Source organism: Zosterops lateralis (assembly GCF_965231275.1).
Source record: "Zosterops lateralis genome assembly, chromosome: 13".
Classification (NCBI taxonomy): domain Eukaryota; kingdom Metazoa; phylum Chordata; class Aves; order Passeriformes; family Zosteropidae; genus Zosterops; species Zosterops lateralis.
Window position 1 is genome coordinate 19,023,610 of NC_139773.1, and position 121,896 is coordinate 19,145,505.

The 121,896-nt window shown below is 45.9% G+C and overlaps 1 protein-coding gene across 2 annotated transcripts; it reads left to right on the forward strand.

The window, feature by feature from the left end:
- Positions 1-51,933: 51,933 nt before the first annotated feature.
- On the forward strand, positions 51,934-121,590 carry SMAD3 (SMAD family member 3). 2 transcript variants are annotated; one of them, XM_083871374.1, is made up of 9 exons: positions 51,934-52,499; positions 103,596-103,789; positions 104,735-104,869; positions 105,546-105,620; positions 106,394-106,444; positions 111,778-111,990; positions 114,353-114,490; positions 116,887-117,031; positions 119,532-121,590. In XM_083871374.1, exons 1-9 carry the CDS (start codon positions 52,294-52,296, stop codon positions 119,653-119,655), a joined length of 1,281 nt encoding a protein of 426 aa, XP_083727500.1. In that variant the 5' UTR covers positions 51,934-52,293; the 3' UTR covers positions 119,656-121,590. The 2 variants fall into 2 exon arrangements, with proteins under 2 accessions (XP_083727500.1, XP_083727501.1); XM_083871375.1 differs by having other exon boundaries at positions 104,735-104,839.
- The last annotated feature ends 306 nt before the right edge of the window (positions 121,591-121,896 follow it).

A 121,896-nucleotide genomic window follows, 5' to 3' on the forward strand; every position in this document is an offset into this window, starting at 1 on the left:
ATGGCTCCAGGTCTCTGTCACTGGGTGAGCAGAGTCCTGGGAGGGTCTGGTGTCACCCACCCTGTCCCTGGGATGGGACCCATCCCTGCTGGCACTGCTGGCATGGAAATCTCATGGAATACAGAGGGGAAAAACCCTCATTTTTTTCCTGTGAGTGTCCCAGAAGAGCCTTGTGTTGGTGGCTCTCAGCAGCATCACCAAGGAGGGGATCTGTGGTCTCTGGGATCCTCATGCCATGACCATGAACTCACTCCATGCATGGAGCACTTGGGATAGAAGGATCCACCACCAGCAGCACCCACAGCTCTTGTTCAGGTCACCCCTTGGGCTGTCCCAGCTTCCCTTTCAAAGCCTCCCAGCTCCTCAGGACAATTCTGTCAGCATTTCATCCCATCCTTCCAACCCTCCTGAGTCACCTTTTCCACCCCTCTCTCATTTAACCCCCCCATTTCAGCCAGGACATTTTACAGCCCGAGGTTGTCGTGATTAGAAAAGTGAGTTTTCAATGTTCTTCCCCTCCCTCTGCCCCGTTCAAACCCTCCATTTACAAAAAACGAGGAGAAGGATTTTAAACACGGAGATCAAAATTACACACCGGCTTAAATGTGTCACTTTTTGGCACAGGCACCTCATTTCTCAGCCAAGACTTGCAACTAAGACTTCTGCTCCTCTACTTTATTGATTTCTTCTTTTTTTTCTTTTTTTTTTTCCTTTCCACAAGCCCAAATAACCACGTAACAAAACCAGATTTAACCCCTAAGCAGCTGCTCCATCTTCTTCCTTGGGGGTTTGTGCTGATCCAGAGGATTCCCCAATATCACTGAAGTTTTTCAAGTTGTCTCAGATCCCTCAGTTTGGGGTGAGAAGCAGCTCCACATGAGGTGTCCTGGCTTTTCCCAGCTACAAATGTGGGTTTCTCAAATAGGAAGGGTCTGAATCTTCAGGAAATAGAGGTTAATTTATAATCCTGCATCTCATTTCCAAGGAGCTCCAAAGAGTTTCTCGAGTGTTGTAGCCTTTAGTGCATCGTGTAATTAAAAGGGGGATTGTGGCTGCAAATGCAAATAGAAACTAAAAAAAAAACAACCCAAAAAAAGAGTATGAAAGGATATTTTGCACTGTGTTTCTTCAAGGCTCTTGTAAGAGGAAGATCCCAGCAGATAAATGGGATTGAGGTTGGAAATGGAGCAGGTTCCTGATTTCCCAGGTCTGATGTGAGCCTGGTTTTCCACTCACACCGTGCAGCAGATGGAACCATAAGATCAATATATAATCCAAATAATTAAGACTCGTGTTTTTAGCTGTGCCTTTTCAACAAGCCTTTCAAATGCTCCCTGGATCAGCTGCCTGGTGGCTGATGTGGGGAACAGTTGGGATGGATTTTTGGTTTGCAGCTGCAGAGAGGCTGATCCAGACAAGTCCAGCCAGTGCCTCGTGCCTGTGAAAGGTTTTTGGCAGCTCCAGGGGGGTCCCCACGAACCATCACTGTCTGAGATCCAAGAGATGAACCTGGGGAGGAAAGTAAAGCCCAACTGGTTTTATCCTTCTGGAGGTTTTGGGCTTTTTCCTTCGAATTTCTGTGGGTTTGGAGGAATCAAAAGGTTTTAGACTCGTGTAGCTCAACATTTGGGGAAACTGAGGCACAGGGATCCTGAGGGAGGGGAGCAGGAACACTGAGCTCTCTTCGCCTCTTTTCCCTTTGCTCAGTAGGACTAAAAATCAATGTTGTCCCCCCAAGTGCTCCAACAGGGAATGAGCTGAGCAGCCTGGTGGGATGAGCTGGATGTTCCTTTACATCCAGTGTGAAAATCAGCCTGTCTGGCTGTTTTTTAGGGATTTAACCACAGCTGAAAATCAAACCTGATAAAGAGGAAGCTATCCTGTCTCCTGTTTGCCATCCCCATGCACACAGAGGGATGCTCAGATGGGCAAAATCCTCCTGTGCCTCTGGGAAGGGGCACAGTGGGTGGAAAAGATGATTTTTTTAGGGGAGGAACATTGGGAAAATGTGCACCCCTGGCCATGGGAGTGCCTTTGGCACAGTGTGGAGCTCCTGTGTGTTAAAGGCTTGGAATTTGGGACAATATCCCAGAATCAGGGAATGCTTTGGGTAGGAAGGGACCTTTCCAGGTGATCCAGTGGGCTGGGACAGCCCTGGGTGGGCTCTGAGACCAGGCAGAGATGCTCAGCAGTGCTGCAGGAATTCCCTTGGGAATTGCAGGGGAGATGAAGTCACACCCCTCTGTATTCCACATTTTTGGCCATTTGATGTCATCTCTTGTTCTGGGGGGTTTCAGCACCTTATCAAGGTGATTAGGGTTGTTTCCATTGGTTAATGCCATTTTGGGAGGTTGTTTGGTTGGGAGCAGGACTCAAAGGCACATCCAGATATGTCCAAGAGGCAGGAGGAGCCTGGTGTGACCCCACAGGAACCTCACCCACCCCACCCAAAGGGTCTCAGCCCCAGATCCAAGCCCTGGCCCTCAGCAGCAGCTCCCAAACTCAGGATGAGGAATTAGGGAAGCTGTGCCCTGGAATTGGAGGATCCAGGGGAACATCCCAACTCCTCCATCCCCAGCACCTCCCAGACCAGAGCAGCTCTTCCTCCCTTCCTTTAATTTCTGTGTGAGCTGCAGCCACATCACTCACCCCAAACCCCGTGTTTGTGCAGGTAATGATGATCTGGGCTCATTTATGCAAGATTATCCTTTTATCACATTTCCAGACTCATTTATGAGGCTCATGTTTTCCCCCCAAGGGCATCATCAAGTGAGTTAAGTTGTACTATTTGCCTCCCGCAGTGAACTGGCAGGAGCCTACTTCATTGACTGATGAGGGCTGCTGCCTTTGCCAAATAGGGGCTGTGTGATGGATATTTTACTTGTGAATATTAGAGCTGGAAATTAGCATGTTTATTGAGGTAGAATGTGTTTGTTTACATTCTGCTACCCATGGTATTACCTTTTATGACCTGAGTTATTTAGCTGAGGAGAAGCAGAAGCGCTCCCTTGTCTGGGGGAGTGGAGAAGGGGGGGGATTAAAAAAAAAATAGATTAATGAGCTACTAGATATCAAATTATGTTTTGAGTGAGTGATAGAGAGGCCTCACTGGGAGGTGCCCCATTCCTGTCACCTGGGCTGGAGAACTGAGGGATTTGACTTGGTTTTGCCTGTGGAGAAAGAGGCTTTGCAAGGAGGAAACCAGCCAGGATGGGAAGAGCTCAGGGATCTCAGTGTTCACCCTGCAGCACTTCCCTTTCCAGGCTCCTTCCCCATCCTATTGCCTTGATTCCATGGGGAGAGCCTGACCAGCACATTTCAGAGCAGAGATGCTTTCAGAGGTCACAGAAAGTGACCCTCTTTGTGTCAAATTTCCCCAAAATGTCATCCCTTCCCTACTTTATTGACAGTGGCACATTCATTGTGTGAGTTACAGAGCTGGTGTCCCAGCCCAGAGTCAGGAAGGCCTGGAAAATTCCAAATTCCCAATTCTACAAGAGTGGAAGCTGTGAAGTGCTCGCACATCAAGTGCTTGGGAATGCAGAAATATTCAGAAATATTCAGAAATTCCTGCCTGGAGCAGGGAATCTGCCCGGGCTGGGTGTGGGACTGGGCACCCTGTTCATGGTTTTGTGGAATTCCAGCCTATATCAGGATTTAATTTTGTTTGCAAAGGTGTCTGCCAAGCTCTCTGACTTGGTGCAGACAAAACGTGGTTTACATCAAGTCAAATAAAAGCTCTCTTTTGTCTTCCAGCAAAAATTTGGCTCTAATTTGTGCAGCCTTCAAAGATCCATTGCCACACGTGAGCAGAAGAGAAAAGAATTAATGTTGTGTCAGACAGAGAGCAAAGAGGAGGTGTCAGAGAAAGGCAAAGCTCCTCTTGAGCTGTGAAGGGAAAACTGGGACTGGGGAATGCTCCAGAGTCCCTTCCCTGCTCTGTGGGATGAGAATTCCCAGCCAGGCCCCATCTCTGCCCACCCTCCTTTGCTGCCCAACGTTGTCTCCCCACCAACTCCAGGGTGACGTGGAGACAGACTCCACTCTTGCAATAACTGGCAATAAAAAATTACGATTGCCAATATCTGGGAGGCACTCGTGAGTCGTAAGAGGAAGCGAATTAACAGCTTGAAAAATTGTTGGCCCTGGCAGGAAGCGGAGCTGTAAATGTTGGGATTATTTCCCCCGTGCCACGGCTGCCAGCAGGGTGCAAGTGGGATGTGTCCTGTTCCCACAAGGGATCATCTCTCCTCTCTCTCTTCCTCGTCGGGCTGTTTAATGTGTGGCAAATGCAGCTGTGCACAGATCTGTGGGTGTGTAAATCACTGCTCAGGTCCAGGAGCATCCCCAGGCCACCTTTTGCGTGACACCAGCCACAAAGTCATTTCTTCCCCAACTGCTGAGCCAAAACTTGGTTTCTCCTGAGTCTGTGCCTCTTCCTGCTCCCCTAAAGAGCTCTCAGTGTTCCTTTGTCCATGTTCTTCCTCTCCTCGTCCTGCTCTTGGCCTTAAAACTCCCATGATGTCATAAATTCTTGGGGCTAATTGTGCTTTCTGCAGGAAATATTCAAAGGCAACGCTTTGCCCAATGGGCGAAAATACATTTGCATGAAGTGTTCATTGAGCAATTATGAATAACCTACAAGTTTTAGAAACAGCCTCTTTGTGGCTAATTTGAATGTTTGCTGCAAAGTGCAGCATTTGCTGAATTAATGAGTCATTACAGATATTTCACTGAGCTCTGGTGGCACTGCCTGCTGCTGCAGGAAGGGCTTTTTATTCTTCCACTGCACCTGTACCATTCCAGCGACATGCAATGCTTAATTTCTGCAAATTACTCCTACTAGAGCAATATGAAATACAACTAACTTGGGGGAAGGAGAGGTATACTTTAATTAAATCATCTCGCAATTAGTCCTTGAGTGATGAGGTAAAGGTGGTTTATCTCCGTGCAGTGGCACCAAACCACTGGAGGAGATGCACACAGAGGGAATTCCAGGATTTCCAGCAGCATTCCAGTGCCTCAGGAGAGCTGGAGAGGGACTGGGGACAAGAGATGGAGGGACAGGACATAAGGAATGGCTTCCACTGCCAGAGGACAGGGATGGATGGGAAATTGGGAAATTCCTCCTTGTGAGGATGCTGAGGGCTGAGCTGGAATTCCCAGAGAAGCTGTGGCTGTCCCTGGATCCCTGGAAGTGCCCCAGGCCAGGTTGGACAGAGCTTGGAGCACTCTGGGACAGTGGGAGGTGTCCCTGCCCATGGCACTGGATGAGCTTTAAGGTCCCTTCCAACCCAAACGTTCCGTGATTTTGTGATTTCATAATTGGATGAGCTGTTCAACTATTGGAGGTTTTCTAAAAGCCTCCAAACAGCTCTTTGCTGCTGATTTGGGGACCACCCATCTTCACAGCATTCAGACTGATTCCACAAAAATGTGTATTTCCTGGAAGTGCATTGGGCTCTGATTCTATAGAATAAAACACAGAGAAATGAAAATATTCCATCAGTCAGATGTTCTGTCATGAGGAGGATGCACAGTATTGAGTGCAGATACTGGATTTGGTCCTTTGGGATCTTCCCAGCTGCAGGACTCTGGCTTTGCTCCTCTTTTTGCACTTTTTTAGGGCCTTTTTTTTTTGTTCTCAGGGGGCAAAGAGACGTCAGCCCCTCAGAGCAGTGTGGGTGTGATGGTCCCCTTTGTCCCTTCCACACAGATCCACCCAAAACTTCCCTTAGGTGGGACAGAGATTTCCCCACTCACTTCCCTTGGGGTTTTCTGCTGCAGAAGGAGATGAATGGCCCAGTAGCTTCTGGAGGCACAACTCCCCCAGCAGCATTTAGCAGGATGTAAAGTTTTCCTCATGATTTATGGCCCCAAATGTTTGAGACAGACAAAATATGCTGGCAGTCTGTCCTGGCTGACACTGCAAACCTTGTCTGGAGCACAGAGAGGAGCATCTCTTGTTTGTAGACATCCAGGAGCCCCTGGGGAAGTCATTGGGAATTCCTCTGTTGGCAGAATCTGTCCCAAATTGAAGAGCAAATGTTAAACCAAGACACGTGCAGGACAACTCTATCCTTCAATCACTGTTGTCCAGGTATAAAAAATTAATTTATTCTTTTAAAAGCCCCTAAGTGCAGTTTAGCAGCATAATTTGGGATAAAAGTCATCAAAGGCAAGGAAATTCAGCAGCACATCCTCCTTTTCCTCTAAGCAACCTGAGCATTGCAAGAAGCAGTGGGATGTGCACATGCAAAATGTCATTTCTTGAAGTTTGGAAAACTCTGTTTGTAATAACAGAACTTCAGGTTCCGATAAGCAGCACCCTCACAAACACACAGGGTGCAGACAGCACCAAGCACAAAGGCTGAATTTAGATTTTTTGGGCTCATCTTAGGTTGCATAACAACCTCAGTGTTACTTAAACGTAGGTGTTGAGTGTGTGGGTGCAAACTCCCCTCTGTGTGTGTGTGTTTGTGTGTGTGTGTGTGCATTAATAGCAATTTGTGATAGATGCCTCTGGGGCCCAGGCATTCAATAAGGAGAGAAAAAAAAAAAAAAAAAGGAGTTTTTATGGGAGATAACATAACTGTTTGCAATTTGGCTATTCATTGTATCTTTGGCATTTTATGTACCGCATTAGCCGAGGCAATTTCATGCATATGGATATAATGCATTAAGTAGGAGCATTTAAATATAGTGAAACTAATTTTATGATGATTAGTTGAAGGAAAAACATTGCACTGGTATCATCTATACAGGAGCCAATTTGCATGAAAATGCCCAAAGTTGCTATGCCAACATTTTCCGTGTTGCCGGTCGGGGTCGTCTCTGTGTCAAGACTTTGTATTAAAAATCGGTCTCCAGTGCCCGTGTCTTTTAATTCATTGCAAGCTGTAGGCCATTTGCTCACAAAGCGCTTGCAGTAAAACAAATGAATAGCTAAAATACTCATTTGCATGATTCCCATTTGAAAACGATTCCCCTGAAATTAAGGGAGCGTGCGACTCGGGTTGCGAAGATGGATGGGCAGATGAGCCGTGCAATTAATATTTTTTTTTTTTTTTCCGGCGTTCTCTTTTTTTTAAAGCCCTCCTAAGACTCGGAGCAGCACATGCTGCCTCCCAGACAAATTGGGTCCCGCAACAGTTTCCAAGGGCTGCCATGGCAGCAGCTTGTTTCCCACTCTCTTTCCCCCTTTTATTGTCTCACTTACATTATGCAGTAATTAAAACTATTTACCATTCCTACTTATCTGCCATCTGCTGCCATCCCAAGTTCGCTCTCCTTTATATAAAGGCATCTTCGAGGAGAGAGGAGCAGAGTCAAGGACAACCAGGGGGAGGGAGGAGATGCTCCTGCTTTTATTAATAGGTAGCGGACCAGGACGAGGTTGAGTGTTGTAAACAACCGGGTACTTTCCGCGGAGAGTGTAATTTTCTGGGATTTACATCTGGCCACCGTGACAAGAAGAGTTTTTGGGGGTTTTTTGGGTTTTTTTCTGGCACAGGGTGGAGGGAAATAGGCTCAGCAGATGCGCTGGAGCTGTGGGTGCAGCAGGGTCAAGTGCGGTAAAAACTCTGGTGCTGAATTTCTTAGGGAAAGAAAATATGATTTATATATAGATATTGAACTACCTTGACTGAGGCCTAAATTGGGGCCCAAGGTCTGTGACGCAGCAAAAAAAAAATTTTCAGTGAGCTGTGGCGTAGTTAGAATTAGGTATTAAGGTGTTTGAGAGAGTGTAATTTTCTGGGATTTATATCTGGCCACCGTGACAAGAAGAGTTTTTGGGGGTTTTTTGGGTTTTTTTCTGGCACAGGGTGGAGGGAAATAGGCACAGCAGATGCGCTGGAGCTGTGGGTGCAGCAGGGTCGAGTGCAGTAAAAACTCTGGTGCTGAATTTCTTAGGGAAAGAAAACATGATTTATATATGGATATTGAACTACCTTGACTGAGGCCTAAATTGGGGCCCAAGGTCTGTGACGCAGCAAAAAAAATTTTCAGTTAGCTGTGGCATAGTTAGAATTAGGTATTACGGTGTTTGGGAAAGATAATAGGGTGTTGTAGGTCACTGAATAGAATTGTTAATATACAGGTGTTAGCCACCTTAAGGGTGAACCAAACAATATGTGTTTACATTCTTTCCTCTGCTGTGTGCCAATGAAAATGTGTCTGTATTTGTAAAATATCTGAAAAAGTATATAACCTGCCATTTTAGATGAAATAGAGGGACTTTGTAGAATTAACCATATTGGTCGTATCTTTGTCTGTCTCAGTCCAACCCTCTCTTATTATCAGGATCCCTGGCTTTTAAACTCCTCTGTTTTCACATCAGGATCGTGCTGGTGGTTCATTCACCCTTCAGCCAAAGCCGGGAGTGAATGAAGGGTTTGGATTTGAATGGAGCTGATCCATGAATGGGAGCTGGGTTCCTGCTGGATTCAATCCTGCCGGGTGCTCTGATCCAAATACACCAGAGAAATGGCACAAAAATGCCCCGAGATAACAAAAAAATACGAGCTGGGGGCCTGAAGTGCTTAAATCACCCATGGGGTGGGGACAGGAGCGATGACAGGCAGGTAAAGGCAGATTTAGGGAGGGCAGGATGTGCCCAGCAAGGCTCTTCCCCAGCCCAATGGGTCAATAAAACACCTCCCAGGGTGCTGCCGGCAATAAAAAGTGAAGAAGCCGGCAATTACTGCCGCCCTCATCACGTAACTCATACTCCAGATTATTTACAGTGACTTTAAAAATTTTAAAAAATCCACACGGCTTAATTGGCTTTTTTTTTCTGCCGTGGGGATGGATGTCAGAGAGGGAGGGAGGCACAAAAGCCACGGAGCAGCACGTCTGGAACTCTGGGTTTGGTCAGGATAGGCAGGAACAGTTCACAAAACCACCAAACTTTGCTTAAAAAAAAAAAAATAAAAAATAAAAATAAAAAAAAGCAGCTTAAAAGCTCTTTTTATTTCTCCTTTATTCCAGCTCTGGCAGGCTGAGTTCCAGCTCACAAGCCCAGCCATGGCACACAAGACTCTGGCTGAGTTTGGGTTTTTTTCTTAGAAAGCCGTGGCAGTTCCATGAGTTTTCCATCGTTCGACTGCAATTGATTTTTCTCAGTGCTCGTTTGTTTTATATATAAACACTCGGGTCTGGATTTCAACTCTTTTTCGTGGCAGTCCCTGTTTTTTGCCACCACCTCCCGGCCTGAGGAAAACATCAAGGGAAAGAGGGAGGAGAAAATGTTTAGTTCTGGAAATGTTTCGTTCTAGAAAACGTTTGGGGTTTTAACCATCAAGGGGATGTTGGTGTGAAGCATCATCCAAGAAACTCTGGCTGAAATAGTCCCAAATCTACAAAAAATGTGCAACAGGGAGTAAAATGCTACGCTGGTGTTACAAACAATGCTGGCAAAGGCTGCCAGGCTGCTGGGGTGGCTCATCCAGCGCTCCAGGGATTCCCTCCTGCCCACATCTGGGAGGATTTATGGGTTAGGTGAGAACCAACATCCAATTTTTCAGCAGATTTCTCAAACCCAGCGCTGGATGCTCAGAACCAGAGTCATCTCTCCCAAGCCACCAAATTCCTTTGTTACCGTGCAAATAATTTTCATTCCTCACCGAGTACAGTAGAGGGGGAATTGTTGAACCAAATTATTTACAGACACTGTAGGCTGAAAACTAAAAACACGGAGTTCCTTCTGGTCCTTTTTTTTGGTGTCCCCTTGGAACACCAGGAGGTTGGAGCATCTCAGGCACATCCCAGTTCAGGATGGGACCACCCTGCTGTCCCCATTGTTCCTGAGCCTCATCCAGATATGGCTGAGATCCACAGGAGGATGGAATTTGGCCCCACCACAGTGTAATTTGATTTTTGTTTGGTGTTGAGCTCCTCCTCCCAGCCATAATGAGGTTGGGCTCCTAAGGGTTGAGTGAAACCTGAAAATCTTAAATATACCCTCTGAAAATCTTATATATCCCCTTCATCCAAAGTTGAAAAACTGGCTGAGTTTTCTTTATGCCATCCAGCAGCATCCCCATCCCTTTTAGTAAATGATTTTGCATCACAACCCCGCAAAAAAAAAAAAAAAAAAAAAAATTACCATAGAGATCCCATTTAAGGCAAGGAGGGAAAAAAAATAATGTAAAAGGAAATATTTTAGGTAGGAGTTGAACAGCAAATGCTTTTTGGTCTCTGTGGGGAGTAATGATCCACAACAAGGACACAATTCTATATGCATGTAATATTATCACATGCTTCAAAAAGCTTTTAAATCACATAAATGCAGTTATGGACCATTGTACAAAATAAACATTCCACTTGTGTTTAGGCTGTTTTTAGTTCTTTGATCTAAAGTGAGGCTCGCAGATTTTATTGCTTTGTAAATTAAAGCAGCTTTGATTTGATTGAGCTAAATTAATAAGGTTTCTGCCTTGTTGCAAGATAACAACTACAGTATATTTTGGCTGCACTGCACGTATGGAAACTGCAGTCTGTAACAATTCCACTGAAGCTTTGTGGAGGATTTCAATACCTATTTTAATTAAAACAAAAGCCACTAATGTGTTCCTTAAAGAGGAAAAAAACCTTAAAAGTCCTTTTAAATCTATTTTAATATGTCTTAAGGAGTAGAAGATAAATGGCAGGAGAGCTGGGCTCTGACAGGGGACTTTTCCTCTGCCTTTTGAATTTGCTTCTTGCACATCTAAGGCGTGGCTCCTTTAGGATAATAAATCACGGAATCCTGGAGTGGTTTGGGTTGGGAGGGACCTTAAAGTCCATCCCATTCCACCCCTGCCATGGGCAGGGACACCTCCCACCATCCCAGGCAGCTCCAAGCCCCTCCAGCCTGGCCTGGGGCACTCCAGCAGGGATCTGTGGACCAGGAGTGTCCTCAGCCCACTTTAACCAACGTGCTGTGACATTTTCCAGCTCATTTCTCCTCTGTGGGACTTTCCAGCACAGTCACCATCTTTTTGGATACCCTGAAGAGGCTCCCATAGCTCCAGGAACCTGTAAGGTTCCTGTAATCCAAACCTTACAGAAGGTTTGGGACGTGGACATTCCTGGTTCAAACCATCTGATCATTTTAAGGAAGCTCTTTGCTGCCCATGGGTCTCCTTGGTTTTGGTTTGGTTTTTTTTTTGGACCCACTTGGGAAGTTTGAAACCAGAACTGCTTTTTTCTCAATTTCATTTCCCCAAAAAAAAAAAAAAAAAAAAAAAAAAAAAAAAAAAAAGCCTTCAACAAAAGCTGCTCTTTGAAATCTATAACAATATAAAAAAAGGCAGTGCCAAAATAATACAGCTGCCACATCCTGACCACAGGGGCACCATGGGAGGAGTGGAAGAGCAATTTCCAGCAGAGAAAAACTGGGATCAAAGGGACTGTGCCACTCCACTGCTGGACATCCCCACGTGCCCCATCCCTGGAAGTGTCCAAGGCCAGGTTGGACAGGGCTTAGTGGAATAGTCGAAGTTGTCTCTTTAATATCCTTTCCAACCAAACCTTCCTGGGATTCTGGGATCTGGTGGGGTTCCCAGATAAAATTGCAGCTGGGAGGGCTCAAACCTCATCTCTCCCTGCACATCTCCAGGGCTCTGGAATGGAAACAGCCAAAGAAAGTGTAAAAGCTCCCTGAAAATCTCTGTGGCCCCATTCCTGCAGCCCCTGGTTCAATATTGCCACACGAAGCAGGTCCTGGGGGGATGGAATCCCCACTCGGGGTGAAGAGACAGTGTTTACTCCTGGGCTCCATCCTTTTTTATCCCAGAAACTCAGATCCATCCAATCTCCCCTCCTTCACCACGTGTGTGGATCTGCCCCATAGTGCTGGGATGCTTCCCAGTGTTTTCCTAACTGTGTTGGAGGGACACATTTGCTGGCCCAACCTTTGCATGGGCCTAACCCTAACCCTAACCCTAACCCCTGGTCCTGGTGCTGAGGAGAGCTTCATTTCAGCAGTGGGATGAAAAAAATCCCCCCAGGCTCATCTCCCCCAGCAGCAGCCCCAGCTCCCCATCCTTCCCCCTCCTTCTTACTCTTTTCATAAATAATTTTAATATAGTCCAGAGTGGCTCAAAACAGGAAACTCTGCTGTTTTAGTTTGGTCTGGAGTCAATTTTCCTAATCCCTGCGGTGGAGTTGCTAAGTTACCCTATCCCAGAGCCCTCGCTGCTGTTTTCATGTGGAAAAAAAAAGAAAATAATACTCATAAAAGAAAAAATATATAAAAATCTGTTCTTCACTAAAGCGGCGGAGTTCGGGAAAGCCGCGGCTCGTTGCTGCGCCAAGGGCCCGGCACAAGGAGCCTTTGCAGAGCTGTTCCTTCAGAAATCCCATTTGAAACCCAGCCCTGGAACAGCCGAGTCCTCAGCAGCCTCGGCGAGGTCAGGAGGGTCAGACACGAGATGAAATGAAAGACAAACAGTGGCCGTGGAAAGCTTTCCCTGCCATCTCCTCGGGCGTAATGAGCCCTGGCTGCGTGCTTGGACAGAGGCCAAACATTCATTTACCACAAATCTTCTGTAAATGATTACATTACCTTACATTAGTTTCTGTAGTACCCCCAACTGTTCCTTCCAAAGCAAGTTAAGCAGAAGGAAAAGCTGCCACTTCCCTGTAATTATTCTCCCTTGGCCATCGGGCCACGCTCCTCCTGTGCCTCCTCCTGCCCAGAGGAGACGGGGACAAATCTGCCTTCCTGCTGTGGCTCCTTGGACACTGATGCCTTGGGTGAGGGGACAGCAGCTCCCACCGTGGGATGGGGAGGGTGGAGAGCAGGGATGGGGCTGGAAGTGCAGAATCTTCCCAAAATTGCAGCTGGGAATGGGAGCAGGTCATGGTCATGGCATAGTTTGGGTGGGAAGGGACCTTAAAGCTCATCTCGTTCCAACCCCTGCCAAGGGCAGGGACACCTTGCACTGGACCAGGATGCTCCAGAGCCACACCAAGGATGATGGGCTTTCCTTTTCTTCCTGGGGTCTCCTTGGCTGCTGGAGTTCTTTTGGGCTGAAGTTGGGTTGACCTGGCTCACAGCAAGGGAGGCCGTGGCATCCCTGACCCTGCTGCACTCCAGGCAGGACAAAAGGCTCAGAGAACTCTCTGCCTTGCAAGGTCCAAGTGTGGTGACATCCCAAGATCCGCAATCTGGAAGTTTCAGAGAAACCTCATCTCTCCCTAAGCAATTCCTCTCCTCTCCCACTCCACCTCCTCCTTTCCCTGCAGCAAAACCACTTGGCACAACCCCTCCTCTCTCCACATGGATTCCCCCAGCTCCCTCCTCTGCTGGACCGGTTTGTCCAAGCTGTGTTTGCCTTCTGGGGCTCCTTTTTCCAGTCCAGCCATGTGCCTGTGAGTGATGAAAGAGCAACTGGGCCCTTCAGCTGGGTGCAAACTCACGCTCTGCTGGTGTGAACTACTTTTCCTTGATGGGATTGACAACCACACGGTGATTTCTCCCCTCTCCACTCCTCCTCACATGACAGATTCCTGTGGCTTGCAGTACAGGGCCAGTTTATTTATTTTCTCCCAGCCCTACATGTGCAGCCCATGTTGCAGAGAGGCAGAGTGATCCCTATCCCGATGGTTTTCCATCCCTCCAAGGCACAGGAAATAGCATTGCTTTGCCTGCCAGGGCTGGAGTTACGCTTGAGGCTGAGGCTGGGGGTGGTTTGGGGCTCAAAAAACCCTTGGGAAGATGCTTTGAGATGAGCAGCAAACTAAAAATAACCCCTGGGTGTCAACTCTTTCTTCAATTAAACCAGGGAGCACCAGAGCTTTCTGTCAGTCTCAGGTGTGCTCCCCACCCTGTGTCCTCCCTCTCTTCTTCCAGCCTTTTCCCGAGGCCTTCTGCTAATCTGCCATTTGTTATTGATTTTATTTAAGCTGCAGCAGTTTGTTATTGTTATTAATTCCAGGCACATTTTTAACAGCACTAATAGGCTGGAAGAGAGAAGTGCTCTCATTTGCACAGCCCTTCTCTCTGGAGGTGATTTCAGTCCATCCATCTCTCCAGCACAGAAAAGAAAATGGGAAAGGGAGATAAAAGATGTTAATGGTGAGTTTAAAGTGCTGAAGTGCGAGGGGGTGAGAGGTGACACCAGGAGGTGTTTAATTATCATCCTGTGCCATCACAGGTGGTGAGGGAATCGAGCTTCTGCTGCCTCATGGGAACCCAGGAAAGTGGTGCTGATCCTGCAGCTTCTCCCCATTAGACAGACAGCCCAAACAGACAAATATTGTCTTCAAATGTTGTAATTTGGCCACAAGTTGGCAGCTCGCTCTGGAGCTCGTCCTTGTGCTGAAATGCAGAGGCTCATCGCAGGGAGGAGTGATGGAGGGAGCTCTGCTGCTGCTCCTGGTTACATCCCTGATCCTGCCACTGGTGTTTGTTGCTCACACCAGGAGGGGCTTTTCCCAGGAAGGGAGGATGCCTTTATTATGTGAATTTTGGAGTAAATAACTCCTGGGTTATGCTTGGCAAGCACTGCCTTGCACTGAGACACTAAGCAGCCCCAGAGCTCAAGGCTGCCCTCAGAATCCTGTGGGGAAAACCTGTGGGATTATTTGTTGGCATCTCCCCCTTCACCTCCTGGAGCAGAGGAGCCTTTTCCAGGGATGAGGGAAGGTCACTGCTGTCCGTGAGAGGCCTGGTGTGGGCAGGAGCTGCTCTCAGTGCTGTTATTCCCATTGAGGCCATCATTCCATCAATACCATCACTCCATCAATGCCATCCCCATCAATGCCATCACTCCCATGGATGCCATCACCACATGGATGCCATCATTCCATCGATGCCATCAGTCCATGGATGCCATAATTCCATGGATGCCATCACCACATTGATGCCATCATTCCATGGATGCCATCAGTCCATGGATGACATCACTCCATTGATGCCATCATTCCTATGGATGCCATCATTCCATGGATGCCATCATTCCATGGATGCCATCACCACATTGATGCCATCACCCCATTGATGCCATCATTCCCATAGATGCCATCACCACATTGATGCCATCACTCCATGGATGCCATCATTCCCACCAATGGCATCATTCCATTGATGCCATCCTTCCCATCAATGCCATCATTCCCATCAATTCCATTACTCCATTGATGTCATCATTCCCATGGATGCCATGACTCCATGGATGCCCTCACTCCCATTGATGCCATCATCCCCCTCAATGCCATCATCCCCATCAATGCCATCCTTCCAATCGATGCCATCATTCCCATCAATGCCATCATCCCCCTCAATGCCATCATCCCTGTGTATGCCATCACTCCATGGATGCCATCCCTCCATCGCCTCCAGGCACACAGCCTCACTGTCCCTCTGGGCCTGCAGGAGTTGGAAGCAATCAGAATAACAGTGGGACACGAGCTGTGTGCAGGGAAAAAAAACCCAATTCTGAGGCATCACAAAGGGGCCCTGGCTTGATCTGAAGTTTCTGCTTCCAGGAAGTTTGCCTTTTGTTTGATCTATTTTGCGCATCCCTATTAAATAACTAATTATTTAACATCTTTTAAAGCTTTGCTATATATTACAGCAGGCAGGACACAAATGGCTGCTTTTAATAATATAAAAGCCCATTAGCTTCATTTACTGTTAATGTTAAAATAAACATGAGGCAATTTAGATATACTATTCCAATTTCACGGAAACTTTGATGTTTTTCTTCTCCACTCACATAATTAAGGGAAAAAACTACTAATGATATTAAGTTTGTACAGTGTTAATGACAGAAACAAGCTGCAGTAGAAATTGCAGCCATTAATATGGAAAAATAAAATATTTAACATGGGAGATAAATGAAAGCAATTTTAATAAAGTAAAATGAAGAAAATTAATTTTAGAAACTTTCAGCATTCTTAAAGCGCTCTCGGTTTGTGACACATTTTGTGTGGTTTTCTGGTCGGGATTATTTATGATTATTTTCAACACCTACCTGTTTTCTTTTTTTTTTTTTTTTCCATTGTCTTCTCTGAAGGTCGAATTCTGCCCTGATTTACACCCCATAATTTGGCAGCAGCTAAAGGTGGCTCATCTTTAGGAGATGTTTTATCTGAATCTTTTTTTTTTTTTTTTTTTTTTTTTTTTTTTTTTTTGGTAAGCAGGAGCCCTTCAGGCATTTCAAACCCCCAAATGCCATCTGGGGATGCAGGGTGCTGGATGGGGCTCATCCAGGTGGCACCAGCATGGATATTCAGCATTCTGAGGGAATGTGTGGCAGGATTTGTGGCTCTGGGAGGGTTGGGAAGGCTGTGGGGGTTGAAGGCTGAGCCTCAGGGGCACAGAGAGCAGCCACAGGGGCTCTGCTGCAGCAGGATGTGGGCTGAGACCATCACAAAGTGGAAATCTGAGTCCTGGGGCTTGGCCAGAAACCCAAGGGGTTCTGTGGTCAGGGCAGGGATAACCTGTGGGGCTCAGCAGCCAACACCAGCCTGTGCTCGCATTCCCATGGGCTCAGCTGCCACAGAGACCAGAGCAGTGGGGAACATCCCTCCTGTTCCCCATCAAACCTGCTTCCCACAGGAGAGGGGCAGGGAGGGCTGAGCCCCAAGCAGAGAAGCTCTGGCTTCATGGCTCAGCCACCCAGGCCCCATCATCCCACTCATTTTGGAGCCCCTAAAGCCAACCCATTCCCAAGAACAGTCCATTCCCACATTTCCAAAATTTGGAATTGGCACCCATGAACATTTCAGCCTCTCTGTTGCCTCTTCCACACCATCAGCTCCATCACTAACATGTGGCAGCCTTTAGCCAGCAACCCATTTTTAGCAACAGCTCGGCTGATTTTCTTTTATTCTTGATGCATTTATTTACAGGAAATGATTAATTAAAGGAATTCTTTTCATTGCCATTAATTGTTTCGCAGACAACCCGACGAGATAATCATCACACGCTGGCAATCACTTGCCATCAATTATCCCCACGCTGCTGCTGTCAGTGGATCACAGCCCCTACCTGGTGGGAGTCACTGCTGGTGCCACCGAGGCATTTTCCAGTAATGTAGGACTGGGGAGGATGGGAAACAGCTTCCAGACAGGCTCCAAGATTGATATGCAAGCCAAAGGGAAATGCATTAAACTATTTAACTGCCTGGAAATCCAGCGTAATGAACATCCAAAGGTATCTTATTACTAGTTCACTGTAGCTTGCCTTTATTTATTTGTTAGCATTTAAATTTTGTTCCAATTAGTTCTTGTGTTGGGAAGCCTCTTGCTGCAGGGGTGGGTCCTGCTGAAGACCCTCAAAGCTGTGTTTGCTCCAGTGTGTGGGATTGGGAAGGGAGAGGGATGAGGGGTGGCAGACAGGGAACAGGATCATGGCAGCACTGACAGGGACCTGGAGTTGTGGAATTTGGGTGGCCCTGGATGAGCTCTCCTGTCCTGCTTCCCCAGGCCACCATTTCCCCACCCAGGGCCCATCATCACCTGAGCCAGGGCTTGTCACCACCAGCACTCCCCTTTCCCAAATCATAGAATCCTGAAATGGTTTGGGTTGGAAAAGACCTTAAAAATCATCTCATCCACCCCCTGCCATGGGCAGGGACAATTTCCACTATCCCAGGGTGCTCCAAGCCCTGCCCAGCCTGGCCTTGGACACTTCCAGGGATCCAGGAGCAGCCACAGCTTCTCTGGGCACCTGTGCCAGGGCCTCCCCACCCTCACAGGGAAGGATTTCTTCCCAAAATCCAATCAAAAACTACCCTCTGGCAATTTGAACCCATTGCTTGCCTGTCACTCCATCTCCTAATGACTTTTCCCTCTTGAGCTTCCCTGTAGCCCCTCCAGACCCTGGTAGGAGCTGTGGGGTCTGCACAAAACCTTCCCTTCTCCAGGGTGAGCAGCCCCAACTCTCCCAGCCTGTCTCCATAAGGAGGTGCCCTGATCCACCTCATGGCCTCCTCTGGAATTGCTCCAACATTTCCACGTCCATCTTTTGTCAGCAGCACCAGAAGTCAGCACTGTTTTGCTGGTGCTTCCCACCTTTTAGGATGTTTTAGGAAAAACCCCAAAACCTTCTTCCCATGACTCCCAGGGCTGTGTCTGTGTCCCCAAGGAGGTGTGGGGGACACTGGGGAGGTGTGGTGGCTTCCTGTTCTCCTTGGGAAGATCCAAGCACCGAATGAGCAGAGATTTTGGGGAACTGGACCAACGTGCTCAGCAATGCCTGAGCTTCTCAAACATGCCAGAAGGACATTAAATGGAATGTATTCAGTGCTAAGAATTATGGTATCTTTAGAACCTAAAGTGTATAATTAAATTATAACATCTGAGATTGGAATTGCTTTCTCACTTGTAAGGAGGAAAAAAAAAATAAGACATTTTAATAACATGTCATAAGTTTTACAGTTATTGGATTTTCAAATTGTTTACAAAAGCAATATTGTTCAATTGCATTGTTGTTTTGTTGGGGTTTTTTTTTAAGTCTTTTGATAAAAAGAATAAACTAACAATAATGTTCCCAGGAGGTAGAACAAAATTGCATTTCACTTTTGTTATTTGTTTAATTATCCATTCAGCCAGTCAGTATATAAAACTCATTTTCAGCAGATTCCTCCTTGAAGTCTCTGGCTCCAGCTGTAACTGCAAAGAGCTTTCAACTTTTATTTAACATTAATAACCCAAGGAAATCCTGGTGTTCAGGTACTGCAGCACCTTCCCTGCCATTCCAGGGACATGGGTAGGAGAGAACATCAGGCTGGTAATTCCCAGTTTTTAGGATTGGAGGGGAACACTGGCTCATAGTGTCCTGTTTATTTTCAATATGGAACCACTGGGGACTCCTAAAAATCAACAGTCCCTGGTGGTTTTGCAAATCTTGAGCAGTTTGAGTGACCTCTCATTCTAAGCCTGCTGGGATTCTTTTCCTGGCTGTTTCTCCCTGTTTTGCTCCAGGAGGGGGATTCTCCAGGCCATGACTTGGCTGAGGTTCACATTTGAAAGGTGATTCGTGTTGGGACAGGAGCTGCTCCCGTGGCAGGTTTGGTTGGTTGTGTTTTGGTTTGGAGGAGATTTAATTAATTCATTTAGTCAATAGCTTTCTGCCTCCATCAAAATGCCAATATTCCTATAAAACCAACAGTTTCAGCAGCATTTAAACCCATGATTTTCTTGGCAAGGAGAAGTTGGGCACAGCTGGAATCCCACCAAAGCACTCAGTGGTTCATCTCTGGTGTAGATGCTCTGGTTGAAGCTGTTCTTGTTCATGGCAGGGGGTTGGACCAGGTGACCTTGAAAGGTCCCTTCCAGCCCAAACCACCCTGTGATTTCATGATTTATTATTCTACGATTTTTATGATTCTGTGATTTTATGACACTGTTTCTATGATTAGCAAGCACTGCGTGATACTTCTGTCGGTGTTTTCTCTCTTCTTTCAGCATCTCCTTCCAGAGGCTGATTCCTGCTGTGCTTGAAGCACAAATGCTGATATTCAGGATCATCTTCCAGCCTCTCCTGATAGCAGGGAGCTGTTTTCAGGCAGCAGCAGGATCCCACCCATTCCTGGGAGCTTTGCAGGACACCTCAGTGATAAAACCTTGTTTTTTGGGACTTATGGCCACAGAACCCCCAAAGCAGCACCTAAGCTGGAGACTGTGGGGAAAACAAAAACAAAGAGGTGTAAAATGGAGCCACCTTTTTTTCTTTCCCAGCCTGCATCCGTGGGATGAGGCAAAAGAAGGATCTATTCCATTCCTATGCATGAGCAGCCTGTTCCTCCTGCCAGCAAATATCGGCTGTTAAATGCTTACCCAGCACCGGGAGGGGGGTTATTAGGAGCAGTGAATTCCTTTGATAAGTTCTCAGGTCATAAAGATGTTTGACTCCTCATTTGCACGTTCCTCTTGGAATCGATCAAAGCGGAAAAGCTGGAGGGTAAAAATCGATAAGGGAGAGCGGCTCTGTGGGAAGACTTATGGATGGAGCTGGGCAGGGGCAGGGCAATCAGTTATTGTGCTAATTGATGGCAGGATGATAACTCAGAATTGATCAGAGCCTGCCTGAGCTGACACAACTCAGTGGCTCCAGAATCCTGCTCTAGAGATCTACAGAGAGATGCTCGGATCAGCTGCACAGTTCTCAGCTTCAGGGGTTTATTGAGCAGGAAAAGCAAAACGAGCCTGGCTCTGGGTTAGATCCCTCAAAAAGCAGGACTCTGCTGATCAGTGCTCCTGGCATTCCAGCAGATTTCCACTGCCCACTCCATGTTGCCTGGCTTGGATCCAGGGGCTGTTGCTGTATCTTTGTATCACCCACCTTCTCCTCCACTGAGAACTCCTCTGCCTCCCACCAGAGCACCACAGGGATAAATAATTTATCAGGGATAAATAATTCCCTTGTGGGCTGGAATTGGCTCTGTCCAAAGGAGAGAGGAGGCTGAGGCACAGGCACAATGAACTACCCGAGTCTCACCCAGAGGATGGAGAAGAGCTGCTTGTTCCATAACCTCACTTCAAGAGATCAGAGATCAGGAGAACAGCCGTGCACAAAGCTGGTCCCAGTTTTTTGCAGTGTTGTTCCCAGCACTGCTGCTGTGGGATGAGACAGGAATCCTCCTGCCCCAGGCACAGCTTTGACATTCCCAGTGAATATTTCTGGATGAAACAGAGCTTGAACACCAGAGGGAAACCTACAGACCCCTTTTTTTTTGGAAGGTATGTGATCAGATAAACCAGATCCAATCCTCCTGCTTGTGCCCCCAAGGTGGGAATTCCCATTTTCCATGGGGCAAACTGTGCTCCAATTCCCCTCCCGTGCAGTTCCTTGAAACAAATCATACTTTGGTGATAATTTCTGGAAGATCTGCCCTGAAGCTGGATGGGAGGAAGGTCAAAGCCACCTCCATGGCAAAGCTCCACCAGTGACCCCACAACAGCAGCATCAGTGCCAGATGACTTCCAGCACTTGGAATTCTGAAGGCCAGGTAAGATAAACAACATCCAAGAGAATTTAAACAAGGATCAGCCCTGGGGCAATGGGGTGGTGGGTGACCAGGCAAAGTCCTTCCATTCCTGTGCCCCTTCCTTGGCCACAGAGCTGCCCAGAAAGGGGCTCTGCAGGTGCCCAGGTGCCCTCCAGCCAAGAAAAGGAAAGGAAAAACAAATTTCTTGGTAACAGCTGTGTTTCCTTAACAAACAACTGTTCCCTTAAAACATCCAGGATGACGAGTTGACAGTAATGAAGCAACATCTGTCCAATCAGTGCACTTTTTGGCAGCTCTGGAGCCTCTGAGTGAACGTTCCTTAATGTTCACCAGACACTGGAAGCACCTGCTCTGCACCCCCAGCCTCTTAGGCTGCCTCCAAATGCAGAACAGATGTGAGGGCTGAGATAAAAAGCTTCCCCAAACAATCTATCAGTCTAATAGCATTGATCAGACAAAACTATCCTGGATTATCACTTGTTTTGTGGCGGGCACCTTCCACCTTTCCTGGGCATCACCTCTGCTTTTAACCCTTGCAGGGGTGTCAGGAGGGAGGGTTGGGGCTCTCAGGATCTGGCAGGATCAACAGTCCTGTTCTGGATTAATATTATTATTATTATTATTATTATTATTATTATTATGGATAATGAAGCACATGGTGGGATTTTTTGGGGTGTCCCGTGCAGAGCCAGGAGTTTGTCTCAGTGATTCTTGTGGATCTCTTCCAACTCAGGAAAACCTACAATTCTGTTGATAGTGCTGGGAATGCAGCACTCAGGGGTGGATATGAATTCCCACAATGTTCTGTTGGGTGCAATAGTGGGACAGAAAGACCAATCCATGGATTCATCAGCTCCAGGACAGCTCTGAGCCTGCCCAAGGCTGGGAAAACACAAAGCAAGGGCACATCAAAAAAAGGTATTTCCCATGGAGGGGATGTTCTTGGCATTGCATATGGCACTGGGGACACCTGGAATATCCAGTGCAGCTTTTTTGTGGCAAACGAGCAGGGAAGGGCAGCTTGGGCAGGTGTGAAATTCATCTTCTGAGGGGGCAGCTTGTCCTGGTTTTGAAATTCACCTTCTGAGGGGGGGAGCTTGTCCTGGGTTTGAAATTCACCTTCTGAGGGGGGGAGCTTGTCCTGGGTTTGAAATTCACCTCCTGAGGGGCCATTTGTTCTGTGTGAGCAGCGCAGGGAAGGGCAGGGCTGGAAGGATGTGCTCTGTAGCTCTGGAAGGAGAAAAGGAGATATTGATGTCTCTGCATCACCCCCAGCTCTCCAGTGCTAGAGAGAATTATCAAATCACAGAATGGTTTGAGTTGAAGGCACCTTAGAGCTCATCCCAGCTTGGACAAGCGACACTTCAGGACTGTTTATTATTTTATAATCTAGAATTAGCTCAGGGCCAGCTGCAGCTCAAGGCTCAGCACCTCCCGGCCCTGGAAGATGCTGGTTTGCTGCTGTTCATGTCTCAGCAGCCTCTTTCATCCCCTTGGCTCGATGTGCCAATCTGAGGAGGCCCCTGGGCTGTTCTCCCTTGTGAGGACAACACGAGTCTGGGGCTGTGAGGGGACAAAACGGGCGGCCACGCTCCGTCCTCTGCCTTTGCCTTGGCAGCCTTTGCCTTGGCAGCCCTTGCAGCGAGGAGGGGCTGGAGCGCCTGGAAAAGCGGGGAGCAGCAGATCTGCCCTTTGTGTCAGGCGGGGAAAGGAGGAAAATGAGGAAAAGGAGGAAAAATGAGGCGCTGGCAGGGCCGGGAGCGGGGCCCAGCCCAGCCCGGCTGCGCTGAGGGGCCGCGGCCACGAGAGGGCGCCCGGAGCCCGGGAACGGCCGGGCTGGGCGGGAACGGCCGAGCCGGGATTCCACAGAGTCCCCGGCCCTCCACAGAGTCTGGGCGGTTCCACGAGGTCCTGGGGCTTCCACAGAGTCCCGAGGATGCTACAAAGTCCCGGGGGTTCCATAGAGTCCCGGGGATTCCACAGAGTCTTGGGGATTCCACAGAGTCTTGGGGATTCCACAGAGTCCCAGGGGTTCCTCAGAGTCCCCGGGCTTCCACGGAGACCCGAGGATTTCACAAGGTCCTGGGGCTTCCACAGAGTCCTGGGACTTCCACAGAATCCTGGGGCTTCCACAGAGTCCTGGGGATTCCACATAGTCTCGGGGATTCCACAGACTCCTGAGGATTCCACAGAGTCCCGGGGATTCCACAGGTTCCTGGGGCTTCCACAGAGTCCCGGGGGTTCCACAGAGTCCCGGGGATTCCACAGAGTCCAAGGGGTTCCACAGAGTCCCAGGGCTCTTGGCTCTGCCCTCTCTGCTGCACAGGCTCCTTTTTGAGCCCGTAAACCATCCAAAGTGACGTTGGAGGAGCCTAAAGCCCACCCAGTGCCATCCCCTGCCATGGGCTTCCACTGTCTCTGAGCCATGTCCAGCCTGGCCTTGGGCACTGCCAGGGATCCAGGGGCTTCCCTGGGAATTCCAGCCCAGTCCATCCCCACTCTCTCAGCCGGGAATTCCTTCCCAATATCCATCTAAATTTCCCCTTTCCCAGTGGGAAGCCATTCCCTGTGTCCTGTCCCTCCATCCCTTGTCCCAAATCCCTCTCCAGCTCTCCTGGAGCCCCTTTAGGCACTGGAAGAGGCTCTAAAAGTTCCCTGGAAAGTTCTCTGTTGTCTCCTCTTTTCCTGCCTTGTACCAACCATAAGTTATTTAAATCTGGGCCATTTGTACAAATGAAATAAATTAATTGATAGGAAGCCAGAGCATTAATGGCTACACCTGTGTTTTAAAACTCATGGGAGTTCACTGATACATTCCAGCTCAGAGCACACATGTGGACATACTGTGGTGTGTTTTGAGCTGGAAGGAAATTTAATATCAAAGTGAAATATCCTGTCTGAGACCTGGGACAGGGATTGCCCTCCCAGGCTGGCAGCAGAGCATGGCAGGCCCTGCCTCTCCCACACCTGCCATGATTCCAGCTACTGTGGGGGACAAAAACCTGGATTTGTTGCCCCATTAACACAAAGCCAAGATGAATTTGCAGAGGTGGAAGGTGAAAGGTCTGTCTGCAGGCTCGTCTGGAGTCAAACAGAGGGGTCTCAGCTTGTTTTGCATGAAGAGCAGCCAACTATAGCCTCAGCATCAAGGCTCAGGGCCATTGAGTTTATGTACATTGATTTCACACCTTCACTCATTTGCCTTCCCTCTCCACAGTTCTCTCCTGCCCAGCAGAGAAGGAACATCCTTAGCTGGAAGAATCAACTGTAGCAAATTCGCGATAAAAGTCAATCTTCCATGCACCTTTGTTTTACTGGGTGTTGTAAGATTAGACATTTATTTTATCCAGCTGGATTTTCACCCTGGGCACGCTGAGTTTTCCACAGGATGGATCAAACTGGAGGGAGGTTGCTGTGCTTTGCTCTCCTGAAGCCCAGTCCAGCAGCACTCCACAGCCCTGGAAAAACAGACCCTTAGAAGAAGAGGATGCTGGGCAGGGATTTCTATGTTACTTTTTTTAGGTTGGAATTGGGATAATTTTATTTTTAGGGAAATCAATTGGCTGTGCAGGCACATTTAGCTGAAGTGGGGGATGTTGGTCCAATGTTGCAGCAATGAAGGGAGCACCTCACCCGCATTTCTGGTGCTGTTTCTGGAGCTGTGGCCCCTTTTCTTTCTGGTTTGGTTGATCTGGGTGTCCCTGGGGTTCTCCACAGCAAACATCAGCTTGCAGCTCCTTTACTCTTTCTTCCAGCCTTATGCTGCAACCTGAAACAAGTCATTGCCTTTAACCCAGGAAAAAATAAAATCTGTATTGCTTCCTGCATCCTCTCCAGTCCCCATTCTCTTTCCCCACTCCAGCACAGCTATTCCAGTTTATAAATTTGGCAAATCCATGTCAGGACACTTCAGACATCAACCCTGAGCTGGTTTTATTGGCAGCAGTGAGATCCTGGGCATGCCTGCAAGAAGCATCTCTCAGCTGGGCCCAGCCTTAGAGAAAAGGCTTCCCTATCCCTGAAGGGACCAAATTCACCTCCAGGAGAGCCACAGGCCACCCCTTGGCTTTGCCAAGTATTTATCCCAGTGGAGGAGTGCAGCCCCAGCTGCCAGGCATGAGCTGGATGAGGCATCTCCTTCCAGGCTTTGTTTGGATGCAGCAGGGCTGCTCCCAGCTGCAGCGTTTGATCTTTTCCAGGACTGAGGAGATAAGAGCAGGATCCTCATGGAGCTGGGAAATCCTCCCTGCTCTGCAGAGTGAGGAGAAGGCTCTGTGCAGGACTGGGACCCTCAAGGGAGGGGTTGCTTTTCTTACAGTCCCATAAATCACAGCTCCAAGGCTGCTCTGTCAGAAGGGAAAAGCAGGGAAGGGTCCAGTGAAGCAGTTTTTAACCCTGGATCACCTGGAGAGATGGGAATGTGCCTTGGAGTGGCAGAGTTGGGGCTGCTCTGCCCCATTCCTTCATTTGTAGTTGGCAATTGAGAGCAGAGCAGATCAAGGAAAATGTCTACAAAGTCATCACACCTTCCCCTAGAATAAATCTTCTCCCTTTCTAAGTAGAAAGGGAGAAGAAAGGGAAGAAAGAGGTGACTTAGGGGGAGGAAGGATATTCTGGAGTAAGGAATGCCCAGGTTGGCACCACTGTGAGCCCCATGGAGAATTGTGGTGGAGCATCCTCCTCATTCACAACCATCACCATTGGGGGTGACCATAGAAAAATAGTGACCAAAACTCCTCCAGACATCACGGCCTTTGCTCTGTGTATCCCACAAAAATGTGCTTTCATCCCAGAATAACGGGGGAGAAAGTCTGTGGTTTCATCCCTGGCAGCTACACAAGGGATAAAACCCCTCTTATCTCTCATACCCATAAATGGCTGATTTTCTTAGGCTTTTTGGGAACAGAGTGACCTGCTTAGGGGTGATTCATGCAGCCAGGGCAGCAGGAACTCCTCCTGAAAGGTGTCCTTCCCTCAATCTGCTTTTTTGCCGTGTGAGTAACAGGGAACCTCATCTCTCTGTTATTAATATGCCATCAGACCATATGTTCTCAGCCTCAGCCCATATGTATTTTTGAAAAGAACCACCTGTGAGTAATTCTGCCTCCTCAGAGGAGTGAGTAAAATCTGCTTCGGTGTGTGTGTGCTGTGCAGGGAAGGAGGACTTCAGGTTTTTTAGGGAATTTGTAGGAATTTCACTGCCTTTGTGCCCTCCCTGCTGTGGCTCGGGGGTTACCTGCTCCATGTGCCATCAGCTGTGCCACCTCAGCCCTGCAGGAAAGCGGCCCTGAAGAAGAAGCTGCTGTTGTTTTTTCAGGGAATGGAGGGTTCCGCCGCTCTCAGGTTATTTGGACAGCGGGGCCGGGATTTCAGTACTGCCGGTGACTCACCTCCGCTGCCAAGGACAAAGCACAGACCCGGCGGGGATGCCAAGGGCGAGAGCCTGCCCTGCTCAGGGGTGCTCGGTTACCCCAGACAGGCAGAGCTGTGTGCCTGACCCTGGCCACAGGCTCCTTTCTATTTACCTCTGTTTTTTAAAGGATTTCAGACGCCCTTTGCAGAGCTCTCAGAGCCTCTCACCCACCGCAGCCTTAAAGAATATCCCAAAGAAAGTTGTGACTCTCCTGATTTCTGAAGGTGACAGCACAGAGGGTTAAATCCCAGCCCCTCTGAGGTGCTGGGGGTGGCTGCAGAAGGACAGACCCACTGCCTTTTGGAAAGAAACTTCACCTTTTTGGTTTCAGAGAAGCCAAGGCGTTACAGCAGCACTGACCACGGGCCAGTGAAAGTCTGGAAGTAGCTATTGTTTGCAGATGCAGGAGAAAATGTTTGCTAAACACGTAATGAATCAGTGTTTTAAGGGATTGAAACCACATGCCTGTGTGGCTGATGTGTGGATTTCTTCACTGGTAAAACGTTAATGAAAAGCTTTTGAGCAAGCCAGTTCCAGTAAGGCATATAGCCTGAGCCTGTGTGATGCTGGGAATGCAGGAGAGAGGGGCAGATTTAATAAAAAACGCTGTGAATTCAACAGAAGAGTTGTTTCCCACCCCTTTCATGCCCTGCCTGTGCTCTCCTCACTCCCTGGCACACATGTAGCAAAGCCCAGGATAATTCCTGTCCCTCGCAGGGCACTGCAAAGAGGGAAGTGTGTTCATGTGGAAACCCGGCACCTTGGATCACTCCCCTCCGTCTGAGCAGCCTGCCTGGAACTCACAGAGGCATTTTTCCCTTGCAGACGGAAAATATTCCTCAGTGGAGCCCCAGGATTTGACTGACACAACAACAATATTCCCTCCAAGTGTGTGGGGCAGCCAGGTGAGAGAGGCTTTGCTGGCAGGGCTGGGGATGCACTGATGGCTCCTGGCCCCGGCTGGAGGCTTCGAAGCACACCATCCTTTCCAAGTGGGATTGCACCTGAAGATTTGCACCTTTTCCAGCCTGGAAGGAGCAGCCAGAATGACAGTGTCTTGCTGAGGCTTTGCTGCAGCCAGTGTCCAGGTATTTTCCACCACAGTGTGGTTTTGAAGGGTTAAAACTGCCCAAGAGTTACACCCTGGTTTTTATCAGGGCTACAAATTTGGGTTTAGGAGGAAAAGCAAGTTTTTAGGCAAGTTGTTGGATTTCAGTTCTCACTGCATCTGGCCAGAGGAGCCATTTCAGAAACATCAGCTCCCCGTGGCTTGGCAGAGAGCAACCCCAGGTTTGTTCCCAGCACACAGACCCAGTTCAAAGGGACATGGAGCTCACTGGTGCTGTAGGGACAGCAGCATCACCAGCAGGCACTGAGCTCCCAGCCACCCAACAAATGCCAGTCTGGGCAGGAATAAGGCTAATTGCTGCTTTCCTCTGTCATCCAGGGCACTCAGCAAAATCATAGAATGGTTAAGTTTGAAGAAGATTTCCAAGATCATGAAGTCCAACCAAGTCCTTCAGTGAATGTTTAACACCAAGTCTACTCAAGATTCAGTTGCTTATTTTCAGTGTAGCTCAGGCAGAAGATACAGCTGCTGTATGTTCCATTCCCTTTTAGCCTGCTTTCCTCTCTATCATTTGGGCAGCAAATGCTTGCTCAACCACATTCTGCTCCAGCTGCAAAGTTTCACTCCTGCTTTTAAGAGAAATCATGAAGTTGTACGTTGTGCAAACAGAGTGTGCCATGTGTGGGGTGAGAGTTTCATTCATTCATTTGTTTAGAAGGATGAAAGAGAAAAGCAAAAGAGCCCAGTGCAAATAAGAAAACAGAAATTGGGAAACAAAATTTGAGTGAAGATCATTTCAGGCCCATTGGGGTTATGCATCATGTGTCAGGGTCTGGAAGGGAAATGGGTTTATCAGATCCTTTGCCTTTTGTACAGATAAAGGAAATATTTCCTTATAGAAGAATACCATAAAGTCTGGCACCAAAAGTCTGTCTTGGCTTGGTGGCAAGAGCACAGTGTGGGGATTTGGTCCATAAATGTGAAAATCCATATTCTCAGGCAGAGACACTGTGCAAGGCAAAGTTTCCAGAGCAGACCTGACCTTTGTTTATGAATCATTTAAATCATACATTTAATGTAATGCAGAAGGATTAACCCACTACAGATTTTTTTAAAAGGAAGCTTTAGAAAGATCACTCTCATACATTGTGGGGTTTTTTAGAGCAATGCCTCAATTTAATCTATGTGGAAGCTATTGTTTAAGCTGTTAAATTCCATAGGATTTCTCATGGGATTGGGGATGAGTGAGAGGTAGACAGACAGCTGATGGCCGGCACTGACTATTATTCCAGCTGCTGTTTTCTCTTCAAGGCCTCTCTTTAGTAGGGGCAACCTTAAATGTCACACCTCGACTATGGAACAGAGACACTTCCAGGTCTCCTTTCTTGGTGATCTCACGTCTCTCTTAATTACAAATCCTAGGAATAGCAAGGGGGTGCAGCCCACCATCCCTGCAGCCCCCTGCAGCAGGGGCTCTGCTCTGCTCCCCCTCTGCTCCCTGCCCAGCCTGTTTACAGCAGCCTCCCAGCACCAGCGGTCGGAGCAAAGGGAGGAGCGGGGTTTTGGCTTTAGGGCTCAGCACCAAAAATAAAACTCTCTGCTGCTGCTGAAAGCCAGGCAGAGCTGGGAACCTTGAGAGAGGTTCCCGCCCAAGCAGCCAGACGGGCTTCCTCGGGTGGAAAATTAGAGATGGGCACTGAGCAGGCGTGGGCGGAGGGGCGCTGCTGGAGGACTCACAGGAACCGAGGCTGCCCTGACACAGACACGTCTGGGGCTCCAGGAACCAGAGCCCTACACTGCTGTAAGCACCAGCAGGGACTGGGGGGCTGGCCAAGCCCGGGGGGAAGCCCTGCAGGCAGCAGGGAGAGCCATGTGGGAGTTGTGCTGCTGGCTGGACCAAACATCTCTGGGGGTGGGGAAGCCCTGGCATAGGGTGTCCAGAGAAACTGGGGCTGCCCCATCCCTGGGAGTGTCCAAGGCCAGGTTGGATGGGGCTTGGAGAACCCTGGGATAGTGGAAAAGTATGGGCTTTAAGGTCCTTCCAATCTAAGCCATTCTGGGATCCAATTGTCTCCCACAGCCTCAGGCAGTGCTGTGTGTAGCCCACTTAGGGCCAACTTTTTCCTTCAAATACACTACTGATATTGACCTACATTGTTTTGATTTTGGCATCTGGCCTTTGCCACCTCTGCTTAGAAAATGTGCTACAAGACCATTTTGTGTCAGCAGCTTCCCAGGTGACACCAGGTGTGTGTCTCTGCTCAGATGTGTCCCCAGGACTCTGCCCCTCCATCCATCCATCTATCTCTTCTGATGGACCAGGAAATACACACAGCTTTTGAAAGCCCACAGAGCGACTCTCCAAATTCATATTTGCACAAAGACATTAATGTTTGCATGTGGTGTCAGAACAAGATAAGTGTCTGTGCAATTAAGAAACAGCTGTTGCTGGCAGCTTGCCCCAACCAGTCTCAACAAGGAGCAAGACAGGTAGCTTTGTTTTTATCAGTCTCTGGGATCCCTTTCAAACCCACCCCCGTGTGTTCCCACAATAAACTAAACATTTCTATTAGCCTGTAGGAATGGCCCCTTGGTTTGAGGCCAGAACACAAGATGAAGTTGTTCTGAGACAGGACAGCGTGTTTCCCCAAACAACACCTGGCAGAGCAGGGATTCACAACAATGCTGAAATCGGGCCAAGCTAAAGATTTGCTGGAGCTGATAGTGATGCGAAACGAGGACAGGTGTGGCCACATTTCCAAAATCGCCCAGGGCCAGTGTTTCAGGAACTTGGCAGCACCTGGGCTGGGACAGATTTTTCTAAGGAGGTCAGCAGCACCCAAGATGTGAAGCCAGCGTGAAAACCTGTCCCAGAATGTCGAGCAGAGAAATACATACCTTGAGGGTGGCACAAATGTTTCCCCACTGCACCAGGAGCAAGGAGACCTCAAACCCTTCTCCAGCCCCTGGACACAGCCTGGCAGTGCTAACGACCTCTCCTCTCCCAGCCAGAGGTGAGTGAGGAATCTCTTTGAGTTATCCTTAACTCAGCTTGTGGTTTGATATAGCAATTCCTGTCATTTCTTGAAAAATACCTGTGCAATTCCTTCTTTTTTTTTTCCTTCTCCTTATCTTTTCTCTTTTCTTTCACTGTTGATGTTTTCTGTAGTTGGCTTTAATTTCCAAAGGGTTGTTGTGTTATGGTGTGGAGCATTCCCAGATGATGCTGGGAGCTGCACAGACACCTCTGTCTGTCCTGCTGTCCCTATCCAAGGCTCGGGCAGGGTGGCAGCTCCTCTGAGCCAGAGCAGGATGCCCTGAATGAGGAGATGCCTCCAAACCACCTCTGTCCAGCCTTGGGAGAGGTGGGAGTTGGATCCCAGCTCTTGCCATGGCTCATATTGGACTCAACCAAACCCAGACACCCATAAATTCTGGGAAAGTCTGGTTCTGAACTCTGTGGCTTGGACTCTTCTTTAATTACAGGCCACTGCTGAAGCTGGTTGGAAAATGTTAAATATATTCTCTGCAAAAATGGTTGTGCCGTTAAAATTTTTTCACAGATTTTTGTTCCTTGATTCTTGTAACTTTTTATTGAGGGCTCACATACATTTAGCTGTCAGTTTTTCCACTGAGCTTCCGTTTTTCCAACAGAGGAACAGATTAAGTGACAGAAAATCAAAACCCTCCTCATGTGCATTTTTGTCCGAAAACTCGGAAAATTCCAACCAAAACAAAGAAGAACTTTAGCCAAGAGCCATTTTTGTCAACGGAGTTTGCTCTGTGAGAAACCAAATTGAAACCAGCCCTGGACACGAAGCTAAACTGGCTGCATCCACAAAGTGCTGTGGGAAGGAGTTCACTGCTCCCTAATCCTGTGCCCAGGGTGTTGTCCTTGCTGAGAAACCCCACTGTGCAGCTGGAGGGGCTGCAGGAGTCCCAGGAGGGATTTAACTGTGGATGTGGCACTTGGGGACATGGCTCAGTGTCCCTTGGCAGTGTTGGGGACGCTCGTTGGGCTTGGAGGGCTTTTCCAGGCTCAGCCATTCCATGATTCTGTTGTGTTCTCTGCCAGCTCCTCACAGTCTGTGCCCCTGGCTGGTATCTCCACTTTTCCCCTGTCTTTAGGGCTGGAGAAAGTGCAAGTGGTGCCATGGCCAAGACAGTGATCCAAAGGGAAGGATGTTCCTGGGAAGTGAAGGGTGTGGAAGAATTTCTACAGCGCGTCAGTGGAAAAAAAAAATTAAATGAAAAAAAAATTAAAAATGAAAAAAAGAAAGCCAAGTGTCTTAAGCAACAGCGCTTCCTGCAGAGCCAAACAACACTGAGGACAACCACCTTTGGGAATTGGTGATGTAGAAGAGCTCTTCTACTGGGGGAGGAAGTGAGGAAGTGGGAGGAAGCAAGTCAGCAAGACAGGCCAATGCTGCTGAGCAGCTTGGCCCATTGAAGTCTGCATTTTATTATTAGAATGGTTATTATTTGTATTGTGGCAGCATCAAGTGGCCCCAACTGGAAGAGAGGCCCATTGTACGAGGCACTAAACAAACATGGAATAACAGACACTCCCTTCCCCATGGGATTTGCTGGCAGAGAAGACACACAGAGGACCACAGCAGACAGGAAATTGTCATTTAAGGGCATTTATTGTGAGTGTAACGGCACTTCTGTGCTAAGGACAGTCTCCCACTACCCTCATTCCCATGGAAGGCCTGATCCAAAACCTGGTGGAGTCAGTGGAAGCGTGGACACAACTCAAACCAACATTTATTTGTGCTCCCTTCCTGCCTGTCTGTCCACAAAGCCCCTTGATATACAACAGTTCTGGTTTCCAGTCAGCCCTGGCTGGATACAGATGCAGCCTTGAGACGGGAGGAACATGTTCACACTCCTCCTGGAGCTGGCAAATCTGATTTTTGGTTTGTCAGCCTTGGTTAAGTCCTTTTAAAGACTGACCCAGGAGGGGAAAGCCAACTGTGCAGCTGTGCAGAGGCCACGCACAAGGACCACGAGTCTCTGATTTCCCCAGCCTTCAGCTTTATGAACTGGGGATTACTGCAGCAGCCTTGGAAAGGAAACTTGAGATACATCCAAGGTTGACAGGTCTCCCTGGATTAAGGTCACTTGCTTTAAAAATCAATTTTTTTCCACATATGTAAGTGGCTGGGACTGACTGTGTGCATCTCCAAGGAAAGTGGGGCAGGAAAGCACATTCTCCAGGGACTCCAGTCCTGAAAGACAGTCCTTGTGCTGCCAGATGTGTGATAAATAATAGTTCCAATTTACTCCATTTTTCATGCTTTTATTTTAGCCAGCTGACTGGGAGCAGAAGCCCAGGCCTGGCAGGTGATGAGCACTTTGAAATCCATTTGAAACAATGGGAGCTGCAGAGGGAACAGCTCCACAGTTGCAGTGGATGGTGCTGAAGGGAGACATCATTCTCTGCTTCCAAAATCTTACAGTGGGTCATAGCAGCAGATTCCTTGCCTGCTCATAATCTGGCTGCTCTTGGGCTCACACAGATGATTGGATATTCCCAGTGCTGCTGCTGAGCCTGACAAAAAGTCTCTGCACAACTCAGTTGAGAAAAGTAAAATCCAGTGCTCCAACACTGCTCCCTGTGCAACGAGTGTGAGTCCTGCCATTTGCCACGGGCAGGATCCAGGCTGTTGTTGATGGAGGTGGAACAGAACTGCTCAGATCTCAAGGAGAAGAAATGAAATGTGCTGTATGATCCCCAACTTGTGTCACTGCTGAGTGAGGAGCTGTGGGCCTTCAGTCTCATCTGTGTGTGGAACATGTCCAGGGGTCCATTGCCCACTGGTGTCCCCAGAGGGGTGACAATGAGAGCAGGCAAACACAGCAGCTTGTGCCCAGGTTTGTGGCAGCTCTGAGAACAGGAAACTCTCTAGACAATTGTTCAGAGAGGTGTAGGCAGGGAACCATTTGTGGGCAGAGACTGGAAAGCAAGAAATCTTTTCCAGCCCAAAGTGACCCCAACCCCTTTTGTTGTGTGCAAGGTGTCTTACCTTGTCTCTGATCTCAACAATGCTGCTTTTTCAGAGAAAACCTCATTTTGGCACATCAAAATCAAGCACTCAGCAGTCAAGTTCTCAAAAGTGGAAGTGCCACTGAGAAGGAAGGATGCTCCCCAGGTCTGAACATTTCTGTGCCCCTGTGTTACACTGTTATTCTCTACTCTGGCTCTGCAGGGTTTTCCTGGTAGAGCTCCTGTCTCTTCCCATGTACCAACTTGCTCAGTGAACCATTATTCACCCTCTTGTTCTTCCTGGTTGTGCAATGTGAGCCCCCGTGCCTCACTTACTGCTCACTATTCAAATCCTGCTCCTAACACAGAATTATTCATTTCCTTGGGAGCACTGATGACAGGCAGTAGCAAATTTTATTCTTCACGTTCCCCTGTGAGGTGTGGGGGTGGCATTTGCTTGGGTTCTAGGTGAGATTTGAGGCAGAGAGAAATCATGTTTAAGGGTATTCATCAGCTCTGGGTTTGGACATGATGTGTGAGCAATTGTGGTTCCTTGCAGTGCTGCAGCTTCTTAAACTGTCTTCAGATCCCCTCAGGAACTTGCTGGATGCAGAATGCATATTTAGTGATGATCTGGGAATCTTTTATCCAAGTGACTTGCCTAATTCTGCTCAGAAATTCTGTGGTGGAGGCAAGGATTTTACAGACATTTTTCCAGGTTGGTTTTCAGCTGCATTATAACTGGTTCTCTTTTGGATTTCCTCCTTAATTCACCACATGCTTCCCATCTCCTGCAGCAAATGGAGCAGGAGCTATCAGGTTATAGCTTCCATCACCTTGCAGCCTTTATTCACCCCTTAATAAGGTCTTGCCTGCATGCTGATAGAAAGTGAGGAGCAGGCAATAAAATCAGTGAGAAATGTTTTTTGTGATGGTCACAGCAAATTGACAGACAGCTCATCAGGTCTGTGTCTCCTCTGGTTCCTTCCAGAATGGTTTCACTTGAATTAATTTAAATCAAAATAGTAAATAAAACCTCAAGGCAAACCAGACTATGGCAGGCCTTTGACATGAAATTTTCAGCTCAAGTGATGAAAGTTGGGCCAAGATTTCAGCAAGTCTTGGCATCAGGGCAGAGCTGCAGCACCAACTCTGAGAGCCACGTTTGACTGCTGGGGTGACCTCAGAGCGTTTTGCAACCAAAGAAAGTGAGATGAGACAGTGATATTAAAGGTATTAAATCATTAAAGATTGCAGAGGTGGTAATCTTTGGTTCAAAGGCTGGTGGAGATGCTGGAGATAGGGCTGAGCATTGCATCCATCAGCTGGGACACCGCCGTGCCTGGGGCTCTTGGCCTCTACAGCACTGAGATTCCCCAAGAGAAAGCTGGGCTGAGGCTCTGCAGTTCTCTCCTTTCATTTCTTATGATGGATTTCTGGGTGTGGAAGTAGCTTATAACTAAAATGGAATCCCTCCCATGTAGCTTTTAAAAATAAACAGGCCTTAAAGGGAAAGCTCTGCTTTGGCAGAAGTGGGGCTGCCTTGAGTCAGGGACTCGTGATGGGATCACTGAATTGAGGGGGTAGGAAGGGAAACATGGAACAAGTTCTGCCTTGAAAAAGGCAAGGGGAGTCAGGGAAGAGAGTGTGCTCAACATGAGGGATGGAGTCATGGCAAGGGGAGCATTCCAGTAAAGTAGGAAACGCTGCTCAGGAGATGCTGGTGATGTGCCTTGGCTGTGTGCACCTGCATAAAGCAGAGAAAAGCTGGGACACAAAACTGGGATGTGATCAGCAGGCAAAGGTTCTCCAGCTTCAGGATTTATCAGGGTGGGTCTAAACCCATTACCAAGCCTAAAGCAATGGCTCTCCTTCTAGTGAAAAGTACTAATCACAGAATTCCTTGATCCTGCAGATCCCAAAAAAAAAAAAAAAAAATAATGGAATAACCCCTTCAAGGCTCTTCTGTGCTTCCACCTGGATGGGAAAACATTGCTTGGTTCAGCTTTGCATCAGCACAACTCTTCCCCCAGCACATCCTTTGGGACAGGTAGGATTAATATCCAACAGTTCATTTTAATTGCTGGGCAATAGGGAAATTTTCACCACTGGATATATATTGCTCCTAAAGTTTTCCTCTAAAAAGTCTCCTGTTTAGAGAACAGAGTAACAGCCATCCCTTAACATAATATATTTAAACATCACGATAAGAGTCTTCTCTGGGGAATTTGACAACACACTATTCCACCAACGTTGTAATGAATGGTTTTCTTCTTTTAAATGCCTCGCCATTAAAGTTTAATGAGCAATACTTACTTTCATTCTAAACTTATTTTTCTCCTTGACAGATTGGATACTTAGTTTGGATTTGTTAACATTGCTGGTCATAAAAATGTCTGCTTCAAAGAAACTGATAGATACTGTCCTTAGGAAATTGGGCTTTGATGCCTTGTTTGATTTCCATGGCAAACTAAGTTCATGTTTTCTTTTTTGGCAAAAATGAGGTACGGTGCAGAGCAAGCTGAGAACCTCATGCCCCTTTTTATTTGCCCAAAATTTCAGTTTATATCAACCACAATAGGTTGTGTAGCTCAGAAAAGTCCTAACTCAAGACTGTTTTTTTAACAACAAGGGGGCATTTGTGGCATTTCTGATGTAGCTTTGACTTTCTCTCCTCTAATCCTTTAAGAATATGTACCAAGAGTAACCAGAAATGAAATTGCAACAAAGGCTCACATCTTTACATCAGGGTTATTTATGGCATCACACATCTTAACCAACAGCCTGCTTAATGTCCTTCATAGTGTTTCCATCCTCACAGTGTTTCAATCTCACAATAATAGTATTTCTCTTTATTTCACAGTTTCATTCCAAAAATTAATTCTTGCCAAGATTTGGAAAGGGAAGGCAAAGGCTCACCTTGTGAATTCTCATCCTTCAAGACAAGCATATATTTGTTTTGAGCCTTAAACAAAAAGAATCTGCAAAGAAGGAGGGATGAGCCTGACATGATTTTTCTTATATGCGATTTGTCCTTCCTCTGATATATTCAGACTCTCTTAGAAGAGTCTCTGTGATCTTGACAAGCTTTTGCTTCAGCAACAAACACGGGAGGAAAATCTCCTTGACCCTCTTAGTGCCTGATGGCTGAGAATGTTAAGAATTACAGCAGAGAAACAAACCAGGGATTCAAAGACTCCCAAGAAATATTCACAAGGGGGACAAAAATGCTGAGCAAGGACATTTAGAATTTCTTTAACATCATTTCCTTCCAACAGCTGCTGTTGTTACCCTCTGCTCCAGAGCTGAGCTGCAGCACCTACCCAGGAGCCTTTTCCTAGCTCAGACAAGGGCAACAGGCAACATTTGGGATTTGAAGACACTGGCAGGGAAAAAAGCAGCCCACAAATAGCCGGTAGAAAGCCCTACAACATCGCGGCAAACATTTCCTAATTTACTGCAATGCCAGAAGATGAGTCACCCCAGTGTTCCTGTTGCATAATCTTCCCCACAGCTCAGGAGAGTGAAACCAGAGAAGCAAAGGTCTCGCTGGGCTTTCAGTGACATTTATGTTTAGACTGAACTTTCAGTTAGGAAAGTGTGAGTTTTTCTCTGATGACAAAGGAGGGGGAACCGATAGAGTAAGGTGTTCTTTCGGAAATGATAAACCCCTGAGTGTACAGATTGTCATCTCCCAAAGCCCCCAGCCAGACCACGGGCTCCTCTGCCCTTCCTGACTTCCAGACAGGTCTCCCCATGCAATTGTGACCTGTTCAGCCTTGTCTGGGCCCTGAGAGCTCTAAAACCCCTCCAGACAAAGCATGGCCATCCCTCAAGGCTTTGCTTAGCACAGGGAAGGATCATGGGGCTCTCCAGACATTTGGGTGGCAGCAGGAGGGCTGGAAACTCCAGGGACGTGTTTGCTCTGCCTCAGCATCGTGCCCGTGGTAGATCCAACCCTTCCCAAGAAATATTCACAATAAAAATCATCCTTCCCAAAGCAGCAGGATCTCCCAGGCATGCAGGGAGCCCCGGGGACAAGCCCAGCTGTGTTGCCTGTGCAGTCACCAGGGAAATTCCACCCTGGAGAAGGGAGTAAACAGGAGCAGGGTCACTGCTGCAGAGCCCCTGAGAGGTGTCATCTATGTACAACCAGGTATTTTAGGGTCTAATCTACTTTAAATTCTTTAAAATCAAGTCAAGCGAATCAGGGAATGCTGCACATCTTTGGAGGAATGTCAGGCTGAGGGCTGCATTCCTGCTGGGCTGTGTTATCCTGGGTTAGTGCCTGGTGCCAGGCATTTTTCTGTGCTCATTTGGTGGATGTTGTTTCAGAGGAGCCGGTGTGAGCAGCAGAGGAGTCCTCCACACCTCAGCAGCTTTGTGCTCTCTGTTCCACCAGAGTGAACCAGGTTAGTTCCTCCTTCTGGGCACCATTACTACAGGCAATGTAATTTCTTCCTCTCACTGATGAGAGTAGAAAAAATTTCTTTATTCAGAGAGACAAAAAAAAAAAAAAAAAAAAAAAAAAAAAAAAAAAAAAAAAAAAAAAGGCCAAATATTCTGAGGGTAGTTTTGTTTTTCTCAGCATTTTTGTGGGATTTCCATTGCCATTTCACCTCTCTCTCCCTCCAGCTGATGACCTAAACGAGCTGCCAAAAATGGCCAAAAACATTTGTTGAGTATTTGTGTGGAAGAAGAAATGCCCTTTGGGGAAGGGATGGGAGCTCTTGAGCACAGCCTGGGCTCTGGTTCAGGGCAGGAGGGAATCTCTGCCCTCTCTACATCCAAGCACGGATCAAATGGATCAGACAATCCACGGGCTCGGCCTCGAGAAGGAGAGCAGGACATCCCCAGGTGCTCAACAACAGCTGCTGGAGAGAGCCCCGGGTAATCCCGAAACTAAAGAGGCTTTGGGGTTTGAAAACAAAAGGACGGAGCGAGGGCAAGCTCAGTCCCACGGGGAGCTCTGAAAGCCTTGGGTTAGGCTCAGTGAAATGAAGGTCCCTCGTGTTTTTCAGAGGAGACCACAAAGCCAAGAGGCAGCTGCCTGTGGGTGAGAGAGGCTGCCTGACTCACCAGCCCTGCCACCATGGCATGGGACAGCAGAGGGAAGGCAGCTTCATCCCTCCGAGCCTGGAGTAGAAGCACATGCCAGAAAGGGGAACAAAAACTCATCGACTCAACCACAGCTGTGGTAGAGAAAGGAAGATGGGGTTTCACAGCCTCTGTGCTCTCACATGAGGGCTGCACAGCTCAGGGAAGGAGGGGTAACCTCACACTGCTCCCAGCCTGGCATCATTTCCCTGGGCTGGGACACAGCCTTGCACCGTTCCCCTGGTGGAGCTGAATGCTTGTGTTATTTGGATGAGGATGGGGATGGAGGGCTCTGCCAGCAGGCAAAGGCATCGAGGCATGGCTGCTCCTACACCCCTAAAGCCATTACATTAAATGGAAAGTCATCCATGAGCAGAAAAAGAACAAACTGGGTGAATTGTGGAGCTGACAGCCTGAACAGAGAGAGAGAAAAAGGGCTTGTGGTGGTGAAGATGATGCTGAGATTGCTCTGTCAGCTACATGATACAGCAAAAGGCAAATCATGAATATACATGGATTTAGAATCTACCTCAGGGGCCATAATTCCTGCCATGAGTGTGATTCCTGCCATGCTTTGTGCACTGAAGGTTTCAACTAAGGATTGCAGCTCTCCATGAGCAGGATTGTGGCACAGCTCACTCAGAGCCACAAAGTAGTTTGGAAATTATGGAGGTGCCAACCCAGAAGGAAACTTTATCAATCGTAGATATTCTGCATGAAAATATTTGTGGAATTTTGGGAGAGGAGGATGGAAATATCTTCAGAGTTGCTGAAGGACTGATCATTTTCAGTGCTAAGCTTGAAGCAGGTGTTTGTGGCCAAGTAATTAAATGGTTTCTGGTGGAAAGGCTGGCACCACCTTAACTGCAGCAACATTGCAGGGGCTGCTGAGGCTCCTGTACTCAAAGCAGCTGGGGCTGCAGAAATGGGAAACAGCCTCTTGTTTGTTCCTCATTCTGAAGCAGGGAGGGCATATGTGCCTCCCGTGGCACAGCCCCTTCCTCTTGTATCCTCTAATCTGTGATCTTCAATATCCTGTTTTAACTGGAAGTTAAGATTTTAGCTTCAGAAGGCTGCCTACAAACTGGGAAGATGAAACTGAAGCAGGGCATTGATGCACACCAAGTTCAAAGTCCTGCAAAACAAACACATGTTCAAGTATTCACTCAAATCCATTCTGTACCAAGAAAAAAAAAAATAAAGATGATTCAGTGTTTTGATTAGCAAAGGCAGATTTAAGCATACACTTAATTAGTTCAAGGATTTTGTGCCCAAGGCCTGCTCCAGAAGTGTTATAAGATGTTCCTTTTTACAGAGAGAGATCTTTTAGAGAATTCTCTTTGCAGACTCTCATGTTATTCTATCTTAATTCAGTACAGGCTAGACTTTGCCACTTCCATTAATGCAAAACCATCCCCTTCATGTCGAGCTGAAAATAGCTAAAAGCAAAAATCTAATTTAACCCTTAGAACAAGCAGAGTGTTTGGAAGGATCTGTTAGCAGAGAGGAGGAGGCTGTGCCTGTGCTCTGTTTGATCTGTGCTAACTGGGGAGTGTTCAGGCCTGGGACACACATTGTTCACTGGAAATCAAATTGCACCCTGTCATAACAGTCTATTAACAGCCCTGAATTTCTGCAGAACTTCACCTCTTTGCTAGAAGATAACATTTCTCTTTCCTCCCAAGGATAAAATAGCTTCCTTTCTTGCAGCCTGGCATATAATGGTGCTATTGCTTGACAGGGATGTCAACTTCCCTTGACTATTAAGGAGAAGGGAAATGTCTTTGTTGCACATTTCTGTTCTCCTTTCATCCTCTTCAGAGAGGCCCCCAGCTCAATCTAAACAAAATAAAGCCAGGGTATCAGTTAAAAACAAAACCATTTTGAAAACTCTTTGATCTCCCTGGCTTCCTGTTAAATATACAATCGACTGTTTCTCCACATCCTCGACCACTACAGATCTGATTTTCTCTGCAGTTTATATTGACTTTGGCACCACACAAAATTAACATATCATAAGCTATAAAATCTCTTAAAGGCAAAGAAATCCAACCTCTTCTCAGCCTCCCTGTGTTCTTTGCTTTTCAATCTTGCCACCCACCTTGTGTACAGAGACCCTGAGGTTGGACCCTGCGTGTTGTCAGACTCCTGTTTGTGACTCCTGTCTGTCCATCACCCCCTGCCCCCAGACCAGCACAGGCTGTTAGCTCTGGAGAAACCCAGCATCTCTCTTCCTCTCTATCTGCACATCTTTTTTCCCCTCTAAGAAGTTCCTCCTGCCCTGCTCCACCAGCACTGCTACCAGGGACTCTGTTGGCTTTGGTCTTCTCCTCCACCACAGTGTCTTTTTCCACTCCTGCCCTTGCCTTGCACAATCCTCTGGATGGGGAAGAGCCCTGGGTACCCTCCCCACATCCCTGCAAGGCTGGACCTGCCTGCCCTCATCCTTCCCTTCCTCATCTCTTCTCCCTCTTCCCGTGGTGGTGCTGGGTTAACACTCACACTCCGTGATCTTGGAGGTCTTTTCTTAATGGCTCTGAGATCCTGTGTAGCTCGGCTGCATCTCAGCCCTGCCCTTCTCCCTTTGCACAATTTCAGCTTTTCCAGTCTATTCATAAGGAATTTCTTCTCTCTCAAAGGGCTTTATGCCTTCACCCCATTGTCATTTGAACAATCCATTGCCTTTTTTCTCTTTTTTTTTTTTTTTTTTTATCTTTGGGAGGGTGACAGTGGGTGGATGGGAACGGGACAGTTTGCTGTCAATTTTCTGCTCCTTGAATTTATCTCAGTTGTCCAGTGTTCATCAGTTTTGGTGCATTCATGAGTCAGACAACATTTATTAATGATTTAGGCTGAGGAGGGAGTTCTATCTGATAGAGATGAATAGATTGTAAAGTATTTGGGTCTCGCTGTACTTGTGCAAAGCACTGCACATAATCCATGGAGTTCTACAAGTAGCAACAGGAAGTTTAATCCCCTGTACAGGCAAACTGGTGACTTGGTCTCTTCCAGCATGAATTACACTGAAGAAATACAAAATGTTGTAGCTTTCAGGACTCCATGAACTGTAGCATTTTAAGCAAGAGAAGTGTTTGCACACAATGGAAAGACACATAATGCTGCTCCATGCACAGATCAGATAAATTGTTCTGTAGCTTCAGTGACAGCAGAGACAAAAGGCTCTGTCTCCCTCGTTGTAGCAGCAACATCTGGGTGGTTGCCTTCACATTTCTCCCCTGAGCTGAGGCCTCTCCACATCCCAAAAGCAGGGAAAGAACATTGTTTCACACACCTCAGGTAGCCCCAAAATGGGCCAAGGCCTGGAGGGGCTGGGATGGATCTGAGTTTTGCCATGGCAGCACAGAAGTGGGGGTTGAGTTTGCACACTCCACAGGGAGATTTGCTGTCACAATAATGGATCTCATGGAGCTTTAAGTGGCTGATCAGAGAATTATTTCACAACTTGCCCCATCTCCCTTCTTGCCTCAGAGGTATTTTATTAAATGAAGCCAATACTTTATAAAATGGAGGCAATAATTAATAAAATAAAGGGCCCAGAATATCCAAGCTGCTCTGTAGAAGAGTCCCTCAGGTTACCAAGTACCAACCCAAAGCAGAGCAAAGACTGAACTCTCAGTTTCCATAAATCCACTCAAATCCTGCCTTGCACTGCAGCAGCTCTGGGATCATCCTGCCTGGCATAGCTCCCCACACCTCAGTATTCTTTTCAGGATTCTCCTTCCATCAAAGAAGAAATGATGAAGATGATGAACAAATGACATTGATTTTGGATGTTCTTCCCTGCTCACAGCACCCTCCCAGCCCCCTTTCTGCAGCCACCACAGAGATCTGGATGCTGCAGACCCAGGAGATCCTCAGCTCACAGCTCAGGAGTCTTTGAGGAAGAGTCACAATTCTCAGAACTGTCAGAAGACCTAAAAACAAGCTGACTCATTTCAAACATGCCTCAATCTCCACCTCAGCAAACTTGGTTAAGATTTTAAGAAACAACCCAGAAAGCAATGCAAACCCCAAACCAGAAACCAGAGTTGCAGACAACCATCTTTGCAAATTTAGTTTCTAACCTGGCTTCCTTTCTTTCAGGAATGGAGCAGCTCATTTGGAAAGTTCTGGGAACCCTTTGTTTTGTCATTTGCTGCATCTGGGCAGTGCTGGCAGAGGAGGTGAGGGAATCACTTCTCTTCTCCTGAGGCAGCTTCACTAAAAGAAAAGGCACCCACAAAGTCCCTCTCTCTGGACCAGAGCTGAGGTATGGACCTGTTCATTAACCTTTATCTAGCAGCACATTCCACATCCTATAAGTGGGCAGCATAGTGAAATTTCTGCCTAAAGTGATCATTATTAATATTTTGTGTACTCTCTTGTTGTAAAAATATCCTTACTTTCAGGAGTTTGCCTACAAAGGTCAAAGATTCTGGGCTTACACCACAACAATTATGCAATATTGCAAGGGAAACTGAAATATATACAAATTTTGAAATATGAATGTGTATGAGAAAGCAAGGAATCCTTGGACATTTAATAACTGAGATACAATATTCTGGTTTTTTCAACCCAAGGACCTTCAAACTCTCCACCAACCAGAGAAGCTGTGGCTGCCCCACCCCTGGAAGTGTCCAAGGCTGGGTTGGGAAGGGCTTGGAGCAACCTGGGATAGTGGAATGGGATGAGCTTTAAGGTCCCTTCCAAGCCAAACCATTCTAGGATTCTTTACAAACCCCGATTTCCTGCCTGTGATGGGTTTTGTATCAGGCCCCCCTGAAATAAAAAAAAAAAAACAAAACAGATCTCTTTTCCTCAGCTCCCCCATTGCACAGGAGGTATAAATTACATTTTACTTTCTGCAAGTTGTGGAGCTGCAAACAACTCTGGTGCCTTTGGGGTAGGCGGGGGAAAAGAAGTGTGGCTGATTCTAAATAAAAGTTACTGTCAGATCAACCTTGATGGCAGAGATAATGGCAGTGATCACATGGGAATAAAGACTCAGCCTTTGGTTTAATCATCGTTCCCTATCAGCTGCACTGATCCAGTTCTGCATGACTAAGTCAAATAAATGTTAGGTAACTGAAATTATCTCCTTGCTCTGCACTCCCCCCCCTCCAGAACCCACAGTTTGTTTCAGGGACTTTCAAGTAGGTAAATCTATAAAGGACGTCTGTGAGTGCTGATAACAAACAGAGGACAGAGGGGGTTTGTGAAGAGGTATCTCTTAAGTTAAGCTATGAAAGAGATTTCCAAAGGCAAGAAATAGTTCTAAGGTCATAAAAATCAGGTATGCCTTTGAAAATGTCTATCAAGGCTGTACCCAGCTGCCTAAATTGGCTTCCATTCACTTCACAGGGTCTCTCTAAGTGCTGGAGTGTGTGATTTCCAGTTGTACTCCCAACGACTTGGGAGGGGAAAGACCACCAATATTGCAAAAATGACTCTGATACATTACAGAAAGCCTTGTAACTAGTGGTGTGACGTTTTCATTTTAAAAGATCCCAAAAATCTCATCTCAAAACCAACAAGAAGCCTTATGCAGGCAGCCCTGAGGTTTGGTTTGAAATCTTGATCCAGATCCAAGTTATGCTGGTTAGTTTATCCTAAAAGAAAGAACAAATGTGTAGGATCCTAATGTGTTCCAATAAAGCAGCATCCTTAATCTGTTTGGTATCTCAGGTAAATTAAAAATTAATTAATAATTAATTAGAATTTCCCCACAGCTCTGGTTTCTTTTGCACTGTCCCTACCCCTCAGGAGCTGACTGCAAGCTCACGCAGGTGATGTTCCTTAAATCCTTAAATCCCAGAAGGACAGAATTGCATCAGAACCTCCACTTCCAGCTCACCTCACCTCATCTCACCTCATCTCACCTCTTACCTGGGCCAAGACAAGGTGGGAAACATGACCCCTTCAACACACAGCAAAAGCTGAAGGAAGGAAACAACATTATTATTTTAATTTATGTGATAAATTTCACACCCATTTGAACAAGTCTCACTCAGGAGTTTTCAGTGTTTGAGCTGGTAGTGCTGCCTTTAGCACCCACACCAAGCACTACTCTGTGTATTTAAACTGAATTTGATTTAAGTTTAGTTTTAATTTAGGGCAGCCTGCCCAGATTTCTTTTCCTCTCTGCTGACAAACTTGGCAATGCTTTTACAGGACCCAGAGAGCATTTCAGCCTCTCCTGCAAAGAGCCTTCACACAAAGCACTTTATTTCTCCCCAGAACAAATAAACAAGGAGTAAACATCCCTCCTCTCACACACATGGAACATTTCCTTGTCATTCTCTTCCCATTTGTGCCATTTCTACTGCCCAAGTAGGACTTGAGCTTTATGAAAATGTTATGAAAAGCCAAAGCTGCATTTTTGCAATGGTAAGGACTCAAAAGGAAAAAATAAACCCAAGGGTTTTTTGTATGTTTACATGCACAGCTTGTGGAGTCTGTCCAGCTCAGCTGTGTTTGAGGATCCCAACAGCAAAGGGACTGTGCTCTGTTCAGAATGCAGTGAAACCCCTGGAAGGGAAGAGCAGGCAGGTTGTGGTGGTTTGATTTCCCCCTTTTTCATCTTGAAGAATGCACTTTCTTGGGTTACACATTAAACTGTCAGGAGGCAAAATCAACACTTGGGGTTCTCCACAGAGCTCAAAACGTTGCTCCACAGAGCGTGGCCATGCAGAGCTTCTCCCATAAATCCTCAAGTTGTTTCCCTTATCTAAGCAAGCTATGTATAAATATTAACATATTATTCATGGGCAAATAATTCCACGCCACTCCTTGCTGCTGTTGCTGCTGCCTCAAAGAAGATTCTTGGTTTAAATGAGAGTGACAGTCCCTTTGTGAGGCCTTCAATGCATTTTAGGTTAAAAGAATTCAGGAAAAAAAGAAGAGAGAAAAAGAGTAACTTAATTAAGTAAACCTCAAAAATGAAGAAGTGGCCTTTAACTGTTGGTTAGGGAGCCACCACCACATAACAACTACTGACTAAACTCTGTAGTAATTGCAATTAGTCAACTCCCACTTGACTTGGGTGAGGTAGGGCTGGGATCCAGAGGATTTGTTCCTTGCTGTGTGCAGGGATGGATGTTGTGAGCAGCCTCAAGCTCTGCCCAGCTTCAGCACAACTCTTGGACCAAACAATGTCCTGCACAGAGTTTGAACCTGATCAGGATCTTCCTGCAGTGCTGGGGGGGGCTCAGTTTGGCCAGGCTGGTTTATGTTTTCCAGAACTGGTGGGGTTGACCCCTTTAATGCAGGTGAATTTTTTTCATTAAAATGTTCCTTGAGAATATCCCTTGTGCACAAAGAAAAGTGTGTTCCTCCAGAAGAGGATTCTTCCTGCAGAGGGCCAGACATGCCAGCAGTTGTGGACAAGAAGCCATTGCAAGTGGAATATGTGAAAACAGGAGCCTATTCATTAAAAAAAAAAAAAAAAATCTATTTATGTTTACTCCTTCAAAGCCTTTGCTCAGGAGTTTTTTTTTTTTTTTTAAAGTTCAGCTGGATAGAAAATGCCTACATCAAAACCAAACCAAAGAGTTTAACAGATGTGCCCTGGCAAAGAAAAGGGTGCAGACACAGCAAGGAATTGAGAAAGGACAGACAGTCATATATGGACACGGGAAAGGAATCTCAAATAAATGTTTGTGGCTATGAGCTGGAGTTTTTGTGTTACCTGTAATGAGCCTGGCCTATTCCTCTCTTTTTTTCCTGACTGCAGCTTTTGGTGCTTTTTGTCCTACAGGAGACAGTGCGGAATTTCACCAGCACCTCACTCCTTCCAGCAACCACAGGAGGGACACATCTCATGAGGAGGATCACCTCTAAAACCGAGAATTTGGATTTTATTTCTTAGCCACGCTTAAACCTCATGAAATTCCAGGTTGGTTTCATTTTCCAAAGACTGAGCCAGGGCCATGTTTGCATGTGTGTGCAGTCACAGCTAGAGCAGCCTGACAGCAGCTCCTGGTATGCAAAGTCTGGGCAGTGCTGAGCCTGCAGGTGCTGCCTCCTCACACCCAGGTGTTGAAAATCCTCCATTCCATCCCTCAGGATATCAGCACATCCCACTGGGTGGCCACCCTAGTGACAGTTTTATCTCCAGCTTAATTACAAGCATATTCATTTCAGGCTGTTAGCACATTTGGAAAGATTAGATCAGGCCTTATCCCAGTGGTTCAGGAGAGGGCTCAGCCTCAGGAGGCTTTTGTGTCCTCGTGTGTCCCTTTCCTGTGCCCTGACAGCCATTCAGGAAAGATGCTGTGGTGTCCTCATCAAGGTGTTTTATTTTCTCTCATAAAACTCCCAAACCAAACAAAGAACTGCCCTCCAGACTGTTGCCTTCTGTCTCCCTTCACACACTGGACACTTGTAAACCGTGCCAGGGGTTTCTACGTGAGGGCCTATTGAGATTTCAGAAAAAAGGAAGGAAAAGCAGAGCTGGGATTCCCTCTGCACCCTCTGTGAAGGTGTTTGTGAGGAGGGCTGAGGGGCCCTGCCCAGCAGGATGTGCCATGTTGGTGAAGCAGAGCTGGGACTCCCTCTGCACCCTCTGAAGGTGTTTGTGAGAGGGGCTGGGGTCCTGCCCAGCAGGATGAAGCAGAGCTGGAATTCCCTCTGCACCCTCTGAAGATGTTTGTGAGGAGGGCTGAGGTGCCGTGAGCTGGGATTCCCTCTGAAGGTGTTTGTGAGAAGGGCTGGGGCTCTGCCCAGCAGGATGAAGCAGAGCTGGGATTCCCTCTGCACCCCTGAAGGTGTTTGTGAGGAAGCCTAAGGGGCCCTGCCCAGCAGGACGTGCCATGCCAGTGAAGCAGAGCTCGGCCGCTTCCCCTGCAGCTGTGAGTGCCCCGAGCAGCCCCGACCCCAGGGGAGCAGCCAGGGCCCCCCAGCTCCCTGCACACCACAAACACCCCCTGAGGCTGAGGCTGCTTCACATCTCACTGTGACACACACAGGGGAAATCTCACATTTCCTGGGAGATCACTCACCTGCCCCAACCTCAACATCGCCTTTTCCCTTTCCACCAAGACCCGTACAGTTCATATAACAAGGGAATCGTCGTTTTCAGTGGGATAATTTCAGTTCTTCTTCAGAGTAGCTCTGTCCTGTGCCCCAGATGGGCCATGAGGGGCTGGGGAAGGCTAGTCAGAAATGTAACTCAGAAGCAGAGAGGTTGTGGAGTGCAGGAATGGCCTGTCCATGGCTCTCCAGAGAGGTCAGCTCCAGTTCAGGAGCGCCTACACAAATAACTGCCAGGAACAGGGAGAGTGTTTTAGAAGGATCACTCTGGACGTGCTGCTGCCTTGTATTTTTTCCTCAGGCAAGAGGTGCTGCCGTGGTAACAGAAAGGATTCTGGCTTAACTAGAAGTGCCTGTGTGATTTTTGTACCACTGAGCCTCTTGGAACACGCAGGTGAATTGGTTTGTGTGCACGAAGCATTAGGAACTTCCAACAAAACAACTTTTTATTGTGTGTGCCTGTTTTCTCATCTGCAGAGAAGAATAGCTGTGGTACCCTGCAAAGATTTGACTGAGCTGTGTATTTCACAGAGCTGACATTAATGCTGAAGACATTAACTTAGAAAGGCCTCGCTTTTTTTCATGACTCATGGCAGAAGTTATTTTCCTGTAGGTTTGTTCTGAGTGATTAAGATAGATTTCCTTGCATATGAACGCTGTTCTACACATATGGATATATATACATTACCTTCACCAGGGAAAGCTCCCACACTTTCCCTTTGTTTATGCACATTGTACATGACATAGGTTCCAAATTAAATGTCACATCCCTTATTTACGAATGAAGATAACCCAATTTAAAACTCCTCATTCTCAGTGCTGCCATCTCAACCCTTCATGGAGAACATTGGACAAGAGCAGTTGAGGCCACCACCCTGTCTGCTGTGAGCTTCCCAGCTTGTAAAATCCTAAAATCCCCTTTCCACGTCCAGGTAGGAAATTACATTTAATATTTCAGTGAGGTAGAAATGGGGGCAGCACCTCAGAAGCTGCTTCTCAAAACCACTCCCTGGTTTTCAAGGCAGCCACAGTGGCAGGTTGGGAGCTGTTTGAGCAGGCACCAGGCTCCCTCAGAGCCCGAGCCCAGGCAGGGAACAGCGTGCTCTGACCACGCTGCCTCCATCCTGCCTGTCCCAGCTCGCCCTGAACCACCTCCTGTCTGCCCCAAAAATCCCTTCTCGCTGCTCAAAGGATTTGAATGGAACATGGAGCAAAGCACAGAACAATTCTTCAGTCTCTGAAGCCGTTACAAATATTTTTGATAAAGGTACATGTATGCACAGCTGAGCTCCAGTGAACACCTTCTTATTTCTCATGTTAATTTTATATTGTTCCTGAAGCAGAGCCTGATTTTTCTCTTTGTGAAAGGAGAATTTTAATTCCGGTCCTATTCATTAATCATATCAAAACCCAAGGTATGCAGATTTATTTTTTCAGTAATTTTAAGGTACTAGTGTATTAGTAAAAGGTTAAGAAATGCAAAATAGCTGTAAAGAGTTTGGGTTTTTTTTCATGAAGTGTTTGGTTTCCTCACATTACTGCAGCCTACATATATCTTTATTTCTCAGTAAGAACAAACTGTGACCCTGAACCTCTACAATTCCAAACACAAGCAAAGATAATGGCTTTTTAAAAATAAAGAACAAATTGTTCCACAATAAAATGAGCACAATGACAAAAAGAAGCACAAACTTCTCCTGCCTAGTGGTGGCTTCCAAGACGTCAGACATTTTGTAAACCAGCAATCGGATCCAGACCACGCAGAATTGGGACGGTCCTGCTTTTCCTGTTAATTTTTCCACTGTGAGAGTGTCCAAAACTCTCTGAAAGAAAGGATTACTGTCTAGGGGTTCAGAAAGTCATATTTTCATAGAACAGTTCATTCTGACAGGTAACTCCAGCAGGCACACAAGCTGTTCCATTAAATGTCATGGCCTTAAGCTTAAAAATGTATCCCACATCCCAAGCCCAACTGTTTGTTTGTTTTCAGGAGTGTTTTCAGTGCTGCTGTGGCCCAGAGTTTAGATCAGTGGTTTAGCTGCCTACACCTCATTTAGAGGTTGTAAAGCAAGTGAGACCCAGTTTGGTTTAGTGTTTGGCAAATTATCTTCACCCTTTTGCCACTAAATCACTGTACAAGCATGAGCAAACCACTCAGCTCTTCCTCTCCTTCCCCTTATTCAAATGTACCCAGGCCATGACTTGTGATATGACTGTGAGGAGTGAAGATCAGCCCATGAATGTGGACAGAAAATTCTAGAAGCTCTGCTGAACCAAGGTCACAGCATGAATTCTGAGGGTAGCGATGAGATTTGAGTATTATCAATTTTTTTCTGGATGAAAAAAGCATGAAATGGTGCCCATGGTTTTCTGTCCAGAACAGCCAGAAAGAAATGTTGGTCCCCAGAACAGAAATCTGCTTTGAGATCACCCTGATGTAATATGGATTTACCAGGTCCTTCAGTCTCTGGGCATGTAAAATGTGCTGGGTCAAGGACTGATAAAAAAGAAAAAGATTATCTAACTTTACCCCATTTCAAAATGTAGTAAGAACGTATTTCTGCATTAAAAAAGATGTTTTTAACTTCCCCATCTGTGCTTCACTAGGTTCACATATTCAAGCCATTTTCTAAAGCTGTGAACAACAACTTTTAAATAAGAGTTCAGATCCTTAAATAATCACAAACTATCAGAAACTTGGCCTTTTCAGAAAAACACAAATATACAGCAAACCAACAGCACTAGCAAGTCAGTAACTGAGGCATCCTGCTTTTAGTGTAAATAATATCAATAACTTTTTTGCATTGCTTTAGAGGTATTGATGAGATATTTCCTCAAAAGATGTTGGAATCACCTACAGGGGTTCCAACTCTTTGTACTTCAGATCATCTCAGGAGCACATCATCTTTGTACTTCAGGCATCTCAACCAAAGCAGCCAAAAACTGGGTCAGGGCAACAGTCCAAAATTTTAGTGGTGAGCCTCCAAAATTCAAGACGCTCAGGGAATGCATGTTGGGGAATAATATGAGAATGCTGAAGAAAGAAAAAAAAAAAGAGAGAGAGAAGTGCGTATTTAATTTGTAGCCAATATTAATATTTCAAAAATTGGTGCTGTCAATTTGGACTAAAAGCCTGGGTTTGAAATGCCTGCGAAAGCCAAGGCAGTTGCCTCAGAGCCTCAGCTGCTGTCTGATCCCATCGGTTCCTGAGTTGCCATGAGGCAATTTTTGGGATGGTTGGCTGCTCCAAATCCACAGGCACGGGGAGCTTTGGGATGCTCCAGCTTTCGAGGAGTCTCCCCACTGGGTTCCTCCAGATCCTGGAATATGGGAATGTGGGCTTGGCAAGAACCTGCATGTCTGGGAGCTGCCTGAGCCTTCCCAAATTCAGGCTCGCCACAGTCCCTTTCTGATAGCATGGAGAAAACTGGGAAGCAAATCTCAGCTTGAAAACTCAGATCCCACAAAAGTTTCCCCCTGTTGCTGCTCCTGGGCAGATGTTGCAGGGAGATGAGAACAGCTGGAGTTCAGAAAAGGAACCAGCCTGGGTTGGTAACTCTGCAGGTGCCTCTGAGCCTCCTTGCTCAGCATCATTTTGGGGTAGTTTGACAGATAACTGCTGTTTGGAGGAGCTAAAGTTCATAATTATATGCTTTTTTTGGGATCTGGGCCTTTTTCAGCGTGTTTGAGACCGGGGGGAGTGTGACAACCCAGTCTGCCCAGTGATGGAAAGTTAAAAAACTGGAAATGTACCTGGATGCCACCCCTGAGTCAGCCCAAACCCGAAGCATCTCTACAAAACACCTAGATGTGAACAAACTGCCGTCCTCTCTGACAAAAATATTCCGTCTGAGAATTTCTGACCAGCTCCGGCAGTAAACACCTCCAGGGTGTCGGGGTTTGTTTTTTTTTTTTTGCCTGATACAGGGCAAAAATTATTCGGGTACCTGTTGCTCGGGGGTGGAAAGATGAGGGAATGGAATAGTAAATTAAAAGGGGTTGGGACTAAAAGCGGCTGATTGTTTGAGCAGGGCTGGCAAAATGTGTTCAGGTATCTGTGAGGGGGGAACGCACCCTCTCGTCCCCTTCCCCTCACACCCAGCGGGCTTTACACTCGTGAGGGCTTTACACTTGTAAAAAGTGTATATTTTTCATTTAATAACTATTTTCCTTGCCTCCCCATCGGTGAGGTTTGTCCTGCCACCTCTCTTTGCGCTGTTCCTGGGCTTTTTTGCCGTCCCTGAGGAGAGCATCCCCCTGAGGGAGCCTGAGGGAGCCGCGGCCTCCGCGGGCGGCGATGGAGGCGCGGAGCTCCCGGCGGGCCCGGCCGCCTCCCCGCCCTCCTTCCATCCTCCCTCCCTCCTTTCCCTCCCTTCCCTCCCTCCATCGGCGTGTTTGGGAGGGAAGGAGGGGGTGGAAGCCGGGCCGGGGCCGGCCAGCAGGCAATTTGCATGAGAGACAGACTGGGAATGAGCTGGAGTGGGCGCCTCTCCGCGCACACAGAGCGGGGCAGGAGGGGGAGGAGGAGGGAGCTGCCGCCGCCGCCGCCGCCGCCGGGGAGAGGCGGCGAACTCCGGGCAAAGTTTGGATCCGCGGGCCCGCGGCGCTGAGACACCGGCAGAGCCGGGGAGAGGCCGGGCAGGGCCCCGCGGGGTGAGGAGGAGAAGGAGGAGGAGGAGGAGGAGAAGGCGGAGGGCGGCGGGCAGAGCGCGGAGCCGGCGGCGGGCGCTGCCGGCACAAGCCAGCCATGTCCTCCATCCTGCCCTTCACTCCTCCCATCGTCAAGCGGCTCTTGGGCTGGAAGAAAGGCGAGCAGAACGGGCAGGAGGAGAAATGGTGCGAGAAGGCGGTGAAGAGCTTGGTGAAGAAGCTGAAGAAGACGGGGCAGCTGGACGAGCTGGAGAAGGCGATCACCACGCAGAACATCAACACCAAGTGCATCACCATCCCCAGGTACCGGCGTGAGGAGGGCGAGGCTGCCGGGGCCCTGCGGGGTCCGGGAGACCCCCAGAGACCCCTGGAGACCTCCAGACACCCCCGAGAGACCCCCAGATACCCCCAGACACCCCCCAGGGACCCCCGAGCTCCGGCACGGCCGGGACAAGGAGGTTTGTGTTGAGTCCCGGCCCTGCCGCACTCGGTGTTGGTCCTCTCTCTTGCCTGCTCCTTATCTAGTTTATCAAAAAAAAACCCGTAACTGGCTACAGAATCGAATTACTCTCTAGTAACGAGAGAGAAAAAACGTAGTGGGGAAAATATGATTATTAAAAAAAAAAAAGAAAGTTGGAAGCGGTGCGGATCAGTTGCACTCACTCACTGAGGGTTTCTCTCATTGTCAAGAAGTTTGAGCGTGTTCTCTCAAGTGCTGCTGCACTGAGGTTTTCTTGCCGTTTAATGTGCGATCGGTGCATCAGGAAAAGGGTTTTGTTTGGGTTGTTTGGCTTTTTCCATATCGCTCCTGGTTTAGAGCCCTGCTCTGCTGATGTTTTCCAGTTAGTTTTTAAATGGGGAGTGCAAATGGCAGAGCTGGAAGAGGTTGTTTAGAGTGCAAAAAAAAAAGAAAAAAAAATACCCCACACTTGTGAGGATGAATATAACTTATTTTTTTTTCCTCCATTTTTTTTGAATGAACGGATATTTTATTTTTTAGTCTCCATTCCGAGCTCCATCCATAGTGCCGTCATAAATCACAAAAGACGCGTATAAAACTATCCCATCCAAGAATAATTCTCCAAGTAACTTTCAAATGGCTGCCCACAAGTGGTGTTTTATTGCTGCAGATTGTTGATTTCTGTGAGCTCAGCCAGATGACTGCTGGGTCTGTTCCTGATTGTTATTTGAGAGTACTTTTTTTTATTATTATTTTATTATTTTTTTTAAAGCAAAGGCCAAAGTTCACCCCAAATATTTGAATGCTGCATAATTGTGTGCTTCTGCGTGAGAAGATATCTGTGTGTGTGTGTGTGTATTCATGCCTCTCTCTGGCACAAACAAATGTATGCTTTCTTGGTTGTCAGAATGATTTAATATGCAGGAGCTGATACAAAGCAGCATCTGTTGCATGAAAAAGTGAAGCAAAAGTAGCTCAGAAATGTGGATGTTTGGAGCTCCTAAAATTTTCTTCCAACAACTGTAGTGGATTTTTTTTTTTTTTAAGGAAAAATAAAGCCTCCTTTTTTTTTTTTTTTGGTGCTGAATGACTGTGGCTAAGATTTTGGCCAGTAATGCAAATGAGAGCTCCCAGCCTTTGTTAGAGTTGCTCCGGCTTCTACTTGAAGCAGAAATTTAAAACCTGTAGAGCCAACACACAATATAAACGCCTTAAAACTTATATTTTTAAAATTCTTGGTAAGCAGCATGCTTTCTACTTAGATAATCCGCTGTTTAAAACACTTCCCTGAAATATTTACCATTTCAAAAGGAGAAAATTGCTGGAGCAGCCCTGTTGCTGTGACCTGGGTATTGTGTCTGGTTGATGCTGCCCCGTTAGGGAGCAGAGCATGAAGTCCCCTGGAACTTCTGTCACTCCTAACAAGGTGCTTTAGATAAGGAAGGATTTGATATTTTATGGTTTAAAGGAAGAAAAGAGTTGGGCCAAACACAATGCTTTATTAAAAAAAAAAAAAAAAAAAAAAAGTTTTGAAATAAATAACAACACAGATATCACGAGTCATGAATGTTCCCACCTTCAGAGCTTGTCCTGGCTGTTCCTACTGAACGTCTGTTCAAGAAAATCTGTGCAGAAATGAAAACCTTTCATGTTAATTTATGACACTGAGCCTGCAGATCTCAAAGCTCGGTGTGGGGGAGGCATCAGCCTGTTGGTGCCTTATACCTTGAGTTTTTAAACATAACTTCGTGTGTGCTTTTATTATTGTTTAGAAACGAGAATGGTTGTGTTTTCTGTGCTGAGATGTTAATATATCTGTGTGTCAGGGGTTGGGGAATGGTGTGGGACCATGGACAATCTCTCTGAAGTCAGTGCAGAGCTGCAGCAGCTCTGCCCAGGCCTTGTGACTTTAAAAGCTGTGCCTTTTCCTCTGGGCTGCACTGCTTGTCCTAATGTATCTGTGAATCTGATTACTGTGTCATCTGAAATTAGTGTTTGCAAGATGCTTTTAGTTTCCTGTTCAGTTTATTATTATTTTTTTTTTCATTTAATAATTTTTACCTATGTCATTTTACTATTTACTCAAACGATATGTTGGGGAGGGGGGAGGAAAGGGGGGAAAAGCATCATTAAGGATTAGCTCATGTTGTGCATTGTCTGTAATGCATCAGTGGACTGAATTACAGTGGAGCCATGCCAGTGATGACTCTGGCCCAGCAGGAGCAGAGTAAGTCCAAAATTAGCTATTGTATCCATGAGAGGAGCAAGTTTCGAGTGGAAAAGGGCTCGAGCTTTGCAGAAACATCACTTGTGGGAATGAGGACTACACAGCAAATTCCTTCCCCCATCAGGTGGGACCCTTTGAAGAAAGGACAGGAAAAAAAATAATTGTTTTGTTGTAAGGCTAAGGAATTAGAATAACAAATGTATTCCCGCTGTCGTGTTTATCTGCTGGGATCTGGAAACGTGTATTACATGCTATCTCCTGACAGATTAGTAAACAGGGATTAGTTTTTGTGTATTTGCTCAGCAGTATCACTTCTCCAAGTGCTCCAGTTCTGATGTGCTGTGACAGACACTCCAGGTTTTCTCTTGGGAGAACCTGTGGCTGACAGCAGAAAACTGGACAGGCCTTCAAGGATTTCAGCGTGTGACTCTCCTGGCAAGAAAGATTTTTTCCTTCTTGTTTTTGCAGTCATTTCCACCTGAAAAACTCTGGTCTCACATCATTTCTCGTGGTGCTGGTGTTCCTTTAGAGGATCTTCCTTCCCTCCTCTGGGCACAGCTGCCAAAACTCATCCTGCCCCAGCAGGACCTTTCTTTAAACCTTTTTTTAAACCTCTGTGCCCTGAGCTGGTGGACTTTGGTGTCAGAGCTGAGCTGGTGAGTCTCCCTGGCAGAAAGGTTTTTTTTCATCCTGCATTGGGTGATAAAGTTGAGAACACGCACATTCTTCTGTCCATTAAAATGCATCCTTAGTTGCATTATCTTGAAAGCTCAGCCTTGAGGATGAGCATTTTTATCACTTTTCAGACCAACCTGAGGACAAGTGTGCCATTAACACCTACCCAGCACAGCCAGAGGTGTTTGTGGCCTCTCTGCTTTGCTCTGTGAGCAGACAAAGATCTGTTCCAACTGCTCACAGAATTTTTGAATTTTTGGTGGCTCTGTTCTCTTCGGAGACCCAAAAATGTGGTAAAAGTGGCACCTACACCTGACATTCATACAAACCTGCAAAAACCCGAGTTTTTAACACGGTTCTGAGCAGAAGAGAGATTTCTCAGGTTCTGTGCACCTGAGAAACCAGCAGCATTTACCTTGGAAATGAAGGGAGATGAGTGTTTAACTCAATATTTTTAGGGTCTGATGTGCAGAAACCAGCCCATCTTTGGGCTGGGGCCACTCAGTAATTTCTAAAAGCTGTGCAGTATCTACAGGCTTGCTATATGAGATAGTAAATGCTTTGTTTCAGGAGCTTTAATGGTGCTACACACACACAGACATAAATCTCCTGACATTTTGTAATACATTTTCATATGCACATTTTTCTTTTCAACTCATTACTGTGTTTATTTGTTTTGGTATCACCGGTGGTTTTAGGGGAGCCAGGATTCCTGTATGTGAGGAGCACCTTCTTTTAAGTGGTGGGTTGTTTTGGGTTTTTTTTCATTTAGAAAACAGTTTTGAAGAGAGGTGGGTGTTATTTCTTGTGGAACTCATCTGATAAGAGTAAAATGTACCAATTGAAATGGAAACATGGCACATTTGCTTCTTAAAAGCCACTGAACAAGATATTCCTTAAATGATTTACATTTTGGTGGGGAAACCCAGGGATAATACACAAGGAACATAACGCATAAAGATAATAAAGAGGGAATATAAATATTTCAGGAACATCTTGGGTTGGGTTGTGTTGGGAGTTGACCACACAATATTTACAGGAGTTGATTGTGTTCCTAGTTTTGAGGTAATAGCAGGAAAATAGTAATACTGTGAGGATGTTAATGGCAGAGGCTGTCTGCAAGGCCCTGAAGGATGTTGTGGTTTCACATCATGGTGTGATTTTGGGGTCATTGGACTTGGTCCTTCCAGCTCAGAATATTCTCTGATCCATCCTCTTCTTTTGGGACTCTGCCCATCTGACTGCAGTAACAAGCAAAGGACCACTCACAGTTTTATGTGTAAATTTATGTATCTTTCAATGCCAACTTCAAACGACCTCGTTTTCTGTTTTCTGTCCCTGAGTGTGAGGAGCTTTAATATTTCATGGCCTTGTCTGGGAGTTCCTACAGATGTGCAGGGTGCTCACAGCCCATTCCCTGTGTGCAAACACTCTGGCTGCCATCACCCAGCTCAGCTCCATCCCTCTGGGGATATCCCTGCTGCAAACCCGTGTCAGTGACCTCTGTCCTGCCCAGGTTTTATGGGCAGGTTTTACAGCCCTGCCCCACCTTTGTGCTGCTGCAGTGCCCTCATTACCTGTGGCACCGTGGCCTCTCTGGGCAGCTCAGTCTGAAGGTGAAGATGTGTCTGAGAGAGCTCCAGAGCTCCTGGAGAGTTTGGACAACACTCTTGGAGATGATCCTGTGCAGGGCCTCAGTGATCTTTGTAGGTCCCTTCCAACTCAGCTTTTTCTGTGTCATTCCATTGCCTTTCTGCCTGCTTGTCCATCAGTGCCTTCCTCATCTCTCCACAGGTCAAACTTCCCTCTCTGGGCACAAGTTTTTGCTCCCTGCAGCCCCTCCAGCTTTTTCTCCTCCCCTTTGCACTTGTTCCTGCCTCTTACATCAGCCTGGGTAATGTGTGTGGAGTTGTTGTATTCCACACGATGCCATTCCCCAAAAACAAAGCCCTGCTGTCAGGCTGGAGCAATAATGTTGGTACAACCAGTTAGGGAGCAACTACACACTCGGTTATTGTGACAGGAACTGGGAGAGGAGGGAGCCTGGGGAGGAGTTGTGGTTGTTCTCCTCAAAAGATTGCTGCTGGAAGAGCACAGCAGCCCTTTATTCAGGTGTCTCCTCAGTTTTATAATTTCTCATGCAGCCATTACAATTCAAACCCTTTTACCTACATATATATATATATATATTTTTTTTTTTTTTTTTTTTACCTGAGCTGTGCAGACCAGCTCACACTTTGCATTAAAACCAGTGATAAAACTTCTGTCTTGAGGAACAACCAGAACGTTTATCCAGGGGCTAAGAGGGAAAAAATGGATTTTACCATTTGTTAAGGTGATTTCAGATATTCACATCTCTTGCCTTTCATTCTTCTGCCCTTTCTCAAGAGGCTAAAAAGAGTTAAAATAGCTTCTGAAGAGACTCATGATATTCTCATTATATTGTGTAGTAAGTGTTGAATCTGTGTGAAATAAAATGTTTAAAATGGTTGCTTAACTTTCATAGTGTTAGGAAAAGACCCTGAATATTGCAGTCATTTAAATATAATGAGAAATAAATGCAAAAATTTGATGAAATAAAGAAATACACACTGTATGGGACTATCACATCAGGGATCCAATTAAAAGGAGTTCTTCTAATAAATATTGGTTTAATAATGTAAACTTGTGATTGCTATAGTATTACAACAAAAATAAAATTAACAAGATTTAATGGACTGAGCAGCCATTAATTTTCACTTGTTAATTTATTAGGAACTTCTAATGCTGTTAGATGCACAACAATGCCATTATCCTGCATGAAATAAATAGGGCCAACAAGTGCTCGAATTAAATTAAACTCAGCTTTTATTCCCAAATTATCTCTTTCTGTTGTTTGGGTTATTTTTTTATTATTACCATGTTTTAGCTTTCCTCTACTGAGTGCAATTAAGTTTTCAGGGATGGGATGCAGCACTCCTCCAGCCTTATGTATAGTCCTAATTAACTTTTGTCCTTTGTCTTGTAAAAAACCCTTTTCCAGTTCCAGTTCTGCTGATGGGCAGAGAAAGGAGGGACAAGAGCGAGGAGAATGAAACCAGAGCAGAGGTTTTGTCCAGACCCTGCAGTTCCACCGGTTGACTCCACCAGGGCCAGCAGATGTTTGCTAATTCCTTTTAGAATTGGTGATAATTGGGCTCTTGGCACCGTGGCACGACTTTGTGTAGCTGAGGAGCCACTAATGTGTGGATTGCTGCAGTAATGCTGCTTTTAAAGGTGCTCTGAGGCCTTTCAGACCCGATCATCATTTGCTGGCATCTCTTTGCCCCCAGAGTGGTGCGAGTTGCCCTTAGGGAAGTTTGATTACTCCAGATCTTGTGTCTCTTTAGAAACAATACAAAGGCAGAGCTCTTTTTTTTTTCTGTCTTAAAGACTCAGCTCCTCAGAGGACACAAATGTGAGTGGGAATAAACTATTCCTGCGTAGCAGCTCTATTAAAAAGCCAACCAAATAAACCAGGAGTGTAACCCTTGTGTTCACAAGAGCCCAGCCAGGTAAGAAATAACACCCTGATTATTAGAGCCCAGCCAGGTAAGAAATAACACCCTGTTTTTTAAAGGGATCATCCGAGCTCCAGCAGGAAATCTTTGTTAACTAAGGAAACATAAGATGTTGAAGCTACAGAGTTCCAGATTTATTCCTTCAGCAGCAAAGGAGGTTTTGGTGTTTGCTGCAGAGATTTCTGACAGTAGCAGCTGCTGTTGTGGAAAACATGGATTATTACATCTCTAACTGGTGAGCCTCATGAAAAAATGTGTAAAAAATTCCAGTAAAACCTACCTTTGAGAAATGTAACCCATCTAGGAAAGGTGAAGAGATGATCCTGATAAATGTTCTACATCACCCTGGGATTCTTGCTTTCTCCAGGGTTCTCAGGGTGAAACCTCCTTAGGTCACTTTATAATTTGCAGCTGAGAATTTCAGTAAAATTTCCTTACAAATTGCGTCATAGGAAAGGTCAGAATTTCTCTCTGCAGTGGTGACGTTCATTAACCATAACTCAGTCTTTTTTTTAAAAAAAGGAAGTCAAAACAGAAATTTCCTCCTTTGTGGTGAACTTGCAGCCAGCAGTGGTTGAATGATGGATGCTGACACCGACTCTCCTTTTTTCACAACAAAAGAGGAGAAACTTCGTCCTTCCTGTTTTAGTCGCTTGAACATGAAAAGAGAAATTCACCTACTCTTGGCACACGTAGAACAGTTGAGGTTCACAAAAGTGTTGGGCTGAGAGGAAAGACATCTGTGGCGTGTGAGAATGAACTCTTTCTGTGTTGAATGTGTGACTGTTGTTGCTTTATCTACTTAACAGCTGGAGAATTATTTTTCCCCCCAAATTTCCTTTCCCTCTGTTAACTGGAATTTTAGTGTTGCTGTGTGGGAAGACAAAGACCCAACTACAAGAACCCTTAATTTTGTTATTCTGAGGAAGACCAGATGTGGGTTTTTTTTTTCATAGGGATACAAAGTCTATGGTTTCCATACATATGGAACTGTAAAAAAGGTCCTTACTATTTGTTGAACAAATTGTTGTTCCCCTGGACTCAAGATGCAGTTTGTAGCACACGTGTAACAAACAGTATCTGAAAAATTCAATCAGTGTTTAAAAAGCATTCAGTCTAAATGAAAGGCTAATAAGCAGCTGGAGGCTTTTCCCACTCTGTGTTTGTGTAGTTACCTGGATTTCAGTAAATTCACTTCCAACATACAGGCAAGTGAAGGGAGAATCAGGCCAGCACAAGAAAACAGTGAACTGAAAACAGAGGGGAGGTGTTTGTAGGTTGAAATTTGTCCACTTTTCTCTTTAAATTCAGGGATTTGGTGGCTTCTGTAAGTTCTTTGCAGGATTTGAAGCCTGTGAGACCTGGGGGCTCCAGCCCCACAAGACTGGACTTGTCAGGGCTGGAAGTGTGGCAGGAAGCCAGGCAGGCTTTAGCTGGAAGTTTGGTGAAAATGATACTTCTCTGCAAAACATTTAATTTTCCAGAGGAGTTCACTCATGTTTCAGTGAGGGTTTGCTGATGGGCAGAGACCCTCCACATTTATAGCTGAGTGGATATATAAATATCACCATTTATAGCTGGTGATTCTCTGCAAGGGCAGAAGGCAGCATTGGGCTGTTCTCTTTCTGTTTTTTTTTCCTTCTTTTAATCATTTTAACCAGCTCTCAAACCACTGATGAAGCCAATTTATTCCAATGTGCCCCTCCCCTGCCCCACAGCTACACAAGCTCAGGAAGCAGAAATGTTTTCTAGATAAAGCCCCCCACAATTACAGGCCTTGAACTCAGGAGGGCACAAGGTCTGCTGGCCCTGCTTTCCCAACAATCAGCAGCCTGTGGGTGGGATAAAAAGTCTGGAATAGTTATTGATAGTTGGCCTGGAACTTTCCAACAAAACTCCAGTGGGCACTGGAGATGCTGGATTAATGACCATGTAAGAGTTTCACAGGTTTGGAATGGACAGACTTAGAGGTGATTTGGTTAATCTTTCTCCAACTCTGCTTCTGGGAGTTAAATTTACCTGACTTACTCAGTATAAGCTTCACCATCAGTCAGATGTGTCCTGTTTCATGTCATTGTTCTCTGTTCAAAATTATCTGGTTTTTTTTTAATAGCCAGGTTTTGCACACAAATGGTAGAAAGTGCAAAACCAGAAGATGTGAAACCACTGTAGCAGAATGAAGCTTTACCCAGCAAAATGGCAGATTTTAAAGAGCAGATAATCACTGGCCACTTATTGGAGCTGATACAACTTTCTGGTTGGTTTCTGTGGCTGGCACTCTGCAAACTGAGTTGATTAACGACCATGTAAGAGTTTCACAGGTTTGGAATGGACAGACTTAGAGGTGATTTGGCTATTTTTTCTCCATATCTGCTTCTGGGAGTTAAATTTACCTGACTTACTCAGTATAAGCTTCACCATCAGTCAGATGTGTCCTGTTTCATGTCATTGTTTTCTGTTCAAAAGTATCTTTTTTTTTTTTTTTTTTTTTAATAGCCAAGTTTTGCACACAAATGGTTGAAAGTGCAAAACCAGAAGATGTGAAACCACTGTAGCAGAATGAAGCTTTACCCAGCAAAATGGCAGATTTTTAAGAGCAGATAATCACTGTCCACTTCTTGGAGCTGATAGAACTTTCTGGTTGGTTTCTGTGGCTGGCACTCTGCAAACTGAGTTAAGCTTTGCTCTGAATTAGATGCCATAAATAATTCGTGTGTAGGTAGCTCGTCATTGAAGCTTTTCCCCAAGCCTGGTTTTGTTTGTTTGGGAAAACTACAGGCTGAAAGTTCAGGTACAGAATTGCAATTGCATCTTTGTTTTTTCCCAATCATAAGTGAATAAAGATGGGCTTTCACCTGTGGATTGCTGCATAATAAATGCACATTGTGGTTAAGGGAAGAGTGAAAATATCAGGGTTTGTTCCACACCATGTAACTGTGAGCAAAACATTGCACCCTGCTTGTACCTCCCAACTGCAGCCCTGGCCTGTCAGGGAATTTAATTACATTTGGGAAAGCTCTTAAAATCCCAGGGTTTTAAAAAACCTGTTGCAAACCTCATTAACTTGCTGCTTTAAAAACCTTTCTGCTGCTGTCCCAGCACCTCATTTGTACTAAGAGAGCAATTTTAATTTCTGTTGGAAACTCTCTTTGAAAATATGTAGGTGCTACGTCAGTGAGAATATTAGAATTCCACAGATGTTTAGTGGTAAACCTTGGCTGAGTTTGCCTAATATTTATCTATTCATCTCTGTAGCAGAGCCTCCCGTACACATGGAATATTTTGACTGGTTGATACACATCATACCACAAGAGTTCTGCTCCTGAGCTCCGGTCTGAGGTCTGTTAGCACAAGTCCAGGGGAAACTCTATACATGTAGCCTCATGTTTTCACTTAAGTAATATTCTATAGCCATATGTGGATTTAATGCCATCCAAACACAGGATGGTAAATGAAAGAAATGTGTGTCTGTTGCTGGTGGACTTTTACAACCATGACCTGCAGCAAAACCACTTGGAAAAAAAATGTAATTTCTGTACCTATAGCTGTGTCTTTTTACTGAATGTTTTGGCAGCCTGTGAGTGTTGAGCACTCAAATCTATTTGTTTCAAAGCTCTTTTGCATCTGAAGACTTGTGGGGAATTGTTCTGAAAGAGACGACTGAAAACTAATAGCTGGCCATCTGGCTGGAAACAACATTATTAATTAAACGTTCTCTTTTAAATCATTTACAAGTTTGAAACAAATGCTCTTTTCAAAGCTAGCGAAGCAAGATGAATCTGCAGCCTTGCTGTGGGAAACAGAGTATTTAATGTATCTCCTCACTAAAATTAAGGATGGAGAAATAACATCTCTGAGATCAGGGTTGCTTAGATAAGCTGAGAGCAAAACAGCCTCTGGATTTTTTTTCCCTGTGTGTTTTACACAGTTACTTGCCTTGAAGGAGAACAATTAAGCTCCAATGCTGGCAGCTACTCCCATTTAAAAATAATAATAATAAATCTTTACTATACAATATTCATTGAGTCCTCTTAAAGACCTTTTCATTATGTGCTTTTGAAGGGGAAGCATTTTGTGGCCTCTCATTTTGTATCAGAGTTCTGATCTTAAATCCTTTATAGCAGGAGGATTTTTACCCTCTTTTGCTGATGGGGAGAGTGAAATCCTGAGAATTTGGTTGATTTACCTGAGGATGATGCTGCAGTTTTCCATATCCGGGATTGAAGTGGCACCTTCCTGTGCTCTGGATGGAAAACAGGAATCAGTCCGAAAACTGCTCTCTCTGTGTTACACCAGTAATTTGTAGCATGGGGATTTTATATTGAGAAAACTAATTTTCAGTTAAATGGAGGAAGAAGCCTCTAGCATTTTGGAATTGTGTGGATTGGAAGGGACCTTCCAAGCTCATCTTGTCCAGCTCTCTGGATGTCCAGGGACATCTTTTACTGAGGTTACTCAAAGCACACTCCAACTTCCCCTGCTGGGGCATTCACAGCTTCTCCACACAAAAGAAGTAAGAAAATGCTGATGATACACCTCAAGAGATGCTATTTCATTTTCTGTCCAGATTTCCCAGACTTAGGATGAACATGGAGCCTTTCTGCCTTGATTTTTTCAGTACCTTAAAGGGCCTGAAAAAAAAAGCCATTATTTTTTTGAGTGACCCAAGAACCAGCTTTAATTCAAACCTTACCCATATTGCAGTTCCTGGTGCCTGAATGTGGAAAATATTTGTTTTAGGATATTGGAAGAACAGGGCAGCCATTTGGATGGATAGAAATCCATGAAGGAGAACACCCTTAAATAGGGTTGAAAGAATAGTTCCATGTAAACATCCCCTCTGTTTCCTCCCTTTACTTCTCCATTTGTTCTCTGATGGGGTTTGTGATGTAAAACAAAGTTAGTGCCAGACACAAATGAACCAATGGAGCCCCTGAAGGTTTTGGAAATGCTGCCCTGGAATGGGGTCCTGGGAGTCCCTGCCAGGCTCTGCTGGGTTGAAGGGCTCTGCTGGGGGGAGCTGCTTCTAAACAGGAATAAAAATAGCCACTGGAGTGTTCTGATTTTAGAAAGAAAGAAAAGCATTTATTGGATTATGATTGGCTGATGACTTTGAAGCTGGAGACAGTTTTATATTACAGAGCTTCTCACTCTGTATTCTCTCAGTTCCTGTTCCCCCCACCCCCCTTTTCTTTTTCCTCTTTTCTTGCTTTCTATTTTTAGGATGGCATTTCAGAGTTTCTGCTCTACTGCCAGACCAGCTATTCCAGAAGAAAGAGGGAAAGGTGGGAGGTAGAGCTAATGAGCACTGTTAGTAATTTGCCTTTTGAGTTTGTGTTCAAAGTTTATATGTTTCCAATTTATCTGATGGTCAATGAAAGATCTGTTTGTGTTTGAAGCCATTGATCATGAACATTTGACAATCTCTTCAGTAAAAAGAGCAGGAAGTTTAGGACTGGAGGGAGTCCATTAAAAGTTTTACGACAATTTTATATTTTTTTATATGTGTATATTTAATTTTTTTAATATATATGTAAAATTTCATATCCCATAGAATTAGCTTCAAGTGGAACATGGTATTTAATTAATCATTCTATGGAGAGAAAAAAAAAAAAGTATTGTAACTTCATTAGAAAAATGTTAATGGTCTATTACCATTGGAACAAACCCCTTGTTCAGTGTTACACATGCCCAGATAAATAAAATAATGGGATAATGGTTTTCCAGTCAGCTCTAACGCTGATCAGAGTTGCTTTAAGGGCATAAAAGCAGGGAGAGGGAATTTTCAGGAATGCCCTGGTGGGAATGGATGTGACATTCCTCCCCCCTCCTGGGAAGGGCCCTGAGCTGCAGCTGCCCACAGGCTCTTGGCTCATTTGTGCCTTTGTGACTTGAGTTCTCCTCTGTGTGCTTTGCTTTGTTTATTTGTTTAGGGGTTGGGATGGGGTTTCTTTTTGTTTAAATATTATTTTTCTCCCTTGCGCCGTGGCTGAGAACCTTAAACAACAGGGAAAGATGGTTATTGGGAGGGCAAGGAAGGGAACAAAAATGTCCTTTGTTTTGAAAGCAAAGGTTGTTATTCAGTGTGAATGTGTAAAACAATCCAGCCACAGGTTCTTGGATTTGAACCCTGAGTGGGGGGTGATTTTTGTTATTAGTTCAGTAAGTCACTTTTTTCACCTGTGTGAGTTTGTGGCCATCATTTTTGCACATTCTAAATAAACAGCTCCGAATTTACATCACTGTGAGAGAGGAACTGGGGAAGCACAGAGACTTGGCCACATTTTTGCTTTAGGATCACCTCTTGATTTTACAAATCCTGTCACATTTAATTCTTAATTTTGCTTCCTGTGCTACTTGGACCTCTGAAGAATATTTGAATATTTTTCTAGGCCTGTTTGAGGATTGAGTGTTGTCAAAAGGTGGCCGAAAGTTGGTCGAGTATAACTGCACATTGCTAAAAATTAAATAACCCAGGAATTATTTTTGGAAGATGAAGATTATTTCAAAACACAGCTCATAACTTTTCTACCAGTGATTCAACTTATTCCTGTTGGTTAAAAACTGCGCCTCACATCGAATTAGAGGCAGTGCCAGGATATTTTTAAATTTAATTTTTATTTTTTTCAGCAAGATTGTCACTCCAAGGTACTTACCCCCTTTAGAATAAACTTGTTTTAGAATAAACAGGAGACAAACAAATCTTGTGCTTCACAGAAGCTGATCCAGTTTGTTCTGTGGCTCTCAGGGACACCTTTGGGAATTCAGTGTACAGCCTTGCCCACAGGATAACCTTTCTCCAGTTTAGTTTTCTGCTCTTATCTCCTGGCACAAAAGACTGGAGGAGAGAACCAGTCAAGTGTTTAAGTTAAAATTTGTCTATATTTATATCTCCTGCAGTGGTTTTCAGGCCTGAAGAAGGTGACGGAGGAAACCACAAGCTGTGCAGCAGCTCAGAGGGGTAAAACTGCTCCTGGGGATGTCTTTTTTGGAAGTTTTAAATGAAGTTTTTTCCCAAGCTGAAGAAGCCAAAAGCCACAGTGAGTGTGTGCAGTGGGCTGGCAGATGCAGCCTGGTGTAGCAAGGGACATTATGTTGGTGGAATTTGAGATAACAATAACCTCTGCTATTATTTGTCAATACTTTTTTATCTTTTACTTTAAACCCAAATATTTTCTTCATATTCTAATAATTGGCAGAGTGGATTTTTGGACCAAACAGCCATCTCTGGCTGAGTTACAAATTAATTGTAACAGCAATGACAGCTCTGCATTGCCTGACTTCCACATACTTTTATACTGTCACATCTCTCCATATTATGATAATGATGCATCAGTAACATAATTTTATTTCTGGTTTCCACTTCAATGAGTGCAGCTCCTGTTACCTACAAACCACGGCAGGAATGTTACTCACTGGTGAACCACTTGCCTTTGAAGAGTGTGACTGTGCTGAAGGGGTTTGTTTTCTCACATCCCACGCCAGGGACTGGCAGTTTCCTGTCACCATCGCTACCAGGGATTGTTCAATACAAGTTTGTGGCTTCAGCAGCAGGTCGTGTTGTCATGATTTCAGTGGTGAATAGGCACCTAACCGCATGCAAAAGGCTCTGCATTGCCCATTTGGGGACTGTGCTGAAGGTGACAAGCGCTGAAGATGTAAATTCAGATGCCTTTTGATGTCCCCTTCAAAGAAAAAACGCTAAATGCTGTTTATTGTGTGAGGTGAGTGGCCCGTTAGTGGCCATGTCCTTTAATGAAGAACTTGAGCTCTTACATTATCCTCAGTCTGGCACTTTTCCCGAGTGTTGAAAGCAGTTTCTGTGCCGGAGCAAAGTGTCACAACAAAGTCAAATGTGGGTGCAAAAACTGCCTGGGTGCAGCAGGGGTTTGGCATCGTGTGGAACGTGAGGAGCTGAGTGACCCTTGTGCAATGAATAAATGAAATCCTGCCCCGTCTTCCTAAACGAGTCTGGCTCTGCAATTCGGGCATTCCTTGCACCCAGATAAGATAATTAATTGAACAAGAGGCAACATTACCTGGCAGTTGCTTAATATTCCTCCCCCTATGCAATAATCTGCGACCCAGATGTGTTGGACAATTCTAGAACTTTATGGCGTTCTTTTAATTTACTGAAAATCAGCTGCAGCACATCAGGTTTTGTCAGAGATGAGAATATTTCAGAACGTGGACGTGCAAATGTCAATGGCAGGAATTATGCCTGGAGTGTACTAAAAATAAAATGTTTTTCCTTTAATTTACATCAAAAGAATCTTGTCTAATTTTAACATATTGTTGCCATCGGGTGGTGGTGTCCATATGCAGCTCCAATCAACGTAGCACCACTTTTCTTGGGGTTTTTTTTTTGCCTTCACTGAAGCCACTCATGAAATTATTTCAGCTAAAACCTCTCATTCCCTGGAATTTGGGCTCTTCCTCTGCAACACATAAAGTGATAGATCAGCACCTAATAAAAGTGGGATTATCTCTGAGCTGGAAATAAGTAGAAAGAGCCTACTGTGGAAATGACAGGGCTTGCTTGTCGTTACAGATTTAATAATAATCCTTGTAGTAACTCCAGCAAGGTGAGGGTCTTCAGAGGGCTTTGCCACAAACTGCTTTTTACTCCTCACAAACTCTTTCCACTTTGGCTGCTCAGACTGTTCCGATGCTCTCGCTGCAGTCATGCAAATATCACAAGCTGTTCAACTTGTTCATTTCTTCTCTTGGAAAAGCAGAGAGGAAAAACAGCCTGGACTTGCACCCTGGAGGGAGCTGTGCAAAGCCCAGGCTAAGGATTCTGGGTGGGGGGGGGGGGGAACTGTGGAGTTTTCTGTGCTTTTTGTTGATGAAACTTTGCTTTCTGTCATCTCTTAGCAAATAATGAATAACAGGGATGGTGTGCTGCGAGACATGAAATCTGGAAGTGTTTATTCCAATGTGTGTGTGAGAAGCAGAGTCATCACCAGAGCCAAGTTTCTCACGGACTGGTCTGGTTTGTGCCTGGGGCAGGAGTTTACAGCTATCTCAGTAATAAAGGCTCAGGGCCTCTGGTATTTCTGCTTCCCAGGTTCCCTGTGCATGGCGATTTCTGTCCCTTCTGGGATCAACACCTGTCTCTAATTTCCAGCAGACACAAAGGACTCTGCTCTATAAACCCCTCTGCTGTTTGTGTGTGTGTGGAGCACTTTGCTTTTACAGTCCAGAGCTGGAGGACACCACAAAAAGCAGATAAAAGCCGAGTGAAGCCGTTGCTGCAAGCAGGCCTCAAACAAAACTTTAAAAATCGTGAGGTTTTTCCTTCCTTCCCTTCGTGGTTTATTTTTGTCTTTCTTTTTTTTCTGTGGGGGAAGGGGGGGGATGTGGTGAAGATTTCTCTCTAAACACCAACACTGAAATTTTAAACTTTGTTGTTTAATCACCTTCCCCACCTTAATCTTAAAATTAAGATTTCCGCAAACTCAGTCCTGCAGACTTTGTCCATGGAGAGCTGGAGGAAGCTCCTTTGCCCTGTGCAGCCTTAGGATGAGTAATAATTGTCCCAGCACATTCACACATGCTCCAAGTCCTGCATGTCCTGAAGAATTTTGCCAGATTGAGCCTCCTGCAAGTCAGTGGAACTGATGACATGCCTGAGTTTAACCATGTAATTCCCTTCCTGAGATCTGCAGCTGCTTGTGGCACCGCCTGAGCTGTTGTCTCACATCTGTGTGTTTCTGAGAGGTGTTTTCCCTGCACTAATATTGCTTCAGTTTTATTTTTCACTCTTCATAGCAGATCTGTTTAACAGCAGGGTTGCTGCTTCTTTGGACTCTGAAAGCATTTTGGACAGGACTCATAAAGTGATTTTTCAGCTTGCAGTAACTGCAGTCTGCTTACTAAATATCTACTTAATACTTTTCTTGGGGTTTTAAAGAAAGTGGAAGATCAGATAATCAGTTTTAACTCCTTGTTTCCAGCAATCCCATCTCTCTGGGCCAGCAAATGTAAAACAAAAAGAGGCATTTCAGGCCTGAGTGAGGATGTGGCTTCATGTTACAGCACTGATTTAGCCCGATGGTAGAGCACCATTAAAAGGCATAATCCCATTTCTGGCTGTCTCTGAGTTTGCTGCAGTTCTGAGTCTCTTTTTTATCTTTATGGCAACAAGACCACCCACTCTAATACCTTGTAAATGGTGCACTTTTAAATCAGAGCTTGTGGGTAGAGTTTTGACCTCTATTGAAATTGGTAACCTGGACAAAGTGTGTCTTTCAGAAATGCATCCTGTCTTTATTTAAAGATACTGAGGCAGACATTCCGCTATGTTGTTCCTTTTTTTTTCTTTTTTTTTTTTTTTTAACAGCTAATAATCTCCTCACATTTGAAAAAAAAAGTACCATATTTCAGCTGCAATTGGCCCAGTGTCATCTTTTACAGCATTGCTTCATTTTACCTCTCTTGGCCAGACTGAGAAATCCTGCATTATTCCCCATTTTCCCCTTCAATAAACATACTTCTTACCCTGCTGGGGTTCAGACCTCACTCATCATTGTCTTAATAGAAAAAAATGGATTTAAACTCTCATATCTTTTGTTTTAAGATGTTTTCTTTTGCCCTAAACTGTTTTTGTGGGTTTTATTTTTACCAAGCTGTACCCAGCTGATTGCTTCACAGAAGTCTAAAAGCGTTATGTTTAGAAAATTACCTTTTATCAACCAAATTTCTCCTCTAACAAGGGGAATTAAACTAAATTTGAGAAGATTTAAAGCTAGATTGCACCTTAATTCTGTGAGGGTTTTATTTTTTTCACTGGAGAGAAAATTTAACCTTGAGCCTGCCTTTAGAAGTCTCCCATCAAATGATGTTAAATCTGTTGATTGTAAATTTTGTCTCATTTTAGGGTTTTTTAAAAATGTTTTGGGTTGTGTGCTTTTGTAGCTTGTGCTCCTTCAAAGGACTTTTCTGAACCCAGTTCCAGGAGGGTAAAGGCACTTGAGGAGTCACATCTTTACTGCTGATTCCTTGTCCCCACCTGTGATTGATTGTGGCACTTCTGATTCTGCCTCGAAATAGTTTTGGAGAGTAAGAACTATTGAAGGAAGGTGGAAAAATGGCCCAGGAAAGTCCCTGATAAAGTTTCATTAAAAAAGGAGGAGCAGAGCAGTGCTGGTGATGAACCAACTCACCTGTGCCAGGGGTAGGAGCAGCAGTGAAACAAGTCAGAGGTGAGATTTGAGTGTGATTCCCACAATTTTAGGAAAAATAAAAATTTAACATCATCTATCTTCTTTCTTCTTTATCTTTGTTCTCATTAAAGATCTCATTAAAGCAGTAGGACTTTGCAGTTTTAGGAGAGGTGTGGGAAAGACAGATATTACCAATCCTTCAAATATTTCTTTTATGGGTAAATTCAGGACAGAAGAGTGTCTTGTTTCAAGCTGCACTTAGCATTTCTGCCCTGAGGGAAGAGCAGGGTTGCAGAGCATGGAGGGCTTGCTTGGACAAGCTGCAATGAATGTTAAATAAGTGTTTGGGAGCAGCTCGTGCTTTTAACTTAATAAATATACATTGTGGTAATGTTAGAGGAGACCTCAGCATTATAATTATTTGAAATACGCTTTACAAGTGCTTAGCAAAGCAAAGCAGTTTGGAGTCTCAGTGAGGAGCACACGCTCTGAGGAGATGCAAGGAATTTTCCTTCATCCCATGTGCTTTAAGGCAGCAGAAGACATCTGCCTGTCCTTTGGCATCCAGCAAGGGCTGGGAGGTGTTGCAGTAGCACTGGAAAATGTATTTAAATCCATCTCATGACGGCAGAGTGATCCTCAGGTGGAGTCCAGAGTTGCTGAACAGCAGCTGAACAATAATTTCTGCTGAACTAAGATTGGTACCTTGAGCTTCTCATGCCCGGAATGCTGCAGTTCCAGGGAATAATCAGCAATATTCCTTTTGACTAATGGATAAACTGATAAGCTTGGAAAGCTTAAAGGTCTTTGAGCAGAAGGGTGAGTTATTTAGCATTTACCTGAGTCTTTCTGAGGTCCAAAAGAAGCTCCCCGTGCCTGTTATTTCAGGGTTCCACTGTTGTGAGTTTGGTTAGATAAAACCTCCTGCTCCGAGGTGGTTGCCATTCTGTGGAATCTTTTATTTACTTTATTCTTGTTTAATCTAGTGCAGAATGAGCTCTGACACTTCGGAGCCATTAAAGTAGGTAAGATTATAAACTGTTGTGGTGTAAATTGTCAAGAGGTGATTAATGCTGGGAGCTGTTTGTTTATTGTGATTGTGTGTGGACAGTGGCCAACACAGAACTGCATTGTTCATTGTGCTGCAAACGCTGGAGGCAAAGCTTGGGGCACTTCTGTTTCTGTTCAGCCTTTCTGGGGTCTGTGCAGAGAAAGTTGGCAGGGTTGGAAAGCTCAGCCTCAGATTTTCAGGCTGCCTGGATGGGAATTGACTCCACAAAAATAATGGGAGCTGTGATGTCTCCCCAGGCTCAGACTTGTCCCCCTTGTGCAGTGACATAATTGGACTTTTTTGTGGACTTTTTAGCTTTGACCTGACACAAAGAAATGTAGGAAACCTTCAAGTTCTGCTTTTTTTTTTTTTTTTTTTTTTTTTTTTTTTTTTTTTTTTTATGAATCTGGGAAAACCTGGAAGCTGTTTAAAATGGCAAAGTGATTAATTTCCACTTCATTTCTTCAGCTCGAGTCAATACTTGGACAAGAGCTGCACCCTGGGAACCGAGCATTTAAATGCAGGCTGAGAAGAAAGGAGATTGCTCACATACCTTTTGGCTTGTTTCTGCTCAAAATAGCTCATACAAATGGAAATCTGTGCCCAACTTGCCCTAACTGGACCTGGAGTGGGCCCTGTTCTTTCTCTCAGTGTGGGGGGACTGTCACAGCCTGTCCCTAAGTAAACCTGATGTGCATTTAATGATGTTTGATTTCTCTGGGGGAGATTTTAGGGGTTGGCTTGTTCCATTTGGGGTTCCTCAAGTCAGAAATCACATCCAGGGTGCAACACACGGCCAAGGAAAGCACTCCAGTACTTTATTTATTCCTGGGTGCTCCCATGCAGCACTTTGTGGTGTCTCCAGTTCCTTTTGTGGGAGCACAATCCTATTTTCCTCTCTGTGACTCTTCTGGGCAGCACATGAGCTGTAAGTAAACTTGATGTACGTTTAATGATGTTTCATTTCTCTGGGGGAGATTTTAGAGTTGGCTTGTTCCATTTGGGGTTCCTCAAGTCAGAAATCACATCCAGGGTGCAACACACGGACAAGGAAAGCGCTCCAGTATTTTATTTATTCCTGAGTGCTCCCATGCAGCACTTTGTGGTGTCTCCAGTTCCTTTTGTGGGAGCACAATCCCATTTTTTCTCTCTGTGTCTCCTCTGGGCAGCACATGAGCTGTAAGTAAACTTGATGTGCATTTACTGTTGTTTCATTTCTCTGGGGGAGATTTTAGGGGTTCCTCAGTCAGAAATCACATCCAGGGTGCAACACACGGCCAAGGAAAGCGCTCCAGTATTTTATTTATTCCTGAGTGCTCCCATGCAGCACTTTGTGGTGTCTCCAGTTCCTTTTGTGGGAGCACAATCCCATTTTTTCTCTCTGTGACTCCTCTGGGCAGCACATGAGCTGTAAGTAAACCTGATGTGCATTTACTGTTGTTTCATTTCTCTGGGGGAGATTTTAGAGTTGGCTTGTTCCATTTGGGGTTCCTCAAGTCAGAAATCACATCCAGGGTGCAACACACGGCCAAGGAAAGCGCTCCAGTACTTTATTTATTCCTGGGTGCTCCCATGCAGCACTTTGTGGTGTCTCCAGTTCCTTTTGTGGGAGCACAATCCCATTTTTTCTCTCTGTGACTCCTCTGGGCAGCACATGAGCCGTTTCCTGTTGGCAGCAGGAGGAACGATGCGGTTTAAAAGCGGCTCTGCCATCGCATTCCAGGGCAGAGAAGCTCAGCCAGCTCCAGCTGCCCTCCTCCCCAGGCACTGCTCAGATCCGAGCAGGGGATGGGATATCCCCTGCCCATTCCCAGCCACCCTCTTTCCCAGGGAAAGTGTGCCCGAGGCCGCATGAAAGGGAAGGAGGGAGGTGGGATGAGGCCACTTGGCTGTGGAGGAGCAGCCTGGGGTGAGCAGGACAATGCTGGAGTTCACTTCCTCCTCCAGAAAACAGCCAAGGCTCATCGTGGGCTCCAGCAAAATTTATGGGATGCTCAGGATGTACAGGTTTTTTTTTGGGTCTTGAAAAGAAGGATCATCTTGCAGAACTGTTAGATGTTGGTGCCAGATGTATTTGGATGTGGTTTGCTTTGTTCTTAAACAATAGACAGTTTTAAAGAAAGGGGAATATTCCTTGTGCCCATATGTCCCATTGTTTCCACCATGGGTATAATCCTGGCTACAGGGCTCAGCATTATCATGCTGATTCTTCTGGGAGTGACTCATACAGTTGGTTATTTGTCATCCAGTTTGCGGAATCTTTGATCTCTGCCCTTCTTTGCTGATCAAATCTGGGATCTGCATCCTGTGCTGGAGTTGGGGAGCAGTTCTGGAGGAGGAAATTCCAGCCCTGCACACCTGAGAGGTGCTGGGACTGTTAGGTGTGAGCAATTAATTCTATTGCAGTTTTTCATGGGGCTCTGTTTCACCAGCAGAGATTTCAAAGGGAAATAATAAACAGATTAAAACAAAAAAATTCTGATGGCAGACCAATGGCATGAATGTAAAAAATAATTTTCAGAATACTCTGAAAGGAACAAAGAAATCCTCCTGGTGGCACTTCTAATGTAAACTAAGCATCTCCTTCTTCCATGAGGGTACATAAAATGTTCTTTGAAAATGATAGGAGGCTATCAGGAACTCCTGCACCTCAGGATCATTTAGCTTGTTTTTTTTTCTTACTTGTAATTCTCAGGCTTTAATTAATTTACCTAAGATATGAATGAATATCTTTGATTTCTTACTGAAATTCAGGGCTGATGGCAGAAGATACTGCAACACAATTTCCTGGCTGTGTGAACCCAAACCAGGAGTGATGAAACCATAATTGGATTAAACGTTTTCCTTTACCATCGAGGACATGGATAAAATTTGTGTCTTTTGAGTAGTAATTTTGTTTTGCCCGTGCTGGTTAAAGGTCCTGGGCTGGTGGCTGTGTCACAAAGGGCTGTACAGCAGATGGCAACTATGGAAGTGTAAATTAGCAGCAGCTGACAGTTCTGGAGAGCCTTTGATTGTGCTGGGCTCATTCTGGGGCTGAAGTGTTGGATATTCCATCAGTACAAAATAGAACTCCTTGGAATCTTTCACTCACTTAACCCATCACTTTCTCTGGCTGTTCTTTTATTCACCAAAATAACTTGAATTTTAATCTGTGGACAAAAGCTTCTAGGCTTTACAGTAGCCAACATTTGTATTTTTGAAATTTTTTTGTCCTTCTTTCCTGGACTGTTCACAAAGGTGAGAGGAGGAAGTGCCTGAAGGGATTTTGGTTCTCTCCAGCAATTTTTTTTTGCTGACTTGGGAGTGGTGGTGACAGGTTTTGCAAAAAGTAACATCCGGTGTCCTTGGCCAAGTGAGTCCTGAATGTGATTCAAGGTTTTTCAGGGAAATAGTGGATTTAGCAATAGAGGATTAAAATATTGGCTCAGCACCTTGGTTACCTGCTGGTGTGTGAGGCATCACAGAACTTCCAGGCTTCCCAGAAAGATCTTGGCAAAGGTGGCAGCAAAAGAAAATCAACTCTCTGGACCTTGATACAACACCAGCATAAGATGTTTGGTTACTCTCTACAGCAAAATAATTACAAATTTTTACCTAGTTTTAGTCAATTACCCAAAATGGCAGTCACATTTTTAAATGTCTTTAGTATTGGATTTATTTTTTTTTTTCTTCAAACAATTATAAAAGTCCAATCAAATTAAAGCATAACATGAATGGAGTAGAGCAGCAACCCCAAAGCATTTGATGCTTTCCCCAGCCTAATAAATAATTAAATTGATATGCAGATTGTGGTACAACAGTGGTGCTCTACTCCATGACTGCTCCCTAGCATGGAAATGTTACATTAACACTGGATAAAAGGAAAATACAGGACTTTAAGTCAAGAGAGAGAATCAGGTTTGCTGGTAAAGATCCTCAAATCCAGCTGCTGCTGCAAATCTGGAAATTACTTTTGTGTGCAACAGAACTTCTCAGGTATTCCCTTTTCAGCCCTGGAAGTGTGAAATGTTATGTGGAAAATCAGCATTTCCAGGTCCCTTTTCAGCCCTGGAAGTGTGGAGGGAAGGTGTTGTGTGGAAAAAAAGCATTTCCAGGACTCTGAGGTGAGTCTTTGGGTTCCCACCCCACAGGCTGGAGCAAGTGGAAGTTGAGAACTGACTCAACTTCATGGTAGGTAAAGAAGTGATTTCAAACACCAGCAATTTATCTGCATATTGTTGAGGATTTATTTGTGGCTGGGTTTCACTGTTTGGAAATATTTGTGGTTTTACTCCGAGGGGAGTTCTAGGGGAGGAGAGGGAACTGCCCCAAATTGCTTCTGCAGCTGCTGGAGGCTCTGTGAGCCTTCCCTGCTCTCCAGCCAGAGCTGCTGCTCTTTTTTTGAGGATTTTTGTCCTGTTTTAGCTGGGAGCAGCTGCGTGTGCTGTGTTCTGTCCTGCCCTGCACGGGGGCCATGGGCAGAGCAGGGATAGATGGAATCAGAGCTGCCAGGACAGATCCCAGATCCAAACCAGCCTCTCTGGGTTTCCCTTTCCCTCCAGGTCCTGCATCCTGCTGAGTGAAGCAATAATTTCTGGGTGGGTCTGGCCCTTCTCGGGGTCAGGGTTGGCTTTCCTGCCCGGGTGACCATGACTGGCATCATCTTTGGCATCCCTTTGGAGCTGGATCACCCAGCAGCTGCATCGGAGAGCTCTTCTTGTTTTCAGTCTCCTGGGGTCTTGTTCCTTTATATTTTATTGCTTAGGTGCACACATATATATATTTACCTTTTGAAAAAAATCTGATTTTTCCCCCTCTTTTTACTTATTTTTTCAGTAGGAAAAAGGCACCAGGAGCATCTTTAAGCTGCACTTAGCAAGCAGTTTAGGTGAAGACTGAGGTGAGCTGGCACTGCAGCATCAATTCTCAGAGTCTCTCCCAAGCTTTAGGATCAGCAAGAAACACTGGATTGAAAGAGGCTGCTGCTATTCAGCACTCAGGAATTTAATTTTTTCAATAAGAAAAAGGCATCAGGAGCATCTTTAACATCTTTAAGCCACACTTATCAAGCAGTTAAGGTGAAGGCTGAGGTGAGCTGGCACTGCAGCATCTTTAAGCTGCACTTAGGGAAGAGAAGATCTCTCTCCCAAGCTTTGGGAGCAGCAAGAAAGAAAGGCTGGATTGAAAGAGGCTGCTGTTATCCAACACTCAGGAATTTAATTTTTTCCATTTTTAGTTACTTTTTCAATAAGAAAAAGGCACCAGGAGCATCTTTAAGCCACGCTTATCAAGCAGTTAAGATGAAGACTGAGGTGAGCTGGCACTGCAGCATCAATTCTGCACTTAGGGAAGATCTCTCTCTTTCAAGGTTTAGGATCAGCAAGAAACCCTGGATTGAAAGAGGCTCCTGTTATCCAGCACTCAGGAATTTAATTTTTTTCCCTTTTTAGTTACTTTTTCAATAAGAAAAAGATACCAGGAGCATCTTTAACAAGCAGTTAAGGTGAAGGCTGAGGTGTGACCACTGCAGCATCAATTCTGCACTTAGGGAAGATCTCTCTCTCCCAAGTTTTGGGAGCAGCAAGAAAGAAAGGCTGGATTGAAAGAGGCTCCTGTTATCCAGCACTCAGGAATTTAATTTTTTCCCTTTTTACTTATTTTTTAAAATAATACAGAGATATCAGGAGCATCTTTAAGCCACACTTACCAAGCAGTTAAGGTGAAGACTGAGGTGAGCTGGCACTGCAGCATCTTTAAGCTGCACTTAGGGAAATCTCTCTCTCCCAAGCTTTGGGAGCAGCAAGAAAGAAAGCCTGGATTGAAAGAGGCTGCTGTTATCCAACACTCAGGAATTTAATTTTTTTCCCATTTTAGTTACTTTTTCAATAAGAAAAAGATATCAGGAGCATCTTTAGCAAGCAGTTAAGGTGAAGGCTGAGGTGTGACCACTGCAGCATCAATTCTGCACTTAGGGAAGATCCCTAAGCTTTGGGAGCAGCAAGAAAGAAAGCCTGGATTGAAAGAGACTCCTGTTATCCAACACTCAGGAATTTAATTTTTTTCCCATTTTAGTTACTTTTTCAATAAGAAAAAGCTATCAGGAGCATCTCTAAGCTGCACTTATCAAGCAGTTAAGGTGAAGGCTGAGGTGTGACCATTGCAGCATCGATTCTGCACTTAGGGAAGATCCCTAAGCTTTGGGAGCAGCAAGAAAGAAAGAAAGGCTGGATTGAAAGAGGCTGCTGTTATTCAGAGCTCAGGAATGCAGAGCCTTGCTCCAGCCGGGGTGTGGGCGGCTGTTTGGTTTGCGGTTCTTGCTGGGGGGTGGGTGATTTTTAAAAGCACTTGCTGAATTCGCATTTGGGTGAATAATGGCTACTTTATACACAAATGATAAATGTTAGTCAGAGCCGAGCAAAAGAAGTTTCTTGTGTTGGTCATGGATTTGGCGTATCAAAAAAGGGGAAAGGGAAAAGAGAGAGGGAGCTCAGGGTTTCAGTGCTTCAGAAACTGCAAATTAAACAGAGCTGCATTTATGTTATGTGACATCTCTAAGCCTTTGGCTCTCTCCACTTAATGCCAGATATCTAATTTGGAAATATTTATTATAGCTGGCATATCTTTTAGGAGCCTGTCATCACGGAAAAACTGTCATCAGACTGTCCTTGCTAACTTGGTTCTGTTAAGTGACTTTTTTTTTTTTCAGTGTTTCAGAGTCAGATGAATTTCTGCTTTCCTATGGCACATAGTGGCTGTTTCAGAAAAGCTTCTAGGATCTTAACTGGATTTATACACTGGGTTATTTTTAATTTGCTTTAGTTTTGGGTTTGTTTTTTATTTTTTTCAGTCTGGAATCAAAGATTCTGCAAAATCAGATGCTTGAAGCTGCATTCCTGGAGTATTAAAAGTATCTCTGACAGAACACCTTGATATTTATTTCTCCCCCAAGCGCTGAGGGCTCACCAGGCTCACTCACACTGCTGACCTGATTTTTGTCAGGTTACTTTAGTGCATTAATATGGAATGGGAATGGAGTTCTACATGAAAAAAACAAAGAGCAGGTTGGGCATAGAACTTGTTTCAGGATGGAATTTTATTTTCCATCTGACTTTGGTTTTTAAACACTTTATTTGCTTATTGTTGATTTGCTGTTATTGCTCCTTTAAAAAAAAAAAACAAAGCTCAGTGTTCCATGCCTGGCTGAGGTTAATCCCAGTGCCTGGCTCACTCAGATACTTCCTCTGGATCCAATATTTTTCCTCTCCTGCTGCTCTCAGCCAGGTGTGCCCAGAATTCCCAGTGTTAGATCCCAAAAGAAGCATCCCAGGGTGTAGAATCCAATAACAGCCTTTGCCTTTGGGAAAAAAAAAATACAAAATCCAAAACTACATCAGTGCAGCAGCTCCCAAAAGGGCACAAAGAAGTTTAGGAGGGGTAAAGGTGATGTTGATTTGAAACAGATCCTTGCAAATCTTTGCTGGTCTGGTTGATTCCTCTCAGCCCCAACAGTGGGACTTGTTTAAAAACTGGGCTCGGCTTTGCTTATTTTAAATTATGTGTCAAATACCGAGCCTGAGACCCAAAGGGAATCAATTCAGGACACTTTGGATGAGGCTGGACACTGACTCCTTGCTCTGCTTAAACATCCTGGCAAAAATGGATTAGAGAAATCCCAGTTCCACTAAAGGAAAAAAAGATTCCTTTTTCCTTCCGTGCAGCAACTACAGAGGGTCGCTGGGACAAGTTTTTAATTAATTTTTGTAGGGTGGGGGGGGGAGGAATCCACAAATATTTCCCTGGTTTCTGAGAGATGAAAAGGGGGCCTTGCCTATCGCTTTTAACGTCAATGATGTTAATAATGCAAAGCCACAAAAAGGAAATTAAACTTTAAAAGCCATGTTAAAATAACACCGAGAATTTGACTATAGCCCGCAGAGGCAAGAAAGTTCAAAGGGAAGAGTGAACTTTATCTGACCCTGACGTGCCTAGGAATTGCAACACAGTTTCTATGTAATATTATCCAATTTTTAGAGAGGCTTTAGCAGAGCAGGAAGAGGAAGGTTACTGGCACCCTATTTAAAATTGACGTCGTTCCCTGTGTAGTTTGTACAATGCTGAGAAAAAAACACTTTAAAATCATCATTTTCTGCATCCAAGCTCTGAAATTATTCTATAAGTGCCTATTTAGGTGATGCCTATCAGAAAAGTGGAAATATCCTTAAACTTACTGGTTTTCTGTTTGCTTTTTTCCCCCAGAGAAGGTATATGAGTAAAACATCTTCCCTCTGGAGGGAACAGCTCTGTTGTTCCTGTAAAGTTTTAAACTTTTAAGCCATAAATCACTTCACTTGATATATGTTTCTTATTAAACACCATTAAACTTTACTGTTCTATCTTCATGGCTGGTGGTTTGATGGTTTTTTTGGGTTTTTTTTTCCTATTCTTGTTATGCTATCTTGGTTTTTGTGTGCATATGTGTGTGGGGAGGTTTTTCAGTGGGTTTTTTTTGCTAGTTTGGAGTTTCCTTACAGATGCTGCTGTGTTTTGGCCCTGCACTGGAAAGACTCTCAAGAAATGTAGCACTTAACAAGCTGGGAAATTCTTGAGTTAATGAGCGTTGCCTTTCTCACAGGTGCTACAACTCTTTCAGTTTTGGCTTCAGGAGGAGTTTTTAATCAGAGCTTGGAGTGTTTGCTGGTGTCTTGGCAGCCTGGGGGGAGATGTGTGCCAGCTGCCTTCCCAACACTCTGGTGGGGACAGAGGAAGGGGAGATGGACTCTCCATGCCATCACTCAGTTTTAACCTGGTGTGATGAGATGAGGCTGTTTGGACACACCTGAGGAGTTTCCCCTCTGTTATTTGTTGTGTTCACCTGCAGCTCCATGCTGGGAATGTCCCTATTTCCTTTCTTCTGGCAAAAGCCTCACCTTCCCTATCACTCCTGCAGGTTACAGAGCTTTTTTAAGCCTTAAAATCCCTTCTGCTTTTGGTGTCTGCTGTCACTTCCAGTGGTGTTTTGGTTTTTTCAGAATTGATTGGGGGGTTCCTCACTTGAAGCTCTTAAAATTATTGAAAATCTTCCAGCCAAATCCCTGTCAGAGGAAGCTGTGCCTGCAGCCTGGTGTGCTTGGCTGACCAGAAAACCCCAAACCCCAGAAGGTGCAGAGGTGTCTGTGGCCTGGGCTGGAATTCACACATGAGTAACTCAGGGTGCGAAAGTGAAGCTGCTCCAGACCCCTGAGGTCAGGGCTGGGTGGTTTGGAATCACTGACTCAGAGAGGAGGGAAGTCCCCACCAGAGAGCCTGGACAAGCCTCAGCTTTTGCCAACCAGGTGCCTTTGGAGGCCTTGGGTGGGGGAGAATTTTCTCCTTGTTCTGCTCTAACCTTGGCTCTGCAGATCTACAAACTCCTCGGTTTCAGTGGTGCCACTCAGAGGTTGTCCAAGCCCTGTGGTTTCACTCTGGGTGTGCTTCACTTGTGTTTTCCTGACTCCTTGGAGGGCAAATTGTGCCGTTTGTCAGTGGAGGGAGAAGATTTGTTTGGTGAAGTGTGAAGCTTCAACGTGGGCACTTCAGTTTGGGTTTGTGTTTGCTTTCCTGGAGAAGCTCCAGTGGAGCTCTTCTCCTCTGAGTGACCCTGGAGGCCTCCTGCACAGCCTGAGCACATGGAATTCCCACAAGAGACACTCCAAAAGAATTTTTTTTTTTTTTTTTTGAAACAGCAGCCAATTAATAAGAGACTGCTGCTGTAAAGACTCACTCCGTGCTCATTCAAAATGCATTTGATTGTGCCAAACCACATAGAATAGATGGGACAGACGTGAACATTTGCAAGGGAGGAGTCAGTATTTCATTTTCCCAGTGACCTGTGAGAGACCCAGAGAGGGTGACTGGTCAAGGGCAATCTACAGAATTCACTGCTGGAGCAACGTGGGAATGACGTGGAAGCCCTGGACTGTGAGAAGATTTTTTTTTAATGATTTTTTTTTAAGTTATAGTAAGCAACTCTATATACACAGACATGACTGGCCTGATCCAAAGTCTGTGTGCATTTCCCAAACTCCTCCTGAGCTTTGGATCAAGTCCTAAGTCTGCAGAGAGGAACAAGGGAGTTGTTTTTTGGGCTTGTGTCTGTCCTGGGCTCTGGCTGATGCAGCAGGGAGAAGTGGCTGTGCTGGGAGAAGGAGGATGTCAGGATTGTAATTGTGTTCTAAACACGATTCTCCAAGGTTTGAGACAGGAGGACTGTAACAACCAGGGGGAAAAATGAGAAATGTCCATTTTACAATAGAATATATATAACAAATATTAATCTTCACTGGTGTAAGCTATTATGAAGAATTTCCTGTCTTGCAAGATATAAGTTTATTATTATTTCTTGTTGCAGTTAATTTCTCAAAGAACACACACACATTTGATAGGGGACAGCATTGCACATATGGCACAAGAGAACTGGGAGAGAGTTGCGCTTCTGTTCTTGTCATCCTCCAGCTCTGTGAGTGTCCCTGTGCCTCAGTTTCCTTGCTTTGAAATGGAGCAAATCATTCCTTGGGGCTCTGAGACAAGTGAGTGAAAGTGTATCAGAAATGGATGTGTCTGATGAAATGGGGGCCAGAGAATTGCACCATGACATTTAAGATAAAATTCGATTTTTCAGGTTATTGTGGGCATTAAATTGTGCAATGGTGTAAGAATGGAACATTTAATGCTCTTGAAAACATTGTGTAGAATTTCAGCGTGGGGAGCAATGTTTCTTTTTGGGGCTAGAGCAGCGTGCAGAGCTGCATGGCAGGGAGCAAACTGCAGAGAAAACTGACCTAAAACCCAAACTGCTTCCTGGAGTGGCTCAGGTAGGATTGATCTGGTGGAAAATCCCTGCTAATAATGGGTCAGGATGGGCAGGAGGAGTGTTAGCAGTTGGAAAAGCATCAGATACCTCGCAGGTTGCTTGAGGATGATCAAGCAGGATTACTTAGAACTTCACTTTTTTTTCCTAAAGAAAGTAATCCAAATTTTTAGAAGAAAAGGAATAAAAACTTGTCTTTGCCAAGAGTCATGGGCAGATGAGGAGGAGGGAGGAAAAGAGCAGAGAGTAAACATGTTCCTTGGTAAGGTATTTTTAAGGCAAAGAAGTAAAGCCAGCGAGTTAAGTTTCGGAGTCGTGAGTATTTTTTAAATTTTATTGGTGAAGTGTTTGGTCTCTCAGTGACTTCACTCAGACAATTTTGGTCAATTATTTTGTATAATTCTGCCTCATAGGAGGCTGCCCTCCCAGTACAGAGGATCTTTTATCAGTCTGTGTCCTGATTTGTCTCCAAATTTTGTGGGAGTTTCCCCAGAGGGATGCGATGTTTTGGCTGCACCTCTGCTAGTACAGACCTGGCACTTCAGATGGGTTTTAGTGAGCGCAGATGGGCAGGACCATGCTGTGACAGCAACAGGCAAGGGAAGGGGTGTCAGAAGGAGAACTCTGCTAAATCTGAGCATTTTCTGCTCCTCCTGGAGCATGTTCTTCCTCAGGCTGACAGTAATGGGGGCTCGGGATGGCTCTGCCAGCTGGGAACTCTGAGCTGGTGCAGAAAACAGGGAGACGGATCATCCCTTGCCAAGCTCCAGGATCCTGCAGAACCCTTTTCCCTCTTTCAGCTGGTGAATGAGGGGAGAAGGATCCTTAGGGAACAAGCTCTGTCTCAGCAGTGGGGATCTGCTTTGGAGCTCTAGGACTTGGTCCCCACTGAAAAGGAGATTCCAGAATCCCACAGGGCTGGAAGGAACCTCTGGAGCTCCTTTAGTCCAACTCCTCTGCTAAGGGAGGGAGGCTGTTCCCTGCAAAACTGGTTCTGTGTTGCTCTGGCTTCTGGGCAGCTTCAACCTGCTTTTAAGAATTGAACCAAGCTTGGAAATGTCCCCAAAAAGATGAGTTTTACTGCAGAGTGTTGTGCCTTAGTGATGTTCTCCAAGGTAACTGAACAGTCTGCCACTATAACTTTATATCAGCTGTAAACGTTAATTAATTTATCAGGGTGTAAAAGCCATCCTTAGTGATGCTGCTGCAGCAACAGTAGGGCTTCTGGAAAAAAAAAAAAATCACAAGAAACACACTTAAATTCAGTTTAGTGAGGGGAGAGGAGAATCCCAAAGCTCTGCATGGGATTTTTGCCAGTTTGAACCCCAGCCCTGTGCTCCCACCAGCACATAACACAGAGCCCAAATGTTCAATGGGGCTGGAGTTGGGTGATGGTTAACAGTGAAAGGCCTTGATTGCATAAACAGAACCAAAACACAAGGAACAATTGGTGGGAGAAAGAACAAGGAGAAAAAAAAAAACAAAACAAAACAACTCTTCCTAAATCATTTTAATCGGTAACACCCCACATGAGGCAGAGCTTGTTCTTTGGGAATGTGGTCCCACAAGGAGTGGTGAGTACATGCAGCCCACAATTTTGACAAGGTCAAACCATCCATTTTTCACAAGGCTCGTTCTCTACTTGTTGTTTGGGGGGCTTGAGTTTGGTTTTTTGGCAGAACAAATTGCTTTTACTTTGTGACTTTTTGGGCATCGTGACTGGAAATGTGAATTTTTTCATCAATGGAGAACATACACTTAGATATTTTTGGTATTTTGCCACTCATAAGGGCCATTTAATTAAGAGTTGGACTCAGTTGTCCTTGTGGATTCCTTCCAGCTTGGAATATTCTGTAACTGCTGCCTGCAGAGCCAGTTAAACTCATGGTGACACTGACCTTCATTTATCACCCTTCATATACCCAGATTGTAATCTATCACTAAATGCCATTTAAGAAGCGATTCTTGCTGTAAATGAAACAAAGCAAGCCTAGCAGTATTTATTTAGAAATGTGCTGTGTTCCTGCATCCTGCATGGAAGCTTTTCCTGTGGAGGAATGTTTAATATCACAGGGAGGAAGAAAGAGAAATATGAAGAGAAGCAGGGAGTGGACTGGGATCCTTTTCCTCTCAGTGCCAGGGAAGCTGAGCCCTCCTTCCCAACATGTACCTCAGATTTATCCTCTCCAAAACTCCTTCCCCAGCACTGAGATTTGTCCTTTCTGTGCAGTTTTATCGGCGCTTTCAGAAGAGCCCATTGTGCCTCTGGCCTTCCTGTCTCTGCTCCTTTGTGCCTTTTTCCTGTTCCAGATGTTGTTACCACAGGGCTCCTCTGGAACTCGCTGCTCCCTCGGGGTTTAGTTGCTTTTTTTGGGGACAAATTGTGACAAGTGGCACAGGAAAGCTGAGCTTCCCTCCCAGCCTGGCCCTGTTTGTTACCCACAAAGTCCCTCAGCTTCTGCTGTGTGCTGAAAAACCTGATTATTCTCCCAAAATCATCATTATCAGCTTCTTGAGAAATATTTCACTCTTTGTGAGTGGAGATTTCCAGAGCCCATTGCTTTTGTGCTGTTGGCAGAAGCCAAAGCAGTGATTTCCATGGGAATTTTTTCCAGTGTGGCAGTGAACGTTCTGTTTTATGGAACCTGGTCAGTGCTGGGTTCTGGGAGGTGGATCCTGGACAGCCATACTGCTAAAATCAACACAGATCAGCTGGTGGTTAATTAGCAGCACAGAGAATGAATATAGATCAGTGTTCAGATGTTTGAATTGGAAATTCTTTATGTAACTTTACAGCCTTGGATGCACTAGCATTTTTTTTTTTCAAATCCTAAAGAACCATCAAAAAAAAATTATTTTAAAAGCTCTTTTGAAGGCAGCTCTCTGTATTAAACTTATTGAACTGAGGGGCTGGTGATGTGATTTCCCACAAACTCTCCTTTAAAACCAAACATGAGGAAAACCTCAGCAAAATGAGAGCAGCAAAACCCCTGTGCCCAAGGAATAATAATAATAATAATAATAATAATAATGCCATCAGGGGTGGAGTAACAGCACTCTTGCACCAGCACTGGAAAGAGCCCAGGTGGCTTTTCCCTGAGGAGATGTTTGAAAGCCTCTGGTCCTCCTTGAAACCTCTTTTTGCAGTGCTGACACTTCTCAGTGTCTTGAGGATTCCTGTGAATCCTGACAGGAGAAAAAAACAGCCTCGCTGTAAAACAGCCTTTTAAAACAAAATGTTCCACGGAGAGGGGAGCTGGCAGCAGCATTGTGTGCTTTCTTTGAAATGTCTGCTGGTTTAAAGGGAGGCTCTTCTCATCTGCTGAGTTTTGAGCTGCTTTGGTGTATTTTTGTGGCTTCCTTTGGTGGGTTTTTTTTTTTTTTTTTTGAAGGTTCTCAGCAATGCAAAGGGGCTCAGTTGTGCATTGACAGCAGTCAGCAATGCCATTCTGGAGCTTTGGGCATGTGGAAAGTCCTGGGATTTGTACTGTTGAAAAAGGAATATCTTTAAGTGAAAGTAATGAAGTTTGAGAAGTGTGTATCACTAAATTTGCCCACATGTGTTGTAAACATTCTGTGTGAGGTATAAGTCAGAGAGGTTTATTAATATTGTGACAAAGCAGAGCAAAATTATCTTAGAAAAGAAATGTAATGAATCCTCCTTTTTACCAGGCTCCCCTCCCCAAAATATCCACCAGACAGTTTTTGGGGTGCTATGATGGGATGAACTTGGTGTATTTTCTGCTGTGCTGGATTTTGGGCAGAGCACTCTGGGATTTCACTGGTGAAGTACAAACCCAGCTGGGCTCGGGCAGTTTGGGCCAGGATTGCTTCAGGAGGTGAACAATCCAATGAAATGTGTTGAAACCAGAGAGTAAATGCCCTGCTGGGGGTTTGGGCAGTGCCCAGAGGCTCTCACAGAACTCAAAAAGTCTCTTTTCCCCTTTCCATGGACCTTGTGCAATGATTTCCACCAGCAGGGCAGAAATCTCTGGATCCTCAGCCACGGAGGAAACATCAGGAGCATTTTGGATGAGGAAAAAACAAGAGGCTGCTGGCTGGGAAATCCTTTCTAGAGCAAAGCAGGCTGGAGTGGTGTAAATTCTGTGTCACTGGGTCCTTCACACAGCCTGGTGCAAATTCCTCCTTTATTTTTAGGGAAAAGCCATTTGGAGTTACCTTTTCCATCCAGCGAAAACTTTGGCTTTAAGTTTTTTCAACTGCTCCAAGAAAGAAAACGAAATGTTGACTTTAAGCACCTCAGTTAAATACTCCCAAGTTGTGAAAGTGCACATTTAATAGGGGAAAGTTCTGGTTTAAATGCAGTAGTTTGCATTTTATAGGAAAGATAAACCCAGTCTGAAGTAACATTTCACTGAGCCTTTTTTGGTAGAATTTGATCAGTGGTTTTAAGTTCCAGGAACACTTCAAAGCAGGCATTTCTCATTGGCCATTTGCAAAATCACCTTCTGAGACTGAGGCTCTGGAAATGCATTTATTCATAGAATATGTCTTGCATTAGTCCTCAGTTGGCCAACAAAATTATCTAAGGCATGTCTGAGGCAGCTACTAAAAAGAAACTTAAAAGACATTACTGTTCTAGTGAAGATGATGCAATCCACTGGAGCTATTATCAGTCTCCAAGTAAAATTAAATACATTCAAATGAACTTGTTCTGAAAGGATTTGATGAGCTTTAAAGAAAAGCTGCTTTGAGTGGAAGGGCCCACCCTTGTTAATTTATTATTGTGCCTGAAAGCTGAGGTGAAAGGAGGGTGCCTGTCCCCACCCCTGAGCTGAGCCCAGGTTTGCATGGGATGAAAAGGAAGTGACACACGATATTTATTCCATGTTGCTTTTCCTCATCTCACAGGCCAGGCTTACAACAGTGGGATCTTTGCAGCAGGAAGCAAAATGCTAAATGGGTTGGCTTTTATTCAGCCAGACTTAGAGCAGAGTGGGGTGAATGTTCCCCTTTAAATCAGAATTCATAGCTGTTGCCTTGAGGTACCTCAGACAGCACTGCCTGCTGGAGCTGAAATAAAATGTTATTTTTATTTGTTAAAACACTTCATTATCTAAGAGAACACCAGCATTTTAAGATCTCAAAGTCTCTTTCATCCTCTGAAAAAAGCTCTGCCTCAATCCAGGAATTCTGCAGAGCCCAGTGAGGCCAGGCTTAGACTGAACAGTTGAATTAATGGTGCTGATGCAGAAAGTGCAGCCAATACCCCCAAATTCCAAGTCTGGAATGCCAAGGTGGGGAAGGAGGGGTGTTCCCTGGGCACAGCAGGTGGGGATGGCAGGGCTGGGGAGCAGGTGCTGCTGCTGTGACAAATGGCACCGAGCAGTCCCAGCTCCTGCCTCCACAGCCCTCTGGGGAATGTCTCAGGGCTGTCAGAAAACAATTAAGAAACCATTAGCAAGAAATGCTTTTGCCAAGGCAGCACCTGACACAGCCACTGGATGCACCTTCACTTGGGAGTCAGGAATGCAGCAGCCTTGGTCAGGAAATGGTTCCCCTACTGGGCACCCTGCTCCAGCCCTTTCAGTTATTTTATTTTATTTTATTTTATTTTATTTTATTTTATTTTATTTTATTTTATTTTATTTTATTTTATTTTCCTTTATTTTATTTTCCTTTATTTTACTTTTAATTTTTTAAAAAATTTTCCTTTATTTTATTTTCCTTTATTTTATTTTCCTTTATTTTATTTTCCTTTATTTTGCTTTATTTTCCTTTTTTATTTTTTTAAAAAATTTTCCTTTATTTTCCTTTATTTTCCTTTATTTTATTTTCCTTTATTTTCCTTTTTAATTTTTTTTTAAATTTTCCTTTATTTTATTTTATTTTCCTTTATTTTCCTTTTTAATTTTTTAAATTTTCCTTTATTTTATTTTCCTTTATTTATCTTTATTTTCCTTTTTTATTTTATTTTCCTTTATTTTCCTTTTTAATTTTTTAAATTTTTCCTTTATTTTATTTTCTTTTCCTTTATTTTCTTTTCCTTTATTTTATTTTATTTTACTTTATTTTACTTTATTTTATTTTTAAAAATTATTTTTTATTTTTAAAATTTTAATTTTATTTGTTTTTAGTTTAATTTATTTTCATTTATTCTCATTTATTCTCATCTATTTTATTTTTCATCTTACTTTTAATTTTATTTCATTTCTTTTTTTTTTACCCTTAACATCAAGTGCTCAAAAAAAACCCCCAGTGCAATTTTTTGCATGGTTTCCATATCAGTGCCTCTTGCAGCCATCCATGTTGCTTTTTTTATTTCTAAGTAGTAGCTGGGCTGAGCAGCCAGAGCTTTTATAGCAGTGAAATCCTTCTGCGTGGGAGTGTGTGGCCTTTGTGGAAGTTTCAAAGGCAGAGACAATCTTATCTTCCAAAAAAATACGAGTAAATAATTAAAAGCAGATTTTAAAAGAGTCCCAGAAGAGTCATGATAATTTATCAAGGGTGATCAGCAGAGGGAAGCAGAAAGGATTGGTGCTCTTTGCTTTACTCGTACACACATTTCCCCTTCCCTTCCTGATGCCACTCTGATTTTCAGAAAAAAAGTATATTTTTAGTTCTTAGCATTTATTTCCCCCTCTTTTCTTTCCCTGCCTGTAAAAAGAAACCGCGCATTTCCCAGGATCTGCTCACCTGGACTTTTATAGCACCCAAATTTTGAAAGTGAAATCTGATTAATTGCTGCAGGAAGAATGGGATGGGGAATGTTTTTAATTTCTTTTCCCCACGAAGCCACTTCACACCCGGGTACACAACAACCGCTCCTTCCTGTTTGTCCGTCTCATTTACCTGCTCATCCTGCTGGAAATGGAAATTCCTGGGGCAGGGACTTTCTCTTCTCTGCTGGTTTGTGCATCAACCCCAATCTTTGGTTGGGCTTTAGTGGAGGATTAGCGGCTCTGCCATCAAACAATCCTCATCCTCAAGGGCCAGGATGGAATCTGCTGGATTCATTCCATGTGCAAAAACACACACAGGTTCAGCTGGAGAGCTCTCCTGCAAGGAAACCAACCTTTCAGGTTTGGGGAGGCTGCTTTTTTGTTTCTGCACACCCTCTTCAACCTGAGAGCTTTCTTTCCGTAGCTCTGGGCACAGGGGAGGAGGTTCTGAGATTAAACTGTCTGAGTGCTCCAGGCTTCTGCCCAAGGCTCGTTCAGGGATCTTTGTTTTTGGAACTGTTATGCATAAGTGCATGAATGATTTCAGGTTTTGACATCTGTTTTTTGTGGTGTTGGAACTCCTGGAGTGTTTCCAGTGTCTTTGCACACTTCCAGAGGAGGGACCTGCCACTTGTATTTGCAGAAAAACATTGAGAGCAATGGGGACAATTTTGGTAAGGACAAAACATTTAAAAAGCACCTGAAGATTTTGAGAACTTTGGTTTAATTACCAATTCCAGCTAAGCTTTATGTGCTAGAACAAGAAATTCATCTCACTTTGCTCTGTTGGAGAACTGTGTCCCCAGAGCCTCACTTTTTTCAATCTGGTGTGGCTTTTACCATTCCCTCATTTATGCTAAACAAAACATTTTCCCCTTCAAGCCCAAATATTGCAAATGGGAGCGAGGAATGCAGAATGTGATGTATTCCAGTTACCCGGGGCACTCGTGTTTTATCTTTGATTTGTGCTGAGAGAAAGGAGATACCAACAGCCCTTCCCTGGCAGGGAGGAGGAGGAGGAGGAGGAGAAGTATTTTCAGAATGACAACCCCGTGGTGAATCAGCACATCCCCAGGCTGGGTTTCCTGCTGTGGGCAGGACGTGGTGCAGCTCTGGGTGCAGGGATGAGACCCCAAAGTGGCCTTTCCTCACCTCTCCCAGTTCCTGAGACAACCCAGCTCCCACCATTGTTCCCAAACAGAGCAGGGTTTTTGGGGTGGGGAGTGTAGGGCTCTGGGATGGGGCTGGAGGAGGAGCACAGGGCTGTGGGATGGAGGCTGCAGGGACAGCTCAGGGCTGTGGGGTGGAGGCTGCAGGGACAGCTCAGGGCTGTGGGGTGGAGGCTGCAGGGACAGCTCAGGGCTGTGGGATGGAGGCTGTGGGATGGAGCTCAGGGCAGTGGGATAGACGCTGCAAGGAGCAGCTCAGGGCTGTGGGATGGAGGGTGCAGGAGCAGCACAGGGGTCTGGGATGGAGCTGCAGGAGCAGCACAGGGCTCTGGGATGGAGCTGCAGGAGCAGCACAGGGCTGTGGGGTGGAGGATGCAGGAGCAGCACAGGGCTCTGGGATGGAAACTCTGGGATGGAGCTGCAGGAGCAGCACAGGGCTGTGGGGTGGAGGATGCAGGAGCAGCTCAGGGCTGTAGGATGGAGGCTGCAGGAGGAGCCCAGATCTGTGGGATGGAGGCTGCAGGAGCAGCACAGGGCTGTGGGGTGGAGGATGCAGGAGCAGCACAGGGCTCTGGGATGGAGGCTCTGGGATGGAGGCTGCAGGAGCAGCACAGGGCTGTAGGATGGAGGCTGCAGGAGGAGCCCAGATCTGTGGGATGGAGGCTGCAGGAGCAGCACAGGGCTCTGGGATGGAGCTGCAGTTGGTCACAAACCACTGTCCTACTTTTTGGTATGGGTGGCCTGATTTGCACAATGGTGCCAGTTCACATCGGGCTGTTTACAGAGCGCAGGCAGGATGTGCGCCGGGCTGTCTCACTGCATTATCTGCTCCTGGTATATTTTTAGGCTCTTGCTTCCATGACAAAATATTCAGTGACAGTATATTTGCCCACAAGCCTTTGAAAGTCTGTTTTTGCCTCATGGAAGAGCTCCCATTGTTTGGGATTGAGCCAGCCTTTAAGCAGCAGTGCTGTGTGCTTTACATGTCATCTCCATAATGTTTCTAGAAACAAACTTTGGGTTGCTTTCAGTAAAGCCACGGGTCTGCCTCAGAAAAGGTTGAGTTTGTGGCAGGCTGGCTGCTGATCAGTCCTTGGTGCCAAACAAGTTGTGGGGAATGTTGTGAAAGCAGTGGAGAGGGAGGGAGTGTGGTGCTGGTAATTACAATAAACAGAGCAGCCTGTGGAGGAGCTGCTCTCTCTCCTCCCGCCTGCCTCACAAGGGAGCCCAGATCTGTGCAGGGGAAAGACCTGCCCGGAGATCCTCAGGTCAGGCAGCAGAACAGCAGTGCAGATTGTTGTTGCGAGTGCTGGGGCTGAAATGTGAGAAAGTCGTGCTCTAAGGAGCAGGACAGAGACTTCTGGTGTGAATTCCTGGGCCAGAACTGTGGAACTTTCCACCAGCACTGAGAGCTAATTCCCCAAGCTCAGCATATTCAAAGCCTGAATTCAAAACTCATCTTTTCCATGAGGATTTTTTTTTTTTCTCACAAGCTCACAATGGATAAAAATAAAATCTTAAGAACTAATCCAGTTAAGCTTTTTCTTGCCGGCTGAGAAGAGAGAGGGAGACAGGAGGAACAATGAGCACTTTGTTTCTCTTTGGCAATATCTGGTCAGTGGTCAGATACAACAGAGGTAAAGGGGTCACATAACCACAGATCATTTGGAGCTGGATGTTCTGCATTACAGGTCTGGGTGGGACATTGTGGAGGGGATAGAACCAGCACAAAGCCTTGTGGGCACGGGGACTTAAAAGACTGAAGAAGACAAATCCTCTTTTTCAGGCTCATCTATAAATCAATTACCATTTGTTCCTTATTAATAATTTAGCTGCCAAGAACGTGCTTATTGCTTTAGAAGAGGGGGAAAAAAATACAGACTGTCCCTGTACTGAGGAGCTGGCAGGCTCAAAGATGTAAGGCAGTACTCCTGGGAATATCCAGGGAAAACTGTAACCACGGGCTGTATTAATTACTTCAATAATTTTGCATTATCTGCTCTCTGCAAACCTTTTTGTCTGCTTTGCATCGTGTTGATCCTGGTTGGTGCTCTCAGTTTAATCAGCCTTCCCAAGGAAACGAGATGGTGAAGGATCATCCTCCCATCTCTTCAGGGCTGGAAGGAATTTCTACACCACTGAAGTGCTGAAAGCTGCCAAAAGCAGAAGAGAGGGGCCCCCAGGTGGGAGGGAAGGAGAAGCCAAAGGGAACATGTGGGAGATGTCCAAAGCCAAAGGGAAAATGTGGGGGACATAGATTTTGGGAGAAGCTGCTGTTGGTGTGAGCTCTCAAGTGTGTTATAAAAGAGGAGTGGAGTGCCTTGAGGACAAGGTTTTGAACTTAATACCTCTGAGAAGATATGGGACAGTGTGAGAGAGGAGGGTGACTGATGGGTCACAGTGATAATTTTAGCAACTGTGTTCTCTGATGGGTTGGAGGAACAAGATATTTATCTGATGTGCCAGAGAGGAGGAAGAGATTAGCTGGGATGACATAAGGACAGGCAAGTTGTCTTGATTGCTAAAAGGAAAAAGAAGGGGTAGATCTTTGTTTGCTTGGGAGGTTTGGACTAGTAGCTTTGGGAAAGGCTACTAGGGGTGGTCTGGAGCAGTGGTGAGTATTTTCTAGAGTAAGTTTTGATGCTGCAGGGCTGTGCCAGGATGGGGCTGGACCTGGGGTTTCTGGCTGCAGGTGCAGGCAGCGGCTCTGCCATTCCCCCAGCAGTGCTGAGAGACACAATTACAGGTGAGGTGCAGAGTCAGAGAATAACAGAACGGTTTGGGTAGGAAGGGACTCTAAATCCACCCTATTTCACCCCCTGCCATATCAGGGACTCCTTCCACTATCCCAGGCTGCTCCAGGCTCTGTCCAGCCTGGCCTTGGACACTTCCAGGGATCCAGGGGCTTCTCTGGGCACCCTGTGCCACATTCCCACCCTCACAGGCAGGAATTCCTTCCTTATGCTGAATCCAGATCTCCCCTCTGCCAGGTTAACCCTTTCAGGCATGGCACAGAGCTCGAGCTCAGGGATGTTGGGAGGCAGAGCATGGAGCTCCTCTAGGGGAGAGCCCCTGGCACAGCTCTTGGCATGGATTTGAGTGCTGGTTTGGGATCAGCTGGCACAGTGGACACTGCAGTGTCCTTCCCCTGGCAGCAGCCAGGAGTGATGGCAGCAAGTTCACCTGGGAGAGAGATGTTGGAGATTTGGGAATGGGATAAGGAAAGTGGAGAGGGGTTGGACTTGCTGGTGTTTAATGTCTCATTGAGAGGGGGAGTTGGATCCTGTTCCAAACAGAGCAGACGGTGCAGACTCTTAGTAAATAGGCTGAGTGCTGTGAGGGGGAGGCTGGTTGGTCATTGCCTCTGTGTATTTTAGAGCAATCACATTTGTTTCACCGAGTTGTTTTTTTGAGGATGGAGTGGGTGTGTGGACCAAAGGCTTAGTCACGAGGGGAGGGGAAAGAAAACTGTCTTGACTTGTGAAGTCAAATATTTGTGACTTATCCCATTGTTTTCCCTATCTTTGTGTAGCTTCTACCTGTGCTCACAAGCTCTGGGAGTGAGCAGTGCTGCTCCAGTTGTGTTTGCTTATTACTCCTTTTTGTAGCATCCAGGTATTCCCAGGGGATTCCTGCTCTTTTGCAGACCCTTGGTGTGTGCTGTGTCCCTGGACAGCCCAGGCAGTATTTGGGGAAGGTGTAGGTAGTGAGACATCTCCCATCAACAGAACCTGAGGGTGCTTAAAACCCTGTGGATGATTCAATGGAAATCCCTCTGTTCTCTGAGTCACTGCTGAGCCAGGCACCCAGCAAGTGCATTTTGCTGCTCCAGAGGAGACAGAAAAAGGCCATAATTGAGAGTTACCCCCCTCTGTGCCTCATCGTGTTGGTTTAGAGGAGCTGGGTGGTGTTCCTGGGTCTCCTGTCTGCATTTCAGCTGCATAGTGATTATGGCTGGCTCAGAAGTTCCCCCAGAGCTTTGATTTGGAGCAGGCAGTGGTGGTCTCATGGTGACATCAAAGTGCTGGGATGTTGGTGTTGGCTGTCAGGCAGAGTTTTGGTGTCCCCTCTCATCCTGGCTGCACCACAGAGATGGGACAGAGCTATTTGTGCACTTGTAGAGTGCTGAAAACGCTGAAGGATTTGAAAGAATTGGGAATTGTTTTGTCTGCTCTGGGTTCCCATTCAGGGCACAGCAGAGGGTGTGGAGCTGCTGCTTCAGGACAGGAGGGATCTCTCCTGTGGCTTCAGAGAACTCTCAGGCTTTATCTGGCATTATTGCCCAGGAAGGTGTGAGGCCTGTGTGGGAGCAGAAAGGGGGAGAACATTCCCAAACCATTCCCTGCCCCTTTGGAGAGTGCCAGAACCACACACACACAGCCCAGCCCACCTCCTGTGTGCCTGGCACCGGCCAAGAGGGGCCAGAAAGGAAATTAGGAAGAAAAACATCCCTTGTTTCTGGAATTCTGGTGGCCATTTCCCATCATTTGCCTGGCTGTGTCACTGTCCCCCTGCAGCAGCTGCCAGAGGCACCAGGTGTTTGTCCCCCTGTGTCACCTTGGCCTTCCAGTGCTTGACAGAGGACCCTGTGAGCTTGGCATGAAAACCAAAAGCAGCTTTAAAATGTGCTCTGCCTTTTCCAAGTACAAACTAATATTTACCTGTGAGTCTTCTTCCCTCTTCATTCCCTCTCCTTGGCAAGCTCGAGATCTGGTTTAAGCTCAGTGTTTAAGCATTTATCCAGTGAGGTTCCCAGGTGGTGAATATTAAATATTCTTTTGAGTTTGGAGGCAGGAAAGGCACCTGAAATGGCTCTCTGTTCCTTAAATGTGAGTTTGGATGCAGTTGATATTTTCAGCTGTTCGTAGTGGACACCTCATGGAAAACTTTTGAAAAACATCTCATTTGGGAACAGCTCCGTGTCCTGTGGTGGTTGAAAGGTGACCTGTTTTCATGCTGGGTTTTTTTTTTTTTTTTTTCTGGACCATTCTTTAATCACTTCTTGCGTCAAGCTTTTATTACTACTGACATTTACCTGAAAATAAAATCTTTGTTTATGTTGATTTCAGCCACTTTTTTTTGCATTTTTCTGTCACCCCAGCTGGATTTCCACGGGGCAATAGCAATGATCAAACCCTCTCAGGAAGGTCCCTGTGCACACACACACACACAAACACACACTGGAGATCCTGTTTGGGTGATAAGAGTCACTTAGCGTGATCCTGGTGCTTTGCTGAGCTCTTATTCATGGAGCTGCTCTCCCACACATCCTGCATTAGTCAGAGCTCAGCTTTGGAATTACACATCCTCACTCCAGGAGCACCAGGGTAGGGGAGAGGTGGAGGAGAGAGGGAAATGGTGCATCCAGACAGAAACACTATGGAAAAATCACATTTTTGGCCAGCAGAGAATTCCTTGTGTTGTGTCTTGCAGCATGGGGGAAGATAAGATACTCTTCCCTTTTCTTTTCTCAAAGTTTTTCAGGTTTTTTTCAACATAATCTGTAATTGAGGGAGGCAGAATTTGGCCTCCATGAATAAGATAATTACCTTGGCTGGAGGAGGTGGCTGAGGGAGTGACTTCTGCTGAAAACAACCCTTGCCCTGCTCTGGAGAGTCACAGGAAGAAAGGAAGCTTTCAGGTAGGCCCCATACACAGCTTCCTTTTTGCTGCTGAGACTTTGAGGTGGGGGAAGAAAATATTTCAGCTGAAGCTTTTTTCACCTCTCCGGTCCAAAGAATTATTATTTTTTTTTAATTCTCCAGAACCAGCCCCCCAAATCAGAATAATAATAACCCCAAAAACAGCAGCACCTCCTTTCTGCCCTCACCTTCCTCAGAGGTGTTGTAAAAGCTGATTATGAGACAGAGCAGTTTACAAAGTGCTTCCTCCAAACACACCCGGGCTCTGACTTCACTGGAAATTACAGCCAGAAGAGACTGTAAAATATTAACTCGTGTGAGCTTTTAATGAACCTTTCCATGCAAAATCTGCAGCTCTCCCCAAAGACATCCCACTCTTTGAGGTTGGCTTTTGGAGCTGGATTTCTCCTGCATCGCTGGTGACTCACAGCAGAGGAACTCAAGAGTTGTAAAATTAACAGAGACTCCTTCCAGTTCCCTTTTCACCTCAGCACACACCTTGTGTTAACTCCTGGTGGAAACTCCTGGTGGAAACTCCTGGTGGAAACTCCGGGGTTTGTTTGGGTCTCTCTGTGTCATCGGGATTAGGGGGGGGAAAAGCCTGTGGGAATCTGCTCTGGGGTGAAGCTCATGGGAAATGATTCACCCACAACTGATTCACTGCCATGCTGGAGCTGGGAAAGCTCCTTTGGAACAGAGAGGTGGATAATAAATAATTCTTTTGGGAAAAGGGGAGAGAGAAGCTGATAAGGGAACCCAGAAAGGTTTTTTTTGTGAGCAAATTGGATTTTATTTAAAGGAGACCAGATCCCTTCACAGAACATCAGGAATGGATCCCAAAGGACATCCCTGCAGAGGGGCTGGGGAGGAGGAGCTTGGAGGAAGTTCGTGGGACCAGGGCCCCTTGTTTGTGGTGTGCTGTTAATTGCTACTGGTTGTGCAAATAATTACACATCTGAGTAAGCTGCTAACCCAGCTTGAAAAGCAATAGAGCACAGAGCCAGTGGCATGAAGGGAAGACTTTCACAGGCCTCTGTAATTCCAGCAGAGCATTGATCTGTGCCTTAAGTTGCTTTTGAAAATGGGAGATGGGCACTCCTGGAAAATTTCACCCTGGATCTCATTATCCGTGCGGGGGAGGTCCAAACACAGATGGGCAAACCTGGAAATAGCTGCTTTTCAAATTACAGGAAAAGCAGCAACGTTTTCACTGTATAATAAAGAAAATAACAGCAACGAGCCTCGAGTAGCCTCAAACTATTCCAAACAAGATAATTGGAGGCTGGAGCACAATGTATTTTTAGCTATATCTGCTATAAAGTAAACATGTTCTTTGTCCAGGACCACCAGAAATGTTTCCATAAGAAATGTTGGCTTAGTCCCAACTTGATAGAATGCACAAACATTTGTCTGAGGAGCCAGTTCTGACTCTGGTATTTATATGAAGGCTCTGTTGAAGGCACTGGGAATTGTATATATTGTGAAGGGGAGGCCAAGGTCTTAAAACTGTCATTTTTCCACACTCCCTCTGATAATCCCTTTTGCTTTTGTTAGCACACACATCTTTGGGGCAGCAGTTCTTGGTGTGAGGCTTCTGGCCAAGCACTGTGCAGCACATGAGGTTGTTTTTTTTTTTTTCCCTTTCTTTCCTGGGTTCTCTTGCTCTGGTTTATCTGGATTATATCAACAGCTGATGCTGATTTGCAGAACTCTCTTGATTTCAGTGCAAAGAGGAGCATTTTTTTTTTCCCTACAACATCAAGAGGATGCACGCAGAAACTAGATATTAAATGTAAATCAAGTGTAAGTACCATAGAATAACTTGAGTTTTACAGCAGCTTTTTTTTGCCTTTTCATTCTTTTTTGATTGCCATGTGCTCCAGTAATTCTTTTGTTTTGGATGCACTCTGGGTTATGGGAGATTATCTGAATTTCTTTGGCATTTCCATCCATCTCTTTTCTCCTCCTGAAAGTGCCCTGCCCATCCAGGCACATAACCCCATCAGGATGCCTGGAATCTCCTGGGAGAGGGGAAGTTGCTGCTTTGCTTGGATGGAAATGTGTGTTGGGTTTTGGGTTTCAGCTTTGGAGTTAAATACGGGATTCTGGGAAGAAATGACGAGCTCTGATAAATGACTTTTCAAAAAGGCACGTTCAGAAACCTCTCCTGTGTCCACTCCCTGCACCCTTAAGGCTCAAGCACAAATAAATTTCAATTAGCCTGACACAGATTTGGGCCAATAAACTTGGCTGAAATAAATAAAAGGACCAGGACTGCTTAGAAAAACTGGGTTTTCACATTTAGAGGTAGCAGGGATGTAATAACTTCAGAAACACAGCCTCAAATTCTACTTCTACCCCTTATTTTCTGTGGAGAAAATGCAGAAATATTGAAATATATATTAGGAAGTTTGGAAGTGATTAAGGCTTAATTAAGCACGAGGTTATATTCTTTACTTTCTGGGGTAGGAGGGTGTGTGTTCTTGGGTCTCTGGGGTATCTGATTTTTGTTTGCTGTGCTCCTCTGGCTGTCAGGAAAAGGAGGAGCTGAAAGAAATGGAGGGGCATAAAATTACCAAATGGCTAAAAATAGAGGAGAGGGAGCTGGGTTTGGTGGCCACCAACCAATATCCTGTAGCTGGGGCAGAAACGGAAGGGGTGTAAATAACAGAGATCAGTAAAAAAATACAGGGGAGAAAAATAGCTGATAATAAATAAGAAAAAGAGATCTCTCCATAGCTTTAAAGAAATCTAAATTAAACTGAGAGTGGAAGGGGAGCCAAGGCTCTGTTGGAGCAGCAACAATGGGCAGAGAGTTTATGGTAAACCAATAAAATGTACTTATGTCTGAATGTGAAATTAGACTCTGAAAAATACGGTCTCAAGGCACCTGCTAAAGAGCTTACTGGAATCTTAATAAATGACTCATGCTGTCATAATCTGATCCTGACATCAACTCCCAGGGCTGGAGTTCTTCAGCTCTGGAGAGGGGGAAGGGGAGGCTGCAAAGACTGGCATGGAAATAGGCAGGTAAAAAAACCATTTACACAAGAGATTTTGCTAATTTTGCTGTTGTCAGCTCCTCTGCAAACCCAGGACAAAGGAGATTTGAGCAGAGGAATTCTGCAGCACCAGGAGAAAACATGGAATTTCTCTTTACCTTTAAAATCTTTACCTGATGCTGTGGGTTGTTTGGTGAAGGATGTGTGGTTTCCTTCCAAATCCAAAAGAGGATTTTTAGTGGGAAGAGAAAAACCAGATGAGAGAGTTACCAGCACAAAATGGAAGTGATCATTGATAGTTTTGAGGCAGAGATTCATTCTTCTCTCCTGCTCTTGGCTCTGCCACAAACTTTCCTTTTGCTTTGAGAAAATCCTTTTAACTCCATTCATTTCAAAGTTGTACAAACTTTCCCTCTCCCATAGAGAGATGTTGAAAATTTATTAATTATTTTAATCTTTCTATAAATGTTAAACAGGAGTGTTAATTATTAGTTTCCTCTCTGGCAGCACATTGCAAACCTCAACTTGACACAGGGAACTTTCTATTTCCAGCCCTTGAATGACAGCAGTGTTAAAAGTGCCCCAGAAATGGGAAAATTCAACAATTCTGGGCAAATTGAGGGGAAAAGAGATGGCAAAGGATCAGCTTGGGAGTTACAAATGTGCTGCGTGGGTCATTTTTTATATTCCCTCTTGTTGATTTGGCCGCTGTTGAGGGAAAGTTGAGATTTTCTCCAAGTGCTGCTCAGTGAAGCCCTGTGGATATTACACAGCTCTGCACACAAAAACCAGATTTTGCTACCAGAGTAAATGCTAATTTTCCTGCTGGAGCCCAGATGCAGGGCCAGTAAGGAACTACTTATCATGTTTTGTGTTCAGGAGGAAATCACAGCCCGTGGCCACAGTTCTTGGTGAATTTTAGAGCAACTGGCAACTTATTAGTCATGGGTTTAAAACCCAGCTCCTGCTCATGGTTTTTAAAATGAATAATTTCAATTTTTCTTCTTGATGATTTTTCTTTTTTTCCTTCTCCCTTTTTGCACATGTTGGTTTTACTGGATACTTGAATTTTTCAGGCATTTTGCTCTCTTGCAAAAGATTAATGACAGGGATATAAAACTGATGGGAAAGGGAAGGGATTGGATCTCTAATGGAGTAAATCTGAATTTTTCCAACCTGGGCAAAAATATTTGATGGCTTAGATCACTTTTCCTTAATTTGCACTCCTGGTTTTTGCACCCCTGATTTCAGCTTTGCTTTTAAAGTGGGTGCAAGGAGGAGTTTCAATATTCATCTAAAGATAGCAGCAAAATGCTGAAAGAGGAACAAATAAAATAACCAAAACCTTTCAGAACGTGGGGTGGGTTTTTGGTCTTTCGCAATCCAGGATCTGACAAATTAAATACAGTTAAAAAAAGCAACCACAAAACAAACCCAACAGAAAAACCCCAACAACAACAAACCCCAAACAAGCAGAAAAAAAAAACAACTAAAAAAACAATCAGGCCTGGAAATCAAATTCAGGTTGTGCAATGTTCTCTCATTTAATTCAGACAGATTGTTTAAAAATAAAGCTTCAATTTGTTTCTGTCCTTTTTTTCCCCCCTCCCCTTTCTGGTTTTGCCATTAAAAGATGATTGTTGCCTTTTGCTCTTTGAGCAGCATTTTGTGTGGTAAATTTCCTTAGGAAGTGGTTTTTAAGGATGGATCCATCCTAAAGGTGCTCAACCTGAGGGTTTTTTTTTGGTTCTCAAGGACTCCAGTCATTGCAGGAATATTTGGATGACAAACCATAAATTATGCTGTTTTTTTAGAGAACAATCCAGTAGTAAATTTTGGCCAAAAAGTATTGGTAATTTCAAAATAAATCCTGTTAAATAGTATGGAATAATAAATGTATCAAGGCAGCTGTACAGGCAGAGCTACTCAGCCCAGGCTGCTGCAAGGAAAGGTAAAAGGGAGGAAGAGTTCAGCATCCCAAGGGAAATTTGGGGTCAGATTCTGCTGATTTTAATGAAGTCTGGATGTGCTGAGCTCTGGGATGGTTTGGGATCAGCCTGTGCTTCAGAACAGGACCAGGAGAGGGAAGAAATTGTGTTTATTATGGGATGACTCTGCACATGGGACACATGTTGGGGTCACCCTGGGTCTGTCCTGAGCAGACTCATCTCCTGTCCCACCTCAGCCACACCAGAGTTTGTTCCTTGGGAGAAAATATTCCTTGGGGGCTGAGGAAAATACTCCTGGAGGGTTGGGGAGGACAGGAGGGGGAAATGGAGCTGCCCTGATCCTCAGCCACGTTCTGTTTGTCTGTTTTGTCCCAAGTCACTCAGTGTGGAGCCTGAGGAGAGATTTCCCAACCAGAAAAACTCAATGAACACCCAGGAGTTTGGGGAAATACTCCTTTTACCTTATCTCTTACAGAGAGGAGAGAGGGGGAGGATGCTGGATTTGGAAATAAACCAGATGGCTCTGTGGTTGTAAAAAGTCTCTTTAGATAAGAATTCCATCTCTTTCTGTGCTGTGGGCAGAGCCTGGGCTGAGGAAGAGCCTGTTCCTCTCCAGCTGATTGAGAAGGAGATTGTTGGGGAATGCAGGGAGAAGCCCCATCCTTGGAAATAACCCCAAAGTCAAACACATTTTGTGTTAATGCCCCACCTCAGCTGCTCAACCCAAATCCAGGATATCCATGAGCTGCTGGAGACTGAGCAGGAACAACACTTCCCACAGCTGTGTCTCCTGTGGGATGCTTGGAATATTCTCTCTGAATCTTCTTTTGTCTCTTTTCCCCTCACTTGGAGATAATGTTGCCATTAAAGCAGGCAAAGATGAAGGGAATGGAGAAACACTCCTGGTTTATTCCTTGTCTCATCTCTTTTTGCTAAATTCAGCTAATATTTTCATAGGTATTTTTTTTTAAAGTTTTTCCAACCTGATTAATTTTGAGGTCACTTGTCTCCAATGAAATCAACACCAAAATTCCCACCTTCCCCAGAAGTTCAGGTCTAGCCACTGACACTCTCCTTGGGAATATTCCCTAATTTGGGCTGGAATCTGTTGTGTTTTGCCTTCCCTGTTGTTGTACCAGTGTTTGCAAAGGGGTGTGTGTGGTACCAGGCTCTGCCAGAGGAACTTTTGGGAAAACTCTCTTAGAGCAGCCAAGATGAGCCCAACCTCTTTGGAATAATTGTTTGTGTGTTTTGCTTTGGGTTTGCTTTGTTTTTCTAACTCGGCTGCCAACACAAAGAACCAGGGGAAATAATTCCGAGTAAAATTTCAATTTTCTTTATTTTTCTCTCTCCTTGACAAATTAAAGAAAGAGAAATATTTCATTTCACCAAAGCCCTGAAGTGTTTCATTTGGGTCATTAGGAAAAGCAAGGGAAATGAAGGGTTAGACTTCAAAGGAAGTGCCTGGGGGCAGCTCCCATTCATCCAGGATGGAGGAGACCCTGCTCCAGCTTTTTCCTCTGCTGGAAAGGAGTTGAAAATTCTTGTCCTGTTTCCCCCAAAAAGGGGAAGATTTGCTAGGAAGAAACTGCTCTGGGGTGAGGAGAGGATTGGTTGAAAAATGAGCTGGAGGAGACACAGGATAGATGTAAAAATAAAAATAAGCAGTGCTGTAAAAAGTCTTTTATTTGATTTCAAGCTGCAACTTGAAAAATGAAACTGGAAGTCTTGGTTGTTTGTAAGGTACCTGAACTTTATATAGACATAGTAGATAAAGTTACATAAAAGGCATCTACTATAAATTTGTCTATCTGTGTATAAAACTCCAGGTTTATTAAGACACATTTTAAGATGTAACACCTTCCCAAGCACAGCAGAGATGATGGGAGCTGTGCAAACCCTGCTTGTTTAGGACACAAGGAGTACCACTGAACTGTCGTGTTCTTACTGGCTGTAGCTTTTGTCTCTGCCTCCTAATCAACCATGAAATAGTAAAGAAAAAAAATATCTAAAAATCCAGATATCCAAAAGTAAATCCAGAGCAGAGCTGTTGTATGACACAAATATTATTTGTTGTGGATGCTTAATCCAGTGCCTAAAGGGGAGAGCTGGAGAGGGGCTTGGGACAAGGGATGGAGGGACAGAACACAGGGAATGGCTTCAGACTAAAAGAGAGTGGGGTTAGATGGGATACTGGGAAGGAATTGTTCCCTGTGAGAGTGGGGAGGGACTGGGATAGAATTCCCAGAGCAGCTGTGGCTGCCCCTGGATCCCTGGCAGTGTCCAAGGCCAGGCTGGACACTGGAGCTTGGAGCAGTGGAAGGTTTCCCTGCCCATGGCAGGGGTGACACTGGATTGTGGCACCTTTAAGATCAGTTCCAACCCAAACCAGGCTGAGATTCCATAATTTTAGAGGTATGGAAAAAATTCCATAATTTTTTGCCATGAAGACGGGCACTGGCAGCACCAGGTGTTGGTGACCATGCCAGGTGTTGGTGATCATGGCAAGTGTTGTTGACCATGCCGAGGGTTGGTGACTATGCTGGGTGTTGGTGACCACGCTGAGTGTTGGTGACCATGCCGAGGGTTGGTGACCATGCTGAGGGTTGGTGACCATGCCAGGTGTTGGTGACCATGCCGAGGGTTGGTGACCATGCTGAGGGTTGGTGACCATGCCGAGGGTTGGTGACCATGCTGGGTGTTGGTGACCATGCTGAGGGCTGGTCACCATGCTGAGGGTTGGTGACCGTGCCGAGGGTTGGTGACCATGCCAGGTGTTGGTGACCGTGCTGAGGGTTGGTGACCATGCTGAGGGTTAGTGACTGTGCCAAGGGTTGGTGACCATGCTGGGTGTTGGTGACCATGCCGAGGGTTGGTGACCATGCCAGATGTTGGTGACCATGCCGGGTGTTGGTGACCGTGCTGAGGGTTGGTGACCAAGCCAGGATAGAATCACCCCGTTGTGGCCATCCCGGGCTCAGCAGCCCTCGCTGTGCTCCCCTGCAGGTCCCTGGATGGGCGGCTGCAGGTGTCCCACAGGAAGGGGCTGCCCCACGTCATCTACTGCCGCCTGTGGCGCTGGCCCGACCTGCACAGCCACCACGAGCTGCGCGCCATGGAGATGTGCGAGTTCGCCTTCAACATGAAGAAGGACGAAGTCTGTGTCAACCCCTACCACTACCAGAGAGTGGAGACCCCAGGTACCCCCACAGCCCTTCCCTGCTCAGTCTCTCCTACAGCAGGAGGCATCTCTGAGGTCTTTTCCAAGAGATCCCTGCCCTCTTCAGCCTCTCCTGCAACAGGAGGCACTTCCCAGGAGATCCCTGCCCTGCTCAGCCTCTCCTACAGCAAGAGTTATCTCCCAGGCCATTCCCAGGAGATCCCTGCCCTCCTCAGCCTCTCCTGCAGCAGGAGGCACCTCCCAGGAGATCCCTGCCCTCCTCAGCCTCTCCTGCAGCAGGAGACATCTCCCCGGGTATTCCCACAGTGGGTCTATTATTGGTGATAATCCCTTACTGTATGAAGTAAAATAATTTATGAATCTGCACTCAGGGGGAAAATACCATTGGGAGTCAGTGAAATCCAAGTGAGCAGGTTCCCAGTGTGGTGTTGTGTGCCCATAACTCACAGAAGGAACCATAGCAGTGCATCCCTCACTGCTGGGGTTAAATGAAGAATAAACTGTTGAGCTGAGTCTAAGAACAGCTCCCAACTTCCTGTTCTGGAATCTCCTCCTGCCTCTGGAAGAGACTTTGATCTGGAGCTGCAGGAGCTTCTGCTGTGTGTCAGCACAGATCTGCAGAGCCAGGCAGGATGTTTATGCTAATCCCACCTGCCTGCTCCATCCTATGGGAAACTCATTCCTTGGGAATCATGGGGTGCACCATCTCTTAAATGGTGTTTCCAGCAGAGCTGAAAGAGGGCAGAGAGACCAGATGTGCTCAGATAAGCTCTCTCCCATTCCCAGCTGGGAATAAACAGCATGTTCACCTGCTGCTCTTATTCCAGAGGCAAACACCAAATCCTGTCCCTTAACGAGCCCCTTTTTGTATCCCACGTATTTAAAGCTGTCACTCCAAACTGGTTTCTCCTCGTTTTTTTGCTCACTTTCATTTCAAAGCTGTTCCCTGTTTTGCCTTTCCCAGTGCTGCCTCCAGTGCTGGTGCCTCGGCACACGGAAATTCCGGCCGAATTCCCGCCCCTGGATGACTACAGCCACTCCATCCCAGAGAACACTAACTTCCCTGCAGGTATCGAGCCCCAGAGCAACTACATTCCAGGTATCTTGTGTCTTCCATTCAGGGAGAGCAGTGGGAAGGGGCACAGAACACAGGGAGTTCCTGGCTGGGGATCCCAAACTGGGAATCTTTTCTTTCCATCGTTCCTCTGGAGCTAAAGAGTGCAGAAATAGCTGGAAGTTGTAAATGTGGGCACTCAACTAGAGCTTGTTCATGGCTTTGTTTTGTTGGTTTTTTAAACTCACCTCTTCATTCAGTGGTTACAACCTCAGTTTATTGTGAAATCTAAACTGGGTGTTCCCTTATGTGGTTGAGATTTGAATGAAATCCAGCCATTTTGAGTAAAACTCTCCAAATTTCTGATGGAATTGAGCTCTTCTATTTATGTATCTCTTTTACAAGCAATTTACACCTTATTTGCATGGACAAGTTATGCAGCTGCAGTCCAGGAGAGGAGAAATATGTGGACAGAAAACTGCCTCCATGGCTTGAAGTTTCACGGGACTGAAAATCCGGATTTTTTTGTTTTCCCCCTCCTCTGTTATTCACAAATATGGATATCACCCTGGCTGTGATGGCTCCTCCCTCCAGCAGCTTGAGAAAGAAAAGTAATAAAAAAGAATCTGAGCTCCTTGTGAATGTCAAAGTGAATGTTTTTGGTGCCTAAAATCCAGGTTTTTCAGTTGCACTGACAGTGTGATGGTTTTTGTGCCTGCAGAGACCCCTCCTCCAGGCTATTTGAGTGAGGATGGAGAAACCAGTGACCACCAGATGAACCCCAGCATGGATGCAGGTGAGTCACCTCTGGGGTTTTAATTTAGTGGCTGGATCCCAAAGCAAGTCGAATGTCCAGGTTTTCTCTCATTGCCACAAAAAGAAGTAGCCAGGTTTGGAATGAGGGTACTTAATTTATGTTCAAATAATCCATATATTACAGACAAATAGCCCATATTAATGTTCATGTGTTATGGACTTCCCTCATTATAGAAAAAAAAAAAAAAATAAAGAAACCAGCTCAGAGCAGTGTGAAAGGAAAAGTAAAAATGGGCTGCACCACCTGTCTGCATCCATGGGACATCCAAGTGCAGATATTGAAAATATAGGCCCAGAATTTGTGGCAAATTTACATGATTGAGGATAAAATTCTGGCAGCTTTTTGGTCAGATCTGTGTAACCTCATCCATTGTCCCAAACTCAGCAGGATTGAGGACATAAAGTGTTCTGGTTTTAATTTTATTTTGCCTGGCAATGTACACCCAAGCTCTTTAATGCCCAGCTAAATGGGTTTGTCAGGGTGATACCTGAAAGTAAAACAGCCAAGTGCTGCTCAGTTTGGAAAATTAATGGGTTAAACTTCAGTGAATTCCCTGTGAGGGGGCAGCAAGTTGATACTTTTGAAAGCTTCTGTAAGGAGTAATAAACATCAGAGAAGCTGCAATGTCAAAAATGAGACTGCAGTGAGCAGTGGGTTGTCCCTCCAACAAGCCTGGGCAGCACTGCAGATCTTGTGAGTGTTTTTCCTGCTGCAGATTCCGTAGCAATAATTATCCCCATCTTGATTTTCAGGTTCTCCAAACTTATCACCAAACCCCATGTCTCCAGCACACAACAATCTGGGTAAGCACATGGAGCTGGGTGTAATTACAGCCAAGAGGGGGACATTTGAATGATGCACTTTTAACAATATTCCAATGGTTTTAAACTGCCAGAGGGCAGCTTTGGATTGGATGTGAGCAGGGAATTGTTCCCTGGGAGGGTGGGGAGGAGCTGGGATGGAATTCCCAGAGAAGCTGTGGCTGCCCCTGGATGTCTGGAAGTGTCCAAAGCCAGGCTGGAGCAGCCTGGGATAGTGGAAGGTGTCCCTGACCGTGGCAGGAGGTGGAACTGGATGGGATTGAAGGTTCCTTTTAATCCAGCCCATCCTGGAATTCTGTGATTCTGTGAGACTCAGCATGGTCTGAGCAGAGAGAACTGGAGGAGATGGATTGCTGTGGGGTTGGAGAGTCCAAATAACCAGGGAATGTGCAGGAATGCTGGTGAGTGGAGAGGTCATGGACAACATTCCTGGAGCACCAGAGGTGTTTGTGGCTGGGGGAGATGCAGGGGAGGATTGTTCTGCCTCACACCAGCTGCTTTTCCTCACCCAAACTCAAGTTACTCTGCAATCTGGAATTGTTTTCCCTCCCCCAGCTCCATCCTGGGCACAGGGAGCACATTCCAGCCCCGAGGGCTCGGTCAGACCAGGGCTGGCACTGACTCATTCCACACCTGTGACAGCAAACAGGGGAACCCTGAGAAGAAGGGAGAGCAGCTGAACCTCTGAGACACCTTGAGAACTTCTGTGGCTCTCTCAGCATCTCTGTTATCTCAAAAATTCCACCCTTTATTTTTATTCTGATCTCCATCACTCTGAGCTCCTGCCCTGTTTGGAATTGCTCTGCCATAAAAATCCCTCCCAGCTCTGCCTGGCTGCAGGATCAGCTCCCCAACTGTTCATTAAGGCAGCAGACAGAGCCCACTTGAGACTACTCTGGAATAACCATGGCCATAAAGTTTACATATGCTTTTAATCCTGGCACGCAGGACTTTGACACTGCTCCAAAATTTGTCAGTCATTGGCTGACTTGTGGATATCTTGGGGCTGTTGAACAGAGGATTTCTTTTTTTCCCCCCCTCTTTTTTTTTTTTTTTAATATTGCCATAGTGACACAAAACTTTTATTTCTTGATCTGCTACAGTCCAAGAAGAGAATGCATGACTGAAACATCTTTATTTCATTTTTCCCACTGTGCTGCCTGGGAGCTGATGAGATTTTTCTTGCAATTTTTCCTTCTTTTTTTTTTTTTTTTTTCGAACCTAAAAATAAAAAGCCAATTCTGTATAACAAACTCAGCCTGGCAAGTGGTATCTTACATAAGGCAGAGAGGAGTTCCTAGGAAACAGACCCCCCACATCCTCCCTGACAGGGACATTAGCTGTTAACACATCAGATGTTTCAGGTGCTGTCTGGGGACAAAAAAAAGAGGAGCAGGTGAAGCTGGAAAAGCACAAGGAATCTCTTTGTAGTCTGAGGAGCAGACAGCAGAGAAGCACTTTAATTTACCAGCATTAAAAAACACCTTTAAATTCTTGCAAACTGTATCTATTGCTCTCAGGCAGGAGCTTCCACAAATGAAGAACTTCTTGTTGCTTTTAATTTCGTTGTAAATTTTTGCCTTTGAGGAAGCTACGAAATAATAAATGAAAGAGCAGCTGATCCACACTTAAAAGTGTCCAAGGGCAAAATTGTCATCACATGAGTGTTGTAAATGTCTTATCTGCAGCAAGGAGCTGCTCCCAGGGAAATTAGACCTTCAGCCTGATGGTCACAGCCCAGGAAGGGGCTCTCTGGTCTCTCCACTTGGAGCTGGTGACCTGCAGCACTCCTGTAATTCCTGGATAAGCAGAACTCCACTGTCTAGGGCTGGACTTTGCTCTGCAGGAGTCTAATGAGGCTTTCTCTGTGTATTTGTGGGGAAAATGGAACAGAAATCCCACAGCAGTGTGTGCAGGAGGGAGTTTCTCAGCTCTCGAGCAGAAGGGAGGCATTTCCAGCTTTGCCATGAAGGAAATGATGTCCCAGGATTGCTTTGTTTATTTGAGCAGAAGAACTACCTGAAGCTTTTAAGACAGTTCACTTTGTGTAAACTGAACTTTGCTCTTAAATCCCATGGCCATATTCCAGGGAGTTGCAGAGGCAATAAAGCAGCACAAGGCAAACCAAGTGTGACACCAGGGGCAGGGTTACCTCGAGGAGCAGGGCAGGTTTTCCATGTCAGGCAGAAATGTGGGATGGAAGGAGCTCAGGGAATTTCATCTTTCCACTCCCAGGCACAAAACCGTTGCAAGGTAACATATTGGGATTTTATTTTTTTTTTCTTTAAATTCTCCTTTCAGTTTGTGTGTTGGAGTTGGAAGTGTTTGAGTTTTGGTTCCAAATTACAGTTGTCAAGTTTTCAGTTGTCAAACATAAGCTTTAAGTGGAAGTCACAAATACCCAAGGATCTCTTCCTTATTGCTGAAACATGAACTCGGGGAAATAGTAAAAACAAAATGAAAGGAGAGTTGCCAGCATTCTGTGGGCACTGGGAATGAAGTCAGGGAGCTGGGGTTGGCTGAGGAGCAGCCCTGTGGTCACACACACATTGTTGTTCCAGGGGGCCAACCCTTGGAGCACAGGAAATCCATTGTCAGGGATTGCTCCACAGAAGGACTTGACGCAGGAGCTGTCAGAGGAGTGAGCACATTGTCACATCCCTGTCCCTCTGTCCCCTGTCCCTGGGTACTGCCAGCCCTTCCCTGGGTGCAGAGGGAAGGGAGCACTCACCTCACTGCACCTCCTCGTTTCCAGGGAGGGAGTTGGGATTGGTACATTGGAAACATCTCTCAGTGAGTTCTGAGCCACGCTGTGATCAAACACATTCCCTTGAAACAAGAGGAACAACTTCCCTTGTGCTCGGAGAGGGGGAGCAGAGCAGGCAGCAGATATTTCCCAGGACTTTCATCTGGCAGGGAAGATGCAGGACTGGGACTGTCCCAGCACCCCCGGGGACACTTCTGACAGCAAAGCTGTTTCTGAGTCAAGGCTGAAATTGTGCAGGGATGATTCAGGCAGGATTTGCCTGGGTTTCATGTATCCTGTTTTATTGATTGTGTACCCTCACACAGTTCTTTGTTCTTTGGTTTCAGCAGAGCTGCATTCTCTTCCTTTTCCCCAAACACAGAAGCCATAAATTGAAACTGAATATTTAGGGCAGCTCTAACCCAAGAGGGAACTTGCCCATCCCACAGCAGCTTAAGCTGAAGTTTAAAACTACAAATCACAGGAGAAAGCAGCATCATTAAAAACTTGGTTGCAGTTTTTAGAGACACACTTTTCCTCAAGCCGGGATTTGTTGGTTTATGTCTTTCCTCAAGCTGCAGATAAGCCAGAAATAAAATTCCTGTGCATCCTTCAGTGAGGAATCCACAGTTCCCTTGAGCCCCAACCAGGTGGAGGCGGTTTCTGAAGGAAAGGACCACAAAACCATGGAGAGGTTTCAGTGTTTTCATAACTTGAATAGCACCAACCTGAGGATATTACTTAAGGATCAACACAAGTTGATTTTTCTGGAGCTGAGCAGCCTTTTGATTAGAAAAGCACTTGCTGTGGAGTAAGAGCCCAGTCATGTGGAACTGATCTGTTTTCTTTGGTGGGTGGACTCACCTTGGGAGGCTCTGGGCAGAGCTGGTGTTTGCTGGGCCTCTCTCCAAACTGAGCTGGGGCCACAGAGCCCAGAGCAGTCCTGAGGTGGCCACAGCTGCTGCTGCTGGAAGAACTTGCCTGGAGTGGCAATTTCCAGTGGGAAAATCAAATGTGCCATGCAGGAGAAAAAGGCAGGGACAGTAAACTTGTGTTGCTCCTGGATATGTGAAATAATCTGTTTCTATCAAGAGAGGGGCTTGCTTTGGGCTATAAAATTAATAGGTGAGGAAGTGGCAGGTAAAAGAAGCTGGGAATGGGTAGAAGCTCCAAATTTCATGGATTTTGAAGCCTGCTAAGGATTACAGAGTTCCCCAGATGCACTTCTATTCAATTCCTTATTTGCTGTCAGCAAAGCCTGTAACAAAGCAGAAATCAAAGTGATTTTCCTGATTTGTGGCTACTTTGGGAACTCCTCCAGCAGTGGAGAGGAAGCCAAAGTGTCTTTTGGCTTCTCCAACCTATGCCTGAAGGTTATGGAGTAACAGGTACAGGTGAGAAAAGACTCCCAGACCTCTGCAGAGACCCTGGTCAGTGTGAGAGGAGGCTGGGGTGGTAAAAACCTGCCTTGGATTTTTTTGGAGTTGATTTCATAAGCCCCATATTCTCCTAAGCCCTGCAGGAGCAACAGATGGGAAAGCCTATGGAAAAAGCTGGGGTTTGCTGCTTGATGTTAACTCCTTGGCCAGATGGGAGCTCTTCTGTTCTGTCTTTAAGCACCATTTGAATGAGGATGAAGTGATAAATTGGGGGGGTGAGGGCTGGAGGGAATTCTTCTCCTGCACTGGCTGTGGGGAACAGCACTTAGGAATTGGCTGGGTGTGCTTTGCACGTCCCCCTGCTCAGCTTGGCTCTCAGCAGGGCTGGGCACCTCCTTGTGCTGCACTTCCAGGAAATTTGACTTGCTGGAATCTCCTCAGCTTCAGTGGGAGCAGTGAAATCATTCTCAGTGCTGTTGGAGTGCCCACCCTGCCTTCCTGAGGCTGCCTCAGCTCCCTCTGCTCCTCACCTTCAGCCCCAGGCAAACCAGGGCCCCAGGGGAAGAGCTGAGCCTTCACCTGCTGGGAGGATGGATTTTACTCTGATGGTTTGAGATCCTGTGCACTGGAAGAAGGTTTTAAAATCACTTTGATGCCAGTGTTAAAGGCAGTTTTGGGGCATTATTTCAAACTCTGCTGGTTTTACCATTGCCAGAGAGGTCACAGCAGGGTCAGTGAGAAGTAAAGTTGGATTTACTGGTTGGAAGTGCTCAGATTTAGGGTGCAGCACACCTGTGCTATCAACAGCAGGTTTGTGCTTTATTCTTTCCAAGATTTTCTGCTCCTTCCTTTTTTTATGGTCTCTTTAAGGAACTGGCTAGCTGAGAGTGATCCCACATTTCACAGTAAAGCTGAGTTTATTTATTTAATTTCCCCCAAGTGTGAGGCTGCTCAGTGACACCCCACTTGCTAAGTGAGTAATGCCTTTGACTATTTGTGATTCCTCCACGTGCCAGAAGCTCCAGGGGTGATGTCACCTCCTTGCTGTGGTCCATTAAAATGAAACTTTGGTCGAAGTGAGCCTGAGGAATGAAGCAGAACAATATTCCAAACCAGCTGGGTTGTTTTTTTTTTTTCTTTTTAATCTCCCTTTCCCTTGCTGTGGCTGACTTGGCGTTTGTTTGGTGCAGATCTGCAGCCCGTGACCTACTGCGAGCCGGCCTTCTGGTGCTCCATATCCTACTACGAGCTCAACCAGAGGGTGGGAGAGACTTTCCACGCCTCGCAGCCCTCCATGACCGTGGATGGCTTCACTGACCCCTCCAACTCGGAGCGTTTCTGCCTGGGTTTGCTGTCCAACGTCAACAGGAACGCGGCCGTGGAGCTCACCAGGCGGCACATTGGTAACTCCTGCTGCCTCCTTGGGAAGGGGGGACCCCACAGAAACCCCTCCATAAAACCTCTCCACAAAAACCCCTCCCAAAAGCCCCTCCACAAAACCCCTCCGCAAAACCCCTCCACAAAAACCTCTCCATAAAAACCTCTCCATAAAAACCTCTCCACAAAAACCCTCCACAAAAAACCCTCCACAAAAATCTCTCCATAAAAATTCCCTCCACAAAAACCTCTCCCCAAAAACCCCTCCACAAACCCCTCTGCAAAAACCTCTCCCCAAAAACCCCTCCACAAAAACCCCTCCACAAAAACCTCTCCACAAAAAGCCCTCTACAAAAACCTCTCCACAAAAAAAAAAAAAAAAAACCTTCCACAAAAAAAACCCCACCTCTCCACAAAACTCTCAATTAGCAGGTTTAGAACCCTGGGTGGGGAATATCTGCAGGTTCCAGCAGGCTGATGATGGTACAACAACACTATTTTTTTTTCTTTTTCATAAATCCTGATACAAGAATGCACCAAAGAAGGCTAAAATTGCTTCATGTCATAGAATTTAAACCATTTCAGGCACTCTGTGTATCTGGAGGGATGTCAGTGATAATTTTGTGTGTTCCTTTTCCCTCCTGCACTGCTTTATTTTCTGACTGACCTTTTTTAAATGGAAACTGAGCTCCTTGATTGTCATCTCAATTTTCACTTTTCCTGTAAGGTCCCAGCCAGTTTGTTTTCAGTGAAAATTGTGCTAAGTAGAACGTCCCAAATTTCTGCAATTTTGCTGAAAGTAAATTGCTTGTTCTTTACTCATTTCTGCTGATTCCTATCAAAAATGAACCTGATTTTTGTCCTAATTTTGCTGCCCTTTCCTGAGCAGTAGGAGAATCCTCCCTGTTGCACAGGAGGATCTTTCCTCACTTATTTTGGAGATTATTATACTCTAATCCCCAAAACCCACCAAGATTGAGAAATCAGATTTTAAATGCAGCAGATTCCTGCTCTGTAGAAGGACAAAAGCAACACATTTAAACAGGAATGTGAGACCACAGCAAATGTTTATTTGAACAACACAATGTATTCTCCAACTTTGTTCCTTTATTAACTGAGATTTTAATGATTTGTGTAAATACCTTTGGGCAATGTATGTGTCCTTATACACAAAGTCATCTCCAGCAAAAGGCAAGGATTTGGAAGTGCTGTGGAATTTCATTCTAAATCATTGAGTAAATCCCCCCCAACAGTTGTGTCCAGCTGGGATGACTTTCACAAGAAATGATGATTTGCATGTGTTAACTGATAGAACATTCATATGGAAAATATCACTGTGTGTGTGTCTGGAGGGAGCAGGTTTGGAAGGGACCTGGCTGGGGCTGGAGCTACAATTCCAACTGGAGTTGGTGCTCCTGCCTCCTTTAGCTCACCTGGCCCATGGAGCAGTTTATGGCAGAGTTTCTATCAGTGGTTTAGAGCTGGCTGAGGGAGCCCCAGGAGCAGATTTTCCCCCTGAGGGAGCTCTCCCAGCTCCTGGGGCTGTTGTTCCTGGTGTTTTTTTCCCCTGAGGGAGCTCTCCCAGCTCCTGGGGCTGTTGTTTTTCCCCTGAGGGAGCTCTCCCAGCTCCTGGGGCTGTTGTTTTCCCCCTGAGGGAGCTCTCTCAGCTCCCGGGGCTGTTGTTTTCCCCCTGAGGGAGCTCTCCCAGCTCCTGGGGCTGTTGTTCCCAGTGTTTTTCCCCCATGAGGGAGCTCTCCCAGCTCCTGGGGCTGTTGTTCCTGGTGTTTTTTCCCCCTAAGGGAGCTCTCCCAGCTCCCGGGGCTGTTGTTCCCAGTGTTTTTCCCCCTGAGGGAGCTCTCCCAGCTCCTGGGGCTGTTGTTCCCAGTGGTTTTCCCCTGAGGGAGCTGACCCAGCCTCTGGAGTAGTTTTTCCCAGTGTTTTTGCCCCTGGGGGAGCCATCCCAGCCCCTGGGTCAGCTTTTCCCCCTGAAGGAGCCATCCTAACCCCGGGGGCAGTTTCCCCCAGTGTTTTTCTCCCCAAAGGAGCTATCCCAGCCCTTGGAGCAGTTTTTCCTGATGTTTTTACCCTCGAAGGAGCTATCCCAACCTCGGCATCAGTTTTCCCCCCTGAGGGAGCCATCCCAGCCCCCGAGGCATTTTCTGCCGGTGTTTTTACCCCCTGAGACTCTCCAGGAGTCCACTTTTCTCCCCTGAGGGAGTTATTCCATCCCCGAGGACAATTTCTCCCGGTGTTTTCCCTCCTGAGGGAGCCATCCCATGCCCGGGCTGGTTTCTCCCAGTGTTTCCCCCCTGAGGGAACCATCCCACCCCAGGGCCAGTTTCTCCCGGTGTGTTTTTGTCCCTCTGTGACCCCCCGTGTGTGTCGCAGGCCGCGGGGTGAGGCTGTACTACATCGGCGGGGAGGTGTTCGCCGAGTGCCTCAGCGACAGCGCCATCTTCGTGCAGTCCCCGAACTGCAACCAGCGCTACGGCTGGCACCCCGCCACGGTCTGCAAGATACCGCCAGGTACTGGGGGGACAGTGGGGACAGTCCCTGAGGGGACAGGGACTGAGGGGACAGCACTGAGGGGACAGGGCCTGAGGGGACAGGGTCTGAGGGGACAGGGACTGAGGGGACAGCCATGAGGGGACAGGGCCTGAGGGGACAGGGCCTGAGGGGACAGGGACTGAGGGGACAGCCATGAGGGGACAGGGACTGAGGGGACAGTGCCTGAGGGGACAGCCCTGAGGGGACAGTAACTGAGGGGACAGCCCTGAGGGGACAGCCCTGAGGAGACAGCCATGAGGAGACAGCCATGAGGGGACAGGGACTGAGGGGACAGGCCCTGAGGTGACAGCCCTGAGGAGACAGCCCTGAGGGGACAGCCCTGAGGTGACAGCTCTGCTCCTTGGCACTGTGGGCACAGCTCTGGCCACCTCCAGGCTGCTGGAAAAATCACAGAATGGTTTGGGTTGGAGGATCCCCTTCCCCACCTCCCCATGCTGATTCCCATCCAGCCTGCCCGGAGCCCTTACAGAGATGGGGAGTCCACAAATCCTCTGGGAAATCTGTTTTCCTCTTTTAGAAGCCACTTGATGATTCCAGCAGGGCATTTTTATAGCTCAAGGGATGGAGGTGCTGCTGTGGAGGCTCCAATAGTTGCATTAACTTCACCCAACAAAACAGAATCTAAGCACAGCTTAGAGCAGAATCTGCCACTCGTCCCTTCAGTGTTTTATCAGTCCATTGTTACACTGTAATTATCTCATACACACATTGATAATTTTCTTTGTGCTTCTAAGTAATGGTAAAAAGTTTCTTTTACTTTAGATTCACCCATAATAGATTTAAATCGTTCCCGTTTTTTGTGGTCTCTAGTAAAATCCCCTCCCTCCTCTGTGTGAATTAGTTTGTTCTAAAGAAATCACATTTGCAGACACCTTGTTGTTCAGTCTAAAGTTTTTGCTGAAAGATTGCAAGATAATTTATTTCATCTATCTGGGAAGAAAAGGCTTTTTTTTTGTTAGATAAATGCAAAAAGCTGGTAAGAGAGGAGATGCTGTTTGAAATGGAATTTGGTTATTTCGCTAAGCTGACTTTTTTACAGTTAAAAGCCTGTATATATTTAAAAACAGAACTTCTTTGTTTAGAAATACTTGAATTCTTTTCTTTTGAGAGGACATCCATACGCTCCAAGCCCTGGCCCATCCTAATGGGTTTCCTTTCTCAGATGCAGCTGCCAGAGCTGTAAATTATGACTTAATTCTCCACCACATCACAGGAGTCCACCCTGGCTGGAGTCAACATCTGCAGACATGGAGAGCCCACATTTCCGCTCGGGACCCAGCTCAGGCACAGTGTTTGGATGCCAACTCTCCCCACTTTTGCCACAGCCTTTGGCTGCCTCTTCTTCAAATCTTTGCTGGGTTTGAAGCAGTTTCTTCATTCGACAGGATCGAGTCATTCCCAATCTTCTCCATGGAGTGTCTTGTTCCCAATGCTCCTGAGGGCTGGGATCCTCCTGGAGTTTATTCCTCCTTCCCTGAGCTCAGCCTGGCCCTGACACCTTCACCCTTCAAATTTCTCTTCAAACTCCCTGAGGCTGCAGCCCCTGGGCTCTTCCCTGGTTCCCAAAGTGGGCAGTGCTGCTCCACACCAGCTGAGTCCAGCCCAGGAGAGGAGCCCCACAAGTGATTTTTAGCAAAACACAATTCATCCCACTCCAAATGTTGTTTTTCAGCCTTGGCCTGAATGTGTAATCCCAGATGAGCCTTAGCTGAGTGCCTGGTTTCAGAGTTTGGCTTGTTTATGGTTATCTGGGAGAAAGGAAATATAGTGACAGTTTTTAAAAGAGTAGGGCATTTATTTATTTATCTAAACTATTATATTTCACCTTTCTCCCCTAAGAACAGTTGAATAAGTTGTTCTCAGGCTGGGGCTAAACTAAATCAGGGGAAAAACTTCAGTGTTAAAAGGAAAGTGTTTGGCAGGTGAGAGTGAAACTGGAGAGAGGATTTTAGCAGGAACAGCTCTGCCACCAACCCCTGGCAGCCTCTTTAACCCTCAGAGCTGCTTCCTGGTGTGTCTGAGTGATTTCACTTCAAAACTTCCCTGTTCTGTGACAGACTCTGTCAATCCAGCACCAGGGAGCTCCTGCAGGGATCTCTGCTGTTGAGTGTTCGGGATTTAAATTACAATAGGAAGGAAATAGTGTCCAGGGGAGAGAAGATTCCCAAGCCTGGTTTCTCCAGTCACAATCTGCTGGGGGGCTCCAGCATTCAGAATTCTGTCCTTGTTGTGAAAACGTGTCAGTCTCAGTTCCCGTCCCTGGGCTCTGAGGACACGGGAAAGCAGCCAGGAAACCCCAGAATTGTCAATCTCATCAAGCCAACGCCTTGTCCTTGCCGTGTCCTCTCCCCCAGGCTGTAACCTGAAGATCTTTAACAACCAGGAGTTCGCTGCCCTGCTGGCGCAGTCGGTGAACCAGGGCTTCGAGGCCGTCTACCAGCTGACCCGCATGTGCACCATCCGCATGAGCTTCGTCAAGGGCTGGGGCGCCGAGTACAGGTGGGGACCTGCTCCTGCCCCTGCTCCAGCTGAGACTGCCCTGCAGGGCTGGCAGGGCCCTTTGGGAAAGGGGAATCAGCCCAGGAATCCAACAGATGGGTTGTGGCTCTTGGGAATGGGTTGGGGATGACCCTGAGTCTGCTGTCCGTGCTCTCAGCTGGGACAGCCCTGCAGAGCTGTTGGTGCTGTTGGGAAAGGGGAATCAGCCCAGTGTCTGTTCAGGAACACAGATGGGTTGTGGCTCTTGGGAATGGGGTGGTTTGGTCTCTTTGTGGGATACACCTGGAAGGCCACATGTGGCACATGTGGTAGGAACCAAAAGCTTTACCTGGAGCACGCAGATAAATCCACATGGTCTGTGTGGGAAATACAACATTTTTTCCTTAAAATTAGATGTGCATTGGATAATTTGAGTGTCATAAGACTGCACTTCTATCAAGACAGGATTATAGAATCCAGGAATGGTTTGGGTTGGAAAAGACCTTAAAGCTCATCTGGTGCCACCCCTGCCTTGGACACTGCCAGTGATCCAGGGGCAGCCACAGCTTCTCTGGGCACCCTGTGCCAGGACCTCACCCCCCTCACAGGAATTCCTTCCCAATATCCCATCTATCCCTGTCCTCTGGCAGTGGGATCCATTCCCTGTGTCCTGTCCCTCCATCCCTTGTGGAAGTGCAGTGTGAGTGTGAGTGCTTCCCATGGGTTGGATTTAATGCTTCTTTTAGCAGGGACTAATGGAATTAAAATAAAAGCAGATTGGCTTGAAAAATTTCTGTTTGAAAAAAACGTGAGAGTTGCTGCAAAATGATAGTTAAATATTATAGTTAAAATTATAGTTAAATCTTCTGATCCTCTCCTTGCCACAGGGCAAGTGGGAGAAGGTGGGAGCAGCAGGATCAGTGTTTTTCCCAGTGAATACTGAGGCTAAAATGGAGATGCAGGAGGTCTGGTGTGTGGGATGGATGATGTGGTTACTCTGACCCCACAGGGACACTGGAGGTGCTGTGGGAACAGAGTATCCCATAGTTTTGAGGGAAAGCAACCAAGGATGGATGGTACAAGCAGGGGAAATGAAATTCAGGGGAAATAGATGTTGTTTTCTGAGAGGGAAAGCTGGTGAGGATTGAAGCCCAGAGTGGTGTGGAAATAATTTGACTGTGCACCCTTTAAAGCTGTGGCCTCACTCTCACAGCTCCGTGGGGTCGCTGCCACGGCTCTGCAGGAGGGGGAGATGCCTCAGGATCAGCTGGAGCCCGGGCCCTGCACGTTGCTCTGCCCCTTTCTTCATTTCTCCAGATGTTTGGAGTCCATTTTGTTTTGAAATCGTCCTGAGCTGGGGCCAGAGCAGCTCAGGGCTGGCTCCCAGCCAGGCCCTAATGAGCTCCAGACCAGCGTGACTTACGGAAAGTCAGGGACCCCGCGGGGCACGGAGAGCTGCTCACACCGGAGCTGCTCTCCCCAGCCCGCCTCTCCTGGCCACAGACTGCTCCATCTGATTCAGAGATGGACGTGTTCCTGTGGGAGCAGCCAGAGGAATCAGTTCCCTGATTCCTGCTGCAGCTTGGGCAGTCTGGATGGGGGGTGTTCAGTGCTCCTCTGTGCCAGGGGTTTGCTGCAGGGAAGGGGGAGAAGCCAATTCCATGAGCAGCCTGTGGTGGAGAGGGACAGGGATGGTGGTGGGAGCTCAGGGCAGCCCCCCAAGCACAGGGTCCCCTTTTCACCCCTGGTTTGTCCCTGGGTCCCAGGTTCTCCCTCCCACCACCAGATTCCAAGGACAGCTTCTGTGGGAAATGGGGGTGTAAAGCAAGGCTGTTCCCAGGCTGTTTCTCCTGCCTTGTAATCTCCCTCCTCCACAGCAGCTGTCCCTGCCTGGAGCAAGACCTCAGCCATGCCTCAGCAGAGGAGGGACAGCCCCTGGTCTCCCTTTCCTTCATTTCCTGCCCATCTCTGGGTCTGGGCTCAGGGACAGTGACAGAGGAGGGAACAAGAATTTGTGCCAGGGGAAGGTTAGAACAGAGCAGGTGAGTTCTGGCCATGGGTGCAGGAAGGAGTCCAGAGGGCTTGGGGTGAGCTCTTCCCAGCATTTCCACTTCTGCTAAAACCCAAAGGCACAATAAAAAGTGAATGCCCTTGTCTTGTGCATAGGGAAACTGAATATATTTGGTGAACCAAATGGACCTTGCTGTCTAACTGGGAAAGGTCTGCAAAGGAAAAATGGATTTTGCTTAGATCAGCACCTTCCTTCAGGGAATCAGCTGTTCGCAGGAATCTGAGCAGTAAATAGCAAGTTGCTCCTGTGGGATCATAACAAATATGAAGGGACAAGGTGGGTTTTTAAAAGAAATCAGCAGCGCAGGCCAGAGGCTGTTCCAGAGGAGAGACATTCCCTTGTCCAGAACGGTTGTGTGAGCAGAAGGAAGGCTCAGGAGCTGGGAACCTTTTCCATTGGTGAGTTCTGTCAGTCACAGTGGTGTCTGTGCTCTCTCTCTCCCCCTGGCAGGAGGCAGACTGTGACCAGCACTCCCTGCTGGATCGAGCTGCACCTCAACGGCCCCTTGCAGTGGCTGGACAAGGTCCTGACCCAGATGGGCTCCCCCAGCATCCGCTGCTCCAGCGTCTCCTAAGGAATCCCCTCCTGGGGGCTGTGGGGAGCAAAGACTCTGCAAAACCCTCAGCAAAGGCATAGTAAACAACTCCCCGGTTACTCAAGCAATGAGAGAAAAAAAAAATCTGCTTCAAAAACAAAAAAAAGAAGAAGTGGGTTTTCTTTGTTTTGTTGTTGTTGTTTTTAAATACCCATTTAAGCCACTTCCACTGAAACTGTCGGCACTTTGGTCGGGACGCTCCGGGGCCGCTGCAGTCGGAATTTGGAGCTGGAGTTGATGAGGACAAAGATCTGGATGTTGTTCCAGTGGAGAGCAGGAGTGCCCACCTGGCCCTGGGCTGTGTGAGCACACAGGAGCCATCCCAGCTCCAAGGAGACTTTCCCTTCCCTCACACAACTCCAGGCTCCTGCAGCACCCCGGGGACACCAGAGCCCGTGGCACTCCAGGATGGGAACACCAGAGCCTGTAGCACTCCAGGATGGGAACACCAGAGCCTGTGGGATTCCAGGATGGGAACACCAGAGCCTGTGGGATTCCAGGATGGGAACACCAGAGCCTGTGGGATTCCAGGATGGCTCCTGCTTGTGCATTCCTTGACCACCCACCTGATCCACACCGGCCCTGCAGCAGCAGCAGGAGGGAAGGAGGCACTGCAAACACCCAAGAGAACCAATTCCCCCAGGAATGTCCTGAAAAGGAAGGAATTTCCCACACTGGACTTGCAGCCTTGCCTGGTGCCCGAGGGATGATGGTGCCCTCATGGATCAGCCTGGATTCACATGGAGCAAAAGCCCAAAGAGTTGGAGGCTCTTTGTGGTGTTGCTGCAGCAATTTTTGACTGGAGCTGCTCCCAGGACAATTGTCCCGTGGGGAGCCCTGCCTGGAGCAGTCCCAGCCCTGTTCCTGCAGTGTCTGCATTACCTGCAGCAGGCCTGGGCTGTGTTTCCCCAGTCTCTGTCTCTCCTGAAGCCCAGAGGGCTCCGTGTCCAGCTGGAGCAGGGCTGGAATGTCCAGGCCTGGCTGGAGCAGCCCTGGAGGGGGATCCTGTGCAGCCAGGACATCTCAGACACAACCAGCCCTCTGTGTGAAACTTGTTCCAGCTGATGAAAATGCTCTAAGATGTGTTTTTGCCTGGAGAAATCAGGAGAGTGTGTATTTTACTTGTATTATAAAATGTTCATTTTAAACATACATGCTCCAGACTGTTTAATATTTTTTATCCCTGCAGCAACTGTCATGGCAAACAACTTCCACAACTGGAAAAAAAACCCTTAGCACTTGTTTTTATGGTTCACATTTGCCAAATAAGTCTCATAACTTTGTCAGTGCTGTCCAATTATCTGTTTCTTTATATCTGCAGTGAATATCTTATGCATTTGTGCCAAAATATTAGAGGGGGAGGGGAGAAAGTGATAATCAGTTTCCTATGGAAATCTTTTTTTTTTCTTGGTTTTTTTATCTATGAAAGACAAACAAGCTGGATGTGGCTGTGGGAAGGACTGACTGGGATGGACTTGAGGATGGTTTTGATAAAGCTTTATTCCTGATCCACTGGGGGAACTGATTGGATCAAACACCCACCAGGAATTTCCATGCACCTCCTTTTCCAGCTGCTGGTTCCTGTGAGACCTGTGCCAGCCTCTCCTGGAGCTGAGGGGAGCAGATGCCACCAGAACAGATCCCAGAGGCCACTGCTGCTGCTTGAAATGCAGATCAAGGGATGGTTTGGGGAGTTTCCTTCCAGAAACAAGGAATTCCCTTGTTGAAACAAGGGAAGGAAGACTCTCAGTGCTGGATGTGCTCCTGGTGGACTTTGGAATATCCTCTGGCTGGGTCTGGACTGGAGCTGTTCTGTGCAGGGCAGCAGAAGCAGCACTGGAGGCTTGTAGGGTGTTTAATTTGTTAATTTTATAATGTGTCTGATCTGAGTTGCACCTCTGGCTGCACAGACTGGGGAAGGAAGAGATCTGTATAAAATAAGATTTTTTTGGCCATTTACAAAGAAGGTTTGTTGTCACCATGGATTGGTTCACACACAGGTTTCTAACATAGCTGCAAAGAAAAGTTTATCCTGAATTTTGTAGAAATATTTGACTTTTGGCTGTTTAAATGAGAGGGGGGAAAAATCTGCTCTGTAAAATGGCCCCAGGTTTCCTCCACGAGTATCTTATTTGGTTATTTTGGTGACAAATGTTGTTGTTGTCCTTATAATCAGAGGAAATTGGACTCTGGTGCTTAAACCACAGAGATGACACCTGA

Excerpts from the sequence above, each read along its gene's own strand:
- SMAD3 (XM_083871374.1), top strand. The coding sequence starts at position 52,294 with ATGTCCTCCATCCTGCCCTTCACTCCTCCCATCGTCAAGCGGCTCTTG. Across the intron at positions 103,790-104,734 it reads CCAGAGAGTGGAGACCCCAG|TGCTGCCTCCAGTGCTGGTG; the intron begins GTACCCCCACAG and ends TGCCTTTCCCAG. Across the intron at positions 117,032-119,531 it reads GGCTGGGGCGCCGAGTACAG|GAGGCAGACTGTGACCAGCA; the intron begins GTGGGGACCTGC and ends TCCCCCTGGCAG.